At 39.4% G+C, this 144,179-nt stretch overlaps 1 non-coding gene across 1 annotated transcript; it reads right to left on the reverse strand.

Annotated features, from left to right (window-relative positions):
• Nucleotides 1–130,164: 130,164 nt before the first annotated feature.
• LOC127108698 (small nucleolar RNA R71) lies at nucleotides 130,165–130,271 on the reverse strand. Its single transcript, XR_007796220.1, has one exon. It is a non-coding gene; the product is annotated as a small nucleolar RNA R71 (small nucleolar RNA).
• Nucleotides 130,272–144,179: the final 13,908 nt, after the last annotated feature.

The following is a 144,179-nucleotide window of genomic DNA, read 5'->3' on the forward strand; positions in this document are numbered from 1 at the left end:
TCTAATCACTTCCCACCTCCAAATCCAACAGTTGACTATGCAGTTGACTTTTGCAGTTGATAGATGACTTGGCCATGCACAGATGATTTTGAGCCTCAATCTCCTGATGAAATGGCTCCAAGATGACACCCTAGCTTATACAAGCTCAATAAAATCACTTGATGATCTCCATCTCAATAAAAACCTCATCTCCTTGAAAAACCCTGATTGGTATAATGCAACTGATTGGGGTTGACCAGAGGTCAAAACCCTAATCTCAAGGCAAATGATCAGGCACAATGAACCTCTTGGTGATGATGATGTACCACTTCAACCAAGATAATACCCAATATCCTTGAGGAACCAAAAACCTTAATTGAAGCACAAACCTCAGATGATTAGTGATCAATTCATGTGACCCTCAAGCTTGAATCTTTTAACCTCTCTATCTTCTGAGAGAGACCTAGGAGGATGACTTGCTCATTTCACATGATATGCAAAGATGTAATGCCTAATGTCCTAAAAAATGAAATGCAATATGCTAAGCTAGTCCCAAGAGAGGAGGGCAAATTTTGAGGTGTTACAGCTGCCCCTATTCAATCCACTGTGAACCTGTCGATATGAATAGCCTCGGCTTTCAGATGACCATGGTGAAGAGTGATTGAATACCAAGAACAGACGAACAATTTGCACTCTGATGGGAAATAATTACCAATGCCTGTCAGAATCGGCAAAGAAGCGATCTCAAAGAAGAATCTGTCTGGTACGGGGAAGGTCGGCCTGAATACCGAAAAGAAACGTCGACCTGAATACCAAAATAAATGGTAACACAGGGATAACCATGGCCTGAACGCCGCATCCGCTGGGGTTTATTATTATTATTTCTTTTACTTTTTCTTGAACCCCGAAACTTTCTGATTGATAATCTTTTTCATTTTCTTGAACCCCGAACAAATATTTTCTTTCGCGCGGATGATCCCGGATCACCGCAGTTGAACCCCGACACCTTCATAGTAGTCTTGTTTGCCAAACAATGAACCCCGCTCTCCAATTGAACCCCAGCCGCCTGACGATAACTCGCGATCGCCATTGTGAACCCCGTTCTCCAGAAAACACCCCGTATCTCCCTTTCTCCATTTGGACCCCGCTCTCCAGAAAATGCCGCAACACTTCCCTTTCTCCATTTGAACCCCGTTCTCCAGAAAATGCCGCAACACTTCCCTTTCTCCATTTGAACCCTGTTCTCCGCTTTCTTGTGATAATTCCACTGGCAACGTCGGAAATAACACAAAAACACCACTCTGATGGCGACATATCAGAGGGTACACCTTCACGAAAGGAAGGTAACATGTGCATCTCTTCCTCAGAAGACACCCATAACTACCTCTGTTGGCCTCAGCCAAAGTCTAAGGTGACACATGATCAGAAGATAATCCTGAGGACCTCATCCCGGATATAATCTTCAACTCCAATCTCCATTTGAACCCCGTTCTCCAGAAAATGCCGTAACACTTCCTTTTCTCCAATCGAAATGTGTTTTCGCGCTGATCGCGTAACGTTCTTTGATTTTATTTCCATCTCCGTCCGATAGAAAAATTTCCTCCAATATCGCACTACTGGGGAACATTATTACTCCAACGTCATGATGCTAAACTCCTCAGAGTAACATCTTCCAACTTCTATCTCGCATGACAGAAATCTCCTCCAGTATCGCACTACTGGGGAACATGGTTGACCCAACATCACGATGCTAAACTCCTCAGAGTAACATCTTCACCATCCGGCGAAACCGATTCTCAGGCGGTAACCATGGCTCGAGTAACTGATGCTTGCAATGCTGATGCTGATCTTCCAACTAGCGAAACCACTTCTCAAACGGTAACCACGGCTCGAGTAACTGATGCTTGCAATGCTGATGCTGATCTTCCAACTAGCGAAACCACTTCTCAAACGGTAACCACGGCTTGAGTAGCATCTTCACCAACTGACGAAACCAAATCTCAAACGGTAACCACGGCTTGAGACTAGCTTATGCTTGCAATGATAATGCATGGTTTTTTTTAGCGCAATGCTCCATATTTATGGAAATGCTACGCAATTAGCTATGCAATATGCTATGATCTCCTAAATGATGCATGCATAAAAAGTATCCCCCTCGAGGGACTCTCCTGGGGAGCTTGAGGCACTCTACTGAGGAACCCGACAACACTCCAATCTCCACCCTGCTGGGGAATAGTACTGCTGCTTGGAAATAGGCCACCCTTACCAGGGATAACCTCCTCTGCACCTGATCCACCTGGGGATTTCGCTGGGAAAGAAACCACCAACGCACTCTGTGGGGAAAACAACAGTCTCTGACTCGCTGGGGATATAACAATCCCGACTCTGCTTGGAGAAACCACTACCAATAGATACCTCCGCTGGGGAAATAGCAACCTTCGGGCCTGGCTGCTGAGGAAACACTGATCTAAAACCTGCTGGGGAGATAACCATCCCGACCCTGCTAGGGAGGACACAAACCTTGAATTTGTTGAGGAGATAACAATCCCAACTCTGCTTGGGGAAACAAGGAAATTCTGGCGCCGAACACTCGTCGACTCGTCGAACCTTGGTATTCAACATCCCAATCCAACGTCAGCTTTCCACTTTTGAGAGCTCCCAGACTCGTCTGGACTTTTCTGATTCATCACCTTGTATTCTTGACTTCTCCATACTCTACGGCGATCGAACTCCTGGGATTCAGACAGACTTTCCAATCTCAGACTTTGAAGAGTCTTCTTGATTAATTCTCAAGGATCGTCGTACGTCTTTCGCCGTCTTTCCACCATTCCTCAATTCATTCGTCCCTGATTGGACTCCACGGGGATCTTTTGTCAAAAGCTTCCACATCACAACCTGCAAGTGAGTGAAAATATCTAACAGCATCTGCAAAAGAGATCGTTAGATAAAAACGTGCCCCAGGCGTGCCAAAATTCCAACACCTGAGTCACTCGACCTTCCGAATAAGATTTCAAGTTTCAATCTTATAAACATGCATTGGAAGGGACCTGTATGTCTTAAAATGCAACGATTCTTTATCACAAATAGTTAGATGTTTTTGCAATCAAAGCGGTAATGAAAACAAAAACAAAAATTATTTCACTGAATATGCATTTTATTGATTGAAACAGTCTGGCTCAAAAATTGAGCAATACAAAGGAAACAATTCCTGAAAAGAGGTAATTGCGCACAAAAGGAAAAATCTATCCTAATGGCAATGTGAAACCGTGATCTCATCGATTTCCAATTCGGTTACACCCCATATGTCCTCAGAATCTCCGTGCTTTCTGCCTTCTGAACAAGACGCTTCCGACTGCTCCCTACCGGGGATTATCCATGTCATATCCAAAGTAAACGATCATGCTAGACGCAGTTGTTCGTTTCAATCCCTCTTTTGCCTGGACCGCCCTTTCGGGTTTTCAGTCCACCGGGATACCCTTTTTTTGCCCAAGCCGCCTTTTCAGGTTTTCGACTTGCCGGGTGTACAATTTTTTATTTTTTTATTTTTTTTATTTTTATTTTTTTCCTAATTTTTGCCCGAACCTTTTTATCATTTTTTTTGGTTCGCCGGGATGCCCATTTTTTCCTGGACTATTTTATTCTTTTCGTCCAGCGGGTCTCTTTATACGAAGTATTTTTTAACTGCGTCCGCATTCACAGGGGATGGAAAATCCTCGCCATCCATGGTCGTTAACAACAAGGCTCCGCTAGAGAAAACCTTCTTGACCACGAATGGACCTTCATAATTAGGTTTCCATTTGCCCCTACGATCGTTCTGAGGAGGAAGGATCCTTTTCAGTACCATATCACCCACGTGATACACACGAGGTCGCACCTTTCGGTCAAAAGCACGCTTCATCCGCTGCTGGTACAACTGCCCATGACAAATGGCCGCCAGCCTCTTTTCCTCAATCAGGCTCAACTCCTCATACCGGGTCCTTATCCATTCAGCCTCTTGCAACTTCACGTCCATCAGGACTCTCAGTGAAGATATCTGAACCTCAACCGGTAGCACGGCTTCCATTCCATATACCAACGAGAAAGGCGTTGCCCCAGTAGATGTACGCACTGAAGTCCGGTACCCATGCAATGCAAATGGCAACATCTCATGCCAATCTTTATTGGTCACAACCATCTTCTGCACAATCTTCTTAATATTCTTATTGGCTGCCTCAACCGCCCCATTCATCTTCGGACGATAAGGAGAAGAATTGTGATGCTCGATCTTGAATTCGCGGCACAGTTCTGCCATCATCTTATTATTCAAATTAGAACCATTATCAGTAATGATTCTCTCGGGAACCCCATATCTGCAAATGATGTCTCTCTTCAGGAATCTGGCGACGACCTGCTTCGTCACGTTTGCATAAGAGGCTGCTTCCACCCACTTGGTGAAGTAATCAATAGCCACTAATATGAACTGGTGCCCATTCGAAGCCGTAGGCTCAATCTTTCCGATCATATCAATGCCCCACATAGCAAACGGCCACGGAGACGACATCAAACTCAACGGATTTGGAGGCACGTGCACCTTGTCGGCATAAATCTGGCATTTATGACACTTCCGCACGAAATTGAAACATTGGGCCTCCATTGTCATCCAATAATAACCTGCCCTCAGCAGCTTCTTTACCATTGCATTCCCACTGGCATGGGTACCGAACGACCCCTCATGAACCTCTTTCATCAACTGGCTTACTTCTTTGTCATCGACACATCTGAGCAAAACCCAATCGAAATTTCTCTTGTACAAAACCCCATCCTTATTCAAATAGAACACCATGGCCAACCTCCGCAGAGTCTTTCGGTCCTTCTTGGATGCTCCCTCAGGATACTCTTGGGTCTCCAGATAGCGCTTGATATCGAAATACCACGGCTTCTCATCATCAGGCGCTGTGTCCATAGCAAACACATACGCCGGTCTATCCAGACGTCCCACCTCAACACTGGGGAACTGATTCCACCATTGGACCTTAATCAAGGCGGCCAGAGTAGCCAAAGCATCCGCCAACGGATTCTCTTCTCTGGGCACATGATGCAAAACCACCTCGGTGAAAAACGTCAACAATCTCCTCGTATAATCCCGATATGGAATTAAATGCGATTGATGCGTATACCATTTTCCATTAACCTGATTCACAACCAAAGCTGAATCTCCATATATGACAAGGTTCTTGATTCTCAAATCAATCGCCTCTTCAATCCCCAAGATAGAAGCTTCGTATTTAGCCACGTTGTTGGTGCATTCAAATGTTAGCCGGGCAGCAAAAGGAATATGGGATCCTTTCGGCGTAACCAAAACAACACCAACACCGCTACCATTCACGTTAACGGCCCCATCAAACATCAGAATCCATTCGGATTCAGGGTCAGGCCCCTCCTCCGGGATTGGTTCCTCACAATCTTTCGATTTGAGAAACATGATGTCCTCATCAGGGAACTCAAACTTCATCGGTTGATAATCCTCAATGTATTGTATTTTCGAGACAAAACACTCCCCTTGATTGCTTTCTGAGAGGTATACTGTATATCATACTCGGTCAAAATCATTTGCCACCTTGCAACTCGTCCGGTCAATGCTGGCTTCTCAAAAATGTACTTGATTGGATCCATCTTGGAAATCAATAAAGTGGTATGAACCAGCATATACTGCCTCAGTCGGCGAGCAGTCCAGACCAAAGCACAGCAAGTTTTCTCGAGCAATGAATATCTTGTTTCACAGTCGGTAAACTTTTTGCTAAGGTAGTATATGGCATGCTCTTTTCGACCAGACTCATCATGCTGCCCCAGTACACACCCCATAGACCCCTCGAGGGCTGTCAAGTATAGGGTTTACGGTCTCTCTCCATAGGGAGGCAACAGAATCGGAGGCTCCTGCAACTTATTCTTTTTATTTCCCAATGCCCCTGGGCAATCGTTATCCACCTGACCGTTTGATCTCTCTTCTCAATAACTTGAATATTGGTTCACATGTGGCTGTTAGATGAGATATGAACCGTGAAATGTAGTTCAATCTACCTAAGAAACCACGAACCTCCTTCTCTGTTCTCGGTCCAGGCATTTCTCTTATTGCTTTTACTTTAGCAGGATCAACCTCGATTTCTTTTTCACTTACAATGAACCCCAGCAATTTACCGGACCGCACCCCGAAAGTGCACTTATTCGGATTCAACCTCAGTCTGAACTGTCTCAGCCAGTCAAACAACTTGGCCAGATCTACCAAATGGCCCTCTTCTGTCTGGGACTTTGCTATCATGTCATCAACATAGCATTCTCTTTCACGATGAATCATATCATGAAACAAAATCACCCTTGATCTTTGATAAGTGGCACCGGCGTTCTGCTTCTCTAGAGGACAGTCTTCTCTCCATGGTAGCTTGTGCACAACGACATCGGTATCCGGCCCTGGCATATCCTGACATGACCAGGCGAAGGTATCCACATGCTCTTTCAACAGGGCTACCATTCTGCTCTCGACTCGCCTCTGAAGCGGCCCCAATTTTCACTTCCTGACCTCGGCGGTGCCTGGAATATCAATCTTGAATCGCTCCTCTTGCGGTTGAATCACCCTCTCCTCTTGTCTTAACAACCTGGCTAATTCCAGCAGATCACAATCTTCTTCGCCTTATTCTTCGGCATGATAGATCGGATTGTCGAAGTCATACAAAGGTGTAACCGAATTGTTATCAATGAGATCAGGAGGATAATCACTTTTGAGGTCGGAACAAGACAAATCAAAAGGAAAGAAAAATGAAAATAAACATTTCCATTTTTATTTTTTAAACTGCAAAAATAAATGAAAAACAGGGAACGCCGCTTTTAATCACAAAAACATCCATTTATTACTTATGTAAAATGTTGCACAATGAAACACATGAGATGGCCCTTACAATGAACCATTGCATTTCGGGCAAAACGTATGGCTTTCATGCAAACAGAATTGAAAAACAAGAAATATTACTCTTCAAGTAGAGTGATAGTGATGATCTTTGAGGCTCTTCAGTTTCCTGGTATGCACAATTTTATCCAACTATCGAGCTTGTAGTCACTGTCGATATCTTCACCTACTGTACAGGCGTGACCTGGATTCAACATTCCAGCACTGATGAATGTGAACGGTGGACGACGTCCTTTGTTCTGTCTAGACGACTCTTGATCTGGCTGATAGCCAACCCCGAACATATCCGCCTTCACCACAATGTCTATGATCTTTCCCCAGCCTAGGACTTCTCCGTTCTTCACCACTTCCATGGCCTGCTTGTAAGAAGAAATGGACAGCTTCTTCTCTTTCTCAACACAAATGGCATTTTCTACCTCGACGGTCTCAACTGCCTGACATGGTGTTTCAAACATTTCACTGTCCATTTCTACCTGCTTGAATGATGACAAGTGGCTGACAAAGATGTCCTCCTCCCCCCAATCAACTTTCTCAAATCGGAGACGTCCTTCATCCATCATTCTCTGAATCGTTTCCCTCAGCATTACACACCCATTCGTAGTGACGGCGCAGGCAGCACAACGATTATCATAACCAGGGAAAACTCCACTCTTCATCAGATGTCTCTTGACCACAAACATTGGAGTCCTCAACTGGTTCACATTCGTCACCCCTAATTTTCTCTTATCCTCTGTCATCACATTTACCCCCATAAGAACATGCATCGGCACGGGGTTAGCATTAACATCTGGCGTTGGTGCAAAATTGATGGCTTTAGAATCCACCAAATCTTGAACGACATTCTTAAAAGCTTTACACCCCTCAATGTGATGTCCGGGTGCACCAGCATGGAACTCGCACCTGACATTCTCATCGTAACTTGCAAGCCTCTGATCCGGTCTCACTGGAACCAATGTCCTTGGCTGCACCAACCCAAGATCCTTCAACCTTTTAAACAGAGAGGCATAAGTCACGGGCGGCTTATTAAAATGACGATCTGTTGTCCTTCTTCTCACTTGGGACCCAGCTTTCTGTGTTCTCTGTTGAGGTGACTGTCGTTGCTGTAGTACAGATTGATTACTAGTAGGGATCGTTACTGTAGCAGCATACTGGTGGTAATGATCCTTACCCTTTTTGGCATGCACATCACTTGATTCAACCTCCTTCTTGTGCTGACTATTGCCGGAGGGCCTCTTTACTCCAGACGACAGAGCATCTCCCTGGACTTCCCCCATTCTCAGCCAATTTTCAATCCTCTCCACCTTCTCGACGATTGCTTTCTGCCCCAAAGCGAGCCCTCGCACAACATTGAATAACTCCCTCATCATCTCTTTCAATTCGAGAATGTCGGCGTTGGGAGAATTCATCATTCCTGTGTCAATCAAACATGTTAGAAACTGACACCTGCAAAACAGAAGACAAGTTATTATGATTATGCATGAATGCAATGTCTATCCATATGAGGAACACTCTGTCTTTTCGATCCTGGTTTCATCGAGACAGATAATAATCCGGCAGCAATATTCTGACATTCATCATTTGATTTCATCACACAGATCAGAGATATATGATTTAGCAAAGATACCCCCCAACCACGTGTGTGCGATGTGAGTGCATACAGGAAAGCAAATAAAGCTTGAAGATGGATCACTGAATAAAAACAACCATTGCATATCAAAAGGGCAACATATGCGCGAGAGTCATACATCTGGCTGATACAAGTCAAATACAATTCTCCAGAATCAAAAAGAAAATACAAGCAAGTGAATTCCGTCAACAGGCCTGACAGTAATCCACACAAATGAGAAAGGTCTACACTGATGAAGGTCCCACAGACGGCTCTGCATCATCAACCATCTTGGTAAACTTCACCGCGAACCTAAGCTCGGTGTTCTCCTGCTGTAATCTCCCTATCTCCTTCTGGTGAATCTTCATCTGTCTGAAGTAATGATCCCTCTCCGCAAGATAATGATCTCTCTCAGCAATGATCTTCGCTTTCTCAGCTTCCCATTCCGTAGCAATGATTTTGGCTCTGGCATCTCTCTGATCCCTCACAAGGACTTGTCTCCTCTTCTCATCTTCAATGACTTGCGAAGCTCTAGCCAACCTCTCGTTGGTGATATCGTGCTCCTTTGTAGACGACTCCAATGCTTGGCTGATTTTGCGGTAATAGGCAGTGTCTATCTCAAAGCGCTTCATTTCCATGGCATGTTTCTTATCCTGATCTTCCATTCTCCCTTTAATCTCCTGATTGGCTATCTGAATCCTAGCAACACTCATCTCCAATTCAGTCTTCTCTGCTTGCAGCTGATCTCTGGATTTCTTCATCTCAAGGAACTCTTCCATACTGAATGAAGAGCGTGGCCCCTCAATCAAAGGACACCAAGGATCACCTCCAGGAAATGGTAGATGGGTGAGCTCAATCCTCTTCCTAAGCCAATCATCAAATGGAGGAAGAGACCTGCTATTAACCTTACCAAAAGGAACCTTGCCCTTCCTTTGAATATTTCGCCATGCCCCGGACACCTGCCTCAACTTTAACAGATTACCCTCAGCTGGGAAGTAAAAAGACTCCTGAATCTCACACTCGAGAGGAGGAACCTCCATAGCAAATCCCATCTGTCTCCTAAGAAGCACCGGGTTGTAATTAATGCAACCTTGAACTCCTATGAGAGGCACATTGGGAAAACTCCCACAACTGTATATGAAATCTCGTCCGGCCATACCATTGTGAGTCCAAGCTATGTCATCGGCTCGCAAACCCATCAACCTGACTGACCACTTGACGGTTGAATCAAGACAGGCAAAGGCATCCCTGGAAGGCAAATACCCCATAAACCACTTGTATAGCAGCTGAGCACAACATCTGATCAGTCCCCCACGCCGCTTCTCGTTCCGATTATGGACCGAGTAATATACATCTCCAACCAAGGTAGGAACGGGATTCCTCTGCATGAACAACCTGATGGCATTAACATCCACAAAGTTCTTCTGATTAGGGAATAGGATGGTCCCATAGATGCTCACAGCTATCAAGGCACAAACAGTCCTCCAATTACCCACAACAACATTCTCCTTGGCGTTAGTCTCTAAGAAACTCAGATGAAAACCAGGCAGCTTTCCCTTCTCCTTCAAACCCCCCTTTGTCACCTCTGGGCTCAAATAAAGAGCACGAGAAATCTCAACAACATCAGATTCCCCCTTAGTGACAAAGAAAGGAATCTGATCTCTGATCTGAATACTCAGGATGCTAGCATAATCCTCCATCAAAGGTCCCAACAAGTAATCCGGGAAAACGAAACATCTCAAGCCCGGGTCATAGAACTGGAGAAGAGTATGAATGGTGCTCCTATCACTGTCTGTGAGCCTGAAAACCAACTTCAGAATACCACCGTATGCCTCACGGAACATCCCCACATGGTCAGGCGTAATCAATGCTATCATATCTCTCAACACACCAATCTCTGGATTGAAGAAACTGTAGACAACATCATCTTTCAAACCGGTCCTCATGTCTGCAACAAAGAAGTCTCTCAACCAAGATCTCAATCAAAAATGCCCCTGCATATGGATAAACATGTGTTAGATGCAGATAAATGCAAAATGTGAATGATGCTGATGTATGAATGCAATGCACTGTGCCATCCTCCAAGTCATCTGAATAACCACTGCACTGAGTTACAGCCTCTGAACTGATCACAACCATCTGAGGTCCTGAGCAACCACAAATCCGACTTGGGGTTCCGAAATAAACGGAACTGAAAGATACATCACCATCATCACCAGAAAGTCCTTTGAACCAGCCCAGGGAATCCTGAAATAAACGGATCCCCACTGATAAATACCACGGACAGAACTCCGGTGTCTCGGAAATAAATGCCCATAAATCCGACTTATAAATAGAACCCTGATCAATAACTGAACCAATAGTCACCATCAAAGTCACCATCGGAACATGCATCTGTAAGAATCAACCCTCCCCTCATAGGTGAATTCTAATCAGGTCATCCTAAGGCGGATAATGGTCTTGACAATCGGGCAAAGATACTCAACGGGTTTGCCCTTTCGGGTGTGCCGTTGTAGATCTCTTAAGATCGTCTAAACCAAAGATCCGGGAAAGATCGGTCAACGAAGTCAATAGCTCAGATGAAGTGACTCAACCAAAGTGGATACTCCACAAAGGAAGAGCTCCCTCAAAAGAACCTCGTCCGGCTTGTGGTATGTCACGTCGCCAAGATCATGTTGACCTAACATGAGAGGCAACATGAGACCACACTAATCCTAGGTGTATACTCGGGCCTGGGTTTTAGCCCCACTCAGAACACCCACCCCAAATCAAAGAAACCACCTGTACAGAAGACAGCACAATGATAGTATGATGCATGCAAACATTTATGCAAATATATACACAACATAATAATCATAAATGCAATAAATAAAGCAGCATAAGCAACCTAAACTATCCTAGAGAGCGCTAGGAGAGACTCGCTTAGGGAAGATGGACCAGCAGGAGGTCAACTTCTTATCTCCCCAGCAGAGTCGCCAGCTGTCGCATCCGTGAAAAACAACCGGCGGGAAAAAACAAAACAAACAGAGCCGCCACCGTGCGTTATTTATCCCAAAGAGGGAAAGGAAACGCTCGAAGTAAACCTGGAAAAGACATGGTCTCGCGACCAAAGAGAGATGGGATCGGGAGTCGGTTATGCGAAGGGAAGGTATTAGCACCCCTACGCATCCGTCGTACTCGACGGGATCCACGCTCAAAAGAATAGAAGAAAGGTTGCTCAACACTGCTCAAAAGAATGCACACACACACTGGAATAAAACACAGATGGAAGAAGAGGGGAACATGCTCGCTAGGATATCGCATCCTATGCCTACGTATCTCATCTGGAATGAGAATCAGAGCTACCGTAGTTCGGCTCACGCACGCCAAACAAAACCCACACAGGAAACCGACTGCCAATCGCTGGACTTATGTCAGACTCCACACCAACAGGAAAACATGGAAACCGAATGCCAATTGCTGGACTTACATCAGACTCCGAAACAACAAGCACACACAGGAAACCAACTTCCAATCGCTGGACTTACGTCAGACTCCACACAAGCAAACACCAATAGGATACGGACTGCCAATCGCTGGTCTTACATCCATATCCTAACAAGCAAACACCAATAGGATACGGACTGCCAATCGCTGGTCTTACATCCATATCCTAACACCCACAAGAAGGATAACAAACAAACAAGTTAAAAGGGAGTCTGGAACTCGAGCCTAATAACTGTCAAGCAAACACACTCAAAAAGAAAAAAGGGTGCCCGGAGAGACCTCGCACGATCTCCTGCCTACGTACCTCATTTGGTATGAGGATCAGGGCAACGTAGTTCCCCTTAACAGGGGAGAAACTTTCTCCTAACCAGAGACTGGGAAATGACAAACTAAAAGGGAGACTGACTCGAGCCTAATAGTTATCATGCAATCCACAATGGTCCTAGGTTGAGGTTTCTATCTAACTCGCACAGGCAGCAAGCTATCCTAAACAACACAAGCAAACACATACAAGCACAAAAGGCAAGCACACACACTATATGCACACAATTGGGCTCATACAAGGTTAGGCTGTGAAACACAAGCCAACTGGAATCGGGTGTAGTTAGCTCTTAACCCTAACATTGAGAGTTAGGGTGAAGCAGATGAAATGGGAAGTGAGGGTAAGACCTCACAGCTCTTATCCCTGGCCTGGGAGAGCTTCAGACAAGTGAAAGTGGGAGTTCAGAAAGTTGGAACTCTTCTCCACGTATGACTGACACAACAAAGATCTTGGGTTAATATCCACAATGCATCAACAAAAGGTGTGAGCAGAGTGGATGACACACTGAATAGCAGGAGATGGACTACACATCTCTTTTATCTGCCAATTGCCTTATCAAAGGACTTTTCCTGCTTGGCACAAAAAATAAACATTCACAAGCATTGCCTCTTAAGGAGGGCTTTAGACAGGTGCATGCCCACATAACAGGACAGGTCTTCCAGACTACATGAAGTCAGAGAGTTATACCTCACTGGTTAAGTAACCAAGCAAAAGCAAGTTCAATATGAACTTAAGCAACTTATGTACCTGTGGAAACATCACACAAATCAGTTCAATTGTACAAACAGACAGACAACCAACAGTTAATATCAACAGTCAAACCCAATGAGCAAAGACATAAGCCAACAAGTCAAACTCAAATGAGTTAACAACCCTACAAAACACACAAGGTTAGTAGTCAAAAGTAAACATCAAAGGCTCAAGTGATAGAGCATCAACAATTATGGAACATGAATGCTCCACCTGAAATCAAAGCTCAAACATAAGCAACCAACCACTAGGTCAAGGCCTAGGGTCAAAGATGGAGAAAAAATCCAAAACAGAATATGAAATTTAACATGAATCAATTTTATTCAATCAAGAACACAATCCAAAAGGTCTCATCTCAATATCAATTACCAAATTCATTTCATGAACCAAATATGGCAAGGTATGCAAATTGTGATCACATTGTGACATCAAAATGAACAAATGCACATTAATTCAAAAATGATTAAATTAATCTTGGAAAAAATCATGGGTAAGCAGAACATACAACGTGATCACCACACAAATAATCAAGGCAATTGGGCAACATTAGGCATGTTAATCAAATTGCATAAGTCAAGGTAAGCACAATCAAGCACATGTGTGACACCAAATGTCACACCAACTTAGCACAAGCCTAAAACAGAAATTAAACATGGTAAAAACCTCAAACCAAAGCCAAAACAACATTCAACATGTCTAGAAATAATGTGCAAAATTTCACATCCATTGGATAAAGACCAAGCATTTCACAATCAAATGAAATTCAAGACAGTTCAAAAGCTCATATATGACCATCCAGAATGAAAAATCTCAATTAAATCAAAAATGATTCCAAAAATTTCAAGAAAAATCATGAGCCAACGCAACATCCATATCAAGCATCATACAAGAAATCAGGACATTTGGATTTCATTTGGCATGGCAAATTCATCCATCAAGTTGAACCTCACAAGGTGTGACACACATTGTCACACCTCCCTTAGAAAAATCATAAATCAGCAATGGCAATTGATAAAAATACAAACTCAACACCAAAATGTCCAGCAAGATGTCTAGTTATAACATGTAAAATTTCATGAGCATTGGATAAGAATCAAGCATTTCATAAATGATATAGCAAGGCAAGGTCAAATGTGGACACATGTTCAAGAACCCTAACACAAAAAGAATATTCAGCCATGCACAATTCTCATTTCAATGATCATAAAAAACTAGAGAGGATCAGGATCATGATGCAAAAAATCCCATAATTTTTGGATCATTTTTCAATTTGTTTTGATTTTTTGAAGTTTAAAAAATGAAATGAAATCAAAGTGACAATATAATATGAAATGAAAGGAATTAATTAATTCAAATTGAAATGTGGCGCCAGGCAGCAAAACCCTGCCGTTTCATTTATTCGGTGGCAAGCAATGATACGCTCTAGGCAACTGGGCAATGGGAGACGCGCATGGGCGCTCCATGCAACCAATGAAATTGAAGCCCTAACGAACACCTAAAGCAACGGAAACGCGTGGTACTTGGATAAAAAAAAACCGTTCTCAAAAGCCTGAATCATCTTCTTCATCGTGTTCATCATGAACAGTGAGTGTTCATCAACACTCAAGAACAAATGTTTCAGAATTCAAAATTGGACATACTAATGTATAGATCTTTCAATGTACATCACAAATCAACGCATGGGTAAGCCTAAATCATCACATCCAAAGAGAATCGAAGCAATCAAGTATCATGCACAAAACTTCAAATCACCATAACTCGTTCAATTTTGCATGGAATTTAGTGGTTCAAAGCTCAGAATCATCAGTGTTCTTAGATCTACAAGTATAGCATGATAATTTTAAGAAATAAGGAGATCGAATCCATGACCTCTTGAAGAGCAGCTTTAGAATTTGCTTGATTCAGGCTTTGTAATGGCTTCAATGTTGCTCCAGAATGCTTGTGCAAGTAATTGGAAGAGAGATTAAGGCTTAATTGTGCATGACTTCAACAAATTTTGGATCCACCATCAATGAACTCAAGCTTTGAATATGCTTCAAACATGCACGAATTCTCTTGGTTCTTCCTTCAATCTTACTCCATGATGCTTCCAGATGATGAATTGATCCAAAGAAATGCAAGTTGTTTGAAGAAAATTGAAGAAAAAAGTGAGAGAGAATTTTGATGAATTTTGTGATTCTAGATCTAAGATTGGGAATTGTGAAAAACAGTGAGAGATTAGGCTTATATATGCAATGCTAAACATGATTAGGAAAGGATTAAGGCAATGCTAATGGAATTAGTGAATTATGGAGTGTTTTGGCCTATTGAGCTTTTCACCCTTATGCATGAAAATGCATGGTGAACAGTACAAATTTTGATCCAATTTCACTGAAAATGTTGTTTTGGAGTCAATGGTGATGGTCACATGTTCAAATGATGCACAAATTTTAAATTCCATTTTCCCCTCCAAAAATCAAGTGAATTTCCAAATATTTATGTGAATGTAATTCATGCCATGTAATGAAAAATTTGGAAACTAGATGTTAAAACAAGAACAATGCAAAAAGAGCCACTTGAATTGGAGTTTTGGTTGAGAAGTTATGCCCATTTGAAGTTCAATGTTCACTTTGCCAAGTTTTGATCATATCTCCTTAACCACACATGAGAAATTGATGATCTTGGACTTTTTGGAAATGGGAGAGAAAGATCTACAACTTTCATGTTCAACAAAATTTCATTTGAAGCCTTCTTGATGATGTAATCTTGAGTTGAAAACCTTTCCATTTTTGGCAAATTCAAATTATAGGTCACTTACTATTTTTGGAAAGTTTTGTCCTGACTTTATTTTCTTCAATGTTGATGTTTGAAATGTCAAATGAGACTTGTTTGAACATGAATGAAGTATTTCTAATCACTTCCCACCTCCAAATCCAACAGTTGACTATGTAGTTGACTTTTGCAGTTGATAGATGACTTGGCCATGCACAGATGATTTTGAGCCTCAATCTCCTGATGAAATGGCTCCAAGATGACACCCTAGCTTATACAAGCTCAATAAAATCACATGATGATCTCCATCTCAATAAAAACCTCATCTCCTTGAAAAACCTTGATTGGTATAATGCAACTGATTAGGGTTGACCAGAGGTCAAAACCCTAATCTCAAGGCAAATGATCAGGCACAATGAACCTCTTGGTGATGATGATGTACCACTTCAACCAAGATAATACCCAATCTCCTTGAGGAACCAAAAACCTTAATTGAAGCACAAACCTCAGATGATTAGTGATCAATTCATGAGACCCTCAAGCTTGAATCTTTTAACCTCTTTATCTTCTGAGAGAGACCTAGGAGGATGACTTGCTCATTTCACATGATATGCAAAGATGTAATGCCTAATGTCCTAAAAAATGAAATGCAATATGCTAAGCTAGTCCCAAGAGAGGAGGGAAAATTTTGAGGTGTTACAGATAGTCTTTTAAAAGCATCTACAACTTCGTTATGCAGTTTTTCAAAAGTTATTTTCAGTTCAGAAAAAGACATAGAAGAGAAATTATTATAATAGGCTTGTTTTACCTTTTTGTCATTGATTTTCTTCTTGTGGTAGGACAGATTTTTGGTGTGAGCCATAAGGCACAGATTTGTGGTTTCATCACAATCACTTGAGCTTTGTGTGCTTGATGAATCACTATCACTTTCCCATGCAATGTAAGCTCTTCTTTGTTTGTTGTACCCTTTTGGTGAAGCTTTTCTTTGATCCTTATATTTCATAGGACAGTCTGTTTTATAATGTCCAGATTTACCACAATTAAAACAAGATCCTCTTCCTCTACTCTTCTTATTCTCTTCCTGTTTCGCATCTGTAGATTGTCTTCGAAACTTCATGAGGTTTTTGTCGGAATGCTTGACTCCATTCTTTCGAATGAATCTATTATATCTCCTTACAAACAGTCCCATTTCCTCATCATCCGAATCTTTGTCACTACTAGAATCATTGTCACTTTGCTCTTTTCGTGAGGACTTAGAGTTAGAGGCCACAAGAGCTATTGGCTTCTTCTCTCCCTCTTTGTCTCTTTTCTTCTCCTTTTCCTTCTTACTTTTGTTCTCATATTTTTCAAGACTTTCCAATGCTTGCTGATGTTCTTCCAGCTTTCCAAACAGAGTTGTAATCGTAAGTCTCGTTAGATCGTTGGCTTCCTTATATGCTGTTACTTTAGGTTGCCATTCCCTGCTAAGACACCTGAGAATTTTATTAGTAGCAATTTCATTGGAAACAGGTTTTCCAAGTGCATTCAACCTATTAGTGAGATGAGTGAATCTCTTTTGCATGTCGGAGATAGATTCTCCTTATTTCATGCGAAGGAGCTCAAACTCTTGATTTAGAGTGTTAATGCGGGACTGTTTTACTTCAGTAGTACCCTCATGGGCAACTTCTAAAGCATCCCACATTTCTTTGGTTGTCGTGCAATGAGATACTCGATAGTACTCATCAACACCAAGTGTTGAAATTAGCATATTTTGAGCTTTCCAATCACACGACCACTTTTTCTCTTCTTTCTCATTCCAATCAGCTTCTGGTTTAGGAAGTATGGTGCCAACCGCATTTGTCATAGTAATTTGAAAAGGACCATTTTCAATGGCAGCCCATACTAGCCTATCCACAGAATTTATATGAACTCGCATGCAGTCTTTCCAGTAGCCGTAATTTTCATCGTTGAAAATAGGCGCTCTATTATACGCCCCCTTTGGTTCAGAATCCATACTGTTACAGGCAGCCACAAAGCACCAGTGAACCGGCGCTCTGATACCACTTGTTAGACGGTGTGGCTAGTGATCGAGAGGGGGGTGAATAGATCACCTCTTTGAAAATAAACGGATTTAAAATTTTATCAGAGCTATTGATACTTAGCGAAAAATTTCAGTCCCGAATCGACTTCCGTCTATTCTGAACCGCTACTAGAAAACCGGACACGCGAATTTATTGCTGGATTTTGAATTAGAATGACAGAAAATATTGACACTAGAATCTTATCAAATTGAATGCACTTATCACTAAATCCTAATTCCAATGAATAAAACTCAGCTAACAGTTTTGTCAAACAGTTGGTTTGTATGTGATCAATGATGAACAACAGTGGAGTTTAGTTAAAGAAGTTTTCTTGCCACTGCTGTATCGCAAAAAGTACAGCCACAACACACTAACTGAAATTGCAAAACTGTTGGAAACATAAAGAGAAGTAAGGAAAGAATACGATACGCAGAGATTTGGTAAGGAAGATCCCCACGTCGTCCTCGCGTGTGGGTACGTCTCCCTCTCAATTTCAAATGAAATTGAGAACTTTGATTATCAATAATGCCGAATTCGTTGATACAAGGTTACGATACAAAGACAGAATTCTAAATCCCAAGAACTTCTTCTTGTATGAAACCTCCACTTGATCTGAGCACGATCAAGAATTTCCTGCACGAAATTGCAAACAATTCACCGGTTCCACGACCTGTTTGCGAAGTCCCCCGATCTCCAAACGCAACGCTGCGGCTGAATCTGTTCTGCAAACGTGACTGACAAACCCGCAAGAACACTCCAGTTCTTGAAGGACAAACCAATTGGTTTTTCCTCGAAACCCCCTTCAATCTTCAACTCACCTACATCCTTGATCGTTACCACTGAACGTTATCTCTTTGATCCTTTAATCCGAAGAACAAGAATGATTATGTGTTGATGTTCTTGAAGAAAAGAGATTGAGAAGATGGAGAAGATGAAGTCTCTTTCAGGTTTCTAATTGCTCAAACAATTGCTGCTACACACTCCTTTGATTGGTGTCTTAACTATTTTTCCCTCTCAGAATTCGTACCTTTCACTGCTGTCACAAGTACTACTTATATATGAAAAACATAAGCTGTTAGTAGATAAAACAGACTTATGTATTGATACATGAAGTTATGTTTCGATACATACTGTAAGTTTGATGAATTTTTGGAGAATTTATGTAAGCATGGATCGATACAAAATGCGTATGTATTGATACATGGATCATTTCAACTAACATGGATCGATGCAAGGCTCGTAATGATCGATCCATAGAGCATTTTGCCTGTCCATGTATCGATACATGAGTCGTATGGATCGATACATACTGAACAAAAGTGTTTTGTGGTTTTCAACATATGTTATGAATCGATGCATAGGAGTATGTATTGATACATACTGATACAAAATAGTTTTTATGAGTTCTTTTTAAGAGATGTATCAATGTGGATCTTTATGTACAGTCATGAAACAATAGTATGGGATAAAACACAAACGAGTCATGTAAAATAATGCACAGCCAACACTTGGATGATGATCACACAATTTGCTATCATTCAAAATTTATTCAAAGTAAAGAATTTGCTCACATTTTTGATGTTAAATGCTAGGTCATCAAATCGGGGAGGTCGACATGAGGGAACACTTTCAATCTTGGGTATTTTTTTCTTCTTTTGAGCAACACACCTTGTGAGAGACATACCACACACTCACCAAAGACCTTAAGGTGATAGGTGTGTGGGTTCTCTCTCTTATAAATACTAAAGTATCCACTTTTTTAGTTGAAAATTTTGTTCCTCGGGGGACATATGTTGAACCAGATGCATGGGACAACAAGAACTATTGGTTTATTATATATTACACCTTATGGGATGAGATGTCAAAAACGATATTTTTGACATTGTAAACCAGAATAATAACAAAAAAACAGATTTCTAGCATGATATGACAATTTAGCATTTACAAGATGATGAAGCAGAAAAATAGCAAAGAACATAAGAGATTGGTAACCCAGATCAGTGGAAGCACACCTACGTCTGTGGGACACTCTATCCAAGAAAGAAAATTCACTACTTCGAATTAGTACATTTAGACTTACAAGAATAAAAAAACCTATGTTGTTCATAGCATCTTCCTAATCCGAGTGTCTTTCTATTTAAGGACTCCCCCTAAATATGAAAACCTACTAACTTTCTTCTAAATCACACAACCTCTGATTTTTGTTTACAAACCACTAAACAACATTGTTAGCGTAGAATACAAGAAACATAATGTTCACAAGCTTATAGACTTAACATCTTGGGACAAGGTTTACAACTCAATAAAACCAACTTTATGCCTTATCATATGATAGGAGGTGCTAGAATGGTGCACATACTAAGACTTAAATGATAAACCCTAACACTAGGTATCTTTAAAACCTTTACTCCTTTCACACCTCAAAAGTGAGGTTTGAGTCTCCTTAAATAGAAATGTCTTCTGGGCTTTTCTATTTTGTATTTCTGATTTAATTTCGTCCAGAATAATAGAATAATCCAGTTGGATTTTATTGGATCCATAAAGTTCTCCAGCAAAAGTTATGATTTTTTATTAATTCAAGTTCAAATTTAAATCTCCATTTAAATTTATTTGATCTTCAACAGTTGTCAAACAAATCACACTAACATTACTAACAATTCTGCAACAAATTTGATCAGAAAAAATCATAATTTTTGCACCAAAAACACAACAATATTGGCCTGCTGAACCAGGGCCAGATGTTACACTGCACAAGTTAGAACATCGTGTCCCACATGTTTCAATAGTAAATCCAAATACACTCCTCTCCATAACTTATAGATCTCCTAAGGTAGAGAGAGTCTTGGATAGAGAACAAATTACAATGCCATTTGCCTGTTGCAAAAGACCAGATGTTTCAACTAACAATATAATTTATCAAAGGCTAAATACTATCAAATGTTAGAGCTTCTTTCATAAGCATCCTATCAAAGGATAAATACTTCCACTTAAGCATAATATCCTCATAAAGGAGAGACACATTACACAGATCAACATCCTTAGTAAGCCTTTTATTGACTGGTTCAGACCTATCATGAACTTCATTATTCATAGAAATAGAATCCTCATCATCATTGACAGAGTCATTAACAACATTATCAATGTTATCATTCCCATTATGATCATTTTTTTTAGTAGTATTTTCACGAGACTTGGTCAAGTTCTCCATGATCTTGTTCACTATGATGACAAAAAATACGTTTTAAACTTCCACATTTGAGTACCTGTTGAGAAAGACACTTTCCACATCCATCTGATGAAAATTGAACATCAGAATACTTCACATTCTTGATGTCATTATAATAGCTCCAAGATGGTAATTTTTTTAGCATCATAAGTACTTCCACCTTCTTTAGGAGATAATATAGTGTTTCCTGGAAAGACCGTAAAAGCTTTGTTTATATCAAGACCCATGGGATCAAAATCTTCATCACTATGCGGTGTCATATTATTTATAGATTGTGTGTCCTTGGTCAACAATCCCAGCACATGTTGGAGTAAGCCCTAATATCCTATCAGTATTGGTTGTATATACTTTTTTTTTGTACGTGTGTGTGTGTGTGTGTATATATATATATATATATATATATATATATATATATATATATATATATATATATATATAGGAAATGTATTTATTATGTTATTTATATATGACATAATAAAGTCCTTAGAGTAATTAGTGAGTTTAATGATACATTAAGTGTGACTAAATCGTGAGATCTTATTTAACATAAGGACGTTCTTTTTAGTATTTGTAGTCAATATTTATTGTCAAATATGACAACAATAATGCATATGTATTATTATGTGAGTAATGATGATTGTATCTCATAGGTCATAGATATAAGATATCAAGTCTTCATGTAAGTATAAATATTAGGAGTAATACTTATACTGGATTGACCCATCATGAGAATACTACGTAGTTTATTATGTAAGTGTCATAACTTATTCTTGTAATGATAGAGGTGTATACCACCATTCGATCTGAAACCACTATGAACAATAGATGTGTGGTCGAGTACTTTATTTTTAGTCAAACGTTGTGTATAACAGGATGACCATAAAGATGATTGATGAGTACTTTAAAAATCATGATAAGGGACATGAGTGACCTAGATGAGATTTGTCTCTCCTACATATACATAAGTAATATTTGTGGGACCCTTGATAAAGTATGACTGTAAAATGCATGGTCGTGCTCAAATAAGTCGATATGAGATATTGAGTTTATTTGTTGTTATCAAGTATACTCGGGTATCAAGGAATAAAAAATTGGACAATATACAAGGGTGACACATTCTAGGATTTTTTCAATACATATATAAGGGTAAAAGAGTACACATGATCATTATTACATAAATGTTTTTGCAGATGACACGATATTCTCGTCACTTGGATAACAATAATGTGTTGCTAGATAACGCTCATTATTTATAATATTAAACATGTAACTTAATATTATTGTCAACGTTACGAGAACCTACAAGGTCACAAGCATAGAATACTAACAGTGGAATGGACAATTAAATTATATAAGATTTAATTTAATTATATGTTAATAGTATTTAAATTTCTTAAATATTAGCACATATATAATTTATTTGATTAAATATGATTTAATTAAACAAATGAGAATTTGACAGTTAATTAAATTTAATATGATTTAATTTAGTTAATATTTTATTTTATTTAATTAAAAGAGTTTAATTCAATATAAATAATATTTATTTAATTAAAATAGTTTAATTAAATAAGCTTGAGCTTATTTTGGAAAAGCCCAAAATAAGAGCATTAGGGTTTTGGTAGCTCTCTATAAATAGAGAAGCTCTTTCCCTTGCAATGCTAATTGTCAATTTTGGCATTCTTTGAAAAATGGCTAGCACCTCCTTCCACTTTGCACTCGCGTAGACTACGTAGAGATGCTAGTATCTTCTGATATTCGTGATCAAAGATAAAACATATTTCAATAGGTAATTATTGGATTCTTATTTTAGTGAATTTGATTTTTGATTAATGACTGAATTAAGATTCGTTTATCGGGATTATTTCGCTAAAAGGATTTTTTGTTTGTTTGAAAAATTCATCTTAAAGCCCCCACAACACCTTGCTATCTATAGCACAAACTACAAGTAAGCTTCTAGCCTTACTTTTCACATCTTCCCACAAAGTCTCGACATCTTCAACATGGTCAACATTTTCATGATCATTATTCTCCTTGTGCATTTGAGACTTTATCAACATGTTAGACAAGATGTTTGGAACATCTTGATTTCCCAGATTAGATTCTTGGGATTCCTCACTAACAGACATGTGAATGAGATGATGATTTCTCATAGGCCCATACATGAGAGGGACTTCAATCACAATTACTCTAGTAACTAGATCAGTCTTATCAACATGCGGGAAGTTGTGGAGAGCCATATCTGGAACATATTTCTTGACATACAATCTATAGATGGACTTCAACACACTAAGAGAAACACCAATTCCAGTTTTACTAAGCACACTATCATTTTTTTTGGTTAATTAGGACTATGGTCATATGAGAAGGAATTCCATCATCCCTATTCTTCTTCCACTCCTTTTGAACCACTACTAGTTGTTCAATGTTGGAAGGACCTCCGGCCTAACCATCAACCTTCTCTTAAATGGAAAACCCTTGCTTGAGTCTTATACAGTCTATATGTGCTAAATCAAAAGTATGAGTAATATGTTGGACCATCTTGTATGACATCTTGGTTTACTTATCAAAATGGGAAACTTCATACCTATTTCCTTCTGAAGAATTGAGATCAGTACACACGTGACATCAACTTTCAAGCTTTTTGATGACTAAACCATGGTCTTTAATCATCTGCTATATGCACGAAGCCATCATCTTCATCTTTACAAACTTATTTATCTTATGACCATCACAAGGTGAAGCGAAGTATATTTCTCCAATAATCTGTCTAATGCAACTAAGAAACAAATCACACAAACATTGCTAACAAATATAAAGCAAATCGGATTGAAAACAATTATAATTTTCACACCAAAAACACAACAATGTTGGCCTGATGAACCAGGGCCAGATGCTGCACCACACATGTTGGAACATCGTGTCCCACATGTTACAAACGTACATCCAAATACACTCCTTTCCATAATTTGTAGATCTTATGAAGTTAAGAGAATCTTGGATAGGGAACAAACTACAATACCACATGTCTGTTGCAAGAGACTAGATGTTGAAGGTAACAATAACACATGTCTTGTCGATGGAGACCAAATATCATATCACACATGTTAGAACATCGTGTTCCACTTGTTACACCAGAGCATCCAAAACTAAACTTCTTCATATAAGTCTTCTTTGTAGAGTAGTTCTTAGACCAAATCTTCCTTCAGGGTACATTCAATCGAATCTTCTTTGATTGAAACAAATACGAATTGTTTCCAATTGATTTTGGATTATTAACACATACTTCTTCTTGAAAGCAAAACTCTATATCATTTGAAGAAGTCAACACCTCAACACTTATGAAGGACATCAGAACCCAAAACTCAAGCTTAATGCTTAACAAGTTTTGTGAAGCACTTTTTCCAAACAACTCTTACTTAATTGTTTATGTCAATCACTTTACCTAAACATCTCTTTCACAATTCGGCCTAGCAATAAACATAGATGTTGGATCACATGATGGAACATCTTGTTCCATATATTGCCTAAAATACGTCTTGTTAATGTGATGTTGTTTTACCAAATGTAGCCAATCCAAAAGGAATAATACTAATAAATGTGGAACTTCCCCAAACTTTGTTTCTCAAAGTTTCAAACTCACATTTGTTATTTTTAACATGCATTAGAAAAAAATATTTGCAACCAACATACTGAAGTTGTTTAAGAACTTTTTTTGGCATGATATGTCATTCCCCAATTTCTTGTGACAACACACCCCTTACTAGAAAAAAACACATAAACCATCACGGAAGTGATAGACTTCTTGGAAGAAAATAGAGCTTATTCCACCCTCATGAGTATTGTCGTAAAATAGAAAGTTGTTGCCAAGTGAAACAAGAAGTTAAGACCTCGAGACTTTTAGCTTGACGAACTTGTGTTGACACAAGATGACAGGATGAAAGAATATTGGGGAAGGTAAGCTCGCAACCAGTAGGAAGAACCATACAGGATCAGTACTATCACATGGAAGGGAGCATATTGATGAAAAGAATTAGCTAAGTATTCTTCCAAATTGTGCATATGCATATCGGAAAAAAGCTCTCTTTTGTAATACTTTTGAAATAAATAAAGCTATAAACTTCAACAAGTTGTATAACTACTATCTCTCCTAATATAAAAAAGGGAACACGACCAATATCGCATAACCTAAATCAGTGCGAAAAAAGCATTAATTGGTACATATCCTCTCGGTAGCTAGTCACTACATAACATATGTCGTGGATCCTCAGGTACGTCGACATCAAAGGGGAATTGATCCTCTTGGTAGCTAGTCACTCTATAGGGGCGGGGAAGGGGAACTGATTCTCGGCTGGGCTTAATCCCCGTATAATTCTTGAAAAGTTAGTGCTAAACCTGTTCATACTATATATATGATAACAATAAAATCATTCAAAATTATATGATTAAAAATGATAAATAAAAACTATAATATGAAAACGAAGTTCCCCGGATGCATGAGGATAAAATATAACTGCCCATAAAGATAAACGATAAGTTAAAATTATACAAAGAAAGAAAGTGACAATGATCATAAAATCAAAGGTGTATGATATCCATAACAAGTTATTGTTGGACTTGAGACAACACACAAAAGAGGGAGGGGGGGGGGTTGAATTGTGTAGTTTGGAAAAACATGGTTTTGAAAACTTTTGGGAATTAAAGACATAGTTTAAAATTATATATAACTAAGTAACGGAAAATAAATTGCAGAAATAAAAGGAGTTAAGGGAAAAGAAAAACACCAAGATTTATAGAGGTTCAATCAAAATAAAATGACCTACTCCTCTCCCCAAGAACTGATCTTGAGAGTTTCCATTAAACATTAAGAGCTTTTAGTAGGAAAGACTCACGAACCCCCTTATATAAGTAAATGGTGATTGATCTTCAATCACAATATATAAGACCATGAATTGTGTGTTTTCATATTTTATTCATAATGAGCTTGAGAGTAAAGGGGTCAATCATTCTTCCCAAATAGTGTATTGAAGCGGCTAGTCTTCTTTCCACAAACACGAACCTCAGAGTGGTTAGTCTTCAAGTTCTATAATCTTTGAGTTCAATACCTTGGTTTTAACCAAACTAACCAAACAACTATGAGATTTTGAAATCAGGCTAATCTCAAACCTGTGAAGCTACTATATACCAGACCGAGCTTTAACCTATATTGGTTTTAATACCGGGATGACCAAGAACCTATGAGATTTTATCATAGGCTAATCTTCAACCTAAGTTAGGACTGGCATACAGAATTCTAAACAAAATCTTTGTATGGGTATAACTTTAACCCCATCAAATCCCTAATTGGATAGTATTCAAACAAGGCATACACAAAAGGTTCCCTTGGGGAATTTTAGAATTCTACGCATTCTATAATTACAAAATGATCTCACTCAGAAAATGATATTTCTCATAAAAGCACTTTGGCTTAAAACATAGTGAGAGAAAGTTAAAGAAATGTTAAGAGAGAGAGAGTGTGAGAGATGAAAGTGTCAAAACATATCAGCAGTTAAGCAGCAGCAGAAGTAATAAACTACACATTTACTAGCTATAATAGCAACTAGTAAACACAAACACACAATAAACACATATGTCTACTCCCCCTAAGTCTGTTCAACACAGACATCTCCCTCAACATCATCTGTAACATCCATCATCCCATCTGACATCTCCTTCAACATCACCTGTCATCTATTTATAGCCTAGCTTCTTCATAGCACATATTAACTGCAGCTCTCCACATATTAACTTCTCCCCCTTTTTAGTCAAAATAGACCAAAGAGACCAATGAGACAAAAGAAATATCTATTAGTCCAACAGAGAATGTCACATAGAATGTTAAAACATATAGAATGTTAAAACATATAGAATGTTAAAACATATTGTCAAATGTTACAGAACCACAATTATACACAACTATATAAGCTGACATAAAAAGGAATCCAGAGAAATCACAAAGAGAACCCAAAAATTACATCAAGGTTGTAGCGGTGTATTTGTCACTTTATGATTTATTGATTAAACCAAAAGCAAAGTATACAAAGAATCGAGTCGCACCGCACTTTTATTTATCCAAAGGAATGGCTAAAAAGCGAACAAAAGCCTAAGAAGTTTTACACATAGAAAACTAATGAAAAGATCAGAGATCTGGGTAAGGGGTTAATTACACAATGGGAAGGTGTTAGGCACCCAAAACGTCCTAGGTACTCCTAGGGAGCCCTTTTCACAACTTGTTGTATGAAATGTTATTTGTTTATGAAATATTTATTGTGCAAACATGGATTGAAGGGATGAGAAAAGAATATACAAGTTATTATTTTTGTGTTTGGATGGATAACCATTGCCTACGTACCTTTACAGGATCAAAACCTCGTAGTTCGGCTAAAAGATTTCCAAAATATGAGTGGGTTGATTTTAAAACAAAAACCCTAAGGTCTTTCGTTATCCACGGGAGAAAACTCAACCTTATACAAACAACAAGTCCACCATGTGAGAAAAGCTTCAACTCGCTAGTGAGGGGTTAACCCTATAATAAGCAAGGAAGTCTTACAATTCAATCACTAAGGACAAAAGGTGAGATTAACATCAACCAACTAGGATAAATCAAACCTATGACTAATGTATGAAAACTTATATAGGATGGACAAAGCCACAAAACAATTGATTGAGTGAAATTAACCAATTAGGATTATTCACAAAAATGATCAAAGTATGATTAGAATTCAATTCAGAAGAAGTATTGTGAAAAATGGAGTTGGAAAAATCAGAGGCTTAATGTAACACCCCAAAATTTGCCCTCCTCTTTCATGCATTCATTTAGCATTTCATATTGCATTTCATCATGTCAATCAGAATTAGATCCAAAAAAAAAACGAAAAATAAATAAATAAATAAAAAAAAACGAAAAAAAAAACGAAAAATGAAAATAAAATAAAATAAAATAATAAATAAATAAATAAAAATAATAATAAAAAATAAATAAAATATAATATAAAAATTTTGGACTTGGGCCTCTCTCATTTGAGCCCACAGGTCCACAAAAATCAGGTTATAAATTCAGAGTTTCAGTGAAACAAAAGGCCATTCCATTACCCTGTCTGGGAAAAAGATAGTGAGAGAAGGACCCTGTCTGGGAAAAAGAAGGAAGAGAAGCAAAATACTCTGAGGTTTCCTTGAAACAAAACCCTGGACAAAACCTGGAGAGGAACCTGACAGAGAACTCAGAGCAACCCCCAGGCAGCTCTGAAAAATTCAATCTGACTCACACACTTTCATCTCACGCAAACCCTAACATTTCAACCGGTCTCTCCCATCAGGTTTGCCTCATTCCCATAATTTTATGCTCTTAATTTGGATCATCTGAATGTATGAGGTATGATGGATGAATTTCATTATGTTTTTGCCCACGGGTTTAATTATGCATGAATGGGTGAAACCTATGCCTTGAATGTTTAATCACATGATTTCTGAAATGTATGCCACAGGGTTTGAGGTTTCTGAAACCATACTGTTATCCATGAAAAAAATGCTTATCGTGTTTCACTAACCCTTTTGTTGAGTTTTTGTGAGGGCTCACAGACTCTTGCAGAGATGGTTTGCGTGGTTTTCCCACTTTATTTGTGGGACAGTTAAAAAAAAATGCCAATTCAGGATCAAACCAAAAAGGCAAACTGAAACAAGACTCGTCCTAATGAGGATATAACTCAATAGGAAGATCCATCCCAATATATGTGTTGGGAGGAAACGGAAAAAACCGTCATCCACGAGGATATATCTCAGTGGGGAATTGCAGAAGGAAAGACAGACACTTTCTGCTTATGGGGCTGACTCTATATTGAGAGATTAGACACCCGACATCTGCTTGGGAAGATCTACTGGAGAGTATGCATGAATATGCGTAACTTATGTTTGATGAATGCTGACAAAACAGACATGTCTAACACAAACAGGCCCAGGAATCAAACGCCCGGTACTACACTTCTAGAGGAAAATCCAAGGAAAGCCAATCTGCTGGAGATCTTCATGCTAAAAGCGAAGATCTGCTAGAAAGCAAAAAGATCAGAGATATCAAAGAAATCGCAAAATCTCTGAGTGATGGATCATCAATCAACACAACTGGGGAACAGAAGTTCACAACAGGCAGAAACTGCCACAAAAGAAAATCTGTTGGGGAAATGAAGAAATCCCGAGATTTCTGCAGGGAAATCCTCAGTATCAACTGGGAAATAAGAGTTCACTGCACAAGCAAGAACTGCTGGAGAGAACAGAACACACAGGTAGAATCTAACCACACAAGCAACTCTACCGAGGATACTGTCAGCCACTCCATCGGGGAATAAACCCACTGATGGAAAAAAGATCACATAAGTAGATTCTGCTACCAGCCACTCTACTGGGGATCGAGAGCATCAGGAAATCACCAAGTCTAAGGATGATAGATCACCAACCAACCCTAATGGGGAACAAAGGTTTACAACAGGCAGAAACTGCCACAAAAGCAACTCTGTTGAGGATACCAATTCCGTTGGGAATACTGCAGGGAAATCACGAAACTTCTGCAGGGAAACATCACAGACTCAACCCACCATCCCACAAATCTACTGGTGGTTATCTGAGGAAGAAAAGGAGAACTGGTGATCATCCACCAAATGCTGAACCTTCTACGAGGAAGCCAACAACCGCCGAGGAGGAAATAATCACTGCTCTGTTGAAGGGATAAGAGGTGAAAACCTCAACAAGCACTCTGATGAGAAAGATAGCATAGATGAATTATATCATACCATCAACTCCGATGGCGACTGTACTGAGGAAACAGCCGAAGTACCGGGATATCAACCCAACTACCGAATCTTCCAAAAGGAAAGCACCCATGCTGGGGAGAGAATATCGTTGGAGAGGATTGTGGAGTTCTTAACAAACACTCTGCTTAGGGAACAACCCCAACAACAATCTGGAGAAAGAGGATACAACCATGCCAGGAGTATGAACAAAAGTGTTACCCTGTTGGAAATCATGCCACCCTTGGGAGAGCACTGAGAAATTCTTAAGTATCCTTTCATCATTGTGAATGTTCACTTTGTTTAAAACAACAAATTTGAAATTTTTTATTGTTTAAAACAATGACATTTTATCATTTAAAACATGCAAAACATTTGTTGAATTGAAACAAATAAGAGTGCAAATAATTGGATAAAAGCTCAAATTTATTTGATGGAATGGTAGCCTGCAAATGGCAAGACTCCATAGATCTGTACAAATTTGAAATCAGTGATATATATTGGAAGAGGGCTACATTGAACGTAATGATCCTTTCTCTACCAATTTGAATCTCGATGTATTCGAAGCTTCAGTTGACGACGAATCAAGAATCTCTGACGAAAAGACAGTTGTGGAACAGAAAGTCTTGTCAGGATGCAGTTACTTGCCATATTCCTAATTTTGCCTAGATTGCCCCAAGGTGAGGTACTCAATCTAGCGGGATGCAAATATTTTTTCCAAGTCTCTAATTTTTGCCTGGATCGCCCTTTCGGGTTTTCCACCGAGACGCTCATTTTTGCCTAAGCCGCCCTTTCGGGTTTTCAACTTAGCGAGCTATTCTGTTTTTTTTTCATACTTTTTTTTTATTTTTTTTATTAGGCAAAGTATTTCTTGACTGCATCTGAATTCACAAGACGAGTGAAATCCTCCCCATCCATAGTTGTAAGCATCAAAGCTCCGCCTGAAAAGGCTCTCTTAACAACATATGAACCTTCATAGTTTGGAGTCCACTTGCCCCTGGAATTGGGCGCGAAAGACAAAACTTTCTTGAGCACGAGGTCACCTTCTCGGAACACACGAGGCTTGACCTTCTTATCGAATGCTTTCTTCATTCTCTGTTGATATAACTGACCATGACACATGGCAGTCAATCGCTTCTCTTCAATCAAATTCAGTTGATCATAACGACTCTGAATCCATTCAGCATCAGTCAACTTGGCTTCCATCAAGACTCTCATTGATGGGATCTCCACCTCTACTGGGAGCACAACCTCCATGCCGTAAACAAGAGAGAAAGGGGTTGCCCCTGTTGAAGTGCAGACAGATGTACGATATCCATGTAAAGCAAATGGCAGCATCTCATGCCAATCTTTGTACGTGACTGTCATCTTCTGGATGATCTTCTTAATATTCTTGTTAGCAGCTTCAATAGCCCTATTTATCTTTGGTCTGTAAGGAGAGGAATTATGGTGTGCAATCTTGAACTCAACGCACAACTCTTCCATCATCTTATTATTCAGATTAGATCCATTATCAGTAATGATCTTATCTGGCACACCATAACGGCAAATAAGCTGATTCTTGATGAACTTCACGACCACCTGCCTGGTCACATTCGCATATGAAGTGGCTTCAACCCACTTGGTGAAGTAATCAATTGCTACGAGAATAAACTTGTGCCCATTGGACGCTTTCGGTTCAATCATGCCGATCATGTCGATTCCCCACATAGAGAAAGGCCATGGTGATGAAATCACATTCAGAAGTGTCGGAGGAACATGAATCTTATCCGCGTAAATCTGACACTTGTGGCATTTCTTCACATATTTGCAGCAGTCAGACTCCATTGTCAGCCAATAGTAGCCTGCTCTTAACATCTTTCTAGCCATGGCGTGTCCATTGGAATGAGTACCAAATGAACCCTCATGGACCTCAGTCATCAGTAGGTTTGCTTCGTGTCTATCCACGCATCTGAGCAAAACCATGTCAAAATTTCTCTTATACAACACTTCACCACTGAGGTAGAAACTGCCTGACAACCTTCTCAGAGTTTTCCTATCTTTCACAGATGCCCCAGGCGGGTAGACCTGGTTCTGAAGGAAATTCTTGATATCAAAATACCAAGGCTTGTCATCTTTGACTTCTTCAACTGCAAACACGTGAGCTGGTCTATCCAAGCGCATCACGGTAATATTGGGAACTTCATTCCAATACTTGACTACAATCATTGAAGCAAGCGTAGCAAGCGCATCTGCCATCGGATTATCTTCTCGAGGAATATGATGAAAGTCAACTTCAGTAAATAATGTTGAAATCCTCCTCGCATAATCTCTATATGGAATGAGACTTGGTTGATTCGTCTCCCACTCACCCTTGATCTGATTGACAACCAAAGCCGAATCACCATAAACATCAAGATGTTTGATCCTCAAATCAATACATTCTTCTAATCCCATAATGCAGGCTTCATACTCAGCCATATTATTCGTGCATTTGAAAGTTAGCCTTGCTGTAAACGAAATATGCGTGCCATGAGGAGTAATGATTACCGCCCCAATTCCGTTTCCATACTAATTTACAGCGCCATCAAACACCATCGTCCATCTAGAACCAGGTTCCGGACCTTCATCAAGTGTAGGCTCATCACAATATTTCATTTTCAAATACAGAATCTCCTCATCTAGGAAGTCGTACTGAACAGACTGATGATCTTCAATAGGCTGGTGTGCTAAATGGTCAGCCAAGATACTACCTTTGATAGCTTTCTGAGCTCGATACTCGATATCATACTCAGATAACAACATCTGCCAACGGGAAATCCTCCCAGTTAAAGCAGGCTTCTCGAAGATATACTTGATTGGATCCATTCTGGATATCAACCAAGTTGTATGATTTATCATGTACTGGCGTAAACGCTTAGCAGCCCAAGCCAAAGCACAGCACGTCTTCTCGAGCATAGAGTATCGAGACTCACAATCAGTAAACTTCTTACTGAGGTAGTAGATAGCAGATTCTTTCTTCCTTGATTCCTCTTGTTGACCGAGTACACAACCCATCGAGTCTTCAAGAACAGTCAGATACATGATCAGAGGTCTTCCTTCTACAGGCGGAGACAAGATTGGAGGTTTAGACAGATACTCTTTGATACTGTCGAAAGCTTTCTGGCAATCCTCGGTCTAATCACGAGATTGATCTTTCCGGAGGAGCTTGAATATCGGTGCACATGTGGCAGTCATGTGGGATATAAATCTGGAAATATAGTTCAAGCGGCCAAGAAAACCTTGGACTTGCTTTTCAGTTTTGGGTGCAGGCATCTCTTGTATTGCTTTGACCTTTGCAGGATCAACCTGAATACCTCTCTCGCTGACAACAAAACCCAACAGCTTGCCAGAACGGACTCCAAATGTACATTTGTTCGGATTCAGATGAAGCTTGTACTTCCTCAAACGCTGAAAAAGCTTCAACAAATGCTCAACAAATTCAACTTCCGTTCGGGACTTAGCAATCATATCATCAACATAGACCTCTATCTCCTTGTGCATCATATCATGAAACAAGGTAGTCATAGCACGTTGATACGTGGCTCCGGCGTTCTTGAAACCGAAGGGCATCACTCGATAACAGAATGTTCCCCAAGGTGTGATGAATGTTGTCTTCCCCATATCCTCGGGTGCCATCTTGATTTGATTATAACCGGAAAATCCGTCCATAAATGAGAAGACTTTGAATTTAGCTGTATTGTCTACCAACATATCAATGTGTGGTAGAGGAAAATCATCTTTTGGACTAGCTTTATTCAAGTCTCTATAGTCAACACACATACGGACTTTTCCGTCCTTCTTAGGCACAGGCACAATATTGGCCACCCATAGAGGATATGTAGAAGTCACCAGAAACCCCGCATCAATTTGCTTCTGAACTTCCTCTTTGATCTTCACTGCCATATCTGGATGAGTTCTTCTGAGCTTCTGCTTCACGGGCACGCACTCAGGCTTCAAAGGCAGGAAATGTTGCACAATATCTGTATCTAGACCTGGCATGTCTTCATACGACCAAGCAAAGATTTCGGAATATTCTCGTAGCAAACTGATTAACCCCTTCTTGACAGACTCTTCAAGAAGTGCCCCAATCTTCACCATACGAACACAATCTTCAGACCCCAAGTTGACTGTTTCCAGATCTTCAAGATGCGGCTGAATGATCTTCTTCTCGTGCTCAAGGAGACGGGTAATCTCGTCAGGAATCCCTTTAACATCATCTTCCTCTGCCTCGAATACAGGGAATTCAAAATTGGGAGATGGCGTTGGATCATTATGTTCAATGGGTTTTAGAATCAACCTGCATAATGATTTTGGTTAATAAAAAGCTTTAGAATTTAAACAAGCAAATCATTATGCAGATGAAAAAGATTGCTTTTATTCTTGTTTTTTAGGTTTTTTGTGATCACCGATTTCATGCAAAAGCAAAAAGTGAAAACAAATGGAAAAACAAATGTTTAACAATGCATTAATTGAATGAAATATCATTGTATAAATGTTGCCAACAATGTCATCACTTCTCCTTTTGGCATGGGAGAAGGGTTTTTGAACAAAGTGAACAAATTACGCTGACTTATGAATGACCGTAGGAACATCCACAACGACCCAATTGTGGCAGATCCCGCCAGGGATAACAAAGTTGCTCAAATCCTCTGCATCCTCTTCCAGAATAGCAGCAGCTTCCTCAACTTGATCAGCATGGATGAAACCTCCACTCTTGAACAGCCCTTGCTCATTGAATGCCCCAGAAGAATAGCCAATGCCAGCCTGGGACTTGTTGTCTTCAAGCTCAATCATTTTCCCCAAACCAGCAACTGCACCACATTCAATGGCCAACTTCGCATCACGATAGGAAGCAAATGAAGGAGACTTCTTCTCAATCGGCTCAGGAATAGATAAAGCTTGGAAAGGCGTTCCAACTTCATCCTCAGCATCGATATATGAGAAAGAAGACAAGTGGCTAACCAGGAGAGCCTTTTCTCCCCCTACCACAACCAGTTTCTTATTCTTAACAAATTTCAGCTTCTGGTGTAGGGTGGATGTCACGGCGCCAGCCTCGTGAATCCATGGTCTACCAAGGAGACAACTATAAGATGGGTGGATATCCATAACCTGAAAGGTAACCTGGAAATCACTTGGTCCAATCTTGATTGGGAGATCAACTTCCCCAATCACGGTCTTACGCGACCCATCGAAAGCTTTCACAACAACACCACTCTGCCTCATAGGAGGCCCTTGATATGACAATCTCGAAAGAGTGGTCTTCGGAAATACATTTAAAGATGACCCAGTGTCCACCAACACGTTGGACATGGCATCAGTCTTGCAATTCATAGAAATATGTAAAGCCATGTTGTGGTCTCTTCCCTCCTCAGGGAGATCAGCGTCACAGAAACTCAAAGTGTTGCAAGCAGTGATGTTTGCAACAATACTGTCAAACTGTTCAATTGTGACATCATGATCAACATAAGCCATGTCCAATACTTTCTGCAGAGCCTCCCTATGGGGTTCTGAATTCAGAAGCAAAGATAGCACGGAGATCTTGGACGGCGTTGGTAGAAGCTGGTCTACAACGTTGTACTCACTCTTCTTGATGAGCCTCAGCATCTCATCACATTCTTCATTCACAGTGCCACTCGGGCCAATAGAAGAAACCAGAGTCTTTTGTACAGAGGAGGGTTTGGCAGCAGGTGCCGGATTCGGAACATTCACTGCAGTCCCAACCGGGCGCTCAGCAGAATCAGAAACAACAGCTCTAGCCTGAGGCTTAGGTGCTGAAAACACGCGACCACTACGGGTCAGTCCACTCACATCAGCAATATTTACCACAGAGGTTGAAGGCAAAGGCACTTCTTTCCCATCTTCAACAGCAACTGGATTATATCGGAAGAGAATTGCTCTATCTGAAGCATAAGGCACAGGGCCCGCAGGTTTGATCACCAAAGAAGGAGAGACCTTCGACTTGCTACCATCATAACGGATGACAACAGGTTCAGGAATCTTGAACACAGGAGAAATCACATTTACTTCTGGTTCATCTTCATCAACATTTCTATTTTGAAGAATCTCAATGGTACCCTCATCGAACAGCTCTTGAAGCTCTCTGCGCACTTGGCGGCAACCCAATCGATTAACAGAGCAGATACGGCATCTGTCATGGTCATGCTCCATATGATTGTAATTACACAGCAAACGATGAAACTCAACCAATGACTATCGAATATGACTTACATATTTGACTTTATACTTGCCAGGGTAACCCTGGACCATGTTAACCGACTTCCCATGTTCGGGCAATGGGTTCTTCGTAACATTAGGGCCTGAGTCCTCAAAGCTCAGAATGCCGCATCTCATAAGGTCTTGCACCTTAGTTTTCAACGGATAGCAGTTCTCTATATTGTGACCGGGAGCACCGGAATGATAAACACAATGCTGGTCAGGCTTGTACCACCACTGCGGGTTAGCAGGCACAACCGGAGGATCCCTCGGGGTAATCAGTTTCCGCTCTATTAAAGAGGGATATAGCTCAGCATATGACATAGGAATAGGATCGATAGTGATCTTCTTCCTATCATAATTCAAATTAGCCTGATTACTGTTGCCACGAGGCTGGTAAGCCTGTTGCTATGGGCGATGCTGTTGTTGATACTGAGGTTGTTGCTGATTATGCTGGTTGTTGTCACGGAAGACAGGTGCTATGTGAGCCACCTGATGCTGATTGCTGGCATGACGCACAGGCTTCCTCTTGGAAGAGGGTCTTCTAGGTTTAACATGGGACTGCACACATGTGCCTCCCCATCTTTCTTCTTAAACGCCCCATATCGTTTAGAAGAACCTTCATCCTTAGTCAAACGTCCTTCCCGGACTCCTTCCTCCAATCACATCCCCATGTTCACCATCTCGGTGAAATCAGAGGGAGCACTAGCGACCATCCGCTCATAATAATATGAACTAAGAGTCTTCAGAAAGATCTTAGTCATCTCCTTCTCTTCCAGTGGAGGAGTAATCTAAGCTGCCAGCTCTCGCCATCTTTGGGCGTACTCCTTAAATGTCTCTTTGTCCTTCTGAGACATGGCTCTGAGTTGATCACGGTCAGGAGCCATATCAACATTATATTTGTATTGCTTGACGAAGGCTTCGCCAAGATCGTTGAAGGAACGAATGTTTGCACTATCAAGGCTCATATACCAACGAAGAGCTGCACCAGACAAACTATCCTGAAAATAATGAATCAGCAGTTGATTATTATCTATTTGAGTAGACATTTTCCTGGCATACATAACCAGGTGGCTGAGAGGGCAGGTGTTCCCCTTGTACTTCTCAAAGTCAGGAACTTTGAATTTGACGGGTATCTTAACACCGGGAACCAAGCACAGTTCAGCAGCAGATTTGCCGAACAAATCTTTCCCTCGGAGGGTCATCAATTCCTTGCGGAGCTCAAGAAATTGGTCGTTCATAGCTTCCATCTTTTCATTAACATCTGGGCCCTCAGACGGCTCGGAATGATAGATGGTGTCGTCTACCCTGAGAATGGTATGCACGACAGGAGGAGGCATTGCAAGGACCGGGCTAGATGCCGACATGGAAGCAAATGTAGGAGCTGGAATATCTGGCATGAAACCTGGAGGCATACCCCACGGAAACCCGGCTGGCATGGCTGGAATGAAGTGGGCACTAGCAGCTGGCACAATTGAAGAGACAATCTCTGATATAAGAGTCCTCTGGGGAGGAGTTGCAGGCGGTGGAGATGGTTGATTCTGGGTAGCCAAGAATTGCTCCATCAGAGCACTCAATCTGGCGACCTCTTGCTTCAGCTCTCGGTTCTCTTGTTCTAGTTGATCCATCACTCTTGCAGAATTGGCTCGGGTGTAGTACCGATGAGTCAGCTTGTCTTCAAAATAAATGAAGAGCACAGAGTTAGGCCACAGACAAGAAGACCAGAACAACACCTACTTATGCAAAATGATGCATGCAATGCTCGTGCATATGCTCTGTTTTTATTTCAAGGAACTTTTAGGGTTCTATTTGCAAACTTTGAAATTTTAAAGCATTTAATCGCATATGGAAAATATCTCATCAAATATATTCAAGACAAAGAAGTACAACATTGTTGATTATTACAAGGGAAAAGGAAAACAAACATCCTATGGATCCCTAGAAGCTCGAGATGCCGGAAGACGAGAAACACAAAGCTTCTTGATCTCTCTCTCTCATATGCTGCTTCCATATCCACTTTCTCCTTAGCAAGTCGATCATACTTCCTCTTCCAGAACTTGGAAGACTGAGGAAGCAAAGAAATCCAGGTATCATTCGGATCATCTATCACCTAATGCTCGAGGAATTCAATCAGAGCGTCCTTCTCTTTGATTTGCTGAAGCAACTCTTCCTATTCACGGATCCAGGCACGTGAAAGGTCTTCGTCTCTCAACTCCTCTACGCCTTGGTTAGGGAGGGTTGAAGGCCCAGCCACATCCAACGGTGTAGGTCTCGGATAATCATATGGCATAAGATACTCTGAAGCTCTCTGTCTGACCCAAGAAGTATATGGCTCCAAAGCAATGCAGTTCTTTGGACCCAACTCATTTCTACTCTTCTTGTGAATCTTGCGCAATCGTCTGCGGTAAGTGAGAAATAAACCACTTATACAACAGAGGCAAACAACACGCAATAGCTCCTCCGCCCTTTGCATTCCTCAGATGCAAAGAGAAATAGGCATCACCCAACAGAGTAGGAATGGGATTAAGAACAGAAAAGATCCTAATGGCGTTCACATCCACAAATTTGTCGATGTTGGGGAACAATACCAAACCATAGATGAGCAGCACGAATATGGCCTCAAAGGCGTCCTCACTCATGGCCTTCCCATACACGGTAGCTTGAGCAATGAGGAACTCAGAAGGAAGACCCTGAATTCCACCTTTGGTGGTCATATGAGCTTCAATAAGGGATTCATCTATGTGCAACAAGTCTGCAATCTCTCGAGAAGTCGGAATACTCTCCAAGCCACTGAACGGCACCTGATCCAGAATAGGAATACCCACAAGATGAGCATACTCCTCAAGCGTAGGCAACAGCTGAAAATCCGGAAAAGAGAAGCAGTGATACAAAGGATCATAGAACTGCACCAAAGTACTCATCAACCCTTCATCAACCGGAGTGGTCAACAGAGGTAGAAGCTTCCCATAACGAGCTTTGAAACCCAAGGGATCTAATACATAAGATGTCATATTCCTTAACTCTTTCAGATCGGGCTGTCGAAAGCTGTACTTCTTTGTATGCCTTTTTGGTCTTTCCATGTCTGAAATTTTTGCAAATAAACCCTTTAAGTTCCTTGAAATTTTTCTGATTTTTCTGATGACATGAATGCAGATGAATGCATGAATGCATGAATGCATGAATGCAACAATCACACTCAAGGATCAAGCAAAGGTCATGGGAAAGCTCATAGTATCTTTAATATCAATCATCCATTTTGGTGGATTATGGTTTACACCTTATCGACACCCAAGTTCCATTGATATTAACAATACGTGAACCGGCTCAATCATCCTTAATATCAATCATCCATTTTGGTGGATTACGGTTTTCACCTTATCAACACCCAAGTTCCATTGATATTAAGGATGTCTGAATGACTCAACCATGAATCACGGGTTTGTTGAGAGTCACGAGCATGGAGTCTCGGTTAAGAACCACCCAAAGGGAGTGTACTAGGGTTTAAACCTGCCGAACATGTTCTACCAGAGGTTCCCATAGTCATCATCCCATCTTTCGAATATTATCGGAGGAACGAATACTCGTATTCCAAAAATATTCTCAAGAGAGACTCTTATGAGTGTAGTATCGCGTAACAATCGCATCAGATCTTACATCTGAACGACCTCCGCACTACGTCCTAAAAATAGGCCAAGATGGGCTTGGTAAACTAAGGTCCTTGGCTTCTAAGGCACATGATTGAAAGAATAATGCCTAACCACAAATGACTTGTGTGACATTATTAATCCAACATGACCTCCACCAAGTGAATGGACTCGCAAGTCAACTTGCTAAGGAATACTCCACACAAGTCGACGAGACTATGCCATTCTCCTATCCTAAGGTGCACTCGAGTTCGGGTATAGAACTCATCTCACAGAGATCACCAAGCAAACAACAATTGTATATCAAGAAATTCAATCATTAGAATCAATACAGTAATCCCAAATTATACAAAAATATGTCAAATAACAAATAAACAATATCATACAACAAGGGTGAAAAGTAGGCAAAACCACCAAGGATGCAGCTGATCCCCAGTGAAGTCGCCACTTTTCTGTAGCGGTGTATTCGTCACTTTATGATTTATCGATTAAACCAAAAGCAAAGTATACAAAGAATCGAGTCGCCACCGCACTTTTATTTATCCAAAGAAATGGCTAAAAAGCGAACAAAAGCCTAAGAAGTTTTACACATAGAAAACTAATGAAAAGATCAAAGATCTGGGTAAGGGGTTAATTACGCAATGGGAAGGTGTTAGGCACCCAAAACGTCTTAGGTACTCCTAAGGAGCCCTTTTCACAACTTGTTGTATGAAATGTTATTTGTTTATGAAATATTTATTGTGCAAACATGGATTGAAGGGATGAGAAAAGAATATACAAGTTATTATTTTTGTGTTTGGATGGATAACCATTGCCTACGTACCTTTACAGGATCAAAACCTCGTAGTTCGGCTAAAAGATTTCCAAAATATGAGTGGGTTGATTTTAAAACAAAAACCCTAAGGTCTTTCGTTATCCACGGGAGAAAACTCAACCTTATACAAACAACAAGTCCACCATGTGAGAAAAGCTTCAACTCGCTAGTGAGGGGTTAACCCTATAATAAGCAAGGAAGTCTTAAAATTCAATCACTAAGGACAAAAGGTGAGATTAACATCAACCAACTAGGATAAGTCAAACCTATGGCTAATGTATGAAAACTTATCAAGAATGGACAAAGCCACAAAACAATTGAGTGAGTGAAATTAACCAATTAGGATTATTCACAAAAATGATCAAAGTATGATTAGAATTCAATTCAGAAGAAGTATTGTGAAAAATGGAGTTGGAAAAATCAGAGGCTTAAGGCCTAGGTTTCTAATTTGAAAACAAATGAAGATGTTTGCACAGTATTTTCTGGTTTGAGTTAACATGCAAATGGAGGTTTAGAAATAAAAGGTGGGAGGGTGAGGAAGTAAAACTTCTTAGATGTTCACTTCTTGAGATCATATGTATATGATCCAAGTGATTCCTTTGGAATAGGCAACAATGCAAATAACAGATGAATAAAGTAAATGGATACCGGATGCCAATCAATGGACTTATACCAATCTCACAAAACAAAATGGATACCAGATGCCAATCAATGGACTTACACTAGTCTCACAAAACAAAACCTGGATACCAGATGCCAATCAGTGGACTTACACCAATCTCCCAAAACAAAACATGGATACCAGATGCCATTCAATGGACTCACACCAATCTCCCAAAACAAAATGAAACATGGATACCAGATGCCAATCAATGGACTTACACTAGTCTCCAGGAATGATCATAGGAAACAAATGCCAACAAATGGACTTACAATTGACTCCTCACAAGAAACAAACAACAAATGCAATAAGCAAGAGGAAACAAGTTGCCAATAAATGGTCTTACACTCGACTCCAAAGAAAGGAATGCCAATGAATGGTCTTAGTTCCAAATCCCACCAGATCATAGGAAACAACTGCCAATAGCTGGACTTACAATTGACTCCTTAATGGACAAACAAAGTGTCACAAAGCAATGAACTATGATTATGAAATGATATACAAGGACTGATGATAAATGCACAAAGGCACACTCAAGCAAATATGCACAGATAAATCAAGTAAGCAATCAAACAAGTCAATTAGCACACACTATATACAATCAATTAGGCTCAAGCAAGGTTAGGCTTTACAGCCAACTGGAATGGGGTATTTTGAGCTCTTAACCCTAACATTGAGAAATAGGGTGAAGCAGATGAAATGGAGATGAGGGGTGTGCCTCATAGCTCTTACCCCTGGTCAGGGAGAGCTTTAAACAATGGAAAGTGTGGGAGTTCAGAAAGTTGGAACTCTTCTCCACAAATAGACTCTATAAGATCTTGAGTTATTATTCACAATGCATCAACACATGGTGTGAGCAAAGTGAATGACACACTGAATAGCAGGAGATGGATTACACATCTCTTTTATCTACCAATTGCCTCATAAGAGGACTTTTCCTGCTTGGCACAAAATTAAACAATCACAAGCATTGCCTCTTAAGGAGGACTTCAGACAGGTGCCTACCAATAACAGTAGGTCTTCCAGACTACATGAAGATTAAAGATTATACCTTAGTGGTTAAGTAACCAAGCAAAGCAAAGTTCATAATGAACTTAAAGCAATTTAAGTACCTGTGGAAACACTAAACAAATCAGTACAATGCTCAGACAATTAGACAACAGTCAATAAGCAACAGGACAATCCCAATGTACAAAATGTGTAAGCCAAAAGGCAAACTCAAATGAGTTAGCATCAACCTACAAGACACACAAATGTTAGTAATCAAAAGCAAACATCAATACTCAAATGATGGAGCATCATCAACTATGCAACTTGGATGTTCAACCTGAAATCAAAGCTCAAATGTAAGCTACAAACCACTAGGTCAAAGATGGAGAAAAAATTCAAAACAGGAGCTGAAAGTTTACACAAAGTAACTTCAATCTCATATTGACACATTCCAAAAGGTCTCACATCAAAATCATTAACCAAAAGCATTTCATGATCAAAAGAAGTTAAAGGCAATTTCAAAGCTCATATGTGATCAACATGTATGAAAAATTCAAATCAAAACAAAAATGATTCAAATAAATCTGGAAAAATTCATGCACATTCAAGACATCTAATATGATTCACATACAAAAATCAGAATCATCCAACATCATTTGGTATGTAAATCACATGGTACAAGTTGGACAAGCAAAGGTGTGACACAAATTGTCACACCAAGTTAGCACATGCATAAAATAGAAATGGAACATAGGAAAAATACCAAACCAAAACCAAAATGTCAAGCAATGTGTCTAGTTTCATCATGCAAAATTTCAAAGCCATTGGATAAGAAACAAGCATTTCACAATAGTTTGAACAAGGCAAGGTCAAAATAAGACATATGATCAATCATCCTAGCACCAAATAAAATCCAGCCAATCACAACTTTGGAAATTATGATCATCAGAAAATAGACATCTCAAGGATCACTATGCAAAAAACCAGGTATTTTTTGGATCAATTTTCAAATTGTTATGAATTTTCTAACTTCATGAGAAAATAAAAAATGAAAATGGTGATAGCATATGAAAATAAGGAGGGAAACAAGAAAATAAGGAAGCATTTGAAAACATTGCCATCTCCAGGAATCGAAGTCAGTAAGCATTTGAATTTGAGCGCTCAATTATGAAACAGTACCGTATTGGACTAAACCCTAGCGCGCCAAAGGATTTTGTAGCTAATTCAAATTTTCGTAGCAAATTGGTAGCGAAACCGTGGCTGGTTCTGGAAATGAAGAACATTCAAGGTTGAAGATGAAGATCATCATGATCTTCATCTGGATTTTCCAGATTTCTCAAAATATGTCCAGAAACCAAAATTAAGCACAACATTCGAATCATCATGTCACGTAGATTCAAGATCAACAAACAATTCATGCAAAAACATCACAACACGCACAGATCGAAGAAAATAAATTCAACATGTCAAACATTCAATCATCCATAACTAACTCAAAACAGCACCAAATCACTCGATTCAAAGCTCAGAATTACCAGCACAACACGATCTACAACAACATAGCAATGAATTTCAAAAATAAGAGATTCGAATTATGACCTCTTGAAGTGCAGAAGTTGGAATCGCGCGCTACAAGCTCAGCCAATGCTCCAAATCTTCTTTACAATGCTTATGGAGTTGATTGATGATGAATTTGAAGCTCCAGCATACACGAATCCATATCAGTTTTCAAAATCCATGGAACCTTCAAGCTTTGAGTATGAGCAAATATGGCACGGTTTCTCTTAGTTCCACGTCCAATCTTGCTTAACAATGCTTCATGATCAAGAATCAATCAAGAGAAAGTGTTCTTGTGTGAAGAAATTGGAAGAAATTTTGAGAGAAAAGTTTTGAGAATTTGGGATCTAGATCTGAAAAATGGTTGTTAATGCTGAAAACAGTTGTGCTTTACCTTATATACTTCCTACTAATCATGTTTAGATCATGCTTAAGCCAAAGCCAAAGGTGATTAGCAACTTATGAGGTGTTTTTGCAAAATGTTATTTTCACCCGTATGCATGGAATGCATGTGTGAACAGTACACGAATTCCATTCATTTTCACTTAAAATCAAATTTTAAAACCAATGGTAATGGCAAAAAGTTCAAACCATGCACCAATTTTGAATTTTGTAATTTCCCTCCAAAAAGCCCATGGATTAATAAGTGATCATGTGATGACAATTCATGTAATGTGATGCATGGTTTGGAAATTAGAGGTCAAGAGGAGAACATTGCGAAAAGAACCACTCATTTTGGAGCTTTGGTTGAAAAGTTATGCTCATTTGAAGTTCCATGCACACTTTGCCATGATTTGATCATATCTCCTTAACCACACATGAGAAATTCATGATCTTGGACATTTTGGAAATGGGAGAGAAAGATCTACAACTTTCATGTTTAACAAAGTTTCATTTGAAGCTTTCTTGATGATGTAATATTGAGTTGAAGTTGGTCCAAAATCTTTCCATTTTTGGAAAGTTCAAATTATAGGTCACTTTCTATTTTGGGAAATTCTTGACCTGACTTCAAATCCTTCAATGTGAGTGTTTGAAATGTCAAATGAGACTTGTTTGAACATGAATGAAGTATTTCTAATCACTTCCCACCTCCAAATCCACAGTTGACTTTGCAGTTGACTTTCTAGGTCTTCAGTTGACTTGACAATGTTCTGATGAGATTCAAGCCTCTACCACTTGGGATTTTGCTTCAAAATAACATCATAGCTCATATGAACTATTGTGAATGATTGTGGGGTCCAAATCTCAAGAATGACCACCATCTATTGCCCAATGCATGACTTTGATTGCCTTGACCTGTTATTGCTTCATCTGCAAGACAAAGGTTAGATGACATATTTTTGTACTTTTTGGTTAGTGATAAAAAGAAAAGAAATGATATATAATGCAAGGAATGCTTGGTGACCAAGAACCACTTTCAAAAAGATAACCCATCCATAGGGAAGGAAGCAAGGTGTCCAATGATCCTTGAGGCAATGCAATGATATGATATGATGCCATGAGGATCTTAGGGACAAAATTGGGGTCTTACAAAGGCATCAAATCAAGACTGCCAAAAAAAACATCAAACATCAAACATCAAACATCAAACAACAATGCATCCAGAACAGCACATCATTATAACAGGGGAACCATCTTCACCACCACTCAGTTAGAGGAGCTAGCATCTTCATCAGCTTCAGATCCAGAACTGCCACTTGATTTATCTTGGGATTCAGACCTCTCACTTGAGGTGTGGGCATCTGTTTCCTTGGCTTGACCAACATTATCCATATCTCATTGCTCCAAGCTATTAATGAGAACCTCTAAGGCTTCTTTCCTAGCCTTGGCCACCCTTATCCCAGTCTCCAATTCCTTACAGGTCTCTTTCAATTCATCAATTAGACCGCCTTGAGAGGTCGGCTTCCTTACAGCAGATGTCATGACAATGTCATTGACATGACTGCCTTCAAATAATTTGTAATGAACTGACAATGGAGGTTTTCTTCTACTAGGGATATCACTTGTGCTCAGTATTCCAGGTGGCTGGCTTAGGATTATCCCACAAATTATTGAGGAAAAAGCTATGGGCAGCTTCACTGCATTTGTGGAAGCATGTTTGACAATTTGTTCAAACATGAACCTTTCATAATCAAAATTAAGCTTGGTTCCAATAACAAATATGATCCTTCCAAGAGCATTACAGATTGTAGAGATGTGGTTTATTGGTACCCAGTTTGCTGACCCTATCTTATGCAAGATAGCATATTTCACAGTTAATTTTCTAGCAGAGAGATGCTTCTTGCTTGGCCACTCCTTGATCTGTCCAACAATTATTTTCCTACAAACCTCATTGTCTGTGGCCTCTAGTTCAACAACAACTTCTGTTCCTCTTCCTAGGAACTTATTGATCACAGTAGGAGAAAACTTCACACACTTTTCTCTAATAAACACCTTACAAAAATCTTTGTTGTTCTTGTCAGCAATGTCCACCAAAAATTCTTTAACAAGACCTTTAAAACATTGAGATAACCCACTAATTGTTTTCAGTAAACCAGTAGACTTAATCAGGTCCACGACCTCCTTAACTTCCACAACATCCTTTCCCAGTTCTCTTTCCACAGCCACTCTCCTTTGGATTACAAATTTCCACTTGGCTGCACCATCTTCAAGATGGAAGGAAATGTTATCCAGGTGCACAACAACAACCTTTGCAGGAGATTTTCTAATATTTGAACTTTTGACAGGAGAGATGTCCTGGACATCATCTTCAACATCTTCCTCTGAATCAGAACTTTCTCTTACCTTTCTCTTCTTTACCTCCACTTTACTCCAAGACTTTGAAGGGCCTACAGCAGTAGCCTTCTTACCAGTTTTGGCTATCGTCACCTCATCCACAGACTTCCCCTTTCTGGTCTTCATTCTCTTTGCAACACTTGGCTTCAAGTGATGAAGCAAGTTGTCATCTTCATAATTTGAGCTTTCTTCTTCCAAGTCAATCACCTTCTTACTAGAGTCATGCTTCTTAGACTGAGAAGCATCTACAGATTTCTTACTAGGCAAGGTTTACCCTAAAGAACACAGTCCTTCTGCAGCAATAACTTTCTCAGACCTAGATGAATCATCATCTTTCTCATTGTGAGGTTCAACCTCAGGAGAAGGGTCCCTTCAAGACAGAGGAGTAAACACTCCCTTTAGAGAATGTCCTTCATTTAGGATCCTCGTGACAAGATTTCTAATGACACGATCAGTATGATGCCTTTCATCTTCAGAGTTAGGGTTATCAGAACTGTTACCTTGAGTATGTCCAGCAGTGGAGGATGGACCACGAGCGTCTCCTAGGATAACTGATAGGGGAATCACTTCAAAAATGTCCTCATGAAGAAAGTCCATAGAGGGTGTTCTAGCTTTGTGCGCAGGTTTGGTGTTTTTAGAACCAGAAGATGAAGGATGTTGTGACATCTTGTTGAGCTTGTGAAAGAATTTTTGTTGCCCTAGCAGAGATGGTCGATGAAGTTTGAGGAATATGGAAGTGGTTGAGATGAGGTTACGTGTGAAAATGCTATAGATGGTAGTTCCATTACTAGGTAATGATTTACCATAAATGGGGCACTTTCTTTTAAGTGGGCAGACAATATTTTTATTACCTTTTCCACTCCAAATTAATTGCTATAAATTCTCATGGATAGAAATCCCAAATTTCCCTCTTAAACATTCAAATTGATTAGCATCCAAAGCCTTTGTAAATGTATCATCTAATTGCATTTCAGTAGTAACAAGCTCCAGGGCTATGATTTTCTCTTCCACCAGTTCCCTAATAAAGTGATGACGAATATCAATGTGTTTGTCTTGCTGTGCTGAATAGGATTCTTAGAAATATTTATATCACTCAGGTTGTCATAGTACAATGTCATGACATCTTGCATGACATTGCATTCAGTCAGCATTTGTTTCATCCAAACCAGTTGAGAACAACTACTTCCAGCTGCTATGTATTCAGCTTCAGCAGTGGAAAGGGACACACAATTTTGTTTCTTACTAAACCATGATATTAAGTTGTTTCCCAAGAAGAAACATCCTCCTGATGTGCTTTTCCTATCATCAGCACATCCAACCAAGTCAACATCATAATATCCAGTCAGCATAGATCCAGAACCATGAGTATACAACATCCTATAGTCACTGGCGCCATTGACATATTTCAGTATCCTCTTCACTTGGTTTATGTGACTGACTTTTAGTTCAGCTTGATATCTAGCACAAACACCTACAACAAACACAATGTCAGGTCTGCTTGCTGTGAGATATAGCAGACTTCCTATCATGCTTGTGTATAGACTTTGATCTACACTAACACCACTTTATTCTTTGGAGACTTTAAGATGTGTAGGAGCAGGTGTCCTTTTATGACTTGCATTCTCCATGCCAAACGTCTTAACAATGCTTTTGGCATATTTTCTTTGAGATAGAAAGATAGAATCTTCCATCTGCTTGACTTGTAGCCCAAGAAAATAGGCCAGCTCTCCAACAAGGCTCATCTCAAATTCAGACTGTATTTGTTTAACAAAATGTTCGACCATCTGATCTGACATCCCTCTAAAGACAATATCATCCACATATATTTGAGCCACCATGAGTTTTCCTCCTTCATTCTTAACAAATAGGGTCTTGTCAATACCTCCCTTCCTGTATCCATTGTTAGTGAGGAACACTGCTTGTCTATCCTACTGAAATTCTGGTATCAGATATGAGAAGTTGAAGGTAATGTCACGACACTAATATCTGAACAATACAAACAGGATAAAGATAAAGAACAGTAATGCAAGAGACACAAGCAATTATTAACCCAGTTCGATGCAAACTCACCTACGTCTGGGGGCTACCAAGCCAGGAAGGAAATCCACTAAATAGAATCAGTTCAAAGACTCTCAGTAAACAACACAAGTTACAGTCTTTTTCACCTAATCTCTACCTGTGTGACTTCTACTTAAGAACTCTTAGATATGAGATCCCACTCACTCCCCCTCAATCACACCAATGATATTAAACAAGAATTACTATGAAAATAAGACACTCTTCAAAGACACACACTTGATCTTACTTAGCAGCTTCAATCAAGTAGACACACACTCATGCTTAAAAGCTTAGAGTGACAAATTACATCTCAAAAATCAGACCAATTAAATCATCTATGGATGAATTGAATGGCTTACAAGTCACACGACCACACAAGACTTAAACCCTTATTCTCTCTCAATATTTCACTCTTATTTTCTTGTGTATCAAATCAGGTTTTCCATGTCACTTTTATAGAAGAATTCAGCTTGGCTTGGACATCATAAAACCCTAAAAATATTTTCCATTTAAATCTTCGCATGATAGTTGATAAAATATCTTTGGAAAATAAGTTAATCACGTTGTAATTATAGATTGATAGCGTTGTTCAATTAACTCATCAATCATACACAGATTGCCATTAAAAATGCAATCATATAATACATAACATTCAGACTGAATGTTCTGTATACAGATGTCATGACGTCAGGTCTGACATCCTGGAACAATCCTGCATAATTATAATTTAAACATCCAACACGTACATAATATCAGATGTCATGACATCGTGTATGACATCCTTAAACAATCCTGCATAATTATATTTTAAACATCCACCAAGTACAAGATATCTTATGTTAAGACATCACATGTGACATCTTGTGAACACTCTTGGTTTTACCAAAATTGCTGCCAATACCTAGAACCAACAAACTCCCCCTTTGGAAAATTTTGGCTAAAACATATATCAGTCCATTTGTTCACAAGAAAAAAACACATCAGCAGTTAAGCAGCATAACAACAGTTTAAGCAGCAGCAGAAGCAAACACAATTACTAGCTTTAATAGCAACTAGTAATAGACACAGGCACATGGGTACTTCTTCTCCCCCTAAGTCTGTTCACCTATAGATATCTCCTTCAACAACAAAAGCACCTGTAACAATCAGAATTTCCTTCTGACATCTCCTTCAACATCTGTAACATACAGAATCACACCTGTACAACCACCTGTACAACACAAAACATTCTTCTGTTCAACATCAGCTGTTCCCTGTCTATCCTGGCTAGCTACTTCAGCACATAATAACTGCAGCTCTCCACATCTCCACACATTAACTGCAACTCTCCACATAATAACTTCTCCCCCTTTTTAGTCAAAATAGACCAAAGTGACCAATTAGACAAAATTAATGTCAATCAGTCCAACAGAGAATGTCACAAAGGATGTTATAACATATAAAATGTTAAAACATAAATGTCAGGTGGTACAAACCATAATTATACATAGTTGTAATAGCTGAGATAATCAGAAATCCAGGGAACTCATAAAGAGCCCAAATATTACATCATGGCATCAGAAAGGACTGCCAAAAATTACAAACATCAACCAGAAAAACAACAATTCATCCAAGAATCCAAAAACAATATCCAGAACACACATGTCATCATATCAGGGGGACCATCACCACAACTTACTCTGAGGAGGTAACATCTTCTTCACCTTCAGATTCAGAACTTCCACTAGATTGATCTTGATAAATAGACCTCTCACTTGAGGTATGGGCATCTGACTCCTTGGCTTCACCAACCTTATCCATCTCTTCTTGCTCCAAGCTACTAATGAGAACCTCTAAAGCCTCTTTCCTAGCCTTGGCCACCCTAATCACAACAACTCTTCTCTGTATAACAAATTTCCATTTGGCTGCACCATCTTCCAAATGAAAGGAAATGTTGTCCAAATGCACAGTTGCTACCTTAGCTGGAGACTTTCTAACAGTTTGCCTTTTAGTAAGAGAGATGTCTGGGAGATCGTCTTCGACATCATCTTTAGAATCAGAGCTTTCTCTGACCTTCCTCTACTTGACCTCTACTTTACTTCATGATTTAGAGGGACCTACAGCAGCAACCTTCTTACTAGTTCTGGCTGTCAACATCTCAGCCACAATCTTTCCTTTCCTGGTCTTCATTTTCTTTGCAACACTTCGTTTCAAATGATGAACCAAGGTGTCATCTTCCTCTTTTGAACTCTCTTCCTCCAAATCAATAACCTTCTCAACAGTTTCATGAGAAACATCTACTGATTTCTTACTAGGCAAGGTTTTACCTAGAGAGCATAGTCCCTCAGCAACAATGTCTTTCTCTGATCCAGATGAATCATCATCTTTCTCAGTTTGAGGTTCCACCTCATGAGAGGGGTCCCTTCTAGACAGAGGAGTCGAACCTCCCTTGACTGAGTGTCCTTCATTTAGGATCCTAGTTACCAGATTCCTAATGACACAATCTGTGTAGTGCATGTCATCCTTAGGAGGAGGGTTATCAGAAAAGTTACCTTGATTATTTCCTGTCGTGGAAGAAGGACCAGGGGCGTCGCCTCCAAAACGTCTTCATCCAGAAACTCCATGGAAGGAGTCCTTGCTTTGTGAGTGGATTTTGAACCAGAGGATGAGGGATATTGTGACATTTTGTTGAACTTTTGAGAAAATCTTTGTTGCCCTAGCAGAGATGGTCTGAGCAGTTTGATGAAGATGGAAGTGGTTGTGTTGGGGTAGCGTGTGAAAATGGTATAGATGCTAGTTCCAATACTAGGTAATGATTTACCATAAATGAGACACTTTCTTTTAAGTGGGCAGACAATATTTTTATTACCTTTTTCCGCTCCACTTTAATTGCTATAAATTCTCATGAATAGAAATCCCCAATTTCCCTCTTAAACATTCAAACTGATTAGCATCCAAAGCCTTTGTAACATGCTCTAGTGCTATGATTTTCTCTTCCACAAGTTCTCTAATGAAGTGATGACGAATATCAATGTGCTTTGTCCTGCTATTTTGAATAGGATTTTTGAAAATATTTATAGCACTCAGGTTGTCACAATACAATGTCATGACATCTTGTGTGACATTGTATTCAGTCAACATTTGTTTCATCTAAACCTGTTGAGAACAACTACTCCCAGCTGCTATGTATTTAGCTTCAGCAGTGGATAGGGACACACAATTTTGTTTCTTGCTAAACCATGATATCATATTGTTCCCCAAGAAGAAACATTCTCCTGATGTGCTTTTCCTATCATCAGCACTTCCAGCCCAGTCAGCATCACAGTAACCAGTCAGCATAGATCCAGATCCATGAGTATATAACATCCCATAGTCACTGGTGCCATTGATGTATTTCAGTATTCTCTTCACTTGGTTTATGTGACTGACTTTTGGTTCAGCTTGATATCTAGCACAAACACCTACAGCACATGCAATGTCAGGTCTGCTTGTTGTGAGATATAGCAGACTTCCTATCATGCTTCTGTATAGACTTTGATCTACACTGACACCATTTTCATCTTTGGAGATTTTCACATGTGTAGGAGAAGGTGTCCTTTTATGACTTGCATTTTCCATGCCAAACTTCTTAACAATGTTCTTGGCATATTTGCTTTGAGACAAAAAGATAGAATCTTCCATCTGCTTAACTTGTAGCCCAAGAAAGTAGGCCAGCTCTCCAACAAGGCTCATCTCAAACTCAGACTGCATTTGTCTAACAAAATGTTCGACCATTTGCTATGACATCCCACCAAACACAATATCATCTACATATATTTGTGCCACCATGAGATTTCCTCCTTCATTCTTCACAAATAGGGTCTTGTCAATACCTCCTTTCCTGTATCCATTGTTAGTGAGGAACACTGTGAGTCTCTCATACCAAGCCCTAGGAGCTTGCTTCAAACCATAAAAGGCTTTTTCAATCTGTACACATGCTTTGGAAGATTTGGATCTATGATTCCTTTAGGCTATTCAACATATAGTTCCTCATTTATGTAATCATTCAAGAAGGCACTTTTTACATCCATTTGGAACAGTTTGAATTTCAGAATACATGCTACTCCAAGCAATAGTCTAATGGACTCAAGGCGAGCTACAGGAGCAAATGTTTCATCAAAATCCACTCCTTCAACCTGAGTGTATCCTTGTGCTACTAATCTTGCTTTGTTTTTAGTAACCACCCCTTGTTCATCAGATTTATTCTTATACACCCACTTTGTACCTATGACATTTACTCCTTCAGGTCTAAGAACTAGCTCCTATACTTCATTCCTTTTGAATTGACCTAACTCCTCCTGCATGGCATTGATCCAGAACTCATCAGTCAAGGCTTCCTTGACATTCCTAGGTTCAATCTTGGACACAAAGGAGCCATGTGAGACCACTTCCATTGATATAGTTGTGACCCCTTTATTTGGATCTCCTATAATGAGATCTTTGGGATGATCCTTCTGAACTCTGATGGAGGGTCCTTTGTTGATTTTGTCATCTTCAGGATCAGCTTGAGGATGTTCACTCTCCTTATTTTTGTTTGAGAAATCAGCTGGGGGATCATTCAGAGATGTCTCAACATCGTATGTGAGATCAGTCTGTTGGTCATTAACCACAACATTAATAGATTCCATCATTACTTTAGTTCAGGAATTAAAGACTCTATATGCTCTGCTGTTTGTTGAGTAGCCCAGAAATATTCCCTCATCACTTTTGGGATCCATCTTCCTTCTTTGTTCATGATCAGTCAAGATATAGCATTTACTACCAAATATATGGAAGTATTTGACTGTAGGTCTTCTTCCTTTCCAGACTTCATATAAAGTCGTAGGAGTCCCTTTCTTCAATGTCACTCTGTTGTAGCAGGCTGTGTTCATGGCTTCAGCCTAAAAATGGTAGGGAAATTTCTTAGCATGAATCATAGCTCTAGCTGATTCTTGAAGGGTTCTATTTTTTCTTTCCACCACACCATTTTGCTGGGGAGTAATGGGAGATGAGAACTCATGATGAATTCCTTCTGAAGAACAAAATTCAGCAAATTTGTTGTTCTCAAATTCCTTCCCATGATCACTTCTAATTTTAATATCTGGACTTTCCTTTTCTCTTTGAAGTTTTACACAAAGATCCTTGAAGCCTTCAAAAACATCAGTTTTTTCTCTTATAAAATTAATCCAAGTGTATCTAGAGAAGTCATCCACCACTACATATGCATACTTCTTCCCAACAAGGCTTTCCACCTGCATGGGTCCCATCAAATCTATATGGAGGAGTTCCAAAACTTTGGAAGTGGTGTCATGTCTGAGCTTCTGGTGTGACATCCTTGTCTGTTTTCCAATCTGACATTCTCCACAAACTTTTCTTTCATCAATCTTCAAGGTAGGAATTCCTCTAACAGCATCAACATATATAATCTTCTTCATACCTTTAAGATACAGATGGCCCAATCTTTGATGACATATCTTCACTTCTTCTTCTTTCGCTAAAGTACACATTTAAGAGTAACCAGTTTCTTGAGGACTCCACATGTAACAATTGTCTTTAGACCTGACTCCTTTCATGATCACTTCACTTTCTTTGTTAGTAATCAGACATTCAGTTTTAGTGAAGTTAACATTTAGACCTTGGTCACACAGTTGACTGATGCTTATTAAATTTGCTTTCAATTCCTTAACAAGTAGGACATTGTCAAGGTCAGGAACTCCAGGGCAGTCATGCTTACCAATCCCCTTGATTTCACCCTTTGCTCCATCACCAAAGGTTACATAGCTTGTGTCGTGAGGATGAAGGCCAGTTAGCTGGTTTTTGTTTCCAGTCATGTGTCTCGAGCACCCACTGTCAAAATAACCAATCTTCTTTGGCTGAAACTCTAAAGGAAGTGTGAGCTATTAGACTTGTAACATTAGTCTTAGGAACCCATTGATTTTTATTGACAGGCCTGTGATGTTTGGGTCTAGGTTGATGATGAGCAGACTAGGATAGCCATACAACTTATAGCAGAATGGTTTTATGTGGCCAAATTTTCCACACTAATGGCATCTCCATCTTTGATGTTTCCTTTTCTGCTGTCTTCCTTTATGATGTTGTGACATATGATGTGACATATCTGGTTTTCTCCCAGTGTGACTGCACTTAGGTTTGCACTTTGGTTTGCTACCAGAGTGGCTGCACTCAGGCTTAGATTCATTGAACCCAATGCCAAACTTATCTCCTGTTACTTGTCCAGTCTGGAGAATTTTTTCTAATGTGTCAGATCCATTGTTTAGCATTCTTACATACTTGGTCATCTCATCAAGTTTAGAATTCAAGAATACAACTTCAGTCTTCAACTTGGAGATGGTTTCCACATGTTCTGCCTTCTCATTCTCCAGTTATGCTATCACTTTCTTCTGGCTCTCAACTTGTCTTCACACTTCTGCACTTTTGTGACACAACTCTCTGTAGGTAGTGGCCAACTCTTCAAATGTTACTTCATCATCACTTGAATCTTCATCAGAACCCCATCTTCCAGTCAAGGCAGTCACAAGATTTGCAGCCTCTTCTGTTTTACTTTCATCAGACCAAGTGGCAGCAAGACTCCTCTTCTGTTTCTTGAGGTAGGTCCCACATTCAGTTCTAATGTGTCCATACCCATCACATTCATGGCACTGAACTCCCTTTCCTTCTTTGGGCTTTTCATCTGACCTTGTTCTTCTTCCAATATTGTTGGATTTACTGATGTCAGATGTGATGTTCTTGACATTGTCCTTAGATCTTACATCCATCTTTTTCATTAGTCTATTGAACTGTCTTCCCAACATTACTACGTCATTTGCCAGATCTTCATCAATATCTTGACCACCTTCCTCCTCTTCCCCTTTAGTGTTTGACATGAAGGCTATGCTTTTGGCTTTCTTTTCAGATCCATCACACATTCCCATATCAAATGTTTGGAGGGATCCAATTAGCTCATCAACCCTCATATTTGAGATGTCTTGAGACTCTTTTATGGCTGTCACCTTAATAGAAAATCTTTTAGGGAGTGAACTGAGTATTTTCCTTACTAATTTTTCATCTGACATCTTCTCTCCCAGAGCTCCTGAGGCATTAGCAATTACAAGGATATTCATATGAAATTCATGAATATTTTCATCTTCTTTCATCCTTAAATTTTCAAACTTCGTAGTGAGCAGCTGCAATCTAGACATCGTCACTCTAGAGGTGCCTTCATGAGTGGGGTTAAGAATGTCCCAAGCATCTTTAGCCACCTCACAGTTGTTTACCAATCTGAAGATATTCTTGTCTACTCCATTGAATATAGCATTCAATGCTTTAGAATTTCCAAGGGCTAGATCATCCTCCTCCTTGGACCATTATTCTTCAGGCTTCTTATCAGTTGTAGCTTCTCCTTCCTTAGTAACTACTGGATGTTCCCAGCCTGTTAACACAACCTTCCAAGCCTTATTATCCAGAGATTTTAGGAAGGCTTTCATTCGAGGTTTCCAGTAGTCATACTTAGATCCATCCAAAATAGGTGGCCTATGAACAAATCCTCCATCTCTCTCCATAGTACCAGAAAGTATCATCCCTAGATCTCACCCAGAACCAGAGCAGGATGCCTGCTCTGATACCAATTGAAATTCTGGTATCAGATATGAGATGTCAAAGGTAATGTCATGACACTAATATCTGAACAATACAAACAGGATAAAGATAAAGAAAATTAATGCAAGAGACGCAAGCAATTGTTAACCCAGTTCAGTGCAAACTCACCTACGTCTGGGGGCTACCAAGCCATGAAGGAAATCCACTAAATAGAATCAGTTCAAAGACTCTCAGTAAGCAACATAAGTTATAGTCTTTTTCACCGAATCTCTACCCGTGTGACTTCTACCTAAGAAATCTTAGATATGAGATCCCACTCACTCCCCCTCAATCACACCAGTGATATTAAACAAGAATTACTATGAAAATAAGACACTCTTCAAAGACACACACTTGATCTTACTTAGCATATTCAATCAAGTAGATACACACTCGTGCTTAAAAGCTTAGAGTGACAAATTACAACTCAAAAATCAGACCAATTCAATCATCTATGGATGAATTGAATGGCTTACAAGTCACACGACCACACAAGACTTAAACCCTTATTCTCTCTCAATATATCGCTCTTATTTTCTTGTGTATCAAATCAGGTTTTCCATGTCCTTTTTATAGAAGCGTTCAGCTGAGCTTGGACATCATAAAACCCTAAAACTATTTTCCATTTAAATCTTCTCATGATAGTTTATTAGATCACTTTAGAAAATAAGTTAACCACGTTGTAATTAATGATTGATAGAATTTTTCAATTAACTCATCAATCATACACAGAATGCCATTAAAAACGCAATCACATAATACATAACATTCAGACTAAATGTTTTGTATACAGATGTCATGACATCGGGTTTGACATCCTGGAACAATCCTGCATAATTATATTTTAAACATCCAGCAGGTACATAATATCAGATGTCATGACATCGGGTATGACATCCTGAAACAATCCTGCATAATTATATTTTAAACATCTAGCAGGTACAAGATATCTTATGTTAAGACATCACATGTGACATCTTGTGAACACTCTTGGTTTTACCAAAATTGCTGCCAACACCTAGAACCAACACATACCAAGCCCAGGGAGCTTGTTTCAAACCATAGAGGGCTTTCCTCAACTTGTACACATGCTTTGGAAGATTTGGATCTGTGAATCGTTTAGGTTGTTCAACATATACTTCCTCATTTAAGTAGCCATTAAAGAAGGCACTTTTTACATCCATTTGGAACAGTTTAAACTTCAGAATACATGCCACTCCAAGCAATAGTCCAATGGACTCAAGGCGAGCTACAGGGGCAAATGTTTCATCAAAGTCAACTCCTTCAACTTGAGTGTATCCTTGTGCTACTAATCTTACTTTATTTTTAGTAACCACACCTTGCTCATCAGATTTATTCTGGTACACCCACTTTGTTCCAATTACATTTATTCCTTCAGGTCTTGGAACCAGTTCCCATACTTCATTTCTCTTGAATTGGCCTAACTCTTCCTGCATGGCATTGATCCAGAACTCATCAGTCAAGGCATCCTTGACATTCCTAGGCTCAATCTTGGACACAAAACACCCATGTGAGATCAATTCCCTTGATCTAGTTGTTGTAGCGGGGTATTCGTTACCTTTAGATTTATTGACTAAATCAAAAGTAAATCATACAATTCGAGTCACCATCGCACTTCTATTTATCCAAAAGAAAGGTTAGAAAGCGAACAAAAACCAAGTAAGAAGTTTTATGAAATCAAAAACTAATAAAAATGTCAGAGATCTGGGTAAGGGGGTTGGTTATGCAATGGGAAGGTTTTAAGCACCCAAAACATCCTTAGTACTCTAAGGGAGCCCTTTTTGCAAAGTGTATTATAGGTTGGTATTTGTGAAAAAATATTTGTGCAAACATGATTGGGGAGATGAGAAGAGAATATACATATTATTTACAATTTTGTTGTTTGAATGGATAAACCCATTGCCTACGTACCATCACAAAAGGTAGGATCAAAACCTCGTAGTTCGGGGTAAAAATCTCAAAATATGGGTGAATTGATTTGATCAAAAGCCTTAAGGTCTTTTGTTATCAAAGGGAGAAAACTCATCCTAAACCAACAATCCACCATGTGAGGAGAGCTTCAACATACTAGTAAGGGATCCACCCTATAATAAGTATGGAAGTTTTATAGTCCAATCAATAAGGATAAGGTGAGGTTTACAAAAACCACTATGATAACTCAAACCTATGGCTAATGTTTATGAAAAAAGGTTTTAACAAAGGTGGCCATTGGAACCACAAAAACAACTTGAAGTGAGTTGTATTTACAAGTTAGAAGTATTCACAAAATGGAGTCAAAGTTAACTTAAGGTTCATTCAACATAAGTATTAATGAGAAGAGTTTGAAAAATCAAAGGCATATGGCATAGGTTTCTAGTTTTGAAAACAATGTCAATGTTTGCACAAAATGAGTTTGGCTTGGGTTAGAGTGGAGAGAAGAAGAGAAGGGCTAGTCCTAAACATGCAAAGATAAGAGAAGAGATAAAACCCTTGGAGTTCCTTTCTTGAGATCATGAAGATGATTCAAGATGCTCATTTCCTTTGGACTTAGCAAGCAACAAGCAATCAAACAAATATTCAATCAAGCTCCTAAGATCCCCATTTGGCTTGTCTCTCATAACTTGGCTATTCATGACAATGGTCCTTCTTACTATCTCAATATTGGATTCCCTTTGTAGTGCAACTTTAAAAAACACGATCCACTAAATCTCTTGCTTCCAACTTGATCTTGAGATGATGATGATGCAAGGCTTGGGAATTGGAAACTTAAGATCAACCAAGGAAGTTGAAATTCAAGTTTTAAATTGATAGAAAAAAAATCAGAATTCCTTTTAAGTGAGGTTGGGTATGGATTTTAGCAGAGCTTCAGGTGCCTTCTAGGAGCAAGGGATCTCATGATTGCTTAAGCTTCAAAACAAAACAAGTTAGTGACATATTTTTGTGCTTTTGGTTAGTAAACAAAATAAGAAAAGCAATAATATACAATTCAAGCATGCTTGGTGGTCTCAAACCAACTCAAACAAGTCCCAACCCTAGGGTTAAGGAGCCAATCATGCTATGATCGTTGAGGCAATGCAATGAGCAATGATATGATGCCATGAGGGATCTTAGGGTCAAAATTAGGGTCTTACAGATGCCCCTATTTAAGGTCATTCTAGCCGGAGATATGAAGATTAAAATCTTCGTCTCGACGAGGTAGAATGGGCTTAAATAATAACAAAGAGACGAATTTTGGTCCCTAAGAGACCTCATGATGCAGATGTATGCATGCAAAACTTAATACTTTATGGGGAAATATGGCCACAAAGGAAAAAGAAATTAGAGAAAGATTGAAAGTCTAGAGACTCTGGGGAAGATAGGATAAAAATGCGTGAACAGGTCACGACTTAAACTTGCTGGGAGACACGAAGGGATTCCATGAAAGTAAATCAATGGAAAGACTCGAGCGGACGCAAAGATGCATGTATTGGGGAATATGCCAATACAGCAAAACTATCTACAAAGGATACTTCAGATAAAAATCCGGACTCGGGTGGGGGAATATCCATTAAGGGATTCAGCCGAGGAAGAAACAATGAGATATTACCGGTTACTAGATAATAGACTAAAAACAGAGACATGTCATCAAAACACCGGTATAAGGGTGAGAGAATAACATGCTCAGGGAGAAAGAATATCTAAGACCGGTATAAGGGTGAGAGATATCAATCATCCAAAACATCTGACGAAGACCTAGAAGGTAAGTTTCAACTCAGGAAAATCTGACTCCACAGGGGACAAAAAGTCATAATAGGAAGCATAATGAAGGAACACCAGGGATACCGGTTACTGGGCATATAATAGGTGACCAACCAAGCGTGAATTGGGAACATATCCAAGACGCTCATCATCCGAAAAAAGAGGGCTGAGAGCGCAAGCTCAATTTACAGGATGGACATTCGATTCCATAAGGAAACACGAATCTTACTCAACTGGGGAAGAAAATGTCTTCGACTGAAGAGTGCATGAGATATATTATCTACTACCATCAGAACATAGATAACATACTCGCATGGAAGGTTATCCACAATTGGTTACTGGGTTAATAAAGGATAAATCGACCAAAAAAAAGGACATCGAGATACCGGTTACTAGGTATAAAATGATGACCAATCCAGAGGAGAACAATCATTACCAAACAAGGGTAAATGAAAGATGACTCGCTGGGGATACATTGGCAAAAGCAATGATCCCAAAGATATATCACCGACTACTGGATGGTATATCCAAAAATGAAGGAATATCAATACCGAATATTGGATAAAGATAACCAACAAAGAGGGGATTACATCTACCGGTTACAGGGTAGAAAACCACAAAAATAGGACTTACAACTACTGGTTACTGGGTAGAAGGCCACAAAGTCCGCTGGGGAAAAGGCTGAACAATGACTGGTTACTGAGCAATTGAATAGCTAATCCACAGGAGACTGCAGAGGATAACAATAAATGAGTCAATCTAGGAACAAACTAGAAAGACACAATTAAACAAGACTCAACCCGATGAGGATATAACTCAGGGGAGTAATTCCATCCATATATATAATTGGGGAGGAAACTGAAACAATAATCATCCACGAGGACATAACTCAGTGGGGAATATGGAAAGGAAGATAAAGACTTTCTGCCTATGAGGCTGACTCTATATGGAGAGATCAGGCACAAACATCTACTTGGGAAAAATGTTTCACCAATAGCAGGAGATAACAAGCAAAGATATATGGAAAAGAATGCAACATGAATATCTGAATGTTATAATTATGCATGTATATGCGTGGTTTATGTATGATTAATGCTGACAAATAGACATATCTAACACAAACAGGTCCGTACATCCGGTATAACATCTCAAAAGAGAAAGGCCAAGCCCACAGGAGGAAATCCAATCTGATGTGGAGCATCAAATACCAGGAAACAACAATCACCGCTGGGGACAAAGACCAACGCCGGGGATCAGAGACCGTTGTTGGGGATAAGCAAAGCTCACAACTACCAAATGCTGGGGATCTTCCAACAATGCTCGGGAACATGCAGAGATATTGATAAGATCTGTCAGAGAAGAACTCTACAGGGGATCTTATCAGGAAATAATATGAAATTATGTGGGGAACAACCACCAAACAGAAATACATCAATCAAGCATTCTCTTCTAACCGCTGAAGAAACATCTCTTCCACCGGGAGAAGGAACAAACTGCTCCGCTGGGGAAGCTACAGAGTCACCGCCAGGGATTTGCCGCTTAACAGACAAAAGATCCATTGTAGATGAAACTCTACTAGGGAACTCAACACGGATAGGATTCCGTCGTAGAAGAAACTCTACTGGGGAACTTATCAAGGGATGATATGAAACTCTTGTGGGGAACAATCACCAAACAGAAGTTCCAATAATCAACACACCTCCTCTTATCTACTGGAGAGACATCTTAGCTAAAGCGAGAGAACCACTGCTCCGCTGGAGATAGACACACCATCTTCACCATAAGCCCTGCTAGGAGGAAACTTTCCAATAAGGAGGGGAAAACAAAATATCAGGCTCTGACCAGGCAACTCCACTAGGGAAGGCTAAAGGCGATCCAACTGGGGACAGTCTGCTGTGAGCAACCCTACTGAGGATGAGTTGTAAGCCAAACTTGCTGGGGAGACTCTGTAAGCCGACCTGCTGAGGACTTCTACTCATGCTAGGAATTCCTGCTCATTCTGCGAAAGATTTCCATTTATGCTGAGGGAAAGACCAACTTCCTCGAAAATAGATAGCATATCAATTTTTATCAATCTATAAGGGATTTTAGGTCAGTCCACACAAGGGATGACAACTATATAATTGATAAAACACAGATGCTAGACTCAGACTCTCAAGGGATTTGATGGCATATCACCCTTCCCTGCGCTCGTTGAGGAGATAACCTGCAAGATAATAAAGAGGATACAAATATGCCAGGAATATGAACAAATGTCTTACCCTTTTGGAGATCGCACTATCCTTGGGAGAGCACTAAAGACATTCCATTTATCCTTTCAATCATTGTGAATGTTCACTTTGTTTAAAAATAGTTTATACAAACCTTATTTGTTTAAAACAATGATATTTATCAATTAAAACATGCAAACATTTGTTAAGCAGAAACAAATAAGAGTGCAAAGAATTGGATAAAGGCTCAAATTTATTTGATAGAATGGTAGTCCGCAAATGGCGAGACTCCACAGATCTGTACAAATTTAAAATTGGTGATATATATTGGAAAAAGGGCCATATTGAACATAATGACCATTTCTCCACCAACTCTGAATGCGATGTATTTGAAGCTTCAGTTGACGATGACTGAGCGAGAATCTTTGACAGATGACAGCTTGTAGAACAAAGTCTCGTCAGGATGCAGTTTCTTGCCAAATCCCTAATTTTTGCCTAGATTGCCCCAGGGTGAGGTACTCAATCTAGCGGGATATATATATATATATATATATATATATATATATATATATATATATATATAATATATATATATATATATATATATATATATATATATATTCATTTTTTTTATGTCTCTAACTTTTGCCTGGATCACCCTTTTAGGTTTTCAATCCACCGAGACACTCATTTTTGCCTAAGTCGCCCTTTCGGGTTTTCAACTTAGTGAGCTATTCTGTTTCTATTTTTAGGCGAAGTATTTCTTGACTGCATCTGAATTTACAGGACGAGTGAAATCCTCCCCATCCACAGTAGTAAGCAATAAAGCACCACCTGAAAAGGCTCTCTTAAGAACATATGGACCTTCATAGTTTGGAGTCCACTTGCCCCTGGAATAGGGCGCGAAAGACAAAACTTTCTTGAGCACGAGGTCACCTTCTAGGAACACACGAGGCTTGACCTTCTTATCAAAGGCTTTCTTCATCCTTTGCTGATACAACTGCCCATGGTACATGGCGATTAATCTCTTCTCTTCAATTAAATTCAGTTGGTCATAACGACTCTGAACTCATTCAGCCTCAGTCAACTCGGCTTCCATCAAGACTCTCATTGATGGGATCTCAACCTCCACGAGGACCACAACCTCCATGCCATATACAAGAGAGAAAAGGGTTGCCCCTGTTTGAAGTGCGGACAAATGTACGATAGCCATGCAAAGCAAATGGCAGAGTCTCGTGCCAATCTTTGTACGTAACAACCATCTTCTGGATACTCTTCTTTATGTTCTTGTTAGCAGCTTCAACAACCCCATTCATCTTGGGTATTGTAATACCCCAAAATTTACCCTTCACTTTTTCCTGGAAGCATGGGATTATGTTTCACACTTCATTAGCATCATACTAGGTCATACTCATTGCATACTGCATTAGTGACATGGAAATCAGGTTTTGATTGATCACTCCTTAACAGAAGGAGCCCACACAAAGCAAGATTGAGAATTGGACTTCATTCTCTAAATATACAAGTCTCAAAGGTCTCAGGGGGCTCCAGGTATCTTATTATGGTCCTCAGTTCATCAGTGAAGGATTCAGAGCTATCAGAGTGCTCATCTGGATTTAATCAGAAATTAGGGTTTCATGGCTACCTGCAACAGGAAATGTTTGTTTGGAAGTAGAGGGGCTCATCCATGTCATGATTAGAGAGGCATCTTGACCTAGGGAGACTCACAATTATCTTAGAAAGATCCATTGGCAAGCAGTGCAATAAGTTCCCGATCATTTCGCCCTAAAACTAGGGTTTGGTATAAAATCGGTTTATTTCTGATTATTTAGGTGAAATTCTTTCCCGTGGCCCTCCATATCTCCACAAGGGTCTACATACAAAAAATCATCTCTTTATTTGAGCCAGGAGTGCTTCAATTGATCACTGAATCGGGAATCAGACAGTTTGGGAAAAGTCAACTGTGGGGCCAGAAAAGTCAACTCCTGACATTTTGAGAGTGGAATCTCAAAATCCATGCCTAGGGGATCCTACATGTGAAATTTCATCAAGGTTGGATCTTGGATTCATCATTTAATCAGGAATTGGAAAAGTTACTTAATTTGGAAATAGTTGAGTTTCCATTTAGGGCAAGTTTTCATGGTTGTTGCATCCACTTTAAGCCCATTTTCTATCAAGATAAAAGCTCCATTTGAAAATTTCTCCAACATGAAAGTTGTTCCTCTTGTTCCAAGCTTTCTAGAGATATAAAGTTTGCTCCATTTGGATCAAGATTGAGAAAGTTATGCTTAGTCAAAGTGGGACATATTTTTAGGACACTTAGCAAAATTTCTAGGTCTCAAATTCTTCAAAGTTTGTCAAGACTTCTTGGCCAGTTTTCTTGCACTTTAAGGCACAAATTGAAAATGTTTTCTTCATAACAATTGTACCTTGCCATGTCCTATTTAACCTCCTTTTGGAATCATCTCATTTGGATTCATGGTTTGAGAGATACATTCATCTAAAGTGGGCACCATGACTTGATTTTCTAGGCAGCATTTAGGCCAAACTGGCCCAACCAATTTTGCATGATGAAACCTGAACTTGAGGGCCATTTTTCACCTTCTTCCATTCATTATTTCAACTTGTGCTCAACATGAGAGATGATATACTCCATGAGATCTTGCTACTGTTTGCATTGTCTCACCAATTGGTAGCTTAATCATTAAGTTACATGGCCATAAAGTCACCCCCTTGGAATATTTTTCTTGCTTGCCAAGCCATGCTACAAACCAAGTCACGCTTTGCTACCTCATTTTGGGGCTTGCAGCAATATGTCCATTCATTTAAACTTTGCCAAATAACACAAACCTAATACACCTCACTTTGGCATTATTTTTGCTTATGGATAAATCAATTATTTAAAAGCCCATGAAGCATGTGATCTACCCTATTTAAAAGAGGCAAACCCTAAACCTAGAGAAGAGCATTGGAATTTCGTGGCAAGCATCACAAGTCAAATCTCTTCTTCTCATCAAGCCCTTGAAGTGAGGCACAAAGGAAGCACCATTCCACTAGGTAATCATCTCTTCCATGGTCATTGTTTTCTTCATTCTTATGCTTGCTTACCATGCTCATCATTATTATCACTACTGTTTTATGCTTGTGTTCTTGTTATTAATTTATGCATGCTGAATTTTTTTGCCTTTGCCGTGTCCATGTTGACCTCTTGTGGTCAACTTTTCTCCATGGTTAAGCCATTATTTTTACTAAACCAAGTTACCATGATGATCTACATATTTCATACTTGAATTTTGGTTTTTATTTCGTGGCATTTGGTGCACTATAGCGTTTGTAATCTTGAGTGGAAGTTTTGAAAAATCATTCCATGGATGCGTTTTCTGCATGGGATTAGGGTTTTTTTTTGTTTGTAGAAGAAGATGCATGCGTGTCGCTTCCTGGACCATTGGATCGGGCGCTTGCGTTTTAATCTGAGCCCTCCATCATTTTTTTGTCTTTTAGTCACTTAACCTCATGTGACCGATTGATAACCATGTTACATGTTTATTTTATTAAAATGTTCATTTTATGCAAGTCACGCTGAATAATTCGCTTGGACCATTGGGCTTTGCACATTCTGCTTTGCACACCTCCCACTCCATGGCCCATCAACACTAACACATGTCCACTTTTATTTTCTTTTTTTAATCCACATCTATTTTTCTGTTTTGGTTTTAATTATTTAAAATATTTTCTTTGTCCATAAAAACACCCAAAAATATTTTCCATATTTCTTAATGTCTTATTTAATTTTATTTAATTTTTATTTTTGTATTTATTTAATCTTAATATTTTATTTTAATTATTTATTCTAAATGGTCCACTTTAGCATACTTTTTTTTATTAATTTTATTTCCCTAACTTCAAATTATTTTTAGCTTTTGATTTCTGGGATGAAGGTTGACCAATTTCCCATGGTCAACCTGACCTTTTCTTGGAAATTTATTTCCCATTTTCAATTTATTTTGGATTTATTTTTGACCTAGTTTGGTTGGTTGACTTTTGTTTTGACCTTTGTTTTATTTCATTTTATTCATGAACCAATTTTCATTATTTTTAAAATCTTTTTGGGGGATGATGATGTCTTGACCCCATCTTATTTAGTTTAATTTTTCATAATTTTCTTGATTAATTTGCTATTTATTTCATATTTTTTAAGTTGACTTGAATTTTCAGTCGACTTTTATATGATTGATGTTTGACTTAGGGATTGCTTATGGCAATTGAAGAGATCTTTTGATCCTCCCTTGTTCATCTCGTATGCCATGTATTAGAGGCCTTTCATCTTGGTTTTATTTGGTCCTTACCTCATGTCCTGATTAAATTATTTCAGTGAACCTTTGTGTGCACCTTTTCATCTGTCATCTGTTACACTTGTTTCATTCATCCATGCCTAATATTGCTTGATTGTTTAACATGTTCATACTCCCATACATTGTTTAATGCTCCATTATATCATTCTTTGGTTCTTTGATTTGATTATATACTTGTATGCTTATCTGATTTGATTGATAACTGTTGCCTACTTGTATGATGATTGAGGCATATATTCTTATTGTTTGATTGCCATGGACTATCCCCATTCATAACAAATGTACCCCTCTCCCATAAAGTGTATAATGTTTATTCTTTCATTCTTCATTCATCTGTTAATACAAGAATTAAAACGAACATCCGATAATCATTTTAAAACAAGATCAAAACCTCGATCCAACGTCGAGTAATCATTTTCAAAACATAACAGAACCAGCACGCATTCATCCATACTTTTGTAAGTCGATTGCTTCATGCATCACCATTTCTTTTGTAAGTCGATTGCTTCATGCATCGCCATCTACCTGTAAGTCGATTGCCTCAGGCATCGCCATCTACCCTTATCCGTGGTTCCTCTCCTTTCTCCATCCGTCGACTCTTGTTTCGTTTAGGTAACACCCATTAGGTAGAACCCTTTCTATGATAACATAGGTAGAATTCCCTTATTTCTTTGCATGCTAACATTAGGTAGATGTTCCCATTTTTAAATCCTAACACATAGGTCCACATTACATGACAACTCTAGGGCAGAGCTTCCCCACTTTTAGACCTTCCGTGCGTCTCCGATCTTGTGGCATGTGCAATCCGTTCTATTGCAAAGAGGTAACTGCCTAAGACTCGATTCAGCGAGCTGTAACACCTACTGCTAGGATGTTGAACACATTGCCCACTTTCCTTTGACACAGCTGGTGTCTTCCTTTGTAAGTCCATGTTCAGATGGTAATCCCTAACCCCTAGTTAGCCGAACTATGGCAACTCTGATTCTCATGTTCAGATGAGATACGTAGGCACAAGATGCGATGTCTTGCCGAGTTTGACTGACGACTAACAACTAATCCTTGTTTACTCTCGCCCTCGTTGCGATCGAGACCTTCCCTTTCTCTTGCCCTAGTTGTAATCGAGACCTTTGTTCCCGTAGTTAGCTGAACTACGTTTTGCTTTGATTCTCATTCCAGATGAGATACGTAGGCATAAGACGCGATGTCTTAGCGAGCACACTTCTCTTTAACCCATAGGTAGCCGAGCTACGAAGACTCTGATTCTCATGTTCAGATGAGATACGTAGGCAGTGGATGCGACGTCCTTGCGAGTCATTTTCATTTTCTTTTAACCTTCTTTAAGTAGATAGTACTTTAGATATACCTACACCCGTTAGACGAGAACTTCAAGAGTGGATCCCGTAGAGTACTACGAATGTGTAGGGGTGTTAATACCTTCCCTTCGCATAATCGACTCCCTAACCCAAGATTTGGTTGCGAGACCTTGTATTTTCCTTTCTCTTCAGGTTTTCTTTGATCTCTTCCTTTCCCTCCTTTGGGATAAATAACGAACGATGGCGAATCTTCTGTTTCTTTCCTCGCCGATTGTTTTTACGCATTTTGTGTTGCGACAGGTATGTAGGGAGAAGAAATATGAGTTGATTCTTGATAAACTTCACAACCACCTGCCTGGTCACATTCGCATATGATGCCGCTTCAACCTACTTAGTGAAGCAATCAATTGCTACGAGAATAAAACGGTGACCGTTTGACGCCTTTGTCTCTATCATGCCAATCATGTCAATTACCCACATGGAGAAAGGCCATGGTGATGAAATCACATTCAGAAGTGTCGGAGGAATATGAATCTTATCCGTATAAATCTGACACTTGTGGCATTTCTTCACATATTTGCAGCAATCAGACTCCATTGAGGTAGAAACTGCCAGATAATCTCCTCAGAGTCTTTCTATCTTTAACAGATGCCCCAGGCGGGTACATCTGACTTTGGAGAAAGCATTTGATATCGAAATACCATGGCTTATCATCTTTCACTTCTTCAAATGCAAATACATGAGCTGGTCTATCCAAGCGCATCACAGTGATATCAGGGACTTCATTCCAATATTTTACCATAATCATCAAAGCAAGCGTAGCAAGAGCATCTGCCATCCGATTCTCATCTCGAGGAATATGATGGAAACCAACTTCAGTGAAGAAAGTTGAAATCCTCCTCGCAATCTCTATATGGAATGAGGCCAGGTTTATTCGTCTCCCATTCACCCTTAATCTGATTAACAACGAGGGCCAAATCACCATAAACATCAAGATGTTTGATCCTAAGATCAATACACTCTTCTAAACCCATAATACAGGCCTCATACTCCGCGATATTATTTATGCATTTGAAAGTTAGCCTTGCTGTAAAAGGAAAATGTATTCCTTGAGGAGTAATAATCACTACCCCAATACCATTTCCATACTGATTAACGGCACCATCGAATACCATACCCCATCGGGAACCAGGCTTTATCCCTTCATCGAGCGTAGGCTCATCACAATCTTTCATCTTCAAATACAGAATCTCCTCATCCGGGAAGTCGTACTGAACAGAATGATAATCCTCAATTGGTTGATGTGCCAAGTGGTCAGCGGGAAATCCACCCAGTTAAAGCAAGTTTGTCAAAGATATACTTGATTGGATCCTTTTTAGATATCAACCAAGTCGTATGATTTAACATATACTGGCGTAAATGCTTAGCAGCCCAAGCCAAAGCACAACATGTTTTCTCAAGCATTGAGTATCGAGACTCACAATCAGTGAACTTCTTACTCAAGTAATATATTGCATATTCTTTCTTCCCTGATTCATCTTGCTGACCCAATACACAACCCATGGAATCATCAAGCACGGTCAGGTACATAATCAATGGTCTCCTTCAACATGCGGAGACAGGATCAAAGGCTCGTACATAAACTCTTTGATACTGTTAAAGGCCTTCTGGTAATCCTCGGTCCAATCATGACACTGATCTTTCCTGAGGAGCTTGAATAAGGGTGCACATGTGGCAGTCATGTGGGATATAAGTCTGGAAATATAAATCAAGCGGCCAAGAAAACCTCGGATTTGCTTCTCTATTTTGGGCGCAGGCATCTCTTGTATTGCTTTGACCTTGGCAGGATTAACTTCAATACCTCTTTCACTGACAATAAAGCCCAATAACTTGCCAGAATGGACTCCAAATGTACACTTGTTCGGATTCAGGCAGAGTTTTTACTTCCTCAAAATATGAAAAAGCTTTACCACAAGGGCTATACATGTTCAACTTCCATTCTCGACTTTGCAATCATATCATCAACATACACCTCGATCTCCTTGTGCATCATATCATGAAACAAGGTAGTCATAGCACGTTGATACATGGCTCCGGTGTTCTTCAAACCGAAGGGCATCACTCGATAACAGAATGTTCCCCAAGGTGTGATGAATGTTTCTTCTCCATATCCTCGGGTACCATTTTAATCTGGTTATAACTGGAAAACCCATCCATAAATGAGAAGACATTGAATTTACCTGTATTATCTACCATCATGTCAATGTGAGGCAGAGGGAAATCATCTTTCAGACTAGCTTTATTCAAGTATCTATAGTCCACACACATTCAGACTTTTCCATCTTTCTTAGGCACGGGCACAATATTGGCCACCCATTGAGGATATGTAGAAGTCACCAGAAACCCCGCATCATTTTTCTTCTGAACTTCTTCTTTAATCTTCACTGCCATATCAGGATGAGTTCTTCTGAGCTTCTGCTTCACAGGCACACACTCAGGCTTCAACGGCAAGAAATGTTGCACAATATCAGTATCTAGACCGGGCATGTCTTCATAAAACCAGGCAAAGACGTCGACATATTCTTGTAGCAACTCAATCAACCACTTCTTAACAAATTCTTCAAGGAGTGCCCCAATACTCACTTCGCGAACACAATCTTCAGACCCCAAGTTGACTGTTTCTAGATTCTCAAGATGCGACTGAATGATCTTTTCTTCGTGCTCAAGCAGACGAGTGATCTCATCAGGAATCTCTTCAACATCATCTTCTTCGGCCTCAAATACAGGGGACTCAAAGTTGGGAGATGGTGTTGGATCATTATGTTCAATGGGTTTGATCAACCTGCATAATGATTTTGAGTATAAAAAGAGATTTCAGAATTCAAGCAAAGCAAATCATTATGCAGATGAAAAGATTGATTTTATTCTCTTTTTTAGGGTTTTATGGTGATCACCAATTTCATGCACAAAGCAAAAAAAGGAAAATAATTTGGGAAAACAAACATTTAACATGTAATTTTTGAATGAATATCATTGTATTAATGTGCCAACAATGTCATCACTTCTCCTTTTGGCATGGGATAAGGGTTTTTAAACAAAAGTGAACACATTACGTGCACTTATGGATAACTGTTGGAACATCAACAGCGACCCAATTATTGTAGACTCCTCCAGGGATGACAAAGTTGCCAGAATCTTCCTCTTCATCATCTTCCACTATAACATCAGCCTCTTGGTCTTCAACAGTGTGGATGAAACCTCCACTCTAGAACAGTCCACGCTCGTTGGAAATGCCTGAAGAATACCCTATGCCAGACCGGGATTTATTATCTTCCAGCTTAATCATTTGTCCTAAACCAGTAGTTGCGCCATGCTCAATGGCCAACTTCGCATCATTGTAGGAAGCAAATACAGAAGGTCCTTTCCTTGAAGGCTCAGCAATAGACAGAGCTTGGAGCGAAGTCCCAACCTCATCCTCAGCGTCTATGTAGGAAAAGGAAGATAAATGGCTTACCAAGAGAGCCTTCTCTCCCCCTATCACCACCAACTTTTTGTTTTTCACAAATTTCAACTTCTGGTGTAGGGTGTATGTCACGGCGCCTGCCTCGTGAATCCATGGTCTGCCAAGAAAACAGCTATATGATGGGGGTATATCCATGACCTGGAAAGTGATATGGAAATCACTAGGTCCAATATTGATTGGGAGTTCAACTTCACCATTCACAATTTTCCTTGATCCATCAAAAGCCTTAACTACCACTCCACTCTGCCTCATGGGAGGCCCCTGGTAAGAAAGTTTGGCCAGACTGGATTTTGGAAACACATTCAGTGATGATCACTTGTCCACCAACACATTAGACAAGGCATCATCCTTGCAGTTCATGGAAATGTGTAGAGCCAAATTGTGGTCTTTTCCCTCCTCGGGAAGATCAGCATCGCAAAAGCTCAGATTATTACAAGCAGTTATGTTTGTAACAATACTATCAAACTGTTCAATGGTGACATCGTGATCCACGTATGCCACATCCAAAACCCTTTGCAAAGCTTCGCGGTGTGGTTCAGAATTCATCAGCAAAGATAGGACATATATCTTTGATGGAGCTTGAAGCAGCTGATCAACAACATTATATTTGCTCCTCTTGATGAGCCTCAGCATCTCATCACAATCCTCTCTCAAAATTCCATTCTGGCCAACAGGGACAGGAGCTTTGACAACAACAGCAGGGTCAACACCCTTCACAACAAGTTCCGGATTCGGAGAAGAAGAAGCCCCCATAGGACAGGCAACATTAACAACAGTAGTTCTTCTCATGTCATCTTGGGGTTTCGGCGGCGCCGAGAAAATACGACCACTGCGGGTCACACCACTCACATCTGAAATACTCACAACAGAGGTGGAGGGCAACGACACCTCCTTCCCATCTTCGAGCATTACTACATTATAGCTGTAGGGCACAACTTTATCTGAAGAATACGGGACAGGACCCGCTGGCTTGATTATAAGAGATGGAGAAACCTTCTTCTTGCTGCCATCATACTTGACGACAACAGGTTCTGGTATTCTGAAAACAGGAGAAATTACATTGACTTCATCTTCATTACGATTCTGAAGTATCTCAATCATTCCCTGATCCAACATCTCTTGGATGTCCTTCCTGACTTGGCGACATCCTCTCTCGTTGACAGTGCACACCTGGTACCTGTCATGGTCATGCTCGTAGTGAATGTATCCACATAACAGTCTGTGCATCTCGACCAAAGATTTCCTGATGTGACTGACATACAGGACTTTATATTTTCCAGGACAACCCTGGACCATGTTCACAACAGTTTTCCTATGCTCGGGCAATGGGTTCTTCTTTACATTAGGACCTACATCCTCAAAAAACAAAATCCCACTTCTAACAAGGTCTTGCACCTTGGTCTTCAGGGGATAGCAGTTCTCCACATCATGTCCGGTAGCACCGGAATGATATACACAGTGTAACTCAGGCTTGTACCACCATTGAGGGTTGGTCGGTACAGCGGGTGGGTCACATGGAGTAATCAGTTTTCTATCAATCAAAGATGGATAGAGTTCAGCATAGGTCATTAAAATTGGATCAAAAGTGACCCTCTTCCTATCGTAGTTGGTGTTGGTATTGTTGTTGTTTCGAGGCTGGTAGGCCTTCTGTTGTGGACGATGTTGTTGTTGATATTGTTGATGTTGTTGTTGATGTTGATAATCTTGAGCTTCCTTGAAGGCAGGTGCTATATGAGCCACCTGGTGCTGGTTACTGGCAGGGCGAACAATCTTCCTCTTCACAGAGGGTCTTCGTTTGATATGGGAAGACACAACATGTGCCTCTCCTTCCTTCTTTGCAAAGCCCCCCATATCTCTTTGCAGAAGAGCCTTCATCCCTGGCCAGACGTCCTTCCCGGACTCCTTCCTCTAGCCTCATTCCCATGTTCACCATTTCGGTGAAGTTCGAGGGAGCACTCGCTATCATCCTCTCGTAGTAGAAAGAACTCAATGTCTTCGAGAAGATCTTGGTCATTTCCTTCTCCTCGAGGGGTGGCACGATCTGAGCGGCCAACTCACGCCATCTCTGGGCGTACTCCTTAAAAGTCTCCTTCTCTTTCTGGGACATTTCCCTCAGTTGGTCCCTATCGGGAGCCATATCAACATTGTACTTGTATTGCTTGACGAAAGCTTCGCCAAGATCATTGAAGGAGCGGATGTTCGCGCTGTCCAGACCCATGTACCATCTGAGAGCGGCACTAGACAGGCTGTCCTGGAAATAATGGATGAGGAGTTGATCATTCTTGATTTGAGTTGACATCTTGCGAGCGTACATCACAAGATGGCTGAGAGGGCAAGTGTTTCCCTTATATATTTCAAAGTCAGGCACTTTCAATTTAATAGGGATTTTGACGTTGGGCACAAGGCACAACTCAACAGCAGATTTACCAAAGAGGTTTTTCCCCCTTAGAGTCTTCAGTTCCTTGTGCAGCTCAAAGAATTGGTCATTCATAGCGTCCGTCTTCTCATAGACATCTGGGCCCTCAGATGGCTCAGAGTGATAGATGGTGTCTTTGACTCTTGGTAACGTGTGCACAACGAGAGGTGACACAGCAAGGACCGGGCTAGATGCTGGCAGAGAAGCGAAGGTAGGAGCGAGACCCTCAGGCACGAAATTTACGGGCATCCCCCACGGGAACCCGATTGGCATAGTCGGTGCAAAATGAGCAGTGGCGGCAGGCACAATAGAGGAAGCTACCTCTGAGATGACCATCCTCGCGGGAGGACTTGCAGATGTTGGAGAAGACAGGCTCTGAGCAGCTAGCACTGACTCCATCATGGCAGTCAATCTAGCTACTTCCTCTTTCAGTTCTTTGTTCTCTTGATCAAGATGATGCATCAGCTTTGGAAAATTTGCCCTGGTGTTATACCGGTGCGTCAGCTTGTCTTCAAAATAAATGAAGATTAAAGAGTTAGACCACTGATCAAGAAGCTCTAAACAAAACCTGCTTAGGCATATGATGCATTCAATGTTTGTGCATATGATTTGTTTTTAATCAGAGGAACTTTATAGAGATCTATTTACAAATATTTGGAAATATTAATTCTTTAGACATATAATGGAATATTCATAGCAATAATATTTGGAAAAGTCTTTACACCAAAGAAGTAGTACAATTTTGGTAACAAAAAACAATACAAGAGAGAAGGAAAAAGAACATCCTATGGAACCCTAGAAACAATCGTCTAAAGCTCTCGAGACCGGAAGATAAGTTGCACGAAGCCTCTTCACCTCTCTCTCAACGGCTGCTTCCATATTTGCCTTCTCCTTGGCGAGTCGATCATACTTCCTCTTCCAAAACCTGGATGACTGAGGAAGAAGAGAAGTAACCACATCGTCAGGCTCATCAAAAATCTGATGCTCCAAAAATTCTATCACTGCATCTTTATCTCTGAGCTACTGAAGAAGTTCCTCTCGCTCACAGACCCAGGAACGTGACCGATCTTCATCTCTCAACTCCTCTACTCCTTGGTTAGGGAGGGTTGAAGGCCCAACCATAACCATAGGGGTAGGTATTGGATAGTCATATGGCATGCGGTACTCAGAAGCTCTCTTCCTCACCCAAGAGGTGTAGGGTTCCAAAGCGATACAATTCCTCAGACCAAGCTCTTTCCTTCCCTTCTTATGGATCTTGCGCCAAGCGCGGACCATTCTGCCCTTCAAATTCTGGGGATCTTTACCCTTTTGAAATAACACACCTTCTAACAAAATGTTATTAGGTTTATCCTTTAAGGGGAACCCAAGCTGACGGCTAGCCAATACAGGTTTGTAGTTAATTCCACCACATGTACCAAGAAGAGGCACATTGGAGAATTCACCATAAGAGTCAATAATCTGCACACCATCATATACACGGCTATACCAAAAGATATCATCATTAGTGAGAGACATAAGTCTCGTGGACCACCGTAGACATCCCTTGTTTTCCTTGAAGGCAAGTGCAAAATAAACCACTTGTACAACAGAGGCAAACAACACAGAATGGTACCACCACCCTTTGCATTCCTCATATGCAAAGAGAAATAAGTGTCACCCAACAGAGTCGGAACGGGATTAAGAGTAGAGAAAATCCTAATAGCGTTCACATCCACAAAATTGTCGATGTTGGGGAATAACACTAGCCCATAGATGAGGAGTACAAATATGGCTTCAAAGGCGTCCTCACTCATGGGCTTCGCAAACAAAGTAGCTTGGGCAATGAGAAAATCAGATGGGAGACCTTGAATTCCACCTTTGGTAGTCATATGAGCACCAATATCAGATACATCTATGTGCAAAAGATCAACAATCTCTTGGGAAGAAGGAACTCTCTCAAAGCCACTGAACGACATCTGATTCAAAATAGGTATACCCACAAGATAGGCATACTCCTCAAGTGTAGGAAAAAGATGGAAGTTCGGGAAAGTGAAGCAACGGTACAGAGGATCATAGAACTCCACTAGCACACTCATCAGACCTTCATCTACCTGAGTAGCAAGAATCGACAGAAGTTTCCCATGGCAAGCTTTGAACTCCAAGGGATATAATACATAGGATGTCAAACTCCTTAACTCTTTCAAGTCGGGTTGTCTAAAACTGTACTTCTTCGTATTCCTTCTTTGCTTATCCATGTTTGAAAATTTGAAAATAGACCTCTTAAGTTCCTTGAAAATTTTCTTGTTGATAATATGGATGCATATGAACGCATGAATGCATGGATGCAACAATCACACTCAAGGATCAAGCAAGTCAAACCACACAAAGGTCACAGGATGGATCAAGTCATCCTCAATATAAATCATCCATTTTGGAGGATTATGGTTTACACCTTATCAACACCCAATTTCCATTGATATTGAGGATATACGAGAGTGGATCAACCGCGAATCAAGGGTTTATTGCAAGTCACGAGCATGGAGTCTCGGTTAAGAACCACCCAAGGGAGTGTACTATGGTTAAACCTAACAATCATGTTCTAAAAAGGTCCCCATAGTCATCAGCTCATCTTTCAGATATTATCGGATAAAACGACTACTCGTATTCCAAAAATATTCTCAAGAGAGACTCTTATGAGTGTAGTATCGCATAACAATCATATCAAATCTTACACTTGAACGATCTTCGCACTACGTCCTAAAATAGGCCAAGACAGGCTAAGTAATCTAAGGTCCTTGGCTTCTAAGGTTTATATTGGAAAGAGTAATGCCTAACCACGACTACTCGTGTGACATTATTGATCCCAACATAACCTCCACCAAGTGAATGGTCTTGCAAGTCAACTTGCTAAGGAATAACTCCACACAAGTCAACAAGACTATGCCATTCTCCTATCATAAGTGCACTCAAGTTCGGGTATAAAACTCATCTCACAAGAGACCATCAAGCACATAAGCAATTGATATATCAAGCAATTCATACATTACAAATAATACAGTCATCCCAAATTTTGAACAAAAAATATGTCACAAATAAATATAAACATACAATACAACAAAGGCAAAAAGTAGGATAAACCCACTAGGAAGAAGTTCCCTAGCAGAGTCGTCACTTTTCTGTAGCGGGGTATTCGTTACCTTTAGATTTATTGACTAAATCAAAAGTAAATCATACAATTCGAGTCGCCACCGAACTTCTATTTATCCAAAGGAAAGGTTAGAAAGCGAACAAAAACCAAGTAAGAAGTTTTATCAAATAAAAAACTAATATAAATGTTAGAGATCTGGGTAAGGGGGTTGGTTATGCAATGGGAAGGTTTTAAGCACCCAAAACATCCTTAGTAATCTAAGGGAGCCCTTTTTGCAAAGTGTATTGTAGGTTGGTGTAGCACCTCAAATTTGCACCTCCCATTTTGTACATTCATTTTCATATTAGGTCATTAACATTACATTGTCCACTGCATAGCATTGCATTGTCCATTGCCCAAATGCAAGTCATCAGTTCATCAGTCAAGACTGGTCAGGAGATCTAGTCAAGCAAGCAAGCAGGTGCATTTCCTATTGAAGAAAAGCCCTAGGGTTGGTTCAACAAGTTCACATGACCTAGGGATCATTTTGAAGTGGTTTGGCCAAATATTGGATGTTCAGAAGTCATCAGTCATTGTACAATTCATCTGAAACCCTAGAAATTCAACTGTGGTCAACTGTGCATGAAATCATGGATTTGAAGGTGGGAGATGGTTTGAAAGGCCTCATTCATGTCCATACAAGTCTCATTTGACATTTCAAAGATCAAGATTGAAGAATTTGAGGTCAGATGAAAAGTTTCCAAAAATAGTAAGTGACCTGTAATTTCAAACTGCCAAAAATGGAAAGGTCTTCTCCTCAAGTTTACATGTCCAAGGAAGCTTCAAATGAAATTTTGTCCAACATGAAAGTTGAAGATCTTGCTCTCACCTTTACAAAAAGTCCAAGAACATCCATTTCTCATGTGTGGTTGGCAAAATATGATCAAATCATTGTCAAGGAAATTTGAAGTTCAAGCTAGCATAACTTTCACACCAAAAGGCCAAATGAAGTGGGGTTTTTTGCTACATTCTCCTTTTAACATGAGCTATCCAATTCATGCATTTCCATTCATCAAAAATCATCACAAAAATATTGCATTTTCCATGTGATTTGAATTTGAAATTTGGAGGGAAAAGTTCATTTTCAAAAATATGCATTTTCCACACATAATTTCACTTGCCTTTGCCTCCAAATGACATTTTGAGTTGAATTGGACAGAAAAACGTGTACTGTAGCAACAGGTTTCATGCACATGAGGTTATTTTGGCCATTTTGCATAAGCTTGCATTTCACTTAAATTCATTTGCATTTGGCTAATTAGGATTAAGGTCTTGATTAACAGCACATATAAAACCATAATCCTAACTGAATTCACAATTAACATCTCATTTGCACCAGATCTAGATCCAATCACAAAATTGCACAAACTTTTTCTCTCCATTTTTCTGCAAAAAATTTCATAGAACTTGCATTGATCTTCATTGCTCCAGCATCCACAAGCATAGTTGAAGAAAATTGAAGCAAACATTCATCATTTTCGAGCTGAATCTTGACCTGTCCAAGTAAGCTTCATCCATGGCAGCTGCATATTTGAGCAAGATCGAGCAAGACTGAGCCTCAAATCATCATCCATTCATCTATTGAGGAGTTGTAGAGCATCTGTTTTTGCTTCTCAAAGCTTGAAAGTCACGAATTCAGTTCTGCCATCTCTTGAAGGTAAGATTTCGAACCTCACAATTCATGCAATTAGGATATGCTTCTTGTAGATCTTCGATTGTAGTACATGCTGAGCTTTGTAGTTTTAAATTTCATCAAGAAACTAGGAAGTTAGGGCGATTTGAAGTTTGGCATGTGAATCTTATTCTGCTCGATCCGTTCATGTGAGTAGGAATTAGGTTTAAATGAACTTAGATTGTTGATGTACGTTAGAAGACGAAGCCAATGATATATCGTTTGTGGATTTTGGTGATGATTTGTTCTTGAGCAATGAAGAACGTATGAATGTTGTATGAACCCTAAAAAATCGTTTCCAGAAGCATGTTAGATCTTCCTGCGCGCGCTCTGCATGAGATTTGTTGTTTGCCGCCATGCAGTGGTCCATATGCCTGCTCATGATTGGCCAGCATTTCATTTAAATGAAACGCGGCGTTTTGGCCTGGCGCTCAACTTGAATAGCAACATGCTTCGATCCTCCACTCCAGCATTTCTCATTTTTGGCTTTTGCATTTTTCCATCTCACTTGTACATGTTCATATATACTTGTTTCACCTTTTTTATTTTTTTTCACTCATTCAATAATTCATAACTTCTTAAATATTTGTCCAATTGAGATGAGATTTTTTCCATTGTGTTCATCAAGATCTCTACGATTTTATGATGATTTTTTCAGAAATTGTGCATGTGTGGTTTTTAATGTGGCCTAGGGTTTGTTCATACATGTGTTTCCTTGCACCTTGCTTGCTATTTTGGTTGTGAAATGATGATGCTTAATCCAATGGAGCTTAAAATTTGCATGCTTAATCTAGACACCTTTAGGGACATTTTGGCATTGAGTTTGTGATTTTATCATTTCTGGTTGTGGAGATATGCTATGATCAATATGGGTGTGACAATGTGTGTCACACCATTTTTGTCCAACTTCCTGATTTTATTTACCACGCCTATTGAATGCCAAATAATCTGAATTTTTGCATATAAATTCTTCTGGATATTAAGTTTGAGTGTGAGTTTTTGTGGATTTTTTAGATGTATTTCCAATTTGTTTGAGAATTTCTTTTCTGCTTGACCAATTGTGGACTTTTTGTGAGTGATGAACTTCTATGATTTGGGAAATTCTTGATGTTTATTGGATGAACTTGAAATTTTTCACATGTATTCTAGACACCTTGATGTTTGCCATGGCTTTGGTTTGATGTCCATATCATGTTTGGATTCTGTTTTATGCTTGCTTGAAGTTGATGTATGATTTGGTGCCTTGTATGAGCTTGTTTAAACATGCTTTGACTTAGGGATTTTATTTGACTTGCTTCCACTGGTCCAAATGACTTGAAATTTGGTATGATGATCATTTGATGTGTTCTGTTTAGACATGATTTTTCTTGAGATTTATTGAAATGTTTTTGAGTTGATGTGGATTGAATCATTCTGTTTAGTTCTATGAGCTTCAAATTGCATGCTTTGCACTAAATGCTTTATGAAATGATCTTGGTGAATGACATGAATGTGAGACCACTTGGATTTGTTTCTTATTTGATTGAACTTGATTTTGGATAATTTTCATGTTCTGTTTTGGTTTATTGCTCCGATTTTGACCCTAGGCCATGTCCTAGTGGTTAGTGCTTAATGTTTGAGCTTTGTTTCAGGTCAAAGAGCACAATTGCTTATACTTGATGATGTGCACTCAATTGGAGTTGGTCCATTGCTTGTTTATGACTAACCTTGAGTTTGTTTTGTAGGTTTTGAGACTTGTACTTAGGCCTTGTGGCTTGCACCTTTGTGCATTGCTTTGCTTGATTGTTGTTTGACTGTGTACAGTTAACTATTGACCATTATCTGTTTGACTTTTGTTTGAGTTGAGTACTGATTATGTTGGATTGTTTTCAGGTACCTTAGTTGCTATAGTTCCTTTGTGAACTTGCTTTTGCTTTGCTTGCTAGCTTGAGCATTGAGGTATAATGTCTCTAACTCCATGTAGTCTGGAAGACCTGGCCTGTTACTTGGCCAGGCACCTGTCTGAAGTCCTCCTTAAGAGGCAATGCTTGTGCTTGTTTATTTTTGTCCCTAAGCAGGAAAAGAACTTTGATAAGGCAATTGGCAGATACAAGAGATGTGCAATCCATCTCCTGCTATTCTTGTTGAGTCATCCCTTTGCTCACACAACTGGTGTTGATGCATTGTGGACATTAACCCAAGATCCTTGTACAGTTGTACAGTTGAGTCAGTGTCATAAGTGTAGAAGGGTTCCCACTTTCTGAACCCCCACTTCTTTTGTCTAAAGCTCTCCCAGGCCAGGGATAAGAGCTGTGAGGAACACCCCTCACTTCCCATTTCATCTACTTCACCCTAACTCTCAATGTTAGGGTTAAGAGCTAACATCACCTGATTACAGTTGGCTTGCTTTTGCAGCCTAACCCTTGTGTGAGCCCACTTTGTGTGTATATAGTGTGTGCTATTTGTGATTGTTTTGCTTTGCCTGTGCTGTGTAGGATAGCTTGCTCCCTGTGCAAGTTAGCTAGAAACCTTAACTTAGGGATGATATGCATGATAACATCTAGGCTCGAGTCGTAGTCTCCCTAGTTGTGTCTCCCTTTGTTATCTGGTTAGGCTAGTCCTTTGTCCCTGCGTAGGGGAACTACGTCGCCCTGATCCTCATACCAGATGAGGTACGTAGGCAGGAGATGAGCTGATCTCTCCGGGCGCCCTTTTGTTTTGTCTTTGTGTGTGTTAGGAGATGGATGTAAGCCCAGCGATTGGCATTCCGTATCCTCTTGTTGTGTGCTTGGAGTCCGATGTAAGCCCAGCGATTGGCAGTCAGTTTCCTGTGTGGTTTTGTTTGGCGTGCGTTAGCCGAGCTACGAGTGCTCTGATTCTTCTTTAGTCCGAGAAGATACTTATGCATAGGATGCGACATCCTAGCGAGCACGTTTCCCCCTGTCCCGAACTACGTCGACTCTGATGTCTGTGCCTGACAGACTACGTAGGCCCAGCATGCGATATCCTGCCGAGTTAGTTTCGTTTGTTTTCTTGTGTCTCTTTCAGCTAGTGTGTTTGTTTGTGAGCGGTGTTTTAGCAACCATATTCCTTCCTTTTGTGCGTGGATCCCGTCGAGTACGAAGGATGCGTAGGGGTGCTAATACCTTCCCTTCGCATAACCGACTCCCGATCCCATTCTCTTTGGTCGCGAGACCATGTCTTTTCCAGGTTTACTTCGAGCGTTTCCTTTCCCTCTTTTGGGATAAATAACGCACGGTGGAGGCTCTGTTGTTTTGTTTTCCCGGCGGTTTTTCGCGTAATGCGGCAGTTGGTATTTGTGAAAAAATATTTGTGCAAACATGATTGGGGATATGAGAAGAGAATATACATATTATCTAAAATTTTGTTGTTTGAATGGATAAACCCATTGCCTACGCACCATCACAAAAGGTAGGATCAAAACCTCGTAGTTCGGGGTAAAAATCTCAAAATATGGGTGAATTGATTTGATCAAAATCCTTAAGGTCATTTGTTATCAAAGGGAGAAAACTCATCCTAAACCAACCATCCACCATGTGAGGAGAGCTTCAACATACTAGTGAGGCATCCACCCTATAATAAGTATGGAAGACTTATAGTCCAATCACTTAGGATAAGGTGAGGTTAACATCAACCACTATGTTAACTCAAAACCTATGGCTAATGTTTATGAAAAAAGGTTTTAACAAAGGTGGTCATTGGAACCACAAAAACAACTTGAAGTAAGTTGTATTTACAAGTTAGAAGTATTCACAAAATGGAGTCAAACTTGACTTATGGTTCATTCAACATAAGTGTTAATGAAAAGAGTTTGAAAAATCAAAGGCATATGGCCTAGGTTTCTAGTTTTGAAAACAATGTCAATGTTTGCACAAAATGAGTTTAGCTTGGGTTAGAGTGGAGAGAAGAAGAGAAGAGATAAAACCCTTAGAGTTCCTTTCTTGAGATCATAAAGATGATTCAAGATGCTCATTTCCTTTGGACTTAGCAAGCTACAAGCAGTCAAACAAATACTCAATCAAGCTCCTAAGATCCCCATTTGGCTTGTCTCTCATAACTTAGCTATTCATGACAATGGTCCTTCTTACTATCTCAAGTTTGGATTCCCTTTGAAGTGCAGCTTTAAACATCACGATCCACTCAATCTCTTGCTTCCAACTTGATCTTGAGATGATGATGATGCAAGGCTTAGGAATTGAAAACTGAAGATCAACCAAGGAAGTTGAAATTCAAGTTTTATATTGAGAGAAAAAAATCAGAATTCCTTTTAAGTGAGGTTGGGTATGGATTTCAGCAGAGCTTCAGGTGCCTTCTAGGAGCAAGGGATCTCATGATTGCTTGAGATTCAAAACAAAACAAGTTAGTGACATATTTTTATGCTTTTGGTTAGTAAACAAAATAAGAAAAGCAATAATATACTATTCAAGCAAGTTTGGTGGTCTCAAACCAACTCACACAAGTCCCAACCCTAGGGTTAAGGAGCCAATCATGCTATGATCGTTGAGGCAATGCAATGAGCAATGATATGATGCCATGATGGATCTTAGGGTCAAAATTAGGGTCTTACAGTCGTGACCCCTTTATTTGGGTCTCCTAGAATGAGATCTTTGGGATGATCCTTCTGAATTCTGATGGAGGGTCCCTTGTTGATTTTGTCAACTTCAGGTTCAGCTTGAGGAGTTTCACTCTCATTATTTTTGTCTGGGAAATCAGCCGGGGCATCATTTAGAGATGTCTCAACATCGTCTATGACATCCGTCTATTGATCATCAACCACAACATTAATAGATTCTATCATTACTTTTGTTCTGGAATTAAAGACTATATATGCTCTGCTGTTTCTTGAATAACCCAAAAATATTCCTTCATCACTCTTGGGATCCATCTTTCTTCTTTGTTCACGATCAATCAAGATATAACATTTGCTACCACACACATGGAAGTATTTGACTGTAGGTATTCTTCCTTTCCAGACTTCATACAAAGTAGTAGGAGTCCCTTTCTTCAAGGTTACATAGCAGGCTGTGTTCATAGCTTCAACCCAGAAGTGGTAGGGAAATTTCTTGGCATGAATCATAGCTCTGGCTGATTCTTGGAGAGTTCTATTTTTCCTTTCTAACACACCATTTTGCTGAGGAGTAATGGGAGATGAGAACTCATGACTAATTCCTTCTGATGCACAGAATCTAGCAAATTTGTTGTTTTCAAATTCCTTCCCATGATCACTTCTGATTTTGATAACCTGACTTTCTTTTTCTCTTTGAAGCCTTAGACAAAGATCTTTGAAGACTTCAAATACATCCGATTTTTCTCTTATAAAATTGACCCAGGTGTATCTGGAGAAGTCATCCACCACTACATAAGCATACTTCCTCCCACCAAGACTTTCTACCTGCATGGGACCCATCAAATCCATATGGAGAAGTTCCAGCACTCTGGAAGTGGTGTCATGTCTGAGTTTCTGATGTGACATGTTTGTCTGTTTACTAATTTGACATTCCCCACAAACTCTTCCTTCATCAATCTTCAAGTTGGGAATTCCTCTAACAGCTTCAACAAATATAATTCTCTTCATTCCTTTAAGATGCAGATGGCCCAATCTTTGATGCCATATCTTTACTTCTTCTTCTTTGGCTAGAGTACACATTGATGAATAACTAGTTTCTTGAGAACTCCATATGTAGTAGTTGTCCTTAGACCTGACTCCTTTCATGATCACTTCATTTTCTTTATTAGTAATCAGACATTCAATTTTTGTGAAGTTTATAGTTAGACCTTGGTCACACAATTAACTGATGCTTATTAGGTTTGCAGTCAGTCCCTTAACAAGTAGGACATTGTCAAGGTTAGGGAATCCAAGGCAGTTAAGCTTACCAATCACCTTAATTTCACCCTTTTCTCCATCACCAAAGGTTACATAGCTGGTGGCATGAGGATGAAGGCCAGTTAGCATGTTTTTGTTTCCAGACATGTGTCTGGAGCACCCACTGTCAAAATACCAGTCTTCTTTGGCTGAAACTCTGAAGGAAGTGTGCGCTATCAGGTTTGTAACATCAGTCCTAGGAACCCATTGTTTTCTGTTGACAGGCATGTGATGTTTGAGTCTAGGTTGATGATGAGAAGGACTTGGATAGCCATACAACTTATAGCAGAATGGTTTTATGTGGCCAAATTTTCCACAGTAATGACATCTCCATCTTTGATGTTTCCCTTTCTGTTGTCTTCCTTTATGATGTTGTGACATATGATGTGACATATTTGGTTTGCTACTAGTGTGACTGCACTCAGGTTTGGATTTTGGTTTGCTACCAGTGTGACTGCACTCAGGTTTGGATTCATTGAACCCAATGCCAGACTTGTCTCCTGTTATTTGTCCAGTCTAGAGAATTTTGTCTAAGGTGTCAGATCCATTGTTTAGCATTCTGACATACTTTGTCATCTCATCCAGTTTGGAATTGAAGAACACTACTTCCTTCTCATTCTCTAGTTGTGTTATCACTTTCTTCTGGCTTTCAACTTGATGGTGAGAAAAACAAGAAATGGGGTTTGAATTGTTTTAGAAATTAAAAGCTTTTTCAAAAGTAAGAACACACAGAATTTTATACTGGTTCGCTTATAACACAAAGCTACTCCAGTCCACCCGACCAAGGTGATTTCGACTTCAAAAAGGACTTAATCCACTAATCTTGAAAGATTAATACAACCAAACGTCTAAGAGAATGATCTCTTAGTCCTCTCAAGTATACAGACTACGCAGAGTCACTTGAGGAATAAAAACAATTTAGCAAAGTAAATTTGTAATAGAGAGTGCTTCTAAGAGTAAGCAAGTATTACAGCAAAATATTTAAACAAGTGTTTTCACGTATGAGCAGTAGCTCATGAAAAACTGAGAGAGAATGTAAAGAATTTTTCTGTGCGTTGTTGTGTCTCTCAATGAGGTATATTGTCCTTTATATAGTAGTGAGAAGGACCGTTGGAGTGATGACATAATATTTGTATTTGATGAGCATTCAATGTCATTACTTCAGTGTTTCTTGCCATAACCAATTTGTCTCCCTGAATAATTTCTTTCTAAAAATACTTCCTTTCCATTTGAAGAAATTCTTTCCGTTACTATTTCTGGGTTTGGAGAATCTTCATCAGAGTCTTTGTTATCTCGGAGTTCTACGTCAGAAGGAGATTACATTGAGGTTACATCAGAGCTTCTCAAAGTACTGGTCTTCCAGATCATCAGAACTAAGACCCGTGGATGTTTAGAGCTTCTGGTTCTTCCTACTTTCTGGCTTTGCTCAGATTCAGAACTTCTTGGGCGCACTTCTTCCTCAGATGCGTCTGATCTTCTAGTACTTTGTATCTAATCAAAGTTTGTATCTGATAAAACGACCAGATTCCTTTGTTGCTGTTCAGAGTCCTGCAGACTTATAGAATTTTCGTTAGGGTGCCATTTTTGGTTTCATCCTTTGTTATCATCAAAATCCTGGAATTCTATTGTAGAACTAATTTTGTTCTTACAATCTCCCCCTTTTTGATTATGACAAGACAATCTTAATTCTAGAGATGAAACATTTTTGGAAAAGAGTTTTAGATCAGATACAAGTGAGCTCCCCTTGAGATAAGTTTGGGAGTTCAGAAGTTCTTACCGAAGCTTCCAAGAGATGATGTTTCTAGATTCGCTTCTGCAAATTTCTAAGTCAAAAAGGATTAGAACCAATTTATAAACAATGTTTGTAGAGTACTTAAAGGATTTAGATATGTTTTCATCAGAGCTGTTTTTAGTTCTCCCCCTTTTTGTCAGAATAAAAAAGACTTAGATAAATGAAGGAAAGGATATATATATATATATATATATATATATATATATATATATATATATTCACATATGCCAGAAACACAGTCAACAAATAGCAGAAAGCGAGAACAAACAACAGAAAGCAACAAGCAAACAAAACAGAAAGCAAATCAACAAGCAAAAGAACACAAAAGCAAGTCCTAGGTGCCTAAGGGTTTGGAGGTGGAGGCATCCTCTAGAGCAGCTGGGTCAGCAAATTCTGAATGTTGACGTTTACTGAATCCTGTTGATCCAATATGACCCGGACTTCCTTCTTCCCTTTAAAAAGATCTTCTAGTGTTTTTAGAACCAGAGGGACAAAGGTGGAGGACTCCCCCTGAGTCAGAGCATCCGGTTCTACCCTGTTGGCAGACTCTTCAGCAAGACGAGCTTCAGCTTCAGCGGTAGCTTTGGCTTCAGCTTTAGTAGCAGCAGCAGCAGCCTCAACTAGAGCTTTGGCTTCAACTTCCTTGATCCTTTGTATTTCTTCTTGCCTGGCTTTTTCTTCTGCTTCCTTGCGGGCTCGCTCCTCAGCTTTTGTGGCTAGGAGATCCTGTACTCTTAACTCAGCGTCTCTGATGAAGTCGTTTCGGACTTGCTCAGAGAGGCCCTTCAGTTTGAAGGCTTCAGCGGTCATCCAGCCAATAACTCTGTTCCAGTGTGTCCTTATAGCTTAAGGATCATCACTGATGCCAGAGTTGATGGTCAGAGACTTGACCTTGTCAACTGAGGCTTCTGCAAACATTATGATTGATTCCTCAAGGGTTGGCAAGGTGTTTTCTGGTTCAGAGGCTGAGGGTGGAGAAGTGGGAGGGCTTAGGTTGAGTGTGGGAGTTTGTGGTTCAGCGGATGTATGTGGTGGGTGTGTGTCAGAGTTGTTTGGTTGAGTTTCAGCGTGAGGTGTTTCAGATGGTGGAGGGTCAGATGTGGTTGGGTTTGGTTGTTCTGTGGGTGATGAAGTGACTTCTGGTTCAGGTGTGGGTTGTGTTGGCTGTTGTGAGGCCAAAGCGCGAGTTTGGAGCTGGGCCAGATTGGGAGAGGAAGGATCAGATTGTTCAGTATCTGTGGAAATGTTATAGTAGGGGGGTGATTCTGGAGAAGAAGATGAAGAGGGTGAGGTGGTTTCGTTCAACATTTCTGCTTCGGAAATGGGTAAGGTTGTGGTGGCAAGGTTGAATTTTTGAGATGGTTAGTTAGATGGTCTGGTGGTTGAGGGAGGAGTTTCTGAATTTGTATAGATGGGGTTGGATTAGGGAGAGAGGAAGCAATATGATGAAGTACAGAAGGAGCTAGAGGGACAGATTTACCAGAAGATCCAGTCAGAAGTACTGGAGGTCTTGATCCGGGGGATTCTCCTAGCCTTGCTTTCTTTGCTTGCTTTGCCTTCTCAGATGGTCCTCGTGGATGCTTCATGAAGTTTGGAGGCTCATCTGGCAGTTGGCTAATGTTGAAATCTGAGATATCAACCCCTTGTTTTCGCAGATCATCTAGGTAATACAGGATTACCTCTGGAGGGTCAATCTTTGAGAACAGATAGATTCCATTTGGGATCTTCCTCTGATCTTTGAGAGCTTCCCAGGAGGTGTCCAGAGTGGGTTTGGCCCTTACTTGATCCAGAATCCCCATGCTCTTCAGATTTTTGGCGTTTAGAGCTCTTCCAGTGTCGATCATCACGTCGTCCATGAGTCTGAAGGTAATCAGATGATCTACGAGACCGCTCTCAATCAGAACATCAGAGATCAGTCTGCCCAGAGGGATGTAGTTTATGGACTTCATGTTGTTTCTTGTGTCCCTTACAGAGTCTCTGAGGTACTTGAAAAGGAGTGCTGGAAGGCAGAGCTTCAGACCCTTGTGGATGCAGTACAGGATACACTTCTGGTCTGTGTTGATGTAGTCTGAAGAGTTTGAAATTGGGTGATGATGGATGGTGCCCAAGATGATCTTCAGCCAGACCCGGAGGTTCTGATGTAGCTCCTTGTTCTTGGAGTGGTTGCCTTCAGCGTTCTGTTTGAAGATAGTGGGATTAATCTCATGGGACAGATATTTTGCCCTAGGATTAATGTTGTAGATCATTCTTCCTCTATCTTTTTCCATGCCCAGAAGAGCAGCAATGGACTTCTCAGTGATCACCATTTTGACTCCTAGGACATAGAAGACGATGTAGTGATCGTCAGCGTCAGCGAATCTCCAGAATTCCTTCACTAAGTTTGTGTACACTGGACCATACAGACGTTGGAAATAGTTTCACCAACCTTGATTCTTCAGTTCTTCAGTGAGGTCAATACCATTTCTGCGCATGTTATCAAGATCCACCAAAGATTCATATAGCACCTCCAGTTTCTCAAATGGTGTTGCAAGGTTGATATGAGCCTCACGATCAAGAATGTGAGGCTCTTTGTAGATGGGAGTTGAGACGACACCGGTAACCGCTGGAGTAGGGTTTCTTTAACTTGGAGCTTGTTTGTTGGAATCCATGAATGTTGTTGATGAGTTGGGTTGAAGGTTGAAGAACTTGAAATGCTGCAGGAATGCCTTGAGGGAGAGCTGAACTTGCAGAGGGTTTAGAGTGCTTGTGAGAGTGAAGAGTGTGCAATGTGTGAAGAGAAGTGTTTAAATACCCAAATTAGGGCGCATGCAAAATGACACACAAAACAAAGTTTAGCACAAAAACCAAGTATGCACGTTAGAGGCAAAATGATTACAACTCATAAATGATGTCTAATCCCAACAGTCCGTACATTGCTCGAGGAGATCTCAAGAGACTGTTCCTTGATTACTGCTAGACAACTGTCTAGAAGTTCCAAGGTCAGACACAAGGTACTCCATGTGTTTACTCGATCTGATCTTCAGGAATATCAAAGGATTGGTTCCTGGAGATTTCTAACTCAGACGACTTCTAACTTCGTAGGAGTATCAAAGTCAGAGGCAGAATCCATTTTGTTTACATCAGAATCTTATTTTACAAACTCAGAGGCACATTTTATTCAGGGCAATTTTGAATGTTCAGATTCTTTAAGATAAAGAGGAATCTATCTTCAGCTAAGGGTTTAGTAAAGATGTCAGCCCATTGATGATCTGTATCAATGAATTTCAATATTACTACCCTTTTCTAAACATAGTCTTTAATGAAATGATGTTTTATTTCTATGTGCTTAGCTCTGGAGTGTAAAATAGGATTCTTGCTTAAACAAATGGCAGCAGTATTGTCACAGAAGATAGGAATGTTACTCTCAAAGACTTGCAGATCCTCTAATTGATTCTTCATCTAGAGCATCTGAGTGGTGCACAGTGATGCTGAGATATATTTCGCTTCTGCAGTAGACAAGGCTATGGTTGATTGTCTTTTGCTGGCCCAGGATATCAGATTCTTTCCCAAGAGCTGACAATTTCCAGATGTACTTTTTCGTTCCATTTTGTCTCCTGTGTAATCTACATCACAAAAACCAGATAGTCTGTACTTTGATGTTTTCTCATACATCAGTCCCAGGTTACGAGTTCCTTTCAGATATCTGAGAATTCTCTTAACTGCTGTTAAATGAGATTCTCTAGGATTTGATTGGAATCTGGCACAAAGATAAACACTAAATAGAATACCAGGACGAGTAGCAGTCAGATAGAGAAGGGAGCCTATCATACCACGATAGAGCTTCTGACAAACCTTTTGACTGACTTCTTCTTTTTTAAGAATGAAGGTTGGATGCATGGGTATTTTTGCAGGTTTGCATTCAGCCATTTCAAATTTCTTCAGAATGTCTTTTATGTATTTACTTTGATGAACGTAAGTGACTTCTGAAGTTTGATTGATCTGAATTCCTAGAAAGAACTTTAGTTCTTGCATTAAGCTCATTTTGAATTCTTCCTGCATTAGCTCAGAGAATTCTTGACATACATAGGCGTTAGCTGAACCAAAAATGATATCATCAACGTATATCTGGCATATCATGAGATCATTATTAATGTTTTTACAGAAGAGTGTAGAGTTAACTTTCCCTCTGGTAAAATCATGTTCCAGAAGAAAATTGCTTAATCTTTCATACCAAGCTCTGGGAGCTTGTTTTAGTCCATATAAAGATTTCTTAAGTTTAAAAACGTGTTCTGGACAATTTGAATTTTCAAAACCTGGGGGTTGGTTGACACTTCTTCTGATATATAACCATTAAGGAATGTGCTCTTGACATCCATTTGATACAGTTTGATAGAATGATTTATAGCGAATGAGACAAGTAAGCGAATAGATTCTAACCTGGCGACTGGGGCAAAGGTTTCATTGTAGTCAATGCCTTCTTGTTGACTGTAAGCTTGAGCCACCAGTCGAGCTTTGTTTCTGACAAATTCTCCTTTCTCATTCAGCTTGTTTCTGAACACCCATTTGGTTCCGATAATGTGAGTGCCTTTTGGGTTAGGAACAAGATCCCAGACATCGTTCTTTGTGAATTGATCTAGCTCTTCTTGCATGGCTAGAACCCAATCGCTATTTTGAAGTGCCTCATCACAGGAAGTAGGCTCGATCAGAGATACTAGTCCCAGAGGAGTTTCTTCAAGAGTCTTGAAGGTAGACCTAGTTTGGATAGGTTCGTCCTTGTTTCCCAGAATCAACTCTTCAGATATGTTGAGGCAACTTTTAGCTTTCTTTGGGATTGTGGGGGATTTAGTTCCTTCTGAGGTTTGAGTGGCAGTTGCTTCAGGAGCTTTAATCTTCTCGTCAGAACCTGCAAGAGTAATCTCCATATCTGCAAGTTTCTCAACTAGCTTTGACTTTTCAAGGTCAAGCTTATCATCAAATCTGACATGAATTGATTCTTCCATAATTTAGGTTTCTGTATTGTATACTCTGTAGCCTTTAGAGCGTTTTGAGTAACCTAACATAATACCTTTTTGTGCTTTCGAATCAAACTTGTTCAGATGTTCTTTAGTATTTAGAATAAAACAGGAACATCCAAAAGGATGAAAATAAGAAATGTTGGGTTTTCTTCCTTTACACAGTTCATAGGGAGTCTTCTCCAGAATAGGTCTTATGGAGATTTTATTCTGAATATAACACGCTTTATTTACAGCTTCAACCCAAAAGTTCTTAGCCACATTTGTTTCATTGATCATGGTTCTGGCCATCTCTTGGACTGTTCTATTCTTCCTTACTATAACTCCATTTTGTTGTGGAGTTCTAGGGCAGGAGAAATCATGGGATATTCCATTAGAGTCAAATAATTCCTCAAAAAAATTATTTTCAAATTCTCCATCATGATCACTTTTGACTCTGATGATTTTAGAGTCAAATTCGTTTTGCACTTAAGGAACAGAAACTAGTGAATACAGAGTGAGACTCACTCTTGTTCTTTAAGAATTTTACCCATGTCCAGCGACTAAAATCATCAACAATGAACAATTCATATTTCTTTCCATTGACTGATGCTGTTTTCATAGGACCAAATAAATCAATGTGAAGAAGTTCCAAAGGCTTAGAGGTAGAAAGAATATTTTTCTTTTTAAAAGATGATTTTGAAAATTTTCCTTTCTGACATGCTTCACATAGAGCATCTGAAGAAAACTTCAGCTTAGGTAGACCTCTGACTAACTCGAGTTTATTTAGCTGAGATAACTTTCTCATGCTAATGTGGCCCAAGAGTTTATGCCATACCCATTGCTCTTCGTGAACAGACATCAGACATTTTACATTTTGTTCTTTTAAATCCGAAAGATTTATTTTATAAATATTGTTTTTCCTCTTGCCAGTGAATAGGAAAGAACCATTGTTTTGATTTATGGCTTTACATGTTTTTTGATTGAAGATTACATCATACTCGTTATCACTTAATTGACTTATTGATAACAGATTATGCATTAATCCTTCTACATATAAAACATCAGATATAGAGGGAAGAGTACCATTACCGATAGTTCCGGAGCCTCTGATCTCCTCCGAAGCCTAAGAATCCAGCGTCTTTAAGTTCCAGGCTTTGGAACATATACTTTCTTCCCGTCATGTGTCACGAGCATCCAGAGTCCAGGTAGCATGACTAGTGTTTTAACTCGGTTGCATAAGATATCTGCAACATAAACATTCTTATCCTTTGGTACCCATAGTCTTTTGGGTCCTTTGTGATTAGTTTTCCCAGAGTTTCTTAAAACTTTGGGTTTTCTAGCATTATTAAATTGTTGTGCTTGTGTATGTGTATAGTGATATGAAAATGGAGATTTAGGTTGGTCATTAGTAGAAGTTTTATCTTCACTAGGATCATACCCGATTCCTCTTCTATTGTTCTGACTGACCCCATAAATCATGGATGCCATTCTGCTCCTCTCTATCCCATTTTTCAGAAACTTCTGAAAAGATTTTTCATATTTATAAATTATTGTGTTTGAAGTCTGTGGAGCTTGAGATAATGCTTCTTCAAGTTTTGAGCAATTTTTCTTTGTTGAATCTCTTTCTAATATCAAAGTTTTGTTTTCATCTTTTAGTTCTAAAATTGTTATCTCAAGTTTGCCACATTTTTCTAATGTTTCTTCAAGAACACCTTTTATAGCTTTAAATTTTTGTTTGAGTTTCTGATATGAGTTTAGAGTTTCAGACAGACATGATTCTAGGTCAGATCGAGAAAGTTCAGAAAATACCTCTTCCGATTCAGATTCTTCGTCTGAAGTATTTTTGGAGGTGGTAGCCATGAGTGCCACATTTGCCTGTTCGTTAGAGTCTGATTCTGATGAGTCAGATTCACTGTCGTCCCAGGTAGCCATCAGTCCCTTTTTGGTTCTGAAGGAATTTTTCTTGATGTTATCTTTTCTGGAACTGTCTTTCTTCAACTTGGGACATTCGTTCCTGTAATGACCTGTTTCCTTACATTCATAACACGTAACATCTTTGTTAGATTTACCTTTTAAGGTTGATTCTGATCGATCTCCTTTGGATCTTGGTTTTCTGAAGTTATTATTCCTTTTTCTCCAGAGTTGTTTTACTCTTCTGGTCAGAAGGGATAATTCTTCCTCATCGTCAGAATCTTCCTTTTCAGAGTCATCAACGTCTTCTGTTTATGCCTGGAAGGCTTTGTTTCTGTCAGACTTGCGCCTTTTAGATCTGGACTTTAATGCTACAGACTTGATCTTCTTCTAAGGCTCATCTTCCTCCAGTTCTATCTCGTGACTTTTGAGTGAACTGACAAGCTCTTCAAGGCTGATGTTGTTCAGATCCTTTGATAGCTTTAAGGCTGTGACCATGGGTCTCCACTTCTTTGGCAGGCTTCTGACTATCTTTTTGACATGGTCCGCAGTTGTGTATCCTTTTTCTAGCACTTTGAGACCTGCAATTAGAGTTTGGAATCTAGAAAACATTACCTCTACAGCTTCATCATCCTCCATTTTGAAGGCTTCATATTTCTGGATTAGAGCCAGAGCCTTTGTTTCTTTGACTTGAGAGTTTCCTTCATGAGTCATCCTCAGGGAGTCGAGTATATCTTTAGCTTTTCCCTATTGGTGATTTTTTCATACTCATTGTAGGATATGGCATTGGGAAGTATCGTTCTGGCTTTGTGATGATTCTTGATTTCGCGCTTCTGATCATCTGTCATTTTGCTTCTGGGAATAGCAACTCCAGCATCTGTTGTAGGAGGTGTGTATCCGACTGTGACAATGTCTCAGAGATCAGCGTCATAGCCCAGAAAGAAACTTTCAATTCTATCTTTCCAGTAATCGAATTTCTCTCCATCAAAGACTGGAGGCTTAGCGTTGTAACTATCTCTTTCATTGGTGTTGGCCATGGTTTTTCTCGTTCTGGATCTCTCTACACTGTTAAGTGTTTGATTAGAAAATCAATAACAGAGCCGGAGCTCTGATACCAACTGAATGTGAGAAAAACAAGAAAGGGGGTTTGAATTGTTTTAGAAATTAAAAGCTTTTTCAAAAGTAAGAACACACAGAATTTTATACTGGTTCGCTTATAACACAAAGCTACTCCAGTCCACCCGGCCAAGGTGATCTCGCCTTCAAAAAGTACTTAATCCACTAATCATGAAAGATTAATACAACCAAATGTCTAAGAGAATGATCTCTTAGTCCTCTCAAGTATACAGACTACACAGAGTCACTTGAGGAACAAAAACAATTTAGCAAAGTAAAATTTGTAATAGAGAGTGCTTCTAAGAGTAAGCAAGTATTACAGCAGAATATTTAAACAAGTGTTTTCACGTATGAGCAGCAACTCGTGAAAAACTGAGAGAGAATGTAAAGATTTTTTCGGTGCGTTGTTGTGTCTCTCAATGAGGTATGCTGTCCTTTATATAGTAGTGAGAAGGATCGTTGGAGTCATGACATAATATTTATCTTTGATGAGCATTCAATGTCATTACTTCAGTGTTTCTTGCCATAACCAATTTGTCTCCCTGAATAATTTCTTTCTAAAAATACTTCCTTTCCATTTGAAGAAATTCTTTCCGTTACTCTTTCTGGGTTTGGAGAATCTTCATCAGAGTCTTTGTTATCTTGGAGTTCTACGTCAGAAGGAGATTACGTTGAGGTTACATCAGAGCTTCTCAGAGTACTGGTCTTCGAGATCATCAGAACTAAGACCCGTGGATGTTTAGAGCTTCTGGTTCTTCCTACTATCTTGCTTTGCTCAGATTCAGAACTTCTTAGGCGCACTTTTTCCTCAGATGCGTCTGATCTTCTAGTACTTTATATCTGATCAAAGTTTATATCTGATAAAACGATCAGATTCCTTTGTTGCTGTTCAGAGTCCTGCACACTTAGAGAATTTTCGTTAGGGTACCATTTTTGGTTTCATCCTTTGTTATCATCAAAATCCTGGAATTCTATTGTAGAACTAATTTTGTTCTCACACAACTTGTTAACACACTTCTTCACTTATGTGACACAACTTTCTATAGGTAGTGGCTAACTCATCAAAGGTTACTTCATCATCACTTGAGTCTTCATCAGAACCCCATCTTCCACTCAATGCAGTCACAAGATTTGCAGACTCTTCTATTTCAGTTTCATCAGACCAAGTAGCAGCAAGACTCTTCTTCTGTTTCTTGAGGTAGGTTTCACATTCAGCTCTAATGTGTCCATACCCATCACATTCATGGCACTGAACTCCTTTCCTTCTTTGGACTTTTCATCAGATCTTGTTCTTCTTCCAGCATTATTGGACTTACTGATGTCAGATGAGATGTTCTTGACATTAGACTTAGACCTTACATCCATCTTTTTCGAAAGTCTATTGCACTATCTTTCTAGTAATGCTACATCATTTGGCAGATCTTCATCAATATCTTGACCATTTTCTTCCTCTTTCTCTTCAGTGTTTAACATGAAGGCTATGTTTTTGACTTTCTTTTCAGATCCATCACACATTCCCGTCTCAAAATTTTGGAGGGATCCAATTAGCTCATCAACTCTCATATTGGAAATGTCTTGAGACTCTTCTATGGCTGTCACTTTCATGGCAAATCTCTTAGGAAGTGACCTGAGTATTTTCCTCACTAGTTTTTCATTTGACATCTTCTCACCCAGGGCTCCTGAGGCATTAGCAATTTCAAGGATATTCATATGAAATTCATGAATATTTTCATCTTCTTTCATCCTTAAATTTTCAAACTTGGTAGTGAGTAGATGCAGTCTAGACATCTTCACTCTAGAGGTGCCTTCATGAGTGGTTTTGAGAATGTTCCAAGCATCTTTAGCCACCTCACAGTTGTTTACCAATCTGAAGATATTCTTATCTACTCCATTGAATATAGAGTTAAATGCTTTAGAGTTCCCAAGGGCTAGATCATCATCCTCCTTAGTCCATTGTTCCTCAGCCTTCTTATCAGCTGTAGTTTCTCCATCCTTAGTAATAACTGGATGTTCCCAGCCTGTTAAAACAACCTTCCAAGCCTTATTATCCAAAGATTTTAAGAAGGCTACCATTCGAGGTTTCCAGTAGTCATGGTTGGATCCATCCAGAATAGGTAGTCTGTGAACATATCCTCCGTCTCTATCCATACTACCGGAAAGTAACGTCCATAGATCTCACCTAGAACCAGAGCAGGACACCTGCTCTCATACCAATTGAAATTTTGGTATCAGATATGAGATGTCGAAGGTAATGTCACGACATTGATATCTGAACAATACAAACAGGATAAAAGATAAAGAACTGTAATGCAAGAGACACAAGCAATTGTTAACCCAGTTCGGTGCAAACTCACCTACGTCTGGGGGCTACCAAGCCAGGAAGAAAATCGACTAAAAAAAATCAGTTCAAAGACTCTCAGTAAACAACTTCAAGTTACAGTCTTTTCACCTAATCTCTACCCGTGTGACTTCTACCTAAGAACTCTTAGATATGAGATCCTACTCACCCCCCCTCAATCACAGTAGTCATATAAAACAAGAATTACAATGAAAAGAAGACACTCTTCAAAGACACATACTTGATCTTACTTAAAAGCTTCAATCAAGTAAACACACACTCATGCTTCAAAGCTTAGAGTGGACAAATTACAACTTAAAAATCAGTCCAATTCAATCATCTATGGATGAATGAATGACTTACAATGCACACGACCACACAAGACTCGAACCCTTATTCTCTCTCAATATTTCGTTCGTTATTTCTTGTGTATAAAACCAGGTTTTACATGTCCTTTATATAGAAGCATTTGGCTGGGCTTAGACGTCATAAGTCAATCTAGTTGTAATTACTGATTGAATGTGCGTCTAATCATCTCTTTAATCATACATAAATTAACATTAAAAACGAAATCACATAATACATAACATTCAGACTGAATGTTCTGTATATAGATTTCATGACATCGGGTCTGACATCTCAGTAAAAAATCCAGCATAATTACATTTTAAACATCCTGCAAGTACATGTTATCTTATGTCAAATCAACACATGTGACAACTTATGAACATTCTAGGTTTTACCAAAATTGCTGCCAACACATAGAACCAACAAAATACGTGATTTAGTATAACTGCCAATGTCGCGAAAACCTACAGGGTCACACACAAAAGGACGAATTGATGAGAGATAGAGTAAATAAGAAACATCGTAAGATATGGTGCACTTAAATGAATTGTAGAACACCGTAGGGTACGATACACTTAAGTAGAATACGAAATATGGTAAGGTACCACGCGCTAAGTGATTTTTGGTATACCATAAGATATGGGCCACATAAACTTAAGTGGGCTTTTTAGCGTGTAGCCCATACAAATGGTTCCATCAATAGAACCCTTGTGCATAAGCATTTCACTTGATGAAATTTTGTTTCTCTCTTTCACTCACTCAAAGCCTTCATTCGTAGAAACTAGCACTGAGACTGAAGAAATCCGTTCATGTGAACTTAGTAGAGGTGTTGTCACCATTCAATGCTTGTGACCACTCCTTAGATCTGCATCAAAGGTTTCAATTGCCATAAGAGGTAATAGTTTCTATCACTGATCATGCCTGTAAGATGCTAATTTTGACACTAAGATCCCTCATGGAATCATGTTATTGCACAAGTGCATGGCCTCAAGGATCATAACATGTTTAGCTCCTTAACCCTAGGGTTAGGACTTGTGTGAGTGTTTTGAGACCACCAAGCATGCTTGTATTGTATATTACTGCTTTTTTATTTTTGATTACTAACCAAAAGCACAAAAATATGTCACTAACTCTTTTTGTTTTAAAGCTCAAGTGATCATGTGCTCCCATGCTCTTAGGAGGCTCCTAAGCTCAATACAATGGCTAGATGAAGATGAGAAAAAGCATGACAATGGTCCAAAAAGCTTCTAATCATCATATATGTCTCCCAAGTGTCTCAATTTTCCAATTTGATCAAGATAACCCAAAGGGCTTGAGGATTGTTTCCCAAGGAAACCCTAATTCAACTGTGTTTTGACTATGCCTTGCCCATGAAGCAACCTCAACCTATGATCAAATTTAATCAAGGGAAGTTCTTTAATTCATTATTCTACGCATATATGAGCCTATTTTAGGATCCTCAATCATTCATTCATCAAGATTAGATGTTTGGCCTTGAAAAGTTGACCAGTCAAGTCATCTGACTAAGCTGAACACCATTGAAATATAACTTGTGATGTGTCTGTCAAATGAAGATGACCTTAAGAGAAAATATGTTCTTAAGAACCATATGAACAACTTTAATGTTCACTAAAAATCCATTTTAAACTTGGAAGGTCATCATTAAATTCAAATCATTATAGGTCATTTTGACTGAAACCCTTATTTTTGTTCAACTTACCAAGGGCATAACTTCCTTATTTTTTATGATTTTGAGGTGAGACCAAATGAATTGGAAATCTTAAGATGTCTAATTCAAATTTTATGTTGGATAAAATTTCATAATCTTAAAATAAATACATGTGATAATACAAAACATTATAGGTCACATTGGACCTAAGTCATTAAATTTGAAAAAGTACCTAACTTCAAATGCCCATAACTTTGTCATATAAAATCCAAATGATACACAATTTGAGTCTAAATTTTCACAGCCAGTTTTCACTAATTTCCAAATGCCAAATGAATTTTTGTCCAACATGACTTTTGTTCCTTATTTAAAGGGCTTTCCAACCATTACTCACATTGCTATTTTGGATTTGCCATGTGCTACTTTCGAAGAGCTTTTTCTTTATGTTCATTTTGACATTTCATGATGAAACTTAATGTGCAAGCTGATTATATCACATGTACACGTCCAATTCCATTTCAAATGAATTCAGATTAGTTTTGTACCCATTATTGGGCCTCACATGTGCCTATACAGGCCCATGCATCAAATTTCAAATAGCCATGCACACGAGGGAATCATGAACTCAGCCACATCCAGCTATAAATAAACACCTCATGAGCTTCATTTCATAACCTATTGGAGATCTGAAATGCTCCAGCACTGAAATCCTAACCAATACCAAAGGAATTTTCCATATTTTCTTCTCACTTTCAAGCTTGAAATTGAGCATCATTAGTTGATTTTCAAAGCTCAATTCATTAGCCTATCATCTCCATCACATCCCTAAAGCAAAGAGGAATCAGGATCTTGAAGTTTTCGTGGCTTAAAGAGCTTCAATTCAGAGGTAGAACTTCAAACTTTTTGGATCCCGATCTTGCAATTCAATGTAGTATTCTCTTGTTTGTGTGGTTTTCTAAAGTCCTCACACTTGAGGCAAGCCAATGGTGGTTTCAACTTTCCATTTCGTGCACTTTCAGTTTAAACACCATGATCTTCCACTTCACATTTCTCTCAAAATAGGAAGAGTGAGGAAGATCCATAGATACAGGGGTGATGTACATCACACGATCTTTAATTTGATGTCCTTGTTTTTCATTTTTGTTAAAAAAAATTTCTCTGCAAGTGGTAGTCGGATTCTGGTAGCTCACCGGAGAAGATGGTGGTTTCCACCACAATCACCACGTGTATGCATTCATGACCCTTGGATTGTGTTTCCACGTTATAATCCTGAGCATCCATTGTGTTTACTTTTTTTAAATCAGTTTGCCACGCGTTTGACTTATGGCCACCATGCGCCCTTACATCTGAGCCATCTATCCATGCCACGTCATTTAATGAATCTGATCATGTGGCGCTGGATTTTCCATCATTTCTATTTTTCATTTTATTTTCAGTTAATTCCTCTTATTTTCAAAAATTCATAAAAAATTTATTTGAAGTCATAAAAATATGAGACGAGTGCCAAAAATTTTCTTGAAAAATCTAGTTTCATATTTTGATTTTTAAATATTTTTGTCACTTCATTTAATATTTTTTGTGAATTATTTGGTTTTTACTAGTTTTAATTCATTTTAAAATACTTTCTGATATTTGAAAAATCCAAAAATATTTTCTTAACACCTATGGATCATGATAAGTCAATGAAAAATAGTCTCATCAATTTCTTATTTGATTTGAAATTTATTTGAGATTTTAATTCATATTGTGTTAATTTTTAGTGTTTTTAATTGATTTTAATTACTTTCTATTTTCAAAAATTGTTGAGAAAATTAGTCAAAGCTTGTTTGACCATGTTAGACCTATGAGAATTTAATAGTAGTTGTTGAAGTTGATTTGAATTGAATTTGAGGTTTGACCTTATTTGTTATTTTTATTTTGCATTTTGATTTTAATTCAAAAAAATATCAAAAAATATTGTTGACTTGTTGACTTGTAATCTTCATATCTTTTCTGTTTGGCATTGATTGATGATGACTTGGTTCACATTTGATGAATTGAAGTTGATACTTGTTTTCTCTTTCCCTCCGTTTCATCTTCATCCCATTCTTTTCATTAATGGCCAATGAGTTAATGTCTTATGGTTGGTCTTGACAAATGAGAGGTTTAACCTTTTTTCATCCAAACCAAACTCAACTTGATCCATGATCAAGTGAGTTGTTTTGTGTCCAAGATAGGTTGCTTCTTGGTCAAGCAAATAACCTAAAGTCCATACAATGCCCTTCCCCTTTTGTTTTGAGCGTTTAATTTCTTGCCCTTTACTTTTAATGCCATTTATTTCTTGCTCATTTATTCATATTGCTTTTTATTTTGCTCACTTGAGCACATATTTTATGTTTATGTCATTTTTCTTTTGCTCATTTGAGCTCATTATTGTATATAAATATATTGTTGTCTTGTGTTGTTTTTGTGTGAACCAAATTCAAAAAGAGAAAGGACTTAGAATTAGGACTTACCTATGCTTAAAGGAGTTCAAGAGCAACTAGGCCTCATGCCTTTAGAATGCTAAATTGTTGAAGAGCGACTAGGCCTCATGCCTTTAGAATGCTAAAATCCAAAGTTGATCTCAAAGGACTTCTCGTTCAAACTTATTCTTTATCCATTCCTCTTATTATGTTATGAACTTTTTGATGTTTGCTCTTGTGTGATAGCGATCCTACCCTGAGATTGTGAAAAAGAGGACCATTGTCATGAGTAGCTGTCGCTCCACGGATTTCCCGAATCCAAGTACAAATGCGAAAAGAGTGGCGTGGAAAAAGAGTAGAGTCGCCAGCTATGTACTTTTTTCCCAAGAGCAGGGAAAGGTAGTACTGCATAACCAAGAGGGAACGGATAAAACGAAGTCTCGAACCAAAGAAAACCGAGTAAGGGGGCCGGTTACGTGAAGGGAAGGTTATCGCGCCCCTTCATGTTTGTGGTACTCCACAGGATCCACGCTTGCTATTTATGTCTAAAGTGTGTGTATAAAAAGTCCTATATGCGATGCGAAAGGGAGAAAATCAAAGTAGAGAAAAGAAAGAGTTATTGCTCGCACAGGCCCTACCCTGCTGCATACGTATCTCAAAAAGGATTGAGAATCAGAGCACCGTAGCTCGGCTAACCTATTTTTGTTGGTTTTGTGTTTTTTAGATGAACGACGTTACTACACAATCTACCGGATGCTCGATCTTTGGAGACTTACTCACCTTTAGTAGAAGGAGTTAACGTGTTCTTAAGAAAAGAAAATCAAAGAGTTTGTTTATGTTTTAGGAATGCTCATGCAAAAAGGAAGCCCTAGACGAAGGAACCGTGCTACCTAAATTGACATGCAAACGAGAGACTATACGAAGCCTAGCAGTCCTATGGGGAGACGATCACACCATACAAAAACATATAGCATAAATTAAACGCACCAACAAGGGGGCTCAAACATACATGGGTAGGGCTTTAGTCAAGAGGGGTCATATCAACCTCGACAAACAAGCCATGGAAAGGTAATCAAATGGGCTCTTAACCACTGACATTGAACGTCAGGGTGAGCAGATCAAAAGGGTAATGAGGATAAGACCTCATAGCTCTTAACTCTGGACAGGGTGAGCTCATGACAAAGCGTGGGGGTTCAGAAAGATGGAACCCTCTCCACTGACTGACCGGACAAAAGATCTTGGGCTTTTGTTCCGAAGCATCGACACGTAGTGCGAGCATAAAGAACGACACACTGAATAACGGGGGATTGACTACTAATCCCTTTTATCCGTCAATTGCCTCTTCATGGAGGTCTTTAGCACTAGTGCTTCCTCTTGGAGGTCGTTGGGCACAAAAGTAAACACACAAAAACATTGTCTCCTATCGAGGTCTTCCAGCTAAGAAAACGGTAAAATGCTGGAAAGACGTAAAAGGGATCAAGAGATCTACCACACGGATAAAGATCCAAAGTAACAACAACTAAAGAAACAAGAAACCCAGAGATCTCTCAAGCTAGCACCATCAAAGAAAGCAAGTCAGCAAAGCAATCAGAATAAATCTCCAAATGGTATCCCACAAATAAAGTGGAATACCAAGCAAGCTATCTCTTCAAGAGTCATGCAAGCCCTCACAAAAACTCAACAAACAAGTTAGAATAACAAGATGGGGTGCAATCATGAGTTGCACCAAACAAAAGAATCATAGCAACAACAGTGTCAGGTAAACAGTGCACGGATGTAATAGAAAGCATGTCATAACAAAGCATGAATGATGAAAGGAGGATACAATAGCACCAAGTCAGAAGTGACATCAATTCAATAAGTGTATCAAGAACTCAACTCAACAAGATCAAAGAAAAAGCACTAAACATCCAAAGATGCATCAAAGTCAAACAAGTCAACATACAAGTTCAAAGTGCTTCAACTTCAACAATGAGTCATAAAAAGTAAAGGCATGAGGCAAGGGTCAAGGATTAGACAATCAAGCACACCAACAGAACCAAATGACTCCTAAAGTATCAATCAAAAGTCATTTAAATCCAACTTAGCAAAGTGAAAGTCAATCATGTCCAAAGCACCTCAAAATGCAAAAAAAGCATTATAGACAAGTTCATGCAATTATGTGTCAAGATGAAATGAACATGGCAGCAAGGTATGCACATCATAAGCATGTAAAATGAGCTATGTAATCAATATGCAAACCTCCAAGTTCATATCATAAGCATAGAATCACTTTTGGATCAAAATCAATGCACAAAGACTTGATAGAAGCATCATAGAACAGGGGAGAACACATGTGCAAAGGCACCAAACCAGAATCAAAGTTTAACCACATGAATCATGCTATTAAAGTTCACAAAAGTTCACAAAAACAACCAAGGATAGGAGGCCTAAACCTCTTGTCAAACAAATGCATCAAAAGGGTATCAAAACTCAAAGTCAGGGGGCAAGGATCCACACATCAAGACATGACTTACATAATAAAACATGTGCAAAAGGATTGGTTTCAACATTCAAAGGAAGTGGCACAAGTGCCTCATGCTAAGCAAGCATCAAAATAAGGACTAAAATGCAAACATCAACTTCAAAAATCCAAATAAAATGAAACTGCATCCTAAATTCATGTGAATTTAACACAAGGTTCCACTAAGCATATATAAACATCATACAAAAAATCAGGAGCATCCAGATTCATTTGATATGAAAACAAAAATTGAGAAATTGAGAATGCAAAAACATGTCCTAAAATGCAACATTTAAATTCATGTGTCAAACCCTAGCAAAATGATATATAAAATAACCAAACCAGTTACCACATCTTAGTATCATGTATGAGGATGGTGTGTGCAAAGGCTTGGGTCAGAATGATTAAAATATGGGATTTCATGAAGGTTTGAATGCAAATGGTCAAAAATGCACATAAATGAATCAAAAATTCATATTAAATTCCATGTGTCATGAAATAATTGGGCAATGGTACCAGAAAATCAAGGACTCATCAGGGATTACTCACAAAAAATTTCAGATTTTTTTAAGTATTTTTTCTATTTTTAAAAAATAAAATAAAACAAGGTAAAATATGTACATGACATGTGACACATATGTAACAATATCAATTGGTCACACAAGTCACTTAAATGACTAATAAAAATAAATAAAATCGAAAATCAGAAAATATATGGGCTTTTGGATAAAAAAAAGTCAACAAGTCAAACATGTAATGGATGGATGAGATTGGTCCAAGCAAGAAAACACATGGATGAATCTTGAGCATCCATTTCAAATAAAGTCAAAGCGATCAAACGGCCATGGGATTGTCTTCTTCCTCAAGACAATCCGGCCATGAATAGTGACGCCGGTAGGGTTCCAGCCACCCACGGGGGCGGCCACCTCCCATGCGCGGCCAAAACTCCACGAAAATGGGGCTACCCCCCCTAAACCACATGCTAGGAACTCAAAAATCATATTAGTTTTCATGAATCTTCACCAATCTCTCAAATCACAAACAACAAGTTTGAATATCAAAACTTTAAATCAAGATTTCTCACTCAATATTGCATCATTTTAAAAAGTAAACACATCTACATCATCACCGTAGCATGTAGTTTCATTTAGGCATAAAAAATGAGCAAAATAAGAGAGTCGAAATTTGAGTTACCAAAAATGGCACCTTCTGAAACTTCAGTATGGTGATGAGATAAGCTCTAGAATACCTCCCTTGAACTTCTATGAATGTTTGCTACCTTTGGTTGTGCTTGAAACGGTACAGATCTTGAGATTCAAGAAGCAACCTCCATTAAAGCTCTGTTTAGAAACTGCTTGGAATGGCTCAAATCGTGGGTGGTTTATGATCCTTAGAGTGCGTAGATCAAGAATATGCTATTGGTTTTAATTTTCCGTGGATGTATGGAGAGATTTGATGAGAATAAAGTATGATATTATTTTTGGAAAGTCAGATTTTCAGTGTGTATGGAGGTTGCACGAATTAGGGTTTCGCTCAATGATATTTTTAGAGTTTATACTCTGATTTTTGTGGCTTGGTGGGCTCAAATGAAGGAGTTTCAAGTCCATGATTATTTTGGTTATTTTTTGAAATGCCCCCCTTATTTGCACATCAACAACCTTGTTTAATGCATTAATCCTCTCTTGAGACTTGATTAACCATGATTATATGAAAGAAATAACACAAAATGATGTTTAATGACAATTTTACAAAGGTGTAATTTTTGTGCATGTATGAATTTTCCACACATGTGGGAATGCATGGGCTCAAATTCCAAGGTGGATTTGGCCCAAAATACAATGCTGAATAAATTCCCAATGATTGGCACATGAGAATATTCCATGATGTCATCCTGTGTCCTTTTGACTTTTCATGAAAGAAAACTTGAAAAATGACTTGCACCATTGATGAATCATGCAAAATTATAGGTCATTTTGCATGCCATTTTGAAGTACTTCTCAAAACAAAACCATAGCAAAAAGAGCCACACCAATTGGACTTGTCAACCTCAAGTTATGCCTTTTTAAAGCCTCCATGCACACTTCGTCATTCAAGAACCATAACTCTTCAACCATTCATCATATGGCCTTGAAATAGGACTTTTAGGAAAGGGGAGACAAATATCTACAAATTTCATGTCTGAGAAAAAATTCATTTAGAGCTTCCTTGGTGATGAAAAATCAAGTTGAAGCTAGGTCAAAATCCTTCCAAATTTGGAAACTTCAAAATACAGATCATCTTTCCAAATTTGGTAACTTGTGCACTGGACCTTCGTTCCTTCAAGATTAATATTTTGAATGATGAATAGACCCCATTTGAACATGTTGGAAGTATCTCAAGTCATTCCCTAGCCATTTGACCCTCAGTTGACCAACAGTTCACTTTTGACTTCACAGTTGAATTTTGAACTATACTGAACCCATTAAACTTGATCCTTTGAAGAAAACCTCTGAAAATGAAACCCTAGATCCCAAGAGCTCTACACAACATCCATAAGACTTTCAAACCAAGATTGCATCTCAATCCTTGAGGAACCCTACTTTGACTGCTTCAGTAGACCAAAGTTGACCAGAGGTCAAACCCTAATTCAGATGAACTTTGCTGATAAGAAATGAAAATTTGAGGAAAGAAAGATCATGAAGATGGTGATGCACCCTTGATACCCAGATGAATACAAACTTCCTTGAGTGTTGAGAAAAATCCTAGTTGATGCACAATTTCCCTTGTGTTGACTGATCATTCAGATAGAACCCACAAAGTGACTTGGATGATATCCAAACTTCTTGGAAGACAAACTCTTGGAGCTAATTCTGATTGACATGATGAAATGCAATATGAAATGTTAAATGACCTAAACTGAATGCATGAATGAGGAGGGAAAATTTGAGGTGCTACAGCTGCCCCTATTCAATCAACTGTGAATCTGAACGGATGAAAGCAGCGGCTATCAGACTTTCAAGGTAAATAGGGATTGAATACCAAAAGAACCGGAGAATTTGCACTCTGTAGGTGACGAATCAAGGAAAGCGGGGCCATTTACCGATGGCGGCTTCAAAACAAAATTGATATTTACCGATATCAAAGAAAGCGAGGCCATTTACCGATGGTGGCTTCAAAATAAATTTGATATTTACCGATATCAAACAAAGCGAGGCGATTTACCGATGGCGGCGTCGAAACAGATTTGATATTTACCGATATCAAAGAAAGCGAGGCCATTTACCGATGGCAGCGTCAAAACAGATTTGATATTTACCGATATCAAGGAAAACGAGGCCATTTACCGATGGCGGCGTCAAAACAGATTTGATATTTACCGATATCAAGGAAGGCGCTACAAGACCAGACATTTAATGATGACTGGGATGGAACTCGATGTTTACCGACATCGAACAATGATGTTTATAAGTGAAACAAGACCAGACATTTACCGATGACTGGGAAGGAACTCGATGTTTACCGACATCGAACAAAGATATTTACAGACATCAAGGAAAGAATACATTTATGAAACGAAACCATTTACCGATGGCGAAAATGAAATACTCAATATTTACGGATAGCGAAAATTTACACAGTTATTTAAACGACAAAACCATTTACCGATGGTTAACAAGCGATTGATGTTTACCGACATCGAACAATGATGTTTACCGACACCAAAAAAGGAAAGGACACACACGGGTGTTGACAGAACAATTTTTTGTAGACACCATGAGAGACATGCCATTTATTGATGGCCAACGATTGGAATTCGACGTTTATCGACATCGAAAGGTGATGTTCGCCGACATCAAAGAAAAGCATAGACATTTATGGGGATCAACGCGACACTTACCGGTATCGCAAGGATGATATTTACATATGTCAAAATAAGGCAGACACTTACTGGTGACTAAATCGGAAGAGAATCAAGCTTTCCTTTCCCGGACTGGTGAGAAAATAAATCTCACTGGGATTATCGATTCTGAATGTTGCCAAGAGCAACTGCTGCAAATGTGCTACACTGATGTTGAAAAATGATCCGTCTCTTCCGGAGATATGATCTAATCTGGTTTAATACATGTATGCATATGTTTGAGTTTTCCATGGCGTAATGCTCCATACTGAATGGAAATGCTATGCGATTTGAGAATGCAAATGCAAATGATGATTACTACATGCAAGATGCAAAGGGAGGAAAACTCCTGCTGGGGAAGCAAATGATCACTTTACTGAGCACACAATTTCTGATTCGATCTTCCAACTTTGTGGGGACATACAACAATTCTGCTGAGGATACTTACTGATCTGACATTCTCGGAACGGTAGAGAAACCAACTCAACTGGGGAGTCACTTGTTGGGAAAACACCAACCTCTCGACCATGCTAGGGAAACAAATTCTGAACTCGACTTAGACGACCCAACTTCTTACACGACTGGACAGTGTTGAAACAACGGGGTCTTCCTTCGAACAAACTTTGGCTCATCTGCTTTAGCCATCAATCAAAGATAGTAACCTGCAAAACGGCAATACATACATGCCCCAAGGGGATCGTATGGACAAAATATACTCAAGTGTACTCAACATTCAAAATGATTTTCAGATGTTTTATCTTTCCACACGTCATTGTCTAGCCTTCATGTTTTTAGATGCAATGTTTATAAAAAATTAGGACGTTTTTTGCAAATAAAACAGTAGAGTAAAAAGAAACAAGAGATCAATTTGACTGAATAACGACTTTTATTGATTGAAAATGGCCTATAAAGGCAAATACGTCAGGAAGCAATTCCTAGGAAGAGGTAATTGCGCCAAAAGAGAAAATAAACTATCCTATTGGCAATGTGAACATGGCATTCCACTATTTTCCAATTCTGTTATGACTCATAGATCTTCAATTTCCCCCAAATTCTTTGCTTTCTGAGAAGAGTGATTGGACCGATCATATCCTTCAAGATGGTAGACACTGAAATACGATGAAGTACATATAACTCAGACTGTAGTCTTCGCTTTAATCCCTCTTTTGCCTGGACCGCCTTTTCAGGTTTTCAATCCACCGGGATACCCATTTTTGCCTAAGCCGCCTTTACAGGTTTTCGACTTATCGGGTGTACATATTATTTTTATTCTTTATCCCTAACTTTTGCCTGAACCTTTTTCTTTTCTTTTTCTCTTGGTTCGCCGGGATGCCCCTTTTTGCCTGGACGTCCACATATTCTTGCAGCATTTCAATCAGCCCTTTCTTGACCTTTCCCTCTAAAGCATCCCCTATCTTGATCTCTTTCTTTGCATCCTCAGTACCAAGGTTAATGACTTCCAACTCTTCCTGATGAGGTTGAATGACCCTTTCCTCCTACTTCAATAGTTTGGCCAATTCTTTGAGGAGTTCACAATCTTCTTCACTCTCCTCTTCGGCTTGGTAAATGGGATTATCGAAGTCACACTGAGCCATAACAGAACTGTTTTCAATGGAATCCGCAAGATCAATTTGTCGCATTACGCGAAAAACCGGCGGGAAAAACGAAACAACAGGGCGGCCACCGTACGTTATTTATCCCAAAGAGGGAAAGGAAACGCTCGAAGTAAACCTGGAAAAGACATGGTCTCGCGACCAGAGAAAGATGGGATCGGGAGTCGGTTATGCGAAGGGAAGGTATTAGCACCCCTACGCATCTGTCGTACTCGACGGGATCCACGCTTAGAAAGAATAGAAGAAAGGTTGCTAAAAACTGCTCACAAACTGCACAAGGCTGAAAGGAAACACATAAAGACAAAAGAAACGGGACTCGGCAGGATATCGCATCCTGGGCCTACGTAGTCTATTAGACACAGACATCAGAGTCGACGTAGTTCGGGACAGGGGAAACGTGCTCGCTAGGATATCGCATCCTATGCATACGTATCTTCTCTGACCGGAGAAGAATCAGAGCACTCGTAACTCGGCTAACGCACGTCAAACAGAACCCACACAGGAAACCGAGTGCCAATCGCTGGACTTATGTCAGACTCCACACAAACAAGCAAACAGGGAAACCGAATGCCAATCGCTGGACTTACATCAGACTCCGAACCAACAAACGCACACACATGAAACCAACTGCCAATCGCTGGGCTTATGTCAGACTCCTAACACACACAAAGGCACAGGAAACCAACTGCCAATCGCTGGACTTACGTCGGACTCCAACAAGCAAACAAGACACAGGAAACCAACTGCCAATCGCTGGGCTTATGTCAGACTCCTAACACACACAAAGGGGTTGAAAGCAAAAGGTTGCCCGGAGAGATCAGCTCTATCTCCTGCCTACGTACCTCATCTGGTATGAGGATCAGGGCAACGTAGTTCCCCCTAACAGGGAAAGAACTTCTAACCTAACCAGAGACAAAGGGAGATAACAGACTACTAGGGAGACTACGACTCGAGCCTAGAAGTTGTCATGCATACGATCCCTATGTTGAGGTCTCTATCCTAACTTGCACAGGAAGCAAGCTAGCCTAAACAGCACAGTCAAAAACATACAAGCACAATAAAGCAAGCACACACACTATATGCAAACAATTGGGCTCATAAAAGGCTAGGCTGTAAAAACAAGCCAACTGGAATGGGGTGTTTTTAGCTCTTAACCCTAACATTGAGAGTTAGGGTGAAGTAGATGAAATAGGAAGTGAGGGTAAGACCTCACAGCTCTTATCCCTGGCCTGGGAGAGCTTGACTCAAAATAGAAAGTGTGGGAGTTCAGAATGTAGGAACTCTTCTCCACATGACTGACACAACAAGATCTTGGGTTCTTATTCACAATGCATCAACACATAGTGTGTGAGCAAAGTGAATGACACAACTGAATATCAGGGGATGGATTGCACATCCCTTTTATCTGCCAATTGCCTCCTAAGAGGTCTTTACCTACTTGGCCCAAAAATTAAACAAACACAAACATTGCCTCTTAAGGAGGGCTTCAGACAGGTGCCTGCCCACATAACAGGACAGGTCTTCCAGACTACATGAAGATCAAGAGATTATACCTCAGTGGTATGCAAACCACAAGCTAGCAAAGCAAAGTTCAAATGAACTTAAAGCAACTTAAGTACCTGTGGAAACAACTAAACCAATCAGTACACAGTTCAGACCAACAGTCAACAGTCAATATCAAACAGACAAACAAATCCAATCAGGCAACAGGGGTAATCCACAATTCAAGCACAAATGAATTATTCTCAACCTACAAAACACACAAAGGTTAGCAAATAACAACAAAGGACCAAGCTTAAATGAAGGAGCCACTCAAATCATGGAAATGTACACTTGAACCTGAAATTCACAACCCAAATGATAAGTCCAAACCACTAGGTCAAAGCCTAGGGTAAAAAGAGGATCAAAAAGTCAAAATAGAACTTCAAACTCAACACAAAGCATGTTTAATCACTCAAGAATAAGTCCTAAAAAGAACCAAATCATAATCAATAAGCAAGTCCATTTACCAAGCATGTGAAGTCAAAGACCAATTCAAGGCATCCAAATGATCAACATGAATGAAAATTCTCAATCAAAACAGAAATGATTCAAAAAATTCTGGAAACATTCATGAGTAATCAAGACATCCTCAACATCCATCACACAAAAAATCAGAAGCATTAGAGATCCTTTGGCATGGCAATCACATTGTACAAGTCAGACAATCAAATGTGTGACACAAATTGTCACACCATGTTAACACAAGCATAAAATAGAAATGGTTAATGAGAAAAATGCCAAACCAAATCCAAAATGTCCATCAATGTGTCTAGAATCAACATGCAAAATTTCAAGTTTATTGGATTATTTTTGAGCATTTTATGACAAGATAAGCAAGGCAAGGTCATATATGCATATGTGTTCAAACATCCTAGGGCAAATTAATTTTCAAGCAATGCACAACTTTCCAATTTATGATCATAAAAAACTAGACAAAATAAGGAGCATTTTGCAAAAAATTGGGATTAAATTGGATGCTTTTTCTATTTGTTATGATTTTTCTAAGTTGAGAAAAAAATAAAAATCGAAAGATGAACTAGCATGGCCAAATGGGAGGGAAAAGGTGAAAATGCAAGGCAATTTGAAAAAGTTCGCTCGCTCAGTATCGAACCTGGTCCATTTTCAAGTAATGCGCGCGCCACCAAAACGGTGTCGTTTTGGTCTAACCCTAAGCCTGGCAAATGATTTTCCAGAATTCGTAGCTAATTGAAGAATCCGTAGCTAATTCATGGCAGGTTCGTAGCAAATTCTGGAAACTCATGATCTTCATCTTCTTCCTCACGAAGAAGATGAACAGTACATGAAGTTCATGCACTTTTCCAGAAAAAATTCCATAAATCAAAACTAATTACATCAATCAGTAGGTCTTTCAATGGAGATAAAGGATCAAGCAACAACTAAACATTAATCATCATAACAAGCTCAGATCGAAGGAAATAAGATTTGTGCACAAAACTTGCATCAACCATAACTAGCTCAATAATGCACTATTTCACTCGATTTTTATATCAGAATCATCACCAAGCAAAGATCTACACAAATATCATAATGAATTTCAGAATTATTGAGATCGAATCCTGACCACTTGAAGAACAGCAAGCTGGAATCGTGTGCTACAAAGCTCAGCAATGGCTCAAATCTCTTATACAATGCTTATTGAAGTGATTGATGATGAATTGAATGCTCCAGCGCGCACGAATTTAGCTCAATTTGCAAATTCCATTGAACCTTCAAGCTTCAAGTATGGACAAATATGGCACGAATTGCTCCAAGTCCACATTCAATTTGCCTCAAAAACACTTCCTGATCATGAATCCATCAATAGAAATGGCTTTTGTGTGAAGAATTTGGAAAATATTTTAAGAGAAAAATTTGATTGATTTTTGAATCTAGATCTGAAAATTGTGGTTAATGATGAATGCAGTTATGATTAACAATATATATCCCTTGCTAATGATGCTGAAAACCCGTTTAAGCCAAAACCAATTGAGATTAACAAGTTATGAGGTGTATGTACAAAATGGATTTTCACCCCCATGCATGAAATGCATGCGTGAACAGTGCACAATGCTGATCCAAAACCACTTAAACAAGGCCCATGCAAGTTTTGGAATTGATATTTTATGCATATGATCAACCAAATTGATTTTATGAAATTTCCTTCAAAATACTTCATGAATGAGCACATGATCATGCAAGTGAAATTCATGCCATGTAATGGATGTTTTGGAAACTACATGTTATGAGGAACAAAATGCAAAAAGAACCACCCAAATTGGAGCCTTGGTTCAAAAGTTATGCCCATTTGAATTTTTAAGCACACTTTTCCATGATTGGATCATATCTCCTCAACCACACATCATAAATCCATGATCTTGGACTTTTTGGAAATGGGAGAGAAAGATCTTCAACTTTCATGTTGGACAAAATTTCATTTGAAGCATTCTTGATGATGTAAAATTAAGTTGAAGTTGGTCCAATGTAAGTGTTTGAAATGTCAAATGAGACTTGTTTGACCATGAGTGAAGCATCTCTAACCACTTCCCACCTCCAAATCCACAGTTGACTTTGCAGTTGACTTGCAGTTGACTTTTATGGGCCTCAGATGACTTGCACATGCACTGATGAATCTGAGCCTTCAACACTTGGCCAAGTTGCTTCAAAATGATCCTTGGGTTATGTGAACTAATTGGAACCACCATAGGGCTTTGATTTCATGGAAAATGCTCTTCTTGCCTTGCACAGTTGAATCTCCTGACCAGTCTTGACTGATGCAATGTAACATGATATGCAATGTGAATGCAATGTTAATGACCTAAAAATGAAATGTATGTACAAATGGGGGGGTGCAAATTTGAGGTGCTACACAATTCTGCACGAACGATGTTCCATGCTTTATTTTAGAAAAGAGTTCAAGAAAGTCACAAAAAAAAACATTGCCATTTTTATTGTTTTAAAAATGAAAGTAATAAAAAACAGAAAGACAGTGAACACAAATTTGATTGCAAAACGTCCTTTATTGATGATAATCATGTTGGTGTAAGCCCTAGAGGCCAATACTTTTGGTACTTGTATCGAATTATTTATTAATAATAAAAGGAATTTTCTTTATTATGGTTGATTAATAAAGTCCCTAAAATAGATAGTCCGTTTAATGTATTAAGTGTGACATAATCATGAGAACACATTAAACATAAGGGCATTATTCTTAAAGTATCCGTAGTCGAGCTTTAATGTGAAGTGGGATAACATTAAAGCATTAAGACTATTATGTTTGTAGACTGATGATCACATCTCATGGATCATGGATAAAAAGTTATCAAGTCTTAAACATAGGTATGAATATTAGGAGTAATATTTATACCGGATTGACCCGCTATGAGAATACTATATAGAAAGTTATGCAAAGTGTCATAAGTTATTCTCATGGTGATAATAGTGTATACCACTCTTCGACCTGAAACCACTATGGATCCTTGATGTAGAGTCGAGTGCTTTGTTGCTGATCTAACGTTGTCCGTAACTGGATAACCATAAAGACAGTTGATGGGTACTCCACAAAGCATGCTGAGGGACATGAGTGTCCTAGATGGAATTTGCCAATCCTGCGTAACAGGATAAATGTCTATGGGCCCAATATTGAACTGGACAAGGGTGACACGGTCTATACCTTGTGTTCAATATAGACATAAGGGCAAAGGGGTAATTATACACATAATTATTATCACAGGAGGTTTTGTCATATCACATGACATTTTCGTGACTTGGGTAGCAGTGATGTGTTGCTAGATACCGCTCACTGTTTATTATGTTAAATGCGTGATTTAATATCATTGTCAACGCCGCGAAAACCTATAGGGTCACACACAAAGGATTGATTGATGAGAGATAGAATAATTAAGGAACATCGTAAGGTACGGTGTACTTAAGTAGAATACGAAATATGGTAAGGTACCAAATACTTAAGTGATTTTGGCATTTTATGAGATATGGGCCAAAATGCACTTAAGTGGGCTTTTTGGCTTAAAGCCCACACAAGTGGTTCTATAAATAGAACCCCTTGGGTAGAAGCATTGTCACTCCACAGTAACTCACTGAGACAGACAACACAATTGAAGAGATGGAATTTCGTATCTCTCTCTCACTCAAAGCCTTCATTCATAACAGCTAGCACTGCGATTGAAGGAATCCGTTCGTGTGGACTGAGTAGAGACGTTGTCATCGTTAAACGTTCGTGATCGCCCCGTGGATCTGTATCAAAGGTTTTGATCATTATCAGAGATCTGCACCAAAGGTTTGAATCGCCACAAGAGGTAACGATTCTATCACTGATCATGGCCATTCGTAAGGATCACTAAATGGAGAAATTTTTAAATTCCGCTGCGCCTTGGATGGCTATTCTCCTTCAGTGGCATCAGAGCCACTGACGAAACCATGAATCTGATAACTGTTTTTATTCTGTAATAATATGATTAAAACAGAATGAATCAAAGGTTAAATTGAGATCGATCAAGTTACATATATGTGATATATGTAATCCTGATGCAAAATACATTATATATGATATAGTGTTCTCGTTTCGTTCATTCAAACCCTCAGTGATTGTTTTCCTTTGAGCGATCAATGGTCGTTTGCTTCTTGATCCGACATTGGTATGGTGAAGTAATGACGTGTTGATCAATCATACTGAATTAACAATCGAGATGTGTTTGACGGTCTGAAATTGGTGCATCAGGGTTAGTGACGGCATAAGGGTTGTGTTGTCATAGAGTTATGTGATTGGGGTTTGAACGCACAAGAGTTGTGCTTCCTAAACACTTTTTGGAACAGTGTTAACCGGTTAACGCGTATGGTTAACCGGTTAATGGAATGCGAAATATATTTTTTTGAGTTTTTTAACAGTGTTAACCGGTTAACGCAAGGCGGAAAACAGTTTTCCAAGACATTTTCAAACAGTGTTAACCGGTTAACGCATTTGGTTAACCGGTTAACGCAAGGCAGAAAACTTTTTTTTTTAGATTTCAAACAGTGTTAACCGGTTAACGCATATGGTTAACCGGTTAACGCAAGGAAATTTTCACCCGTTCGGCTAACTCAGTGCTTTAAAAGTGTCAAGTGTTGATACGAAAAGCGACATCGATTTTAAATGAATTGTTCATTAAAATCTGATGATCGGTCGTCGAAATTTAATTTGATTTTAATTAATTAAAGGAATTAATAATAATAATAATAATAAAGTGTTTATTATTGTCTTGTGGTGATCGGTTATGGCCTTAGTTTTCCTTTGTTTTGTTTTGGGTTTTTAAAATACGACCTGCGTGTCGTGCCTCTCTCTTAATCTCCCAAATGTAACTTCTTTTCTCATCTCACTCCCTCGTATGTAAAACGAGTTTCTTTCATGTAATGTAATGATATGAAGAAAGCAAAGAAGTCAGTGCCAAAGGAGGACAACCTTGAAGATCTTGCTTGGAGAAGCTTAGATCGTTGTAGGTTAGCTTAGGTTCTCTCATTGGCTTGGGAGAACAATTGCGCTAGGGGGCCATAACTGTTTCATTTTGTTTGTATGTATGTTGATGCATGTGAATGTATGTTGATGCATGTGAGAGACGGTTTATATGATAAACAGGCCGGTGAGATCAAAAAAAATTGCAATTCCCTCAAATTAAATATTAAGTTTATGCTTTCCAAGTTTTAACACTCATCAAGACTAGTAATGGATAATGTAGGTTTCGCCTACGCGAGATGCATGATCTATATATTAGTAAAGTGCGATGGGATAATTGTAATATCCAACTGTTAAAACAATGGGTCAAACTTAACTAAACAAATTATAATAAGATTATATATATGTTTAGAAGCAAGAGTTAGGAATGATCCATATGATGGATTGGAATAAGGAGTTATTCACCCAACTGAAATTTTTGAGAGTTGTATGAGATACAATTGGAAGGAGTTCCTACCTAAATAACCTAGTTTTGTGTAATCCGCCTACGCGGACTTAGAACGAAGTGAAATATGGATCTCGACCCACTAGAAAATATTCCAACGGGATTTTCCGAATCAAATGATGAGGGTCATTTGTTTTGAGTAAAATAGTGGGAGCATATTTAATTAAAGGCCTAATTAAATATGTCAATGATACTTATATTTTCATTAATCCTTATGTAGATTACCATGACAGCAAACACCTCTAACAACATCCTGCGATCAATCCTTGATAAGGAAAAATTGTCTGGGACAAATTTTCTGGATTGGCACCGAAACTTGAGGATTGTCCTCAAACATGATAAAAAGCTGTATGTCTTGGAGACACCTGTTCCTGAAGAGGAACCTCCTAGTTCTGCACCTAAGGCAGAAAGAGATGCTTATAAGAAGCATGTCGATGATGCCAATGAAACTGCTTGTCTCATGCTGGCTACCATGAACTCAGAATTGCAAAAGCAACATGAGAACATGTCAGCGTTCGATATGATCGAACACCTGAAGTTGCTCTATCAAGAGCAAGCAAGGCATGAGAGGTTTGAAGTTTCAAAAGCCCTTTTTCAAAGCAAGTTAGCTGAGGGAGCCCCTGCAGGTCCCCATGTACTCAAGATGATTGGGTATGTGGAAAACCTTGAGAGATTGGGTTTTCCCCTCGAAAGGGAACTTGCAACTGATTTGATCTTGCAATCGTTGCCAGATAGTTTCAGTCAATTTGTCCTAAATTTCAATATGATTGATATCGACAAATCTCTTCCTGAACTGCTCTCCATGTTAAGAACTGCCGAGCAGAATCTGAAGTCAAAAGGGAAGTCCATTATGATGATCGGAAATGGAAAGAGACAGAATAAAAGGCCCACTAAGCAGAGTGATAAGGGGAAGGGCAAGGAAGTTGCCAGTCCCAGACCCACTGCTGCTTTGAAGCCTAGTGGAGGCATAGAAAAAGAAGGCACCTGCTTCCATTGCGGTAAGACCGGACACTGGAAGAGGAACTGCCCAAAGTACCTGGAAGATAAGAAGAATGGAGTTGAGACTTCAACTTCAGGTATTTTTGTTATTAATTTATCTACTTCTGCATCATGGGTATTAGATACTGGATGTAGTTCTCACATTTGTACAAATGTGCAGGAACTAAAAAGGAGTAGAGATTTGGCAAAAGGTAAAGTCGACCTACGAGTTGGCTATGGAGCAAAGGTTGCTGCTTTAGCCGTAGGAACTTTTGTATTGACTTTACCTAGTGGTTTAATAATTCAGTTAGAGAATTGTTATTATGTACCTACAATTAGCAGGAATATTATTTCCATTGCTTGTATGGACAAGTTTGGTTTTTCATTTATAATAAAGAACAATTGTTGCTCAATTGATTTGAATGATATATTCTATGCTACTGCACAAATGAACAATGGATTATATGTCCTTGATCTTGAAATGCCTATTAATAACATTAATATAAAAGGATGAAACCTAATGAGTTAAATCCAACTAGGTAAGAATATTAAAACTCTTCGATCAGACCGAAGTGATGAGTATTTAATCCTAGAGTTTGATGACCATCTGAAAGAGTGTGGGATCCTATCCTAACTTACTCCTCCTGGAACATCCCAATGGAAGGGTGTATCTGAGAGAAGAAATCGAACCCTGTTGGACATGGTCCGATCGATGACGAGTCACACCAATCTTCCAAACTCCTTTTGAGGACATACACCATTGACATCAGCTTACACACTTAACCGTGTTCCATCCAAAAGGTTGAAAAGACACCATATGAGATATGGAGTGGTAAGAGACCACATATGTCTTACATGAAGATTTGGGGTTGCGAAGTTTATGTGAAACGACAAATTTCAACTAAGCTTGAGCCCAAATCTGACAAATTCTTATTTGTGGGGTATCATAAAGAAACAAGAGGATATTATTTCTACAATCCTTCTGAGGGCAAAGTGTTTGTCCCTCGAACTTGAGTTTTCCTAGAAAGGGATTTTATTTCCAAAGGAATCAGTGGGAGGAAAGTAGAACTTGAAGAAATTCAAGAATCACAAAGTATCGATACACCTATGGAGGAATTAGAGCAGGAAACACAAGTAGTTGTGTAAGAGCAACCTGCTCAAGTAGAACAAGACCAGCGTAGGTCAGGCAGGATACGTCACCTACCTGAGATATATGGATATCTGATCTAGGTGATGTATTACTCATGGATCAAGATGAGCCTGTGACCTACTCATGGAATCTTCATTTTGATGAAACAGTTAAACTGTATGGATTCATCAAGAACGAAGATGAGCCATGTGTCTACAAGAAGGTTAGTGGGAGCATGATCGTATTCCTGATATTATATGTAGGTGACATATTACTCATTGGAATCGATATCCCTACCCTGCAATAAGTAAAGTCTTGGTTGGGGAAATGCTTTTCTATGAAGGACCTAGGTGAAGCAGCCTATATATTAGGAATCAGAATCTATAGAGATAGATCACAAAACTGCTTGGCCTAAGTCAGAGTACATACATAGACAAAGTGCTGAGACGCTTTAATATGAATGATTCCAATCTTGTTATGTGTTTTGCTTAAATGGTGGCACTGTGAGCTTGAAAAGTTCAACGCAAGATGCAGTTGTTAATTCTACAACTGAGGCCGAGTATATTGCTGCCTTAAGTGCAGCAAAGGAAGATGTTTGGATCAATAAACTTGGCATAGTCCCTAGCATTGTGGATCCCATTGGTCTCTATTATGATAACAATGGTGTTATCGCACAAGCTAAGGAGCCTAGATCTCACCAACGATCCAAACACATACTTAGGCGTTGTGCGAAAATATGTAAAGTACCTACACCTGATAATATAGTTGACCCACTGACAAAGCCTCTTGCGCAGCAGAAGCATGATGGCCATACTAGATCAATGGGCATACGGGGTATGCCTGATTGGCTCTAGTGCTAGTGGGAGATTGTTGGTGTAAGCCCTAGAGGCCAATACTTTTGGTACTTGTATCGAATTATTTATTAATAATAAAAGGAATTTTCTTTATTATGGTTGATTAATAAAGTCCCTAGAATAGATAGTCCGTTTAATGTATTAAGTGTGACTTAATCATGAGAACACATTAAACATAAGGGCACTATTCTTAAAGTATCCGTAGTCGAGCTTTAATATGAAGTGGGATAACATTAAAGCATTAAGACTATTATGTTTGTAGACTGATGATCACATCTCATGGATCATGGATAAAGAGTTATCAAGTCTTAAACATATGTATGAATATTAGGAGTAATATTTATACCGGATTGACCCGCTATGAGAATACTATATAGAAAGTTATGCAAAGTGTCATAAGTTATTCTCATGGTGATAATAGTGTATACCACTCTTCGACCTGAAACCACTATGGATCCTAGATGTAGAGTCGAGTGCTTTATTGCTGATCTAACATTGTCTGTAACTGGATAACCATAAAGACAGTTGATGGGTACTCCACGAAGCATGCTGAGGGACATGAGTGTCCTAGATGGAATTTGCCAATCCTGTGTAACAGGATAAATGTCTATGGGCCCAATATTGAACTGGACAAGGGTGACACGGTCTATACCTTGTGTTTAATATAGACATAAGGGCAAAGGGGTAATTATACACATAATTATTATCACAGGAGGTTTTGTCATATCACATGACATTTTCGTGACTTGGGTAGCAGTGATGTGTTGCTAGATACCGCTCACTGTTTATTATGTTAAATGCGTGATTTAATATAATTGCCAACGTCGCGAAAACCTATAGGGTCACACACAAAGGACGAATTGATGAGAGATAGAATAATTAAGGAACATCGTAAGGTACGGTGTACTTAAGTAGAATACGAAATATGGTAAGGTACCAAATACTTAAGTGACTTTGGCATTTTATGAGATATGGGCCAAAATGCACTTAAGTGGGCTTTTTGGCTTGAAGCCCACACAAGTAGTTCTATAAATAGAACCCCTTGGGTAGAAGCATTGTCACTCCACAGTAACTCACTTAGACAGACAACACAACTGAAGAGTTGGAATTTCGTATCTCTCTCTCACTCATAGCCTTCATTCATAACAGCTAGCACTGCGATTGAAGGAATCCGTTTGTGTGGACTGAGTAGAGACGTTTTCATCGTTCAACGTTCGTGATCGCCCCGTGGATCTATATCAAAGGTTTTGATCATTATCTGAGATCTGCACCAAAGGTTTGAATCGCCACAAGAGGTAACGATTCTATCACTGATCATGCCCATTCGTAAGGATCACTAAATGGAGAAATTTTTAAATTCCGCTGCGCCTTGGATGGCTATTCTCCTTCAAATCATTGAAAATTTAAAACATGATGTTGCCCTACAATGAACCACTACGCCTTGGGCAGAGCGTAGGGCTTTCATGCAAAATGAAAAACAGAAGAAAAATTACTCTGTCTGAAGAGTAACTTGGACTATTTCTTCAGCAGTCCAGTTGTTGATCTTCTCCCCTGGAGCACACGGGCACACCCAATTATCCATATCACAATCACTGTCACCATCTTCGTTGTCTGTTGCAAAGACATCCCTGTGAGTCATCAATCCAACACTAGTGAAAGTACACAGCCCTTGCTGATTCTGGACACCCTGCTCTGATGATTGAAAAGGCTGATAACCAATGCCAAACATGTCTTCTTTTACGGGCATATCAATCACCTTGCCCCAGCCTTCCGCGTTACTTGAATGAATGACCTCCAGAGCTTGTTTATAGGACGCAATCGAGGTACCTGGTTTCTTCTGTTCAACAAAAGCCACCTTCTCAATACTGACAGTCTCAAAAGCTTGACATAGAGTTTCATGAATTTCTCCATCCATCTCCACATATTTGAAGGAGGATAAATGGCTCACAAAGATGTCCTCTTCGCCACACACGGTCACAACTTGACCATCCCACACATATTTTAGCTTTTGGTGGAGAGTCGAAGAAACTGCTCCGGCTCCATGTATCCAAGGACGCCCCAACAGACAACTATATGCTGGTTGAATATCCATCACATAAAAGACAATATTAAACACTTCCGGGCCGATCTTCACAGGCAACGTGACTTCACCAAAAACTGATCGCTTGGATCCATCAAAAGCACGGACAACAAGATCACTTGGTGTGAGAACAACCCCTTCGACATCAAGCTTACTCAGAGCCTTTTTGGGCAGCACATTCAAAGAAGAACCGGTATCAATCAAAACAAGCGACAAAACCGCGCCTTTGCATTCCATCGTGATATGCAGAGCTCTATTGTGATTGCGACCCTCAGGTGTCATGTCTAGATCTATGAATCCCAAACCATGTCTCGTGTTAACATTTGCAATAACACCTTCAAGCTGGTTAACAGAAATCTCTTGAGGCACATAAGCCATATTCAACATTTTCAACAGGGCGTTACGATGTGCCTCGGAACACATCAACAGAGAGAGAATAGAGATTTTTGACGGTGTCTGGTTCAACTGATCCACGATCTTGTAATCACTCTTCTTGATAATTCTCATAAGTTCCTCCACGTCCTTCTCAAAAGAACTCTCGGGCACTTCCTTTCGCACTGGTTCTTCTTCATCTACAACTTGTTTTCCTTTTGTTCTAGCAAGAGCCTCAGCATTGTTATCCTTCGGAACCTGTGGTGCAAACAAACGACCACTTCTCGTAAATCCTCCGGGTCCTCCCACATTACCCACAGCCGAACCAACTGTTACTGGAGTCTTATTTGACGAACCAATCGTCATTGGAGTATGATTTACTGATCTTGTCTGATTCTTTGGTCTTCTATTTCTGCAAAAAGCATTGTCATATTGCCACGGAATTGCTCTACTATTCTAAAAAAGTCTTCCTCTAGAAGCAGCAATGGTGGTAGGAGTACTGATAGTTACTGGAGCATTAATAATCACGGGAACACCAACAGTCACCGGAGCAGATATGGTCACGGGCGCAGCTACGGTCATAGGAGTACCAATAGTCACAGGCGCACTAATAGTTCTTGGAGCACGTACAGGACCTTATGACGGTGTAAAGTAAATGGTAACAGTCAATACCTCTTCACAGTCTTTCACTACTCGATCAAACTATAAACAACCTTCATTCATCAATTCCTGGATACCTTCTTTCAATTTCACACAACCGTTTTCATGATTACCACAATCTGAACACTTCTTGTCACATCCGGGAATACTCCCCCTCTAAGCAGATGTTCCTTCACTATAAACAACGAAGTCTGAACATCATTAATATTGACTACCAAGTTCAAATTTTCCCCATCTTCCACACCATTTACTCTGGGCCCTCCATGCTGAGGCATATGATTATTCACCACATTCGGAGTAGGAGCAAAGTTAATCGTCTTGGCATCAATCAAATCTTGAACTTTATGGTGAAAAGCCCGACTATTCTGGATGTGGTGCCCTGGCGCACCATAATGAAAATCACAATGGACATTAGCATCATAACCAGCGGGAATCCTTGTTAATGGAGCCATAGTGCGAAGTTCAACAAACTTTAACCTGAGCAGTTCAGGGAGTAATTCAGCATAAGTCATTGGCAACAGATCAAAATGACGATCTAGCATTCTTTGTCTTGGTTGGAATTGGCGTTGTTGTGGTTGTCCTCTTTGTTGTTGTTGAGGTTGGGTTGCTGGAATAGTCACAACAGCAACTTGACGGTATTGTTGTCCTCTGTTTCCATTTCTCTGATTATATATAGCATTTGTCTCACCCTCTCTCATTCTGGGTGCCCCTGAAAATGGTTTCTTAGCACTTAAAGAACTTGAAGAACCAGGGTCTTGGATTTTTCCCGCTTTGATAAGACTTTCAGTTCTTTCTCCGCAAATCACAACATCCGAAAAACTACCAAATGGGCAACTTCCCATACGATCCATGAATACACCTTGCAGGGTTCTAATAAACATATCAGTCAATTCTCTCTCCAACATCGGAGGTTGAACTCTCGCAGCTAGTTCACGCCACCTCTGGGCGTATTCCTTGAAACTCTCACCGGTCTTTTGAAACAAACTCTGCAACTGGGTTCTGCTCGGAGCCATGTCCATGTTATGCTTGTAATGCCTCAGAAAAGCTTCACCTAACTCTCTCCAGCTTCTGACAGATTCTTTTTTCAAGTCCATGTACCAATCCAAAGAGGCTCCAGACAAGCTGTCTTGGAAAAAGTACATCCACATTTTTTCATCATCAGTATAAGCGGATATCTTCCGGTAGTAAGCTTGCACATGAGTTCAGGGACAAGAAGTGCCATTGTACTTGTTGAAAGATGGCGCTTTGAACTTGAACGAGATCCTCAACCCATCAACTAAACCCATGTTAGTAACATCAAAGCCCAAAGAATTCTGGCACTCCATGGTGCGAATCTTTTCAGCAAGGGCGTCAACCTTTCTATATCTCTCTTTCGCCTTTCCAAATTCATCATCATCACTGAGAATAGTGAACATATCTTCTTGCTTGTCAACCAAATGAGAAGGATGGTGAACTGGAGCACGTGCTGCTCGAGCATTAGCAGCCTCTGTAATGATGGGTTGTCCATTGATTGTAATACCACGCAATTCGTCACCGGTAGCATAGTTGTTGACAAGGCTGGTAGCAGCAGCGGTGTCATTGACAGGGGTTCCTTCCGGCGGATTCTGACCGACAGGGGGAATCACAGTTTCTTGTCTCTGGGCCAAGGCTCGGAGTTCCTCTTGCCCTTGCACTACCCCTTGCATCATACTCATGAACTGGGCCATGTTGATCCTCATCTCTCCTAGATCTGCTTGAACTTGATCCATGATCTTCTGTTGATTCTGCCTTGTTGCGTAACGGTGCAGACGATACTCAGCAATCCTGCCTGAAACGGGAACAAGAATGAGAAATCCTCTTCAAGAACACCTGTAATGATGCAAGAATGATATGTGTATGATGTGTATGCTATGTTTCATCATTTCTCAGGTATTCAAGAGTCTCGTCCACCTTTGAAAAATGGCAACCTGCACCCGTAAGCGGAACATAAACAACAAAGAAGCAACATACACTGGACGACAAGAAAAAGTGAAACATCAATAATCTCATCCATAGACATAAGAAATAAGGTTCATACAAACATAGTTCAAGAAAAGATTTAGTTCATCAGTGTAGAACAAGGAATCCCATCCAACAATCCTGGAGGTGATTCTCAAAATAAACAACAAGACAAACTAGGGAGGTCGTCCTTCAGGAATGAGAGTCTTCAAATACTGGCACTGATCCATCAATCAGTCACACTCTGAACACTCAGGTAGAGGGGTGAGCTTCTCTTTCAGTTGCACCCTGAGTTTAACAACTTCCTCTCGGAAATGAGATGCACGGATGTCACTTCCTCTGAGTTGGCTCTCTGCTGCATGCCTCAGATCTACCTCTTTCTTCAACTGAGTATCTTTGTCCTTAAGCTGTCTTTCTAAGTCTCGTATCTTCTTTTTGTAATTGGCTTCCGCTTTTTGTAATATCAAGCGTTCATGGTGTTCTTCATCCAACATTGTTTCTATCTCATCATAGGACCTCTTTTTGTTTCTTGATCTACTAGAACTTTCACCTTGCACTCCTTTGAGTTTATGAGCCAAATTCAGCCTATCAGTTCTTGCTTTGTAAAACTTCATTTGGATTTCTTGTTCATTTTCTTTCAACTGGCGATTCTCCATTAAGGCTTGTTTATAATACTCAGCAGGCATACTCTCATAAAGGATCAAAGGCGGTTGCTCCTGTAAGGGTTCCATCCGGTCATATGGTAGCAACAAAGTCCCAACTCTTTCCTTGACCCACTCAGTGTAAGCAGACATAGCAATTGCAAACTTCCTCCCTAAAACAGATCCATCTTTTATACCAATATTCTCCCAAGCTTTTCCCACTTGCTCCAATCTTGCTGGATCGCTCCGTTTCTCAAAGTACACATTTTCAGCTATCTCGACATCTTGCGGCCTTTCATTCATGACAAAACCCAACTGACGGAGAGAAAGAACCGGGTTGTAGTTGATGCAACCCCTAGTTCCTATGAGTGGAACATTACGAAACTCTCCATAACTCATAATGACGTTGCACACATTAATCCTATAAGCTTGCCACTTGATATCATAAGATGTGAGCGACATGATCCTCTGAGTCGATTTGTGAGTATTCTGAGTATCCACAAATGGTCCATTGGTTGGTAGAAAAGACAAGAACCACTTGAGTAGCAACGGGAGACAACACTTGATAGCTCCACACTTACCGTGCCTACTGTGTATCGTATAATAGGTGTCAGCTAACAAGGTAGGCACCGGGTTTCCTCCAATAAAAATAGTGATTTCTTCCAGGTCTACGAAACTAGGCATACTAGGGAACAGAATAACTCCATAAATCATGACAGCCAACTGAGCGTTGAAAGCTACCCAATTTCCTTTCTTTGCTTCTTCCTTAGCCATCCTTACCAAGAACTTCAAGGATAAGCCCACAACATCACCGCTTGGTTTCCAATTATCGCTCACTTCCTTGACGCTCAAGTAAAGAGCCTTAGCGAAAACTTTGAAATACACCTCCTTTGGCACATCCAGGAAAGGTACTCGATTTTTGATTCGGACATTCATAAGGATGGAATACTCTTCAAGAGTGGGAGCTAGCTGGTAGTCCTGAAAAGTAAAGCAACGAAGCTCCGGATCATAGAACTGTAAGAGAGTCTGCAGAGGTACCGGATCAACCACCATCTTTAACAATGCCAAGATATCCCCATATTGATCAACAAAAACTTTCTGATTACGGTCGGTCACGAGATTACCCAATTCTTCCAAAGATGTCAACGGCTCACGGTAAAAGCTGTAGGTGCAAGTCTTCCTCTTCAACTCTGGAATGGCAGCCATCTCTCGGTGTGAACAGACTCCTGAATAAACCAGAAAAATGATATGCATATGCGGGTTAACTTTTTTTCTTTTTTATGCATTATTTCTTTTGAAAATAAACATACTATGATGCAAAATGATGAAACAATGACTGGTTGGCTGTGTATCACAAGGCACAGGATCAGAACTTCAGCATGAATTCGGAACCGGGAACCATAGAACACAGTCATCAACTTAGAACCCATACTTCAGAACCAACGGTCACCAACAAGAACCAAACAAAAGTCACCAACAAGACACAGTCACCAACAGAACAAGTCACCATCAGAACAAGTCACCATCCAAACAAGTCACCATCAGAACAAGTCACCATTTGTACCTGTAAATGATTCATTCCTGCCCCACTCACGGGTGTAATCTAGGCCAGGGTAAGGTCAAGAGAAACGCAGGATAAACAATCCTTTCAAGAATATCATCATATGCAAGCCAGGTGTATGCAACGATAATACCCCATCAGAATTTGAATTGCTCGTGATACCATGTTCCGCTAAGTGGCGCCATACCACCCGCTTCCCATGAATCATTCTATTCCTAGGTGTCCTAAAGTTCACTCATAGCCTGTGTATTGGGCCTTTTACCTCTTGTGACTCCCACCCAACAGCGAAACAGATACACAGCCAACACAGTATGCATGAAACAGTAAAGCGCACATAGGATGCAATGCAAGTAGATAAGTATGCAAAGCAATAAATAAATAACACGCAATAGATAATAAACAAACAAACGCTAGGAAAGGCCCACTAGGGAAAATAAATCCCCAGCAGAGTCGCCAGCTGTCGCTCCCCGGATTTCCCGAATCCAAGTACAAATGCGAAAAGAGTGGCGCGGAAAAAGAGTAGAGTCGCCAGCTATGTACTTTTATCTCAAGAGGAGGGAAAGGTAGTACTGCATAACCAAGAGGGAACGGATAAAAGAAAGTCTCGAACCAAAGAAAACCGAGTAAGGGGGTCGGTTACGTGAAGGGAAGGTTATCGCACCCCTTCACATCTGTGGTACTCCACAGGATCCACGCTTGCTATTTATGTCTAAAGTGTGTGTATAAAAAGTCTTATATGCGATGCGAAAGGGAGAAAATCAAAGTAGGGAAAAGAAAGAGTTATTGCTCGCACAGGCCCTACCCTGCTGCATACGTATCTCAAGAAGGATTGAGAATCAGAGCACCGTAGCTCGGCTAACCTATTTTTGTTTGTTTTGTGTTTTTTAGATGAACGACGTTACTACGCAATCTATCGGATGCTCGACCTTTGGAGACTTACTCACCTGTAGTAGAAGGAGTTAACGTGTTCTTAAGAAAAGAAAATCAAAGAGTTTGTTTGTGTTTTAGTAATGTTCATGCAAAAAGGAAGCCTGATAACACTAAAATTTACGTATTTTCGACTCCGATTTCACATGCATTCTAGTTGTTTTATTGTCATTTTGTTGTGTTATTACTGTGTTTTCCTTTGTTTTCAGATTTTTACTTTAATCGGAGCCCCGATCGAGAAAAGGAGTGAAAAAGGGCTAAAAATCCTAAAATTCAGCATTTTGTGCTTATGGCCTACCCAGTGGCGGGCGCCACAGACCAAGCCATGACGTGTCAAATTCAACTTCCCTCAACTCCCACGTTTTCCCACTACTTCCACTAAGGCGCCCCATCTTGTGCTTGTGGCGGGCGCCACAAGAGGAAAAACAGTTTCCTCCTATTTTCAAGTTGAAGGGCATCCAAGTCATTTCCATCTTTTTACTTGCTTATAAATAGAAACGCGAATTCACTTTTCCAATCATCCAAACTTAGAGCAGAGGCAAACTCAGAAGCAACTTTGTTTCACTTAGGCATATATTCAGTATTTTATAGTGGTAATCGCTTCGCATTGGAGTGTTACCACAATTGTGTCATCAAGTCTGTGATAGAGTCTGTAATCGAGTTTGGAGCACTTTGGAAGGAAGTTAATCCTGCCGCCATTTTCTTTTCCGCATTGCAATTTACTCAGCCCTCCGATTGGAGCCGGTTTTTATTACTCGCCTTTACTTTATTTATTTCCCGCACTCGCTTTTATTTTATTTATTTCCCGCACTCGCTTTACTTTATTTATTTCCCGCACTCGCTTTATTTTATTTATTTCCCGCACTCGCTTTATTTTATTTATTTCCCGCACTCGCTTTACTTTATTTATTTTCGCGCACTCGCTTTACTTTATTTATTTCCTCGCACTCGCTTTAAATTATTTACTTTCCGCACTCGCACTACTTTTATTTATTTTAATGCACTTTTACTTTACCATGTCTACCTAAATTTATAAGGTTAGAATGTAAGGATCATAATTGAACCGATAATCCGTACAATTGTTCGTAGAAACACTTAAGGGCTATTTTAACTTTCAAATTAGGTTTTCCCGCACTTCAATTCCGTTGGGTAAGATTGAAAGCCGTCCAACGTCTTTTTAAACTTAATTGTTTTTAACTATTTCAAAAACAGCGAAAGCGCTTTGTTTAGTTCATTAGGAGTTTTTAACATTAAGAAGAAAAGAGATTTTAAAACTATTTTCGGACGCGTTTATAAGTTTAGAGTCTGGTTCGTAAGAATCTCTTTTGGTTAAGAAGTCCTGGTTATAATACTTTTCAACTTAGTCAAGACACTATGTTTCTTAAAAATAGGTTTACCACTCTAACGCAATGCGCGCCTTTTTATAAGTGACAATAAGAGGGTTTGATTAGGGAGTACAATTCGGTTCTGAATACGCGAAAGTGACAGTTCCTGTTAAATTAGTTCTTTTCAGAGTAGGAAACATTGCCCATAAGTAGTTCTATTAGAAAGTACTTGGATTAGCAATTGGTTACGTGAATTACATTCGACCCTGTCTTTATTAATTAAATCTATTTAAATACGTTACTTTTCATTGCATACTACGAAAAACACCTATTTTGACTGCCTTTGATAAACACCATAACAACAGATAACGATAGCTTGACACTTGGTCTCTGTGGATTCGACAATCTTTTATATTACTCTGACGTGTTCGTATACTTGCGAAAAGCACGCATCAAGTTTTTGGCGCCGTTGCCGAGGACCAATTTCGTCAAATTTCATTTTCCTATTGTTATATCGTTTAGACTTAGGTTATTTCCCACCGGTCAATGTGAAGAACTCGCAGTACCGGAAGTTTAAGCTTAGTATACCCTCTGGCGGAACCTGAACGTTACGCTCGCGCACGTTTATTCTTTCATAGAATTAAGAGAGCTATGGCCGAAGATCAAAACCAAAGACCTCTTAAGGACTTCGCTCAACCATCTAATGAAGAACCTAGTTCTAGTATAGTAAAGCCAACTATCCCAGCCAATAATTTTGAACTTAAACCATCTCTGCTGCAACTAGTGCAACAGAGACAATTCGCGGGTCTCGCTACCGAGAACCCTAACCAACATTTAAAAATATTTCTTCAATTAGCAGATACTTTTAAAACCAATGGAGCTTCTCCTGAGGCAATACGTTCAAGATTATTTCCTTTTTCCCTCAGAGATAAAGCCCTATCATGGTTAGATTCCCTTCCACCCAATTCCATTACGACTTGGGATAACCTTAGAACATTTTTTCTTGCTAGATATTTTCCCCCGAGTAAGACCGCCGTTCTTCGAAACCATATAACTAGATTTACCCAAAACCAAGGAGAATCGCTGTTCGAAGCTTGGGAGAGATATAAAGAGTTGTTATGAGCATGCCCACATCATGGCTTAGAAAACTGGTTAATCATTCAAACCTTCTATAATGGACTTCATTATAACACAAAGATGACCATCGACGCTGCCGCAGGCGGTGCTCTGATGAACCAACCTTATCCTGAAGCTAGTGCCCTCATTGAAGATATGGCTCAAAACCATCAATCATGGGGAGTCGAACGAGCGACAGTTGAGAAGAAGGAAGCCCAAGGAGGAGTGCATGAACTAAGCTCTATAGACATGATGCAATCTAAAATGGACGCATTAGCCCTTAAGGTCGAGCATATGTACAGGAACCCGAATAGTGTAGCCGCAGTTTCGTTGGATTGTGAGATATGTGGAACCCAAGGACACCAATCTGCAGAATGCAGTCTATTAAACGAAACCCACTCCGAGCAAGTGAACTACACCCAAGGGAACCCATATTCGAATACCTGTAACCCTGGAGGGAGGAATGACCCTAACTTCTCCTATATAAACAATAACCCTATCCAAAATAATGCACCTCCGAGACCTAGTTATAAAGCCCCAAGATCAAATCAACCTTTACAACCTGTACCACCAAAGTCGAGCCTTGAGAAAATTATGGAAAATTTTATCACCGCTCAAACCCAACAAAACAAGGAGTTCATGAACCAAAACATTCATGTTAACGAATTGATTACTCAATTAGGAACCAAGGTTGACCAAATAGTTACTCATACCAAGATGCTTGAAACCCAGATCTTTCAGGTAGCTTTAAACCAAGCCCCTCAGACTACACCTGGAGGATAATTCCCTGGACAACCTCAACAAAATCCGAGAGGACAAGCCAATGCCATTACCCTACGAAGTGGGAACGCTTATGATGAGCCACCAAACCCAAGATTGAGTGAACCTGAAACTTCTAAGGAATGTACCAAACCCCCGGACAAAGTAAAGGAACTAGAGGAATTTGAAAACCAGAAAGGTCGAGAGAAAGGAGAAGAACCTAAAGATAAAATTTACGTACCACCCCCGCCATATAAATCACCTATACCATATCCGCAAAGACTCAAACAAACCCAGATCAATAAACAGTACCAAAAATTTATTAAAGTTATAGAAAAACTTCATGTAGAAATCCCTTTCACAGAAGCCATCACCCAAATACCTTCTTATGCTAAGTTTCTCAAAGACATCCTTACCAACAAACGTAGACTTGACGATCCGAAGCCTTTGGAATGTAATGCTATTTCTGAGGACAAATTAGCAAAGAAAGATAAAGATCCTGGAAATTTCTCCATTCCTTGCCTTTTAGGTAATCATGTCATCGATAAAGCTTTTCTAGACTTAGGAGCTAGTGTGAGCCTAATGCCTCTAGCAGTTTATGAGAGGTTAAACTTAGGAGAGTTACAACCCACTAAGATGTCACTTCAGTTAGCCGATAGATCTGTTAAATATCCGATAGGCATTTTAGAAGATGTCACTGTTAGGATAGGTAAACTATTTATCCCTACTGATTTTGTTGTCATGGACATCAAAGAGGATAATGATATACCAATCCTTCTAGGTAGACCATTCTTATCAACTGCAGGAGCCATAATAGATGTCAAGAAAGGAAAGTTGACATTTGAGGTAGGTGACGAGAAAATAGAATTTATACTTTCGAAATTTCTTATGGCACCTGTGATGGGAGACTCGTGTTATGCCTTAGATATCATTGATGAATGTGTTAGAGAATTAGAACAAAAAGAAATTATTAAGTTACCATCAACCCCCATAATGGAAGATGATGACTTTAAAGAACCTTACATCGATGATAACCTTTATGAATGTTTATCCCTTACCCCAGATCATATGCCATGCCCTAAGAAACCAACCTTAGAACTTAAGGAACTGCCTAAGAACCTGAGATATGAGTTCGTCGATGAAAAGATGAACCGTCCAGTTATAGTTAGTGCTACCTTGAGCCATGAGGAAACGAACCAACTTTTAGACGTTTTACAAAGACATCCCTCAGCCTTAGGATATAATATCTCTGACCTGAAAGGTATAAGCCCATCCGTATGCATGCATCGGATTTCGCTAGAAGAAGATTCAAAACCCTCTAGGGAGCATCAGGGAAGAATAAACCCTATAATGAGTGATGTTGTTAAGAAGGAAGTTCTTAAGTTACTTGAGGCAGGTATAATCTACCAGATCTCGGATAGTAAGTGGGTGAGACCTGTGCATGTAGTACCTAAAAAGGGAGGCATCACGGTCGTGCAAAACGATAAAGGCGAACATGTAGCAAAACGTTTAGAAGGAGGATGGCGGATGTGTATAGATTACCGAAAATTAAATAAAGCAACTAGGAAGGACCATTTCCCTTTACCATTTATAGACCAAATGGTGGAGCGTCTAGCCAGACACTCCTACTTCTGTTATCTAGATGGATACTCTGGATTCTTCCAAATACCTATTGACACCAAAGATCAAGAAAAAACTACCTTTACATGCCGTTATGGAACTTTTGCCTACAGACGAATGCCTTTCGGCCTCTGTAACGCCCCAGCTACTTTCCAACGCTGCATGATGTCAATATTCGCAGATTACCTAGATGGTATCATGGAAGTGTTTATGGACGATTTCTCGGTTTGCGGATTCAATTTTCACAATTGTCTTACTAACCTTGAGAAAATCCTGGAGAGATGCGTGGAGGTGAACCTTGTACAAAATTGGGAAAAATGTCATTTCATGGTGACCGAAGGAATAGTTTTAGGACATATAGTTTCCGAAAAAGGTATAGAGGTAGATAAAGCTAAAATAGAAGTTATAGAAAACCTAAAACCCCCAAAAACCATCAGAGAAGTCCAAAGCTTTCTTGGACACGCTGGATTCTACCGGCGTTTTATTAAGGACTTCTCCAAAATAACAAAACCGTTAACCGGACTTTTAATGAAAGATGCTTAATTCATTTTTGATGAAAAATGTAATGACGCATTTAATCTTTTAAAGCAAGCATTAATCTCTGCACCCATTATGAAACCGCCCGATTGGTCGGAACCTTTTGAAATAATGTGCGATGCTAGTGAATATGTAGTTGGAGCCGTTCTAGGACATAGAAAAGATAAAAAATTACATGCCATTTATTATGCCAGTAGAACCCTAGATGCTGCCCAACTTAACTACGCAACAACCGAAAAAGAATTACTCGCTGTAGTTTTCGCTATAGACAAATTTAGATCTTATCTAGTAGGAGCAACAATTATTGTTTACACCGATCATGCTGCCATTCGTTACCTATTAAGTAAAAAAGATGCCAAGCCCAGGTTACTCCGATGGATTCTATTACTACAAGAGTTTGATTTAGATATAAGAGATAAAAAAGGCACTGAGAATGTAGTAGCCGATCACCTTTCTAGGCTAGAACATCTAAAACCTGAACTAGTACCCATAAATGATGATTTCGCCTATGATAGACTGATAGCTAAAGTAGAAACCATTGAAGACAATAACCTAGATCCTTATGAGCACCCCGAAAATTCCTTAGCATTAAGTAACGTACCCTGGTATGCAGATTTCGTTAATTACCTAGCTGCTGATATAGTACCCCCTGATCTTGACTACCACCGCAAGAAGAAATTCTTCCACGATGTGAGAAACTTCTATTGGGACGAACCGCTCCTTTTCAAAAGGGGTAAAGATGGCATCTTTTGCTGTTGCATTCCAGAAGAAGAGGTAAATAGTATTATCGAGCATTGTCATTCTGCACCCTATGGTAGGCCAGACATACGCCAAGATTCTTCAAGCTGGCCTATTCTGGCCTACCATGTGGCGTGATGTTTATGCTTACATTGTTAAATGTGATAGATGCCAACGCACTGGAAACATTTCAAGACGTGATGAAATGCCTCTAAGAAACATTCAGGAAGTAGAACTCTTTGACGTATGGGGTATAGATTTCATGGGACCCTTTCCACCATCCTTAGGAAACAGGTATATTTTAGTAGCTGTAGACTACGTGTCTAAGTGGATTGAAGCTATAGCTGCACCCACAAATGACACTAGGGTAGTAATCAAACTACTTAAAAACTATATATTCCTTAGATTTGGAACACCATGTTTAGTCATAAGCGATGGAGGATCACACTTTATATCAAGAATATTTGACAAACTTTTAAGAAAATATGGAGTTAGCCATAGAGTAGCAACACCGTACCACCCACAAACTAGTGGCCAAGTAGAAGTATCTAATAGGGAGATAAAACAAATCCTAGAGAAAACTGTTTCTATTTCTAGGAGAGACTGGTCTCAGAAGCTTCAAGAAGCATTATGGGCCTATAGAACCGCTTTCAAAACCCCTATAGGAACTACTCCTTACCAACTAGTTTATGGAAAATCCTGTCACTTACCTTTCGAATTAGAGCATAAAGCCTATTGGGCCATTAAAACTTTGAACTTAGACTACCTAGCTGCTGGAGAAAAGCGTACCCTAGACATTCATAAATTAGAAGAACTTAGGCAGTCGGCCTACGAAAATGCAAAAATATATAAAGAGAGGACAAAAGCCTATCATGACAAAAGAATAGTAAAGAAAAACTTCAATATAGGCGATTTTGTTCTCCTTTTCAACACTAGGTTACGACTCTTCCCTGGAAAGCTACGTTCAAGATGGACTGGTCCTTTCGAAGTATCCAAGATTCTGAGATCAGGAGCCGTAGAAATCAAGAACCAAACGTGTATTCCATTCATTGTAAATGGACAAAGACTGAAGCTCTACGAAGGAGGAGACATTCCAGCATACTACTCAAGCCACACCCTGATTGATCCACCAATTCCTAAAACTACAGGTGTATAAATTCTAATCATCAAGCTAATGACGTTAAACAAGCGCTGCGTGGGAGGCAACCCATGGTTTTTCTTTTCATTTTACTTTTTTTTCGCATTTATTTACATTTATTTTTATTTTTTATTTTATTTTGCATAGAGACTAAAAATTTGAATGGTTTGCATTTTCAGGACCACTTTCTTAACTTTTATAGGATGCAGGGTTTTGATGACATGCATGTTGCCTATAGAGATAGTGCTCAGAGGGAGCGCTACATTGCTTTGTATCAGCGCCCTATGGCACCCACACGTTATCCTGACCAACACTGTATGGAGGCACTGGGTATCGAGTCGAGTATCAGATTCCTTAGCCACCAACTTCACTGGGACGAATTTGCTGATGACTTGAATAACACATACAGGAACCTGACTTTGGAGTTCCTGAGTTCATTCGACTATGACCCATATTCTGGACCATATGGGTATGCTGCTTTCAGACTTTTTGGATTTGAATACTCCTTCAGCCAGAAAGAGTTCGGCGACTTATTGGGCTTCCAGACCACTCCTGATGCTATCCCGGAGACACCTATGGGATATTTTCTAGGTAAGGATGTGGAGAAGTTTTGGAGTGATATATCGGGTGGCGGAAGCCAGGATCCATCTACGCAGTTATCTTATGTCATACATAACCCAACCTTCAGATATTTTCAGATGATATTAGCACATTCCTTCTTGGGAAGACAGGATGCAGAGACACTACTGAGTGAAGAGGAGATCTTCCTATTATTTTGTGCATCCCAGTCTCGCCCAGTAGCATGTGGGAACTTTTTATTGAATAATCTCAGCGGTATCTCTAGATTCACCGAAGGAGTCATCCATGTTGGTGGAATCATCACACAGATTGATGTCGCTTTAGGTCTGTCTCGCAAGATGTCACATCTTCGGATCTACTGTGGACACACTACCATGGACATCGATTTCTGTTTGACCAGAGGATTGATGAGGAGAGCTTCTTTCCACCCATGTCAGTTCCGATTGCTAGTCGACAGTGAGGTTATCCATTATTTCACACTACCAGACCCTATGATGACCAGTGTGCATGATCCAGCGAATTGGAGTTATGCTCTAGAGGGCCAGGGAGAGACCGTCGAGGCACCGAGATCACCACCTGGTGCTGAATACACGCCTATACCACCATCTCCTAGAATCACTGTTTTCTCTAATAATCATTCATTGCAGACACCAGACATACGCACCCATATTGCTGAGTGCCGTAGAGAGATTGCAGAGCTTAGACAGGAAGTGGCGGACCTAACTTTACAGATAGGAGTGTCTAATCTCACCCATGCTACTGAAGCCGATTGTCTATATCAGGAAATCGTAGAGCTCAGGCAGGAGATAGTCGTGCTCCGTGAATCCGCTCAGGCAGACTACACCCCCAATACCTGATCTCACCATTTCATTTTATTTCTCTTTTATATATTTATCGTATTTGCATTATTCATTATTATCGCATTTGAATATTATATAAACTACTACTATATATTAGTATTTCTATTTTTATCTATATATGTTTTATATTTATTTGCATTTTAATTTTTCAGTTATTTATTTATTTATATTTAATTTTTGTTTTTGTTTTTGTTTCAGTTTCACTTTTTATTTTTCGTTTTTTTTCACTTTTATAAAAATTATGCAAGTCGAAGAAACTAGGAGAATTACAAGACAAATGCTATCCAGACCTCTCAAAGCCAAAAGACAAGAGAAGCCCAAACCAAAGGACCAAAATCTGGCCCAGCCAGATTTTGCGTTGTGGCGCCCGCCATAGGACCTGTGGCGCCCGCCATAGGACCTGTGGCGCCCGCCACAGCGTCTGTAAATGGTCGGGGCAGACCCCTTTTCTTCACCATTTTTGCAACTTACAACCTCCAAAACCCATTTTTTCACCTTGGAAAAAAGTCCTTGAACGCACAAAAAGCTCATACTTTCCTAACCATCATACCACACAAATCATTAATCCACTTTCCATTTTCGATTTCATCCGCCGGATTTTGTAAAAATCCAACCTTTTTACCAACCACTTCATCTTCTTCATCCACTTTTCAAGAGCATTCAAATGGAGTTCAACGGATTCATTCTTCGAGGAGGGAAACCGGGGGAGAGACAAAGAAAAATCATTGAATGGTTGCAAAATCGGGAAATCCTCCCGACAAGGTATGTTGACGAAAACTGTCTCTACACTTTAGGTATCTATCATAGCATTTTCCATTTATTAGACAACTTAGGTTTGCATAATTTCTTTATCAACAAAGAACCCACCTATGAGCGGTTGACAATCAAATTTTTAAGTTCCTTAATTTATATTGTCAACCCTAACACTGCTAGCACAGTTGGTACTGTCAAATTTAGAATGTTTGCTGTTGAATACCAATTCAGTACCGACGAACTAGCCAGCTTGTTAGGGATCCCTCATGGGGAAGGTGCTATTTGTGAGGCCCCTTTGGATTCCGAATGGTCTGTTGAGGTATTTTCCTTCTGGGAGCGTTTATCAAACACCTCCATAAACTCTTTTGAAGGAGTTCTTGCCTCAACTATCCATAACCCGGCCATCAGAGTTTTTAGATATTTGTTGGCATGCACTATTTTTGGCCGGGAGAATCCAAATAAGGTTAACGCTAGAGAGCTTCAATATTTTCAAGGAAGCCTCACAAATAGGAGAATTAATTCGGTTCCGTTCATGCTCGCCCATATGATTTTAACTCTGAATAAGGAGGGACCGATTTCTTTTGGTGGATTGATTACGTCTATTGCTCGGGCACTCAACCTGAACAATGAGATGGCTACCCTAGACCCCTTACCTCCTCGCACAATTAACTTAAAATTTCTGAGAGACATGAAATTGTGCCGTTCAAGGAGAGAAGGAGGTTATACACTTATGGTTCATGGTGTAGCCATCCCATCTATTATTCTACCTTGCACTAGACGTACAGATATACGTGATGAGAGGAATTGGACCTACGATTTAGATGCTCCACTTGTTTTGGGTCCTCTTCCTCCTAACATTCCTAATGAGGCGGGACCAGACACTGATGATGAATATGACCGGAGAGAGAGAGATCTCCCGTACCCCATGTGTCCCCCCATCATCCTTCACCACCACACACCACACCATCTTCTTCTTCTGCAGGTACCACTCCTGGCTTCTATATTACAGAGGAGATGTAGTGTGACCACATGGCTAGAGAGCAAAGGCGAGACGACCTACTCTCTACCCTCCACCAATAAATGACGGACAATATGAACTTCATGCAAGAATCGCAACGAAGGACAGACAGGTCCTATGACACTGTTCTACGGTCTCTGCAAGTGATCACAGACTCACAGGCCCGTCAACAACATTACCACCAGCAACACATTGATCTCGTAGAAAACACTCAGGGTACCATTTTAGGTCACCTTCGAGACGTGAGGACCACTCAGGATGCCCTGCAGGCGAGGATGGATCAGAGAGACCGTCGTCGTACCCGATCCCGTCGTCCACCTCAGGATGGCGAGGGCACTAGTGGTCAGCAATAGGTTGCCAGGTAACTCTTCCTTATCTTATTTCGAAAAATTGAGGACAATGTTCGATTTAAGTGTGGGAGGAGACTCTATCGTCTTTTCTTTATTACTTTTATCGTTTATCGCTTTTTCTTTATTGTTTTTAGATAGTTTATTTATTGTTATTTCCTTTTAGTTGTCTATTTTGCTTTTAAGTGTAATGCATGAGTCTGACGAGTCACCAAATATAGTAGATCCTTAGTACAATGTCCTTAGTAGAAAATAGTGTTATTTCGAAAGTTTACAGGTTTTAAGGACATGTTTTGAGTAAGGATGCGGTGACTTAGGAGAACTTTGCGAAACATCAGTATCTGTTTTAGCACCATAAGCTTCGTAAATATAGGAATCATTCCTGAAACCCCATATACCATGGCCTTAATCATCATTTTCGTATAAGTCCTCAGTAGTTTATCCTAGCAGTCAGCTCCGGCCTACGCATCCTCTACGTAGGGGACCGATGCAAATAAGTGAATGATCCAGAAAAACAAAAAATTAAAATAAAGCAAAAAGGCAACTCCGGTATAGGTGACCCTCACAAAGTCGTTTAAACCAAAGGATTGTAAAAAAATTGCTACAAAAAGAAAAAGAAAAAGAAAAGCAGTACCCACTACTAGTTGGTTCAGAGGTATCCGACACTGAACTCGGTAGGACGGATTACGATCCGATCCCCCACAACTACAGTTGGGTCCAATAGAAGGGTTTACACATGTTTATGTGCCAGAAACCCCAAGCTCTGATCATAATCACTAACAGGCCACTCTACTATGAAGCATGTACGGATAACGGGCTTAATGTGATTGCGCCTGAATGAAAAGGACACAAAAAGAGATGAAGAGGCAGGCCTAGGTATTGTGGGATAATATGGGTTGGTTAATATATGAATGAAGTTTATGTCCGTATTTGCGGATTAGTGTCATCATGATACCCTTAGTTCACTCGGTTAGTACCTATCACTGCATCCCGACTGGAACTTAGAGTTTCTACCCGAAGCACTCGTTTACACCGGTTTTTCTTTCATGAGCTTTATAATGTTTTGCTTGAGGACAAGCAAAGGTTTAAGTGTGGGAGAGTTTGATAACACTAAAATTTACGTATTTTCGACTCCGATTTCACATGCATTCTTGTTGTTTTATAGTCATTTTGTTGTGTTATTACTGTGTTTTCCTTTGTTTTCAGGTTTTTACTTTAATCGAAGCCCGATCGAGAAAAGGAGTGAAAAAGGGCTAAAAATCCTAAAATTCAGCATTTTGTGCTTATGGCCTACCCAGTGGCGGCGCCACAGACCAAGCCATGACATGTCAAATTCAACTTCCCTCAACTCCCACGTTTTCCCACTATTTCCACTAAGGCGCCCCATTTTGTGCTTGTGGCGGGCGCCACAAGAGGAAAAACGGTTTCCTTCTATTTTCAAGTTGAAGGGCATCCAAGTCATTTCCATCTTTTTACTTGCTTATAAATAGAACGGGAATTCACTTTTACAATCATCCAAACTTAGAGCAGAGGCAAACTCAGAAGCAACTTTGTTTCACTTAGGCATATATTCAGTATTTTATAGTGGTAATCGCTTCGCATTGGAGTGTTACCACAATTGTGTCATCAAGTCTGTGATAGAGTCTGTAATCGAGTTTGGAGCACTTTGGAAGGAAGTTAATCCTGCCGCGATTTTCTTTTCCGCATTGCAATTTACTCAGCCCTCCGATTGGAGCAGGTTTTTATTACTCGCCTTTACTTTATTTATTTCCCGCACTCGCTTTTATTTTTTTTATTTCCTGCACTCGCTTTATTTTATTTATTTCCCGCACTCGCTTTATTTTATTTATTTCCCGCACTCGCTTTATTTTATTTATTTCCCGCACTCGCTTTACTTTATTTATTTCCTCGCACTCGCTTTACTTTATTTATTTCCTCGCACTCGCTTTAAATTATTTACTTTCCGCACTCGCACTACTTTTATTTATTTTAATTCACTTTTACTTTACCATGTCTAGCTAAATTTATAAGGTTAGAATGTAAGGATCATAATTGAAACGATAATCCTTACAATTGTTCGTAGAAACACTTAAGGGCTACTTTAACTTTCAATTTAAGTTTTCCCGCACTTCAATTCCGTTGGGTAAGATCGAAAGCCGTCCAACGTCTTTTTAAACTTAATTGTTTTTAACTATTTCAAAAACAGCGAAAGCGCTTTGTTTAGTTCATTAGGAGTTTTTAACATTAAGAAGAAAAGATATTTTAAAACTATTTTCGGACGCATTTATAATTTTAGAGTCTGGTTCGTAAGAACCTCTTTTGGTTAAGAAGTCCAGGTTATAAAACTTTTCAACTTAGTCAAGACACTATATTTCTTAAAAATAGGTTTACCACTCTAACGCAATGCGCGCCTTTTTATAAGTGACAATAAGAGGGTTTGATTAGGGAGTACAACTCGGTTCTGAATACGCGAAAGCGACAATTCCTGTTAAATTAGTTCTTTTCAAAGTAGGAAACATTGCCCATAAGTAGTTCTATTAGTAAGTACTTGGATTAACAATTGATTACGTGAATTACATTCGACCCTGTCTTTATTAATTAAATTTATTTAAATACTTTACTTTTCATTGCACACTACGAAAAACACCTATTTTGACTGCCTTTGATAAACACCATAACAACAGATAACAATAGCTTGACACTTGGTCTCTGTGGATTCGACAATATTTTATATTACTCTGACGCGTTCGTATACTTGCGAAAAGCACACATCAAAGCCCTAGACGAAGGAACCGTGCTACCTAAATTGACATTCAAACGAGAGACTAGACGAAGCCTAGCAGTCCTGTGGGGAGACGATCACACCACACAAGAGGGCTCAACAAGAGGGCTCAAACATACATGGGTAGGGCTTTAGTCAAGAGGGGTCATATCAACCTCGACACACAAGCCATGGAAAGGTAATCAAATGGGCTCTTAACCACTGACATTGAACGTCACGGTGAGCAGATCAAAAGGGTAATGAGGATAAGACCTCATAGCTCTTAACCCTGGACACGGTGAGCTCATGACAAAGCGTGGGGGTTTAGAAATATGGAACCCGCTCCACTGACTGACCGGACAAAAAATCTTGGGTTTTTGTTCTGAAGCATCTACACGTAGTGCGAGCATAAAGAACGACACACTAAATAATGGGGGATTGACTACTAATCCCTTATCCGTCAATTGCCTCTTCATGGAGGTCTTTAGCACTGGTGCCTCCTCTTGGAGGTCTTTGGGCACAAAAGTAAACACACAAAAACATTGCCTCCTATCGAGGTCTTCCAGCTAAGAAAGCGGTAAAATGCTGGAAAGACGTAAAAGGGATCAAGAGATCTACCACACGGATAAAGATCCAAAGTAACAACAATTAAAGAAACAAGAAACCTAGAGATCTCTCAAGCTAGCACCATCAAAGAAAGCAAGTCAGCAAAGCAATCAGAATAAATCTCCAAATGGTATCCCACAAATAAAGTGGAATACCAAGCAATCTATCTCTTCAAGAGTCATGTGAGCCCTCACAAAAAATCAACAAACAAGTTAGAATAACAAGATGGGGTGCAATCATGAGTTGCATCAAACAAAAGAATCATAACAACAACAGTGTCAGGTAAACAGTGCACGGATGCAATAGAAAGCATGTCATAACAAAGCATGAATGATGAAAGGAGGATACAATAGCACCAAGTCAGAAGTGACATCAATTCAATAAGTGTCTCAAGAATTCAACTCAACAAGATCAAAGAAAAAGCACTAAACATCCAAAGATGCATCAAATTCAAACAAGTCAACATACAAGTTCAAAGTGCTTCAACTTCAACAATGAGTCATAAAAAGTAAAGGCATGAGGCAAGGGTCAAGGATTAGAAAATCAAGCACACAAACAGATCCAAATGACTCCTAAAATATCAATCAAAAGTCATTTAAATCCAACTAAGCAAAGTGAAAGTCAATCATGTCCAAAGCACCTCAAAATGCAACAAAAGCATTATAAACAAGTTCATGCAATTATGTGTCAAGATGAAATGAACATGGCAGAAAGGTATGCACATCATAAGCATGTCAAATGAGCTATGTAATCAATATGCAAACCTCCAAGTTCATATCATAAGCATAGAATCACTTTTGGATCAAAATCAAACAAAATGTATCATGAAACCCTAATGCGTCTTTCATGCTCAAATGAATGCAAAAAGGAGCTCATTAAGAATAAATGCACAAAGACTTGATAGAAGCATCATAGAACAGGGGAGAACACATGTGCAAAGGCACCAAACCAGAATCAAAGTGTAACCACATGAATCATGCTATTAAAGTTCATAAAAGTTCACAAAAACAACCAAGGATAGGAGGCCTAAACCTCTTGTCAAACAAATGCATCAAAAGGGTATCAAAACTCAAAGTCAGGGGGCAAGGATCCATACATCAAGACATGACATACATACTAAAACATGTGCAAAAGGATTGGTTTCAACATTCAAAGTAAGTGGCACAAGTGCCTCATGCTAAGCAAGCATCAAAATAGGGACTAAAATGCAAACATCAACTTCAAAAATCCAAATCAAATTGAAAATTCATCCTAAAATGCAACATTTAAATTCATGTGTCAAACCCTATCAAAATGATATAGAAAATAACCAAACCAATTACCACATCTTAGTATCATGTATGAGGATGGTGTGTGCAAAGGCTTGGGTCAGAATGATTAAAATATGGGATTTCAGGAAGGTTTGAATGGAAATGGTCAAAAATGCACATAAATGAATCATAAATTCATATTAAATTCCACGTGTCATGAAATAATTGGGAAATGGTACCAAAAATCAAGGACTCATCAGGGATCACTCACAAAAAATTTCATATTTTTTATATATTTTTTCTATTTTTAAAAATAAAATAAAACAGGGTAAAATATGTACATGACATGTGACACATATGTAACAATATCAATTGGTCACACAAGTCACTTAAATGACTAATAAAAATAAATAAAAACGAAAATCAGAAAATATATGGGCTTTTGGATCAAAAAAAGTCAACAAGTCAAACATGTAATGGATGGATGAGATTGGTCCAAGCAAGAAAACACGTGGATGAATCTTGAGCATCCATTTCGAATAAAGTCAAAGCGATCCAACGGCCATGGGATTGTCTTCTTCCTCAAGACAATCCGGCCATGAATAGTGACACCGGTAGGGTTCCGGCCACCCACGGCGGCAGCCACCTCCCATGCGCGGCCAAAACTCCACGAAAATGGGGCTACCCCCCCCCCCTAAACCACATGCTAGGAACTCAAAAATCATATTAGTTTTTCATGAATCTTCACCAATCTTTCAAATCACAAACAACAAGTTTGAATATCAAAACTTTAAATCAAGATTTCTCACTCAATATTGCATCATTTTAAAAAGTAAACACATCTACATCATCACCATAGCATGTAGTTTCATTTAGGCATAAAAATGAGCAAACTAAGAGAGTCGAAATTTGAGTTACCAAAAATGGCACCTTCTGAAACTTCAGTATGTTGATGAGATAAGCTCCAG

This window comes from Lathyrus oleraceus, chromosome 7, assembly GCF_024323335.1.
Source record: "Lathyrus oleraceus cultivar Zhongwan6 chromosome 7, CAAS_Psat_ZW6_1.0, whole genome shotgun sequence".
NCBI lineage: Eukaryota > Viridiplantae > Streptophyta > Magnoliopsida > Fabales > Fabaceae > Lathyrus > Lathyrus oleraceus.